This window comes from Ursus arctos, unplaced genomic scaffold, assembly GCF_023065955.2.
Source record: "Ursus arctos isolate Adak ecotype North America unplaced genomic scaffold, UrsArc2.0 scaffold_4, whole genome shotgun sequence".
Taxonomy (NCBI): Eukaryota; Metazoa; Chordata; class Mammalia; order Carnivora; family Ursidae; genus Ursus; species Ursus arctos.
Genome location: NW_026623056.1, coordinates 2,624,583 through 2,768,761, shown reverse-complemented (window position 1 = coordinate 2,768,761; position 144,179 = coordinate 2,624,583). Strand labels below are relative to the sequence as shown.

At 40.8% G+C, this 144,179-nt stretch overlaps 1 protein-coding gene and 1 long non-coding RNA gene across 12 annotated transcripts; one reads left to right on the top strand and one right to left on the bottom strand.

Annotated features, from left to right (window-relative positions):
• Positions 1 to 31,811: 31,811 nt before the first annotated feature.
• LOC123001072 (uncharacterized) lies at positions 31,812 to 53,804 on the bottom strand. Its single transcript, XR_006409594.3, has 3 exons — positions 53,705 to 53,804; positions 48,268 to 48,399; positions 31,812 to 33,251 (listed from the first exon to the last, which is right to left on the bottom strand). It is a non-coding gene; the product is annotated as an uncharacterized LOC123001072 (long non-coding RNA).
• A 214-nt stretch (positions 53,805 to 54,018) lies between these two features.
• On the top strand, positions 54,019 to 130,005 carry GOLIM4 (golgi integral membrane protein 4). Of its 11 annotated transcripts, none has more exons than XM_026499077.4 (16): positions 54,022 to 54,850; positions 97,995 to 98,069; positions 99,617 to 99,666; positions 101,004 to 101,057; positions 102,377 to 102,527; positions 106,017 to 106,099; positions 106,605 to 106,688; positions 110,331 to 110,489; positions 112,802 to 113,110; positions 114,748 to 115,004; positions 115,730 to 115,809; positions 117,201 to 117,310; positions 119,898 to 120,065; positions 120,380 to 120,448; positions 127,952 to 128,032; positions 128,321 to 130,005. In XM_026499077.4, exons 1-16 carry the CDS (start codon positions 54,664 to 54,666, stop codon positions 128,465 to 128,467), a joined length of 2,064 nt encoding a protein of 687 aa, XP_026354862.1. In that variant the 5' UTR covers positions 54,022 to 54,663; the 3' UTR covers positions 128,468 to 130,005. The 11 variants fall into 11 exon arrangements, with proteins under 11 accessions (XP_057162529.1, XP_057162531.1, XP_057162530.1 ...); XM_026499073.4 differs by having other exon boundaries at positions 54,023 to 54,850; positions 115,730 to 115,812; XM_057306546.1 differs by having other exon boundaries at positions 54,019 to 54,850; positions 127,952 to 130,005.
• Positions 130,006 to 144,179: the final 14,174 nt, after the last annotated feature.

Below are 144,179 nucleotides of genomic sequence, written 5' to 3'. Positions count from 1 at the left end.
GGAATTTGTAACCACCAAACCAGCCCTACAGGAAATATTAAGGGGGGATTCTATAAAAGTACACAGGCTCGAAGAGTGATACAGAACAGAAAGTCACAATCTATAGAAACAAAGACTTCACAGGAAACATGACATCATTAAAATCATATGTCTCAATAATCACTCTCAATGTGAATGGCCTAAATGCTCCCATAAAATGACACAGGGTTGCAGATTGGATAAAAAGACATGACCCATCCATTTGCTGTCTACAAGAGACTCACTTTGAACCTAAAGGCACATACAGACTGAAAGTGAAGGGATGGAAAACCATTTTTCATGCCAATGGACCTCAAAAGAAAGCTGGGGTAGCAATTCTCATATCAGACAGATTAGATTTTAAACTAAAGACTGTAGTTAGAGATACAGAAGTACACTATATTATTCTTAAAGGATGTATCCAACAAGTGGATATGACAAATATAAATATATATGCCCCCAACAGGGGAGCAGCTAGATACACAAGCCAACTCTTAACCAGAATAAAGAGACATATAGATAATAATGTGGTAATAGTAGGGGACCTCAACACTCTGCTCTCAGCAATAGACAGATCACCTAAGCAGAAAATCAACAAAGAAACAAGAGCTTTGAATGACATACTGGACCAGATGGACCTCATAGATATATATATATAGAACACTACACCCCAGGACAACAGAGTACTCACTCTTTTCGAACGTCCATGGAACTTTCTCCAGAATAGACCATATACTGGGTCACAAAACAGGTCTCAACCAATACCAAAAGACTGAGATTATTCCCTGCATATTCTCAGACCACAATGCTTTGAAACTGGAACTCAATCACAAGGAAAAATTTGGAAGAAACTCAAACACTTGGAAACTAAGAACCATCCTGCTTAAGAATGATTGGGTAAACCAGGAAATTAAAAATCAGTTTAAACAATTTCTGGAGACCAACGAGAATGAAAACACATCAGTCCAAAACCTATGGGACACTGCAAAGGAGGTCCTAAAGGGAAAATACATAGCCATCCAAGCCTCACTCAAAAGAATAGAAAAATCTAAAATGCAGTTTTTATATTCTCACCTCAAGAACCTGGAGCTGGAACAGAAGAACAGGCCTAACCCACGCAAGAGAAGGCAGGTGATCAAGATTAGAGCAGAGATCAATGAATTAGAAACCAGAACAGTAGAGCAGATAACGAAACTAGAAGCCGGTTCTTTGAAAGAATAAATAAGATCGGTAAGCCACTGGCAAGACTTATTCAAAAGACTAGAGAAAGGACTCAAATTAATAAAATTGTCAATGAAAGGGGAGAGATCACAATTAACACCAATGAAATAGGAATGATCATTAGAAACTTTTATCAACAGCTTTATGCCAAGAAATTAAACAACCTAGAAGAAATGGATGCCTTCCTGGAAACCTATAAACTACCAAGACTTAAACAGGAAGAAATTGATTTTTTTAAACAGACAGATTAATTATGAAGAGATTGAAGCAGTGATCAAAAACCTCCCCAAAAACAAGAGTCCAGGGCCTGACGGATTCCCTGGGGAATTCTACCAAACATTCAAAGAAGATATAATACCTATTCTCTGGAATCTGTTTCAAAAAATAGAAACAGAAGGAAAACTACCAAACTCATTCTATGAGGCCAGTATTACCTTGATCCCCAAACCAGGCAAAGACCCCATCAAAAAGGAGAATCACAGACCGATTTCCCTGATGAATATGGACGCCAAAATTCTCAACAAGAACCTAGCTAATAGGATCCAACAGTACATTAAAAGGATTATCCATCATGACCAAGTGGGATTCATCCCTGGGATGCAAGGGTGGTTCAACATTTGCAAATCGATCAACGTGATACATCATATCAACAAGAAAAGAGTGAAGAACCATATGATCCTCTCACTTGATGCAGAAAAAGCATTTGACAAAATACAGCATCCTTTCCTGATTAAAACCCTTCAGAGTGTAGGGATAGAGGGTACATTCCTCAATCTCACAAAAACCATCTATGAAAAGCCTACAGCGAATATCATTCTCAATAGGGAAAAGCTGGAAGCCTTTCCCTTAAGATCAGGAACACGACAAGGATGCCGACTCTCGCCACTATTATTCAACATAGTACTAGAAGTCCTTGCAATAGCAATCAGACAACAAAAAGGGATAAAAGATATTCAAACGGCAAAGAAGAAGTCAAAATGTCTCTCTTCGCAGATGACATGATACTCTATATGGAAAACCCAAAAGAATCCACTCCCAAACTATTAGAAGTTATAGAGCAATTCAGTAATGTGGCGGGATACAAAATCAATGCTCAGAAATCAGTTGCATTTCTATACACGAATAATGAGAATGAAGAAAGAGAAATTAGGGAATCCATCCCATTTACAATAGCACCAAAAATCATACGTTATCTCGGAATTAACTTAACCAGAGATATAAAGGATCTATATTCTAGAAACTACAAATCAGACTTGAAAGACATTGAAGAAGACACAAAAAGACGGAAAAATATTCCATGTTCATGGATCGGAAGAATAAACATAGTTAAAATGTCCATGCTAGGGGCGCCTGGGTAGCGCAGCTGTTAAGCATCTGCCTTCGGCTCAGGGCGTGATCCCGGCGTTCCGGGATCGAGTCCCACATCGGGCTCCTCCACTGGGAGCCTGTTCTTCCTCTCCCACTCCCCCGCTGTGTTCCCTCTCTCGCTGGCTGTCTCTCTGTCAAATAAATAAATAAAATCTTTTTAAAAAAATGTCCATGCTACCCAGAGCAATCTACACTTTCAATGCTATCTCGATCAAAATACCAATGACATTTTTCAAAGAACTGGAACAAACAGCCCTTAAATTTGTGTGGAACCAGAAAAGACCCCGAATCGCCAAGGAATTGTTGAAAAGGAAAAACAAAGCTTGGGGGCATCATGTTGCTGGATTTCAAGCTGTACTACAAAGCTGTGATCACAAAGACACCATGGTACTGGCACAAAAACAGACACATAGACCAATGGAACAGAATAGAGAACCCAGAAATGGACCCTCGGCTCTTTGGGCAACTAATCTTTGACAAAACAGGAAAAAACATCCGGTGGAAAAAAGACAGTCTCAAGAAATGTGCTGGGAAAATTGGACTGCTATATGCAAAAGAATGAAATTTGACCACTCTCTCACACCATACACAAAGATAAACTCCAAATGTTTGAAAGACCTCAATGTGAGACAGGAATCCATCAAAATCCTAGAGGAGAACATAGGCTGTAACCTCTTTGACATCGGCCACAGCAACTTTTTTCATGACACATCTCCAAAGGCAAGAGAAACAAAAGAAAAAATGAACTTGTGGGACTTCATCAAGATAAAAAGCTTCTGCACAGCCAAGGAAACAGTCAAAAAAACTAAGAGGCAGCCCACAGAATGGGAGAAGATATTTGCAAATGACACTACAGATAAAAGACTAGTATCCAAGATCTACAAAGAACTTCTCAAACTCAATACACAGGAAACAAATAATCAAATCAAAAAATGGGCAGAAGATATGAACAGACACTTTTCCAACGATGACATACAAATGGCTAACAGACATATGAAAAAATGTTCAAAATCATTAGCCGTCAGGAAAATTAAAATCAAAACCACCTTGAGATACCACCTTACGCCAGTTAGAATGGCAAAAATTGACAAGGCAGGAAACAACAAATGTTGGAAAGGATGTGGAGAAAGGGGATCCCTCCTACATTGTTGGTGGGAATGCAAGTTGGTACAGCTACTCTGGAAAACAGTGTGGAGGTCCCTTAAAAAGTTAAAAATTGAGCTACCCTATGATCCAGCCATTGCACTACTGGGTATTTACCCCAAAGATACAGATGTAGTGAAGAGAAGGGCCATATGCACCCCAATGTTCATAGCAGCATTGTTCACCATAGCAAACTGTGGAAGGAGCCGAGACGTCCTTCAACAGATGACTGGATTAAGAAGATGTAGTACATATATATAATGGAATATTACTCAGCCATCAGAAAGAAAGAGTTCTCAATATTTGCTGCAACATGGACGGCACTGGAGGAGATAATGCTAAGTGAAATAGGTCAAGCAGAGAAAGACAATTATCATATGGTTTCACTCATTTATGGAATATAAGAAATAGGAAGATCGGTAGAAGAACGAAGGGAAGAATGAAGGGGGGGGTAAACAGAAGGGGGAATGAACCATGAGAGACTGTGGACTCTGGGAAACAAACTGAGGGCTTCAGAGGGGAGGGGTGGGGGATTGGGATAGGCCGGTGATAGGTATTAAGGAGGGCACGTACTGCATGGAGCACTGGGTGTTATATGCAAATAACGAATCATGGAACTTTACATCAACAACTGGGGATGTACTGTGTGGTGATTAATATAACAAAATAAAAAGAAAAAAAAAATAAGAATCATCCAGGGGTACCTGGGTAGCTCAGTCAGTTAAATGTCTGCCTGTGGCTTAGGTCATAATCTCTCGATTGTGGGATGGAGACCCACGTTGGGCTCCTTGCTCAGCAGGGAAATCTGCTTCTCCTTCTGCCTCTCCCTCTACCCCAGCTTGTGCTCTCTCTGTCTCTGTCTCTCTCTCACAAATGAGTAAATAAAATCTTAAAAAAAAAAAAAAGAATCACCCAAAACATGTAGTTTCTTTTTATAGACTTTTATATTTGTGGACTATATCATAATTCTCTTTTTTAAAGATTTTTTTTATTTATGTGACAGAGAGAGGCAGCGAGAGAGGGAACTCAAGCAGGGGGGAGCTGGAGAGGGAGAAGCAGGCTCCCTGCTGAGTAGGGAAGCAGATGCGGGGCTGGATCCCAGGACACTGGGATAATGACCTAAGCCGAAATCAGATGCTTAATGACTGAGCCACCCAGGCGCCCCGACAATATCATAATTCTAATGGAGAAAAACAGATAAGACATTCACATGGCACATCAGACTGCAGCTTATTATCCTACAAAGTCATTCTCTAAAACACGCAAGGACAAAAAAAACTAGTGCATGGAAACATACTTCCAGACATGTCTCTTCAGGGCACAGACTTGGCCTTTCCTTCCGCTCTGCACTTCCACACTCAGCATCACCACACGTGGTTGGGCAAGCCCATTTACTGCACAGAGGCACCTAGGCAAGGGGGGGATCAAATCTAAACCCCACTATTCTCCTAAGCTATCAACCCACGCCTTGCCTCTTCCCGCAGGAACTGCTTTTGTCTAATTTTCACAGAGGTGCTGTTCGGGCTGGAGAAGGTTGGGGTTTCCAAGTATAGTGACTTCTACCACCTATTGTCTCTTAAATTGACCAGTTTTTAAAATTGTCCAGAAAAACCCTAATGCCCAAGTGGTATAGTTTTCATCTCCTACCCAAACTCCTGAAATAGCTTTCTAATTGCAATACCTTTATGCAACATTCTCTTTTTTTTTTTTTTTTGCAACATTCTTGAGCGTAACACATAAAGTCTTTTACTATCTGGTCTCAGTTTACCCTCTTGGTCCTATCTGCCTTTACTGTCCAACATTCGAACTGTGATTTAGCCTCACAGGGATATTTGAACATAACCAGCTCTTCCGTGCCTCTAGAAAATGGGATAAAAGAAGCCCAAAGGAGATCTGGAGAATGTGAGGTCAAAGGGACCTGTGACCCAGTTCCTAGATAAAACCAAGGAAAGCCTCAAGTCGCCAGCACAAACATGAATGTTCGGTGCACCTAATCACATAGGGCAGTCGACGGCCTTCCAGGAGCAGCAAAATGTCTGAGAAGGCAATGGACTAGCTGAGAGAGAGGCAGACATGAGGAAACCCTGTGCATGGAAACGAGAGCAGATTCAGCAGTGACCTGTGGGGGCCAACGACTAAAGAGCAGACAGAAACAAAATCATGTCAGCACAAGACCAGGGATGGACAGCAACGGGGAGCCCTGGATAGGGATGCCTCTCACCAGCCAAACCCCAGAGCTCAGACCTAACAAAAGCATGGGGTGTAGGGGCACCTAAGTGACTGAGATGAAGTCTTCACCACCAAACAAAATGCAGGTTTAATACAGATAGTAATTATGTTAGCAGAAAGTAAGGTTAGAATTCTTGGATATCTCGATTTGTAGACTCAACTACAAATAATTCTCAAGTAACCTAGAATTTATTAATGTTCTCTGTGCATAACAAGTCCTCAATGAATGTTTATTACAAGAGTGAATAAAACTCATAATAAGTATTTTAAGCCATCCTCAAGTTCTGAAATTTTCATCAGTTTTTTTCCGAAATACTCCAGTTACCCACTAGGTGGCGTCCACTATCTGGAGGTCTTCACTTCCTGGGCTGCTGCAGGATTTTTCTCCCCTGCCGGACCCAGGGTTCCTTGTTTGCAGCTGGCAGAGATGATCCCGAGTCTCTAGAGACTTAAAACTTTTTCTTCTTATGCAAAACTGCTGGGATTTCCCCTCTAATCTTTCCCAGGCCTTCTTTGTAACTGCGGAGGAAAAAGACTGAAGTATCCAGCTACAGCTCATCTAAATACCAGAGCAGCTATGGAAAGCACATCCGTTTCACTTTCTTAAACATGTTCTTTGGACGCAGACTGCAGTGTTGCCCTCCCTTCTGCATATAGCTCTCAGGCCTGTCTCATTTCTATACCCCCTGACCCCCTTTCTCCATGAGAAGTAATATTCTATTTTAACTTAAATATATTTTTTTAAAGCTTTCTATTTAAAACTGTCTGGATTTTGGACAAGAACATAAGAAAACAGCTATGAGAAATGCCAAAGCAGCTTAGAAAAACTTACTTGGAAAACAAGCTTCTCAAAAAGTAACTTTATATTTTTGAATATTGGCATTTTCGCTTTCTCTAAAAAATAAAACAAAGAAAAATCTCAGTTACTTGAAGGTGAATGAGAGACAAGAAAGATGAGTGAAAGATCCTGGAAAGAGGAGAGCGAGAAATGAAAGCTTAAATATGTTTCATTTTTCTGGCCTGGACTTGGGAGAACACTAAATCGTTGTCCACGAGCTTCGGGGAATTTTGTTGTTGCCGGGGGGGTCTTGTCCTCTTTCTGGGCTACTCACTACAGTGAGGCATCGTCCCAGGCAGATGGATCACCACCTGCAGATTCCAGGATCTGAAAGCTGTTCCTTGCTGACTCCCAGCCATCTCACCAGACCAGCACTCAATCCCCAGCTACAGACAACCTACCATGAACCTCCACCTCCCGGGGAGCTGTAAGTCCACAAGTTCAACACTGGCCTCTACCACCACCACCACTGCCCCCTTAGAGGCCTTAGCTGGACAACCACGTCGTCATCCATTCAAGACAGAGACACGGGAATTCCCCTCCAGTCTGCCTTCTCTCTGCCTCCTGCCTAATCAATCACCCAGTCTTGTCACTGGGATCTACTCTGCATTTCCTGTTTCCACCCTTCCTACTCAATTCCTAATATCCTTCTCTTGGTTTAAGCCCTGGTCAGCTCTACTCCTAGTAATGCTGCAAGCTCTAAACACATTTCCCTGCCTCGCCAGCGTCCAGCTCCTCACCCACTGTGCCCAGATTGGGCTTCCCCAACACAAGTGTGATCATGCAACTAACTCCTGCTTAAACCCTGTTCTGTCTCTAGAATAAAAGTCCAAATTCTCCGGAAGGCCCTTCCTCCTCATATAAGTCAGCCCCCGCCTCCTGTAATATCATGCACCACTCCTGGTCTGAACCCTGCATTCCAATCTTCTAAACCACTGACGTTCACAAAGGGGCCCTTCTCCTCCATGCCCCATGCTCTAATTAATGCTCAGGCTACTTCCCTTCTATCTCCTCCCTCATTCATCTAGAAAACTCTTCATCATTCTTCAAGACCCAGATCATCCCCCAAATTGATCATTCTTTTCTCTGACCTATCTTGTACCTTGTATATAAATCTGTCAGAGGGTTATAGCACTTTAATGCCAATACTGTGAGTTCCCTAATGGCAGGGATTGCTCCCTAGTTTTGTGTTCTTTAGTGAAGAGCACTGTGCCTCGCCCTACTCGGTACTCAGAATACCTTGAACAATGAATCAATGAAGAGGCAGGATATTAATAATCAAAATTTACTGACTGTGTAATGAGACAAGCACTTTGCTAAACCTTTATAAACATTATCTCATTTAATTCGATAGCCCCATGAAGTAAGTTCTTAATTATTCTGGTCGGCAGATGATAAGTTTCAGGAAGTGAAGAAATACATGCAAAAACAATATAGGCAAATTAAAGGCTCAGAGGCTTTGTTTAGTTTGCTCCGCCAGAGCCGAATCTCTTCACTCAAATCTATGCTGCTTCCCCAAAAACTGAATATGAGGAAATACTATTCTGACTTTCAAAACAATGTTTTTAAAAAAAGAAGCTCATGGATTCTGTAAGCTAACCACTTGAGAGCTTGACACTGATTCCAGAAAAAGGGCAAGAGTGACTTTTAAGCCTGGTTTGTGAACACTTAGTGAGGGGAGTCTTACTAATACCCTTGGGCATTGCCAGGAAGCAGCCTGGTTTCTCTAGGAATAAGCAATTCCCAACCCAACGAAAGTAGGCATATGGGGATGGGTGTGACGCCCCAGCATTCTCCCCAGCCCTGCCCGTTGCACAGCAGCCGTGCCATGTTGGGCAACGACGCCAGCTTCCGGGTTGAGTACTGTTAGGTCTGATCTCGTGTTTCTCCAAGTGCTGGTCTGTAGAGCTACCATCTGCACTCTTGATAAAAATGGATTTCTCGGGCCTCCTGGCTGTCTCAGTTGGAGGAGCACGTGACTCTTAATCTCAGGGCCGTGAGTTTGAGCCCCACGTTGGGTGTAGAGATCACCTAAACAAATAAAACTAAAAAAAATATTTCTTATTTTGGTGCTCAGATATTCTAAATCAGTAGGTCTAGGTGCCTAGGAATCTTCTCCCGAAGGAATCAGATACAGGTAGGCCAGAGCCACACTTCAGAACTTCAGAAACATGTCTTGAAACCAAACATGAAATCACATCCCCTTGCCGGGAGCCTCAGTTTCAGCCAATCAGGGTCAGGTTTTATCCTAGTAATGGTTCCTGGTCTGGGTCTAAGTGCTAGGGTGACCAACTGTTGATGTTTGCCCAGGATTTTCTTGGTTTTAGTGCTGAAAGTCCACATCCTAGGATAGCCCTTATTCCCAAGCAAATCAGGGTTCTTGGTCACTTTAGACATGATCTAAGAGGTTGTCCCAGTCAAACTGGAAAAACAGTCTTCTGTTCACACTTTCTTCCCTTCTCATCCCTGCTCTGGTCACAAACAAGGCAGCATGTTGTCCCCACCGCTGTTGGCAGCCTTCTTCCAACCGCAAGGGAAGCTGGCCCGAGGACAACACACGGGAGAAGGTAGAACGAACTACAAACAGCAGAACAGAGTCGCGGTCCTGGTTGTGCGTGCCTGGGGCCCTCCCTACCTCTGTGCACTAATAAATGTTCTTATTGTTTATTCCAGGTTGATTTAGAGTTCCACCCTTGCATGCAAAAACATTCTAACCAATGCAGTTTGGCGAAACAGGGTGTTAGGGAGAAATATGACAAAGCTTCTTTCAGACAAAATGAAGATGTGGACGAAGAAACAGGATAGTAGGGTAAATCTGTCACTTTGTGCATACGAAATTCTTCTGGGTTCCGTTTTATTGAAAGTTATGGGGAAACGTGTATGAAAACCTGAACTAATAGGTAAAATATTCTGTGAAAGCTGGCATGATGACCTAAATGTAACAAGATGAAACTTAATAGCCATAAATGTAAAGCCCTACTTTTAGGCCCAAAACAGTAATTAATTTCGCAAGTGCAAGATGGTAGAAACATGGCTTAAGAGCAGCATGTGTGAAAGATTTAGGGATTTTGGTTGACTGTAAACTCAATATAAGGCAACAGTGTGATGTGGTTGCCAAAAATGCTAATGCTCTCGCAGGCTACCTTACTCAAAGTGTAGCAAAGACCTCCCTCAGGCCACACCAGCCATATAACCTTTAACAAAACAGGATTTTTCTACTTTTACAGCCACTTGTGTTCTACCGTTGAGTCCACGGGAATTCTAGATAACCTCCCCCACCAACTCTTTCTGAGAATCCTTTGGAGTCTTACTGTGAGCTTGTCCCTCTTACTTCCTTTTTAGAAACTATCTCAACCACGGATTAAGCTAGCTGTCTGCTTTCTTTACAGTCTCATACTGAAGCTACTAAACACTGAAGAAATTCAGGTAAATGATAGCACTACAAACTCACCATCATTATCCCAAGCTAGGCCCCTCCATGCTATTCCACAATCTTTCATTATCCCCAGACAGGGCTCTGTCCTCTTCCCTATTGAATTTTATTCCTCTTCTTAAGACCCACACTTCATTTCTCCCTGTGGACCTAACCTCTTTTTTCATGAAAATGTAATCTGAATTAACATAGCCCTTGCCTTCCTCTCCCTCAGGACCTCAGCCTCCTGATTTTCTGGACATCCCCATGGAGTTTCCACCTCAAATTGAAAGATACTGAGACCTGTGGAGGCCAACAAACATCTCCAGCAGGGCATCCTTGAAGGACCTCTGCATTTTTCATGAATCCCTTTGGTCCTAAGACTTCTGTCATTGCAGAACAACGAAGGTGCCAGGGTCCTCTAGGTGACAGGCAGAGCTGTGTTCCAACCAACACTGTTACCTGGTGCCAGCTGGTGCCTCCATATCTCAGGAAAAACAGATCCTTCAGCTTTTGCTGGTAGAATCCCTTCAGAGGGGCTGGAAGTTAACGTGTCTTCTCTTTTTTACCATCCCCACCTTCATCACCCCCAATCCCACGTTCACCCTGGACAACCAAAACCTTCTTCGTCATTTCACCAAACAATGAAGCTTTCCTGAAACTGGCGTATATAACTGACCACACCGCAGGGTCTGTTTCTCAAATTATGCCTCGTGCCTAGGTGTGCCTCAGCCTAGCCACGAACACAGCCCAGGCCCAAGATGAATCTCTTCCCCATGGAAAACTAGAGGCCAACGACAAGAAGCCAAATTCCTGACTGTGCTCATCTGTGCCTCTCCTCCCTGCCCTCCCAACTCCTCAGAAGGGTTCTCTCCCTGTCTTCACCACTGCTCTGTGCCTGACACCTCGCACCTGTTCAGAGCTCATTTCTCTCCAGAATCTTCATTCTCTTGTGGGTAGGGAGGGATTTTTTTCTCTTTGTGCATATATACATAATCAAGTCTTGCCAAACCCCCTAAGAAATAATAGAAGAAGAAATTTTTTAAAGAAAATCTCTTGACCCAGTGGCATAAACTAATAAAAATGTGCCCTGGAGTAGAATCTAATGTAAATCCTCCTCCATAAATAAGCTCACATCTCTCTTTCTCCTCCGAGTATTAAAAGTAGAATTGGCTGAGCAACAGCAGCCTTTTTTTTTTAAGGGTTTGATGTGAGGAAATAATAAAGTGAACAAAGATAGAAGCCCACTGCATATTTTCCACCTTCTCCTCCTCCTTCTACAGTATGGGTGGAATTACAAAAGAAGAGAATGTAGGGTCAGCTTCGCAAGCCTGAGTGCAGCACAGGGTGGGCTCTGAGCTGCCTGAGATTGGCCAGCCCCTTCTGTCTGTGGGGCTTAGCATGGACAGACCTTTGTCCTCTTCAGTTCCAGCTCCTCGGCCTCTCCAGAATGGCCATGCCTCCCCAGCAAGCCCCCGATTCACGGTGGCTCTACTGTCACTTGGTTTTGCCAATATTGCCACAACGTGGCCCTCGTCAGCTTCCCGATGCCCCCACCTCTTCTCTCCTCAGCCAATTTCACATTCCGACTCCTGTCTTCATCTATGGGAACCTCTTGTCACTGAGGTTGCAAAGACCACCCTGTTGCAAATTCAACTAACATTCTCCAAGCCCTTTCTTACGTGAACTCTCTACAGTATCTGTTGCTGGTTTTTACTGATCTTTTCTTGAACATTTTCTTTCTTCCCTCCCATGAAATCACTGGTTTTAATTGCTCTTTCTGTCCCCAGGCCATTCGGTCTCAGTGTCCCTAGTTGTCATCTCATTTCCTCAAGGATTAGTGCTCCCCAAGATTCTGGTCTTTTACCTCTCCTCTTCTCTCTTCGCCCCACTTTTGAGTGATTGCACCCCCTCACATGGTCTCAACTAGCCCTACAGACTGCCAACTTCCAAAGCCACACCTTTAGTGCTCATCTCTCTTCTGAGTTCCTGATCCAGTCCCCTCCCCCAAATATATGTTGGCTATCCAGTAAGAGACTTCAAACCCAACATGTTCAAAATCAAACCCCAAATCACGCTCCTCCACCCCAACCCTCGGCCTTCTTCCCCGGTGATCTTTACCTCTGTTAATGATACTATGTTCACATACCTGAGGGCATTGGGAACTTCTCCCTTCCCCTCACTCACCCACATTTCCTCTGTGGGTTAAAACCTTATGCCTTCTCTAGAGGTCCAGTGTCTACTGACTTACTACAGGTTTTTATTACTGTCCGGGTGGTGGCAACACCCCCCTAAAAGGTCTCCTTCACCTCGGTCACCCCCTCCCCACTGCCTGTCTATTCTCCTCACTATTATTATCAGATAACTGCTTTTTCTAATGATATGATCATCTTATTCCCTTGCTTAATCTTCTTTAGTAGAGCCTTCACAGACTTCACGACAAATGCCAAATTCTTTACCATGAACTATAAGGCCATTTTTATCTGTTCCTGCTTTACCAGTCTCTTACCAGCACTCTCCAACTCGGTCCTCATGCTGACCACAGGAGTCATAGTCTTAGTCCTGTGAGAATATTCTGCAGCATGAAAGAATAAATGTATTAATAAACAGCAGAAAGCAATGCCTTCCTCCCCTTAAAAACCATCAGCTTAGTTTCAAACATCATTGTTCATTGTGAACCTGTAGGTTTCTCCCAACATTAGATTGTGTGCTCCCTAAAGGCAGTAGTGGAATTTTGTTCATATTTTTATCTCTAATGCTTAGCATGGTGCCTGGCCTATTGCATCATTCAATAAATGCTATGGAAACAAAAACCAAAGCGGGATGGGAATGAGAGAAAAGAAAAGGAAAAGGTGAAAGAGAAAGAAAGAGAAAAGAAAAAGAAACTGAAAGAGAAGAAAGAAAGAAAGAAAGAAAGAAAGAAAGAAAGAAAGAAAGAAAGAAAAGAGGGAAGGGAGGAGCAGAGCTGGGAGGGGAGGAAAGGATGAAGGAAGGAAGGAAGGAAGGAAGGAAGGAAGGAAGGAAGGGAGAAGGGCTGTTTTTAATGGCACTATTTTACAATCTTTTCAAACCACATTCTGCTCTTGACAAGTCTCTGTCTGTCTTACAAACACATGCAGCACCCAAAGCTTACCACATAATTTTTTAATTAAAAAACCTAATAAAGAATTTTTATTTGAGAGATAGAAAGAATATTTGTCCTAAAGCATCAAAGAATCTTGTTGGCATCTAAGCATCTGCAGACAGCTGAGGATTTTTTGAAGAAAAGGAGAAATGTTAGGAATTGAACAGAATTATTAACTTTGTGTCTCATTAATAGTTAACACTAGGTACATCTTTAGAAAACAGAAAAGAAAAGTTCCCCTGTCCTCTAATTGGCTATTCTAAGTATCCTCGATTCTCAATTTAGACAAAGTCAGGAGTCTGGAGTAATAACTGTTCCAAGATTAAGTAACATTAAATCCCTCTCTTCCTGTTTTCTAATCTATAACTGACAGCAAGTGCTAGCCCTTTCCCTTTGTCTTAAGTCTATACCTCCCTCCCAGCAAATATGTGAGACCTAGGATATCCCGGATAATGGTCCCATCAGGTGAGGCTGGACATGGCGAAAGGACTTTGTGCTAAGGTATCCAGGAAACCCCCCCTTCATTGCTAAAAACACTGTCATAAGATGCCCACAGCTGATACAAAGATCAGAGGGACAGCCCAGGACAGATTCGTGGGCTAAGGTGAAAAGCCTTGGAATCAAGACAAAGTGTACTCTCTCTTCCAATAGCGGTCATATAATTTGGGAGCTCATGAGCTGATGTTGAGAGGGAAAATATTATATTTTTGACCTTTAAAGACTTGGCCAGAAATGCATACTTTCAAGGGAATTGATTCACTGCATTGCCTATCTCTGGTCGCTGAGGAAGAGAGAGAGAGATGAAATTTCATGAATGGCTTGATGAACTGAAATCAACATGGTGAAAGATGGCTTCAAATTGCATGTACAAGAGTGAGTGATGGAAGTCGAGGAGGGGAACGTTGGCAGGAGCTAGTCTGTCTTCCTTGGATGGATAGGATTTGTAACTTGACTCTGTAGGCAACAAGAAACCATTCATTGAAAGACTTTAAGCTCAAGAGTGAAACAGATCTGGTTTTAAGAAGGGTTTTGGGGGATGCCTGGGTGGCTCAGTTGGTCAAACATCTGCCTTCAGCTTGGGTCATGATCCTGGGGTCCTGGGATCAAGTCTTGCATCAGGCTCCTTGCTCAGTTGCTCTGCCTGCCTCTTCCTCTGCTTGTACTCAATCTCGCTCTCTCTCTCTCTCTGACAAATAAATAAATAAAATCTTAAAAAAAAAAAAAAAGGAAGGGGATTTGGGCAGCAGGTAGAAGAAACAGAATAAAGACCAGGAGAACAGTTGGGACGTTTTGGCAAAAATTCAGAGTAGATACAAGAGTCTAAACTTAGGCAGCAGGAAGGAAGAATTTGGTGGTGAAAAGATCAATGAGAGAAAAGAAAAAACTAAGTAAGAGGAATGGTAATGGTAGTAACAGACCTTTTTTCCCTAGTTCACCTGACTCCAACCAGGTGGTCTAACTTTTCTAGCTACTCCCCGACCTAACACGTGCACAGGGTAGGACATCTTTTGTGTGCTCTGCAAATCTAACCTTTTTTTTTTTAATTTTATTTATTTATTTGACAGAGACAGCCAGCGAGAGAGGGAACACAAGCAGGGGGAGTGGGAGAGGAAGAAGAAGGCTCCCAGTGGGAGAGCCTGACATGGGGCTCCATCCCAGAACGCTGGGATCACGCCCTGACCCAAAAGCAGACGCTTAACAACTGCGCCACCCAGGCGCCCCATGCAAATCCAACCATTTAAAGCAGAACTTCGCACCAGTGTTGTCTGTCAGCAGCATCTATGGAGTTTTTAGCATTACTGCTTCGTGGGCACCGCAGCACACTCTTCTTATTGTCGATTCTGTGGGGTACTCCTGGTCAACAGAATCACTGCTCCGAAATGAAGTCACACCATTGAGCACACGCTCCAGGCATTAAAAAGATAAACTTTCCTTAACTCTTCAAAGCCCTCACCACTCCATGCATTTTTTTAAATCTCCAACATAAAAATGAGCAAGCAACCTATTTTCCTGTTCCAATATTTGAAATGTACCTCTTGTTTTATGGCTATGTATAGTGTTCCACTGACTGCGTATGACACGTTTTCTTTGGGATATAATGAAAAGAAGAATTAACAAAGAATAATGAAAAACATAAACTTGCCAGATTAATAAAATGATTTCAGATAAAATAACATCCTCGTTCCGTCACCCTCCCACCTGATATCCCCAGAATTGCATCTGGTGGGTGTTGAACACTCACCTTCTGGGCTTTCTCTCGACATTCTTAGTAAAATTAGAGAAGGAGCTAGAAGCTGAATTGTGTTTAGCTTCCCCAGGTATTTCATGTGGGTGGCCCAGGAGCCCTGCTTTGGGAAACACTCTTTTGTGGTAGGTTAGTAGTAAAATGTCTCCGACTTTTGCCTCATCTACCAAATTTTATTCCCTCCTCATTGAATCCTGCTGTCCTAATCAGTTTGGAAATTATGCTCAACAAAACTGTAAAGGAAAATCTTTTGACATTTTATTTACTTTGGGAAGAAAATTATGACCTCAAATACCAGGGGTAGGGCAGCAGACTGTTAGACGCCAGGAGGTCCCCCCGCCCCCGGCATAGAGGGGTTTGCAGAAAGAGCACTCCATGCTCACGGGGGTTACAACAATATGGTATTTATCATCAGATTTAGTGTGGGTTCTAACAGATAACAAGATGAGATTAATGCAAAGAGTGGCTCTCAAGTCCAGAGCAGAAAGCTGTGTCAGGAACCAGAAGAAACAGTCAGAAGATACAGACAGTTAAGAGGGAAACCAGGCAGGCACAAGAGAACTTAATGATCTTGAGTGGACACTAGGGGTACCTGCAGAACATAAACATCAACAATCGCAACAACAACAAAATAATACTAGCGCCCAGGTCCCAGGTGAACCGCATTAGCAACTCTGGAAGTGGACCCAAGGATAGGCATTCTAAAAGCTCTCCAGGTGATTCTATGTGAAGCCCAGGTTGAGATCCACTCCTCTAAATACCTCCTTTCTCCGAACAGCTTATTGTCCTGACTGATGACATTCATGCCCTAATTGCAAATGAAAAGGGTCAAATTCCAGTACCTTTGGTCAGACCTTATTGATCTTTCTAGACACAGCTCCCTCCAATGTTACGTTTGTGACCATGTCTTTCCCAAGCCCCACTCCAGCCTCTTTCGTCCTGTGTGCTCTGATACCCTGCATATCTATGGTTTCATCACAGCACCTGTAAACTCCATGCACTTGCCTGTCTCCTTCACTGGGGTCCCCAAGGGCATGATTTATATGCCTTCAGATCCCCATCCCATTTGGCATATTGTCTGGAAGGAACAGATTCTCAATAAAAGTTTATTGAATTCTTAAGAACCCAATAAATATTTATTTTTTTCTTAAATACATATTTAACCACTATAAAATTCATTTTCAACATTTATAAAAAGAAAAGATTGAACTATATTGTCTCTAAATTGTAATCCCTTTGAGATCCAAAATTCTGTGTTTTTTTTCTCTTTGTATCACATAAAATGTATACATATGATTCCAGAAATAATGTTTTAGGCCTGTATTTCCCAAATGTTAATACGCACTCTACTTACCTGGGATCTTGTTAAAATGCAAATTTTAATTGGGCAGGTCTACGTTGAGGCCTGAGATTCTGTACTTTTAATAAGCTCTCAGGTCGTGTTGTTGTATCTGGTCAAGGATGACACTGTGTAGCATAATTTTAGGGAAGGGAGGCAGATCCTAGCCTTCCCTGAGTTCACATCACACATTATAAGACAGATAGGTACTCAGCACCAAACTGCCTGGGTCAGATCCTGGCCCTGACACTTCTATTAAGACAATGAGTCATCTTAACATATTTGTGCCTCAACTTCCTCAACAGTAACAGAGGGATAACAATGGGTTTTTTTGTGAAATTAACGAGTTAATTCATTTGCAATCTTTACAATGGTGCTTCACACATAATAAGCACAATGCATATTAACACAATACGTACATACACACCTTTTCAGTCCATTTGTTTCAGCAGTGTTCAGTTCTATTTGACAGAAGCACTGGTTTTTCTTTTTTAATCTTGAAATCAGTAAAAGGGAGATATGTTTCCTTCCTTAGACTGAAAAGCAAATACTGGATCCATAGACCAAGAGAAAAATTAGAAGAGACAAAAAAATTCAACTGATCACTCTGTAGTCCCGTCATTCTCTACTTTTTCATCCCAGCACTGCCCCATTGCAGCATTGACAATACCTAATATTACCATGTCAGAAAGACATAAATGCAAGGATTAAAACCCACAATAAAAGGAAACTCTGGTCAGAATATACAAATTGACACTCAGTACTGCATAAACACAAAATCACACCATTCTTTTAACAATAAGATTCAAAGCTTATTTCCTGACACTAAGATATCAGTTCTTTGGCAAGACAATTGCTTTTCACTGAGGTGTATCAAAGTCTTGGGGGTAGTCAGAATGCAAGAAAGATCGCCCCAACCTGAAATAATTTCGTAAAAGCATAGGGCTCAGTTTCAAAGAAGGAGGAAGAGAAGCATCAGAGAGTAGAAAGAAAACAACAAAAACAAACAGAAAATCTGACATTATTAGGAGCCTTGTTTACCTTAAATAAGAGAAGGAGGCGGGCACCTGGCTGGCTCAGTAGGAAGAGCATGCAACTCTTGATCTCGGGGGTCGTGAGTTCAAGCCCCACAACTGGTATAGAGATTACTTAAATACATAAATATTCTAACAAAAAAGAAGAAAGGAGGAGGAGAAAAGAAAAAAAAAGAGTTTCAAAACAATCATTGCTGAGTCCTTACTCTGTGCCAATGGCTTCAAGTATATTCGGGTTCTAAACATCCCGTTAACACTCCCCACAGAAGGCATTCTGAACCGCACTTTACAGTTGTGGAAGTTCTCTGAGAGGAGGGGGTCCTACTTGCCAGACCCAGATTCCCAGATTCGGCAGAGCTGGGGTTTGACTCTCCTGCCAGTGTACTTCTCGTGCTTCCCATCCCCTCCCATCCCCTGAAACAAAACTTTGAAAGAACCTCCAGCTCTGAGCTGTCTCGGGTTAAAATCAAGTTTAAGGTCATACAACAAACAACAAGCCAGGACAAAGTGAAGCAGGAATGAATATACAAAACAGCTGAAGTTGCGCCAAAGACACATTCCACCTCTCCATAGTTTTCATTGAGAGAGTTAATCCTGGGACGCAAACAAGTCAGTCGGGCTTGTTAACCATGCCGTCGGCTCCATTCCAGCCAGGTGCTCTAAGGTCTGCCATGTCTCTTCTTTTGTTTTAAGGTGTATTTGGAGAAGAATATCTGCCCTGCTCGGCGATACAAAGTGCAAAACTCACCAATGCTTGGATTCTGCCCCTGGCTTCTTCCCAGACTAAAGCTGAGGTCGCTTGCTTTGCCTGCACTTCTTTGATTAGTGTAAATTCCATTGGGCCTCTGAGCCCTTGTTAAGTGAAGGAGGCTAACCCAGTGGGAAAAATGAATTTAGGGGCTTGAAAGGTGGTTGATTTAACACTCGGAGTTTCGTTAACCTAAAGTTCAATCTATTTACTTACTCATGTCTAAGCAAAACAGAATAGAAAGCCTAGCCTGTTGGTTTAATCTCTATCTCATTATGTCGTGAGACCCTTTTCATATCCCGATATATATAATTTACTGATTACGTTACCTACTTTTAATGCTGAACCTAACATGTTCCTCTTGGTTTGGCCACAATGGAAAAAAAAATTTACCCCTAGTTAAAATTTTCAGAAAGTCTATTTTTTACACTTGGAAAAGTCGGATTATTTCTTATTCAGTTATAAGTTCCTGTGTTAGAAGAAAGGAAATCGCTAATAATGATACTGTTAAGGGGATCAAATAACTTGACAATGTTTCATCATTTCAGGTTTTCCTAAGCAGAAGACTATTCAAACCTTTTTATTTTAACTTTATGCTTCCCACAGAATATATGAATAAGAGAAAAGTAAAACTTAGCCACATTCTGTAATTAGTATGTCAGGAATTTTCAAAATGCTGAGAAGTACTTACAATGGATAATGACTGCAAATTCCAGGTTTGTTTGTGTGTGTGTTTTTTTTAATATAGCCTAGGAAAAAGGTATGCTGATAAATAGAATATTGTCTGTATTGTATAATATTGTGTAATATATTATGTTAAATATTTCTGAAGAATTAGAATTTTCTGGCCACCGAAAAGACTTGGAAAATATAATTTAACCTTTCTTTGATAAATCAGAAGATATTTTAAAATCTTATACATTTTCAGGGTCACCATAATAAACATCAATGAATCCAATTTAACTTGTTACTGCCAAAACACAAATGTCATTATTAAGAGAAATGCCAGATTAATAGAGTGACCAATAAACCGTATTTCATTGTAACACATAATGTTTTGGGAGCTATGTCCACTGTTCGTATTTTTATTTAAGTATATTATTGAGAAATAACTATGTTAGTGTTAGTGAACCTCCGTGCTCCACAGCTCGTCAAAATGCAGTCGCATTCTTTGCCCCCTGCATAGGGTTGTTTCGAAAGTGGTATTTGGCATGACAAATATTGCCTCGCTGAAATCCCGTATGCCATTAAGAGCCAAACAAGAGCAGTGTTTCAAGTATATAAAAAAAGAGAACTTAATATTTTCTTATAAATTGTGTCTCAACCTAAGTAGAGGAAACTTCCCATTCAACATAAAATTGGTAAAGAATTAACCAATTGTTCGATATAGACTGGAAACAAAAAGCAGATAAACTTTTAAAACTATTTGAAGTCATTATGAGTCTTGAGAGAATTGTGTTTCTGCAATATTACAAAATAAAGCTTGACTTTCTCATTCGGAGGATTTATCTGGTAAGTAATATTGCCATATGGACTATAAATTACAGCTGTTTTCAAGTGGACTGCAGTAATGCAATCGGGAGCATTCAGTACGTGCATTAGACATCCGGCAAGCTTTAAAACAGAAATATGGACTGGAACATGTGCACTCATTATATTGATAATGAAAACAGACATAGGCTTAACATTTCAGTCATAGAGAGATTTCCAAAAATGTTAAATTCCTTTGTAATAAAAAAATAATTGGATGGGAAACTGATTTTAGGATGGAGAGTATAAGGGCAGTCTGCACATAAAATGGATCAAAGGGGAAAACTCAAAAACCACAGCTTTGGGGACACCTGGCTGGCTCAGTCAGTAGAGCATGGGACTCTTGATCTCAGGGTCCTGAGTTCAAGCCCCATGTTGGGCATAGAGATTATTTCAAAACAAAACAAAAAAAACCCACTTTTTAAAAAAAGATTTTATTTATTTATTTGACAGAGAAAGAGACAGAGAGAGAGGGAACACAAGCAAAGGGAGTGGGAGAGGGCGAAGCAGGCTACCACTAAGTAGGAAGTCCTACTCGGGGCTCGATCCCAGGACCGGTATCATCACCTGATGCCTGATGGTTGAGCCACCCAGGCACCCCCAAAAAAGCACTTTTTAAATTATAGAACAATGATGACAAAAATCAGAATTGCCACAGAATCATGGAAGAACTTCATGAAACTAGTCATCTGGGAAGTAGTTTTGTAGCTGTGCTTTCAACAGGTCTTCATAATTTAACTGTGTTATTTGTATACTAGTTATACACAATTATCCCTATGGTCATATAAGCTACATATTTCTACCTGGGTTTCCCAAGGCCCACCTTCAGGATACACTTCTGTTAAAATATGTTTATAATTTCAAAAACATCTTCTAAGAGTATACTAAGGTTTATATAATCAACTTGAAGAGATGTATTGGTTAATCAAAAGTCAAAAACAAAACATGAATATTACCATTTCTCTTTTTTTTTTTTTGCTCTTCATTTTATTTTTGAATGGGTAATTCATTTACATAGCATGAAATTCAGAAGCTAATACCATTTTACAAACTTCTATACATTATTGAGAGACATGCCTATGCCCCAAGCAAGTCCTAAAAATAGCAAACATCCGTCAATATCATGTCTCGTCTCTTCCACATCTTGTTAAACTATTCCAGTCCTCTAGTGTTAACTCTGTGTGTGCAGCTTCGGTATTTGAGGCATAGCTTTAACCAATGTGCAGAATGTCATTATGACATACTTTACAAACTCTGTAGCATTTGAATTTATACTTATAGACTTATGCCATCTCTATTCTAATGTGTCATCCCTTCTAGGCACCAAAAAGACAACTAAAATAGGTTGCTTCTCCCTCTCATTTGGAGATCATGGTAAGGAGTATAACACGAATTGGTAGGTAGTGGTTTATCGAGAAAGGTGTGATAATATTGAGGAACATGCCCAGCTTTAAAATTCTTTTTTTTTAAGATTTTATTTACTTATTTGACAGAGAGAGAGACAGCCAGCGAGAGAGGGAACACAAGCAGAGGGAGTGGGAGAAGAAGAAGCAGGCTGCCACTGGAGGAGCCTGATGTGGGGTCCCAGGACTCTGGGATCACGCCCTGAGCTGAAGGCAGACGCCTAACGACTGAGCCACCTGGGCGCCCCAGTTTTTAAATTCTTATGCTTAAAAGTGTATGCCTTTAAATTCTTATAAACAAAAACCATACGCTGGAGAAAAAAGTTAAAGACAAATTTAGAAAGCACTAAATGTAACGTATAGTCTAAACCCACCTTGTTACAGATGAGGAGATTAGGCTCAGAGAAATGGAGCAGCTTGCTCAACTTCCCAGAACGCACGAATCAAAGATCTGACACTAGAACCTCGTGTCTGGACTCCCAATCCTGATCTCATTTTGCCGTGAAAATTACTTCTTTCATGCACTTTGCCTTTGAATGACCTACAAAGATGATACGTATTCAAATTATGAGTAGGGTTTCCCTTATATCTTTGTTGGAGGAAATAAATAAATAAATAGCTTTATGAAGAAATTAGATAAAATCATGGATGATATATTAACTTCAAGAAAAAATTAGAGATATTTGCAGGCTACCATCAAAATTACCACCTAGTTACACCCCCCACACACACACACACTCTGTTAAAACTGACCTCTCTTGGGGCACCTGGGTGGCTCAGTGGATTAAGCATCTGCTTTCAGCTCAGGTCATGATCCCAGGGTCCTGGGACGAGTACCACATCGGGCTCCCTGCTCAGTGAGGAGTCTGCTTCCCTCTCTCCCTCTGCCACTTCTCCTGCTCATGCTCTCTCTCTGTCTCAAATAAATAAATAAAACCTTAAAAAAAAATCAACAATTGAGGAACATTTCCTCAATTAAAAAAAAAAAATTGAACTCTCTTGAGTGATGGCCACACCTTACAGTCTACTGACAACTAACTGTCCTTCAAAGCTGACCAGCTCCACCCCGTGCTCTCTGTGACACTGTCTTGTCTTGAGCATGTTTTTGGATTCTTTTCTTGACCTCTCTCCCTCTCTTCCTCCACGTTTATAGGTCTTCCTTTAGGCCCTCCACTGCTCAATTAAACTGCTCTTTCATTATGATCCATCCATGTTTACTATATTTTTCTCTGTAGATACTTCTCAAATTTCCCTCTCCTGCTCTTTTGTTGACCTTCATCCTGGCTTATATTTCCAACTGCCCATGGATAATCTCCATTTGAATGTCCTGCAAGTACTTCAAATCCAACTTGTTTAACAATGATTTTTTTTTCCTCCCCTAAAAAAAGATCTCCTGACTTCCTTGCTTCTGTTGTCCTTCCAATAAATCAGGTGCAAAACCTTGGAGTCTTCTTTGATTCTTTTTAAAAAAATTTTTTTCTTCTTGTTCTTCTTCTTCTTCTTCTTTTTTTTTTTTTTAGAGAGAGTGCGAGAGCAAGCTGTGGGGGAGGGGCAGAGGGAGAGAGAGAGAATCTTAAGCAGGCTTCACACTCAGTGTGGAGTCTAACATGGGGCTCAATTCCATGATCCTGAGATCATGACCTGAGCCGAAATCAAGAGTCTGATGCTTAACCAACTGAGCCACCCAGGCACCCCTCTTTGATTCTTTATCTAGCTTTCCAAAACATATTTCAAAGCTAAACTTTTTAAACCTTCTCCATAAGTTATCTCATTGTCTTCTTTTTTCTCCCATCCCTGTTGCCTATCATCTAATACTTTGACTATTATATAAAACTCTGAAATCTTTGTCTTCCACTTTCTCTCCCCAACCTTGATTAATAGACCTATTCACATTACCTTCAGATGAGTTTTTGTATACGGTACTTTAAATCACTTGACATTCTTTTACTCAAGCCCTTCAAATTCCCTCAGTCTACATCCAAAGTATTTAATCTGGCATTTAAGGCCATACACAACCCAATGGTTTCATCTTCCAGGCAACCTGTGAGCTTTTTAGGCCCGCTCCACACCACACACCTAATACCTCATAATAGTGAAACTACAAGACACTTAGTCCTGAACCACTTTATCTGACCCCTGCCAGCTGATTCACTCGGGCCTGCTGTGGTCCTTACAGCACTTGTCTCTGCAATTAAACTTCCCTAGAACTGATACTCTTTGCCATTCCTCTGTCTTTCAACTCTTCAACCATCTCTCCTCAGGCCTCTCGCCTTGACTGTTACATGTAGCCACACAGGATCTACGTTCTTCTTTACTCCAGAACAGTAAAGCTGGCCACTGTACTGTCACATTCTTTCTCTCCTATCTACTCTTGGGTTTGCTCTGTCTATGCACAAACTTTACACACAGCTACTTCTGCCCGTGAGCCCTCACTCCTGGGTGTGTAGGCAATGTAACGTCCCCTGTGGTGGCTCAAATGTCTCTATTTTTGGTATTAGTTAACACAGGCTGGGAATGTCCTCTCTAACCCCTGAGCACATTTTTTTTTTCACTTCATTGTCCATCAAAATTACCTGAGCACTATGTGTAAAGAATACTTTCTTTGAAATCTATAACAGTTATCAAATAAAAATATGATATGGGTCACAAATACAAACCACATATCTAATTTAAAAATTGTAGTAGGGGGCGCCTGGGTGGCTCAGTCCATTAAGCATCTGCCTTTGGCTCAGGTCATGATCCCATGGGATCCTGGGATCAAGTCCCATGCTGGGCTCCCTGCTCAGCCAGGAGCCTGCTTCTTTCTCTGTCTGCTGCTCCCCCTGCTTGTTCATGCTCTCTCTCTCTCTCTGTCAAATAAATAAATAAAAATCTTTAAAAATAAATAGATAAATAAATAAAAACTGTAGTAGGCAGAGGAGCCTGGGTGGCTCAGTCAGTTGAGCATCCAACTCTTGATTTCAGCTCAGGTCTTGACCTCAGGGTCATGAGTCCGAGCCCCACACTGGGGCTGGGCAGGGAGCCTACTTTTAAAAAAATGCGGTAGCCATATTATAAAAGTAAAAAGAAATAGATGAAATAAATTTTAGATTTTTTTTATCCAACATATCCAAACTATCATTTAAACATGAAATATTAAAATGATTAATGAGATGTTTCTACATTCCTTTTTTTTAATCCTAAGCCTTTGAAACCCAAGGTGTATTCATAATTACATCATACCGCAATTCAGACTAGCCATACTTCAAATGCTCAGTAGCGACATGACTGAAGGGCACAATAGTAGGTAGTACGGGTTTATCGCCTTTGTTGACTTGTTCAGTATTTGGCATATGCTGGTTTGAAAAGTTATTCATGTTTCGTGAATAGACAATTGGATTGTCAGTTCCTAAGGTATGGGACAGCCACTACCAAACGGGTTTGAATACAAGAATGAGTACTCCGTGCTGGACCACAAGCAATTTGACAGAAAACAAGCATCATGCACACAGGTTATTATAATACGTCATTATCAGGGTTAAAATAGAAATGGAAGCACGATGCTCCACGGTTCTCTACACCTCTCCCTTATCTCTCAGACCTGCCCCCATTGCAAGCAAGGAAGAAAGTAAAGTACTAGCCAAATAATTCTAAAGTTATTAATAATTATAAATATGATAAGTGTCTTAGGGAGCTCATAACTGGGAAAAACCCATCTAGCTCACAAATGAAATTTAAAATGAGACCTGAAGGAAATATAGGACAAGAGGAAACAGGGGAAAGAAGAGTGTTGTAGGCAAAAAGAACAGCCTATGCAAAGGCCCTGAGGCAGAAGTAAGTTGAGAAAGGGCTTTGAGAAACTCCCTAGGAACATAAAGCCTGAGCATGTCTCCTGCACGATACACAGGGCTTTATTTAGAACCTGAAGAAGTAAAAAACAGTGAAGATGTACCCTGTGTCTATCAGGGAATTCCTGAGAGTGACCAAAAAAGTTAGGGGCTGAGGTTTCACAAAGCATCTGGATCCTGTCTGGATGAGTTTTCTTTTCTTTCTTTTTTTTTTTAAAGATTTTATTTATTTATGTGACAGAGAGACAGCCAGTGAGAGAGGGAACACAGCAGAGGAGTGGGAGAGGAAGAAGCAGGCTCCCAGCGGAGGAGCCCGATGTGGGACTCGATCCTGGAACGCCGGGATCACGCCCTGAGCCGAAGGCAGACGCGTAACGACTGAGCCACCCAGACGCCCCTGGATGAGTGTTCTGAAGGTCTTTTATTCTTTTCAACCTCACAGTCTTTGGGAGATGTGACAGAGGTAGAAGCTTCCGCATCCCCTCCCTGACAATAGGATTTTCTGAGCTGACATCTGAGGGAGAGTGAGGTCAGTCCCACTTGATTCATGTTTGAGAAGTCAGAGGTGCCATAGCACTGTCTTCCCTCATGAGCCGTTCCTCGATTAGTTGTCTTGATGTTAAGATCAACGAAGCAAACCTGAGGACAGTGTTCTCAATCTCAGAAATCCACCCACTAAATATGAACAGGAACCCTAAGAACAGAAGGAAAGACAAATAAAGCAGGTACATCAAATTCTAAAGTTTTCCAAACTTCCAGTTAATTAAACGTGACGCAAAAAGTCACGGCAATGCTACTACAGGCATCGGTTTTAAATATGTGTCTCCTATGCTCCCCCAAATCAAGGGAAAAATCTCTGACAGCTCCACGGTGGGGTCACAGCAAAAAGCAGTTTCTATTTTTGAATTCCTGCTTCCGATCGTGCAGGCACACTTTGGAATTTTTTCTCCACGATTTAAACATCGGCTGTTGCCCTGTTATTTAGCCAGCATTGCACGGTTCTCCTTGAGTGCGGATGTGTCTAAGACAGAAAGGGCACCAGCTTTGTAAGGCAAGCATCCTACCAGCGTGGCTCAAGGCTCGCTAGCTGTTTTTCTGGCTGATTGACGAATTTTACAGATGTTGGAAATGGAATCATTATGGAATCAAAGTTCCCAGTGAAATTCTGTGTTTATGATGCTGAATCAATAGGATACAGTAAGTTAATATTGATTCCCAAAGCAATGCATCAATAGAATATCTTGAAGTTATATATTTAATTCCTTGTTCAGTTGTATTGTGAGTTTATCAAAATATTGCATAATCACTCAATTAGCCTACTATCCTGGGTCCAGAACTCCTGGGACATTCTCCAACACATTTTTCTCTCCCATCAAGATAGTGTATTACTATTAGGTTATGTAACCTAACAGCCTAAGTGATTACTGAAACAAATGTCTTCTTCATAGAATTTTAAATCTGGCAATGTTTAACTTAAAAAAAAAAAAAGCTTTCTTCTCTTATAAAGACCATAGTCCAGCAGTAGCCACAAACCCAATACAGTTAACAATGACAATAGTGACACACATATGTTGTGTATGATTCAAGACCCTGCTACTCAAAAGCCTTTCTCTCATTCTTTATCAATAAGATTTCATTTTTTGTTTGTTTGTTTGTTTTTGGCTTGACAATGAGCCATAAACGTACACACCTTCTTAGACTGTCTTGCATCTGGGGAAGACCAGGTGACCTGGTTCTAGACAATAGATTATAGGCTGAAATTCTTGGTATGGTTTCTAGGAAAGCTATTGTTTTCCTGAGTGTTAGAAAGAACGAGAGAGTGAGAGAAAGAAAAAAAGAAAGAAAGAAAGAAAGAAAAGAAAGAAAGAAAAAGAAAGGAAGGGAGGGGGAGAGAGGGAGGGAGGAAAGAAGGAAGGAAGGAAGGAAGGAAGGAAGGAAGGAAGGAAGGAAAGGAGGGAGGAAGAAAAAGAGAGAGGGAGTTGCTCGGCTGGTTCAGTCAGAGGAGCGTGTGACTCTTGATCTCCAGGTTGTAGTTTCAAGCCCCATGTTGAGTGTAGAGATTACTTAAAAAAGAAAATCTGAAAGAAAGAAAGAAAGAAAGAAAGAAAGAAAGAAAGAAAGAAAGAAAGAAAGAAAGAAAGAAAGAAAGAAAGAAAAGACTTTCACTTCCTGCCTGGAGTTCAGAAGTGATGGCTGGTTGTGAAACAGCCATTCTGTGACATTGAGATGACAACCTCCTATTGCAGAAGGTGGAGCAGGAAACAAGATAATCTGTGTCTTCATGATTCCTTTTGAGCAGCTGTGCATCCTCCTCCCAGATTTCTTATTGTGTGAGAAAAAAGAAACCCTTTGTGTTCAAAGAAGAGTTGGCCAGGATCTGTGACATGTGGCTGAAAGTGCTCCTAACTGATAAACCACACTCTGAGTCCAGGGTTGCTGTGCCACACAAGTCCAGGGAGTATCATTTACTTGTATCCTGTACAACCATGGGGTCCTATAGCTGTCAGATGCGAAGCAAGTTCTGGGGATCCAAAAAATTCATGAAATATGGATTCTGCCTATCAGGAGGTTGCAACACAATGAGACAAACTTGTAATGTTATCCGTGAAGCTAGGGTTTCATAAAGGATGCACCCTAGAATAACATTCAGGTTAAAAATGGTCTGCTGTTATGTAAGTTTGGGAAACTTACTCTGTCTTCAAATGCACTCCGGCATATTAAAGACTCCAAGGAGCCTTGTAACAAGAAGGGTACTAACTTCCTTTGACCTACTATTTCTTAAAACTAATAATTAAACCTTTTTTCTCCCTAGGCAGTACCTCTTAATAGCCTTCAGACTCGCATTCAAAAAACACACTTGAGGAACTGCTGTACTAAATGATTTAACAAAGTTATAACCTTAGTAATACGGCAAATGTTACCCGTGGAAATACTTCAGCCATACTTAAATTATTTATATAGGAGTCTCTTAAACACACACACACACACACACACATCTGTGTGGGTTGAATTAGGTCCCCCTAAAAGATATGTGGATGTCTTCATAATAAAACCTGTGTGTGTGCCCTCATTTGGAAATAGAATCTTCCAAGATGTAATTAAGATGTAAATTAAGACGAGGTCATACTCGATTAGGGTGAACTCTAAACCAAATCACTGGTGTCCTTATAAGGAGAACAAAGGATTCATAGACACAAAAAGCAGAAAGCCGCGTGAAGACAGAGGTAGAGACTGGAGGGACGCAGCTGCAGAGGGAGGAATGCCAAGGAGGGCTGGTGACCACCGCGAGCTAGGAGAAGCCCATGGGGCAGATTCTCCCCTGAGCCTCCGAGAAAGGATCAACCCCGCTGACACCTTGATTTTTGAACAGACTTCAGAATTTGGAGAGGAAAAAAAATCTGTTTTTTAAAGCCTCCTAGTTTGCGGTGCTTTGTTACCTCAATCCGAGGAAACGAGTACACCACCATGTCCTTATTTGGCCTCCCAATTCTGTTTGTACTCGAAATTTTTCCTGGTACTTTGTCTCCAGCCCAGCAGCTGGATGGAAAGGAAGGGCTCCAAGTCCACAAGAGTTTAAGCCCTGACTCAGCTTATTTTTAACTCTTTAAATTTAGGCAAGTCACTCAGACGTCCTGAGTCTCAATTCTCTCAATTATAAAATCAGGACAGAAACTTGTATTCGTTCATCAAGTCTCTCTTTGACAAGGACTGACTGACCAGTACCTGTGTGCCAAGCCCTGTGCGAGGCACACGGATAGCTATCACGTAAGCCAATACGTGATAGGAGAGGAAGCCATCCCGCAAAGGAGAGGCAGGTGTTAAGAGCAGGCATAACCTGACCGCATAAGCTACTGTTGGAGGTGGTGGTGAGGATCACATGAGAAGTATGTGAGTGTACCTTATGATCTGTGCCTTAAAATACAAACATTATAAATAGGATCAGATGGATTCATGAGAAAGAATGTCCTTGTTCCCTCTGGTCAAACTGGTAAATATTAGGTAAAAATAAATGAATAAAAGCTCTTGCTGGGGTTTCAGAGGACTGGCAGGAGAAAGTGTTGGAGGGAGTAGTAGGGAATAGAGAAGAGGAGGCTCTAAGAGATTTACACATTTATTCATCACTCATTCAAAGCAGACCCAGTGATGGCTCTTCTCAGAGTTTAGCCAAAACTCACCTATTATTATGTGTTGTAATTAAGTGAAATGGTTGATAATTTTTCCTTCTTTTCTCCAAAGGAGGTAAAATAGACATTTGCATTGACTTGTCAAATGGTTCTTTTAAGAAATATCAGTGTATTGGGATGCCTGGGTCGCTCAGTCGGTTAAGCGACAGACTGAGTTCAGCTCAGGTCATGATCTCAGGGTCCTGGGATCCAGCCCCAAGTCGGGCTCCAGGCTCAGCGCCGAGTTTCCCTGTCCCTCCCCCTCTGCTCCTCCTCCCACTCTCTCTCTCTCAAATAAGTAAATACAATCTTTTTTTTTTTTTTGAAAAAGGAAATATCAGTACATCAATAACAGGAAGAAAATGCAGCTATTGGTGTTACATTGGTAAACTGTATAATAGAACAAGAGAATAAATTGTCTTAAATATCTCTGAAGTCATGAAACTGAGTATTTGCAAGTTTAAGCCCCTGGTACCTGCATGATGAAGATACAAAAAATCCTCCTCCGTAAACCTGTCAGGGATCATCAATTGATTTCTTCGGAACCATCCAGCCATTTGAAAGACCCCTCATTGGCATTCAGAAGACTTGACTTTTCCAGTCTCATAAAGTAAGCAGCCAAGTGTTTTCCATGCAAGGATAAGTACTTTCCTATGAAAACTTTATGAAGTGACAGAGAACCCCCTTCTTTCAGAAACCAGTCATGCACTGTCTGTTAAACCACTCTACATTGAAATTCCCCGCACAAAGGTTTGTTCTCTAAATACACTGTACTGGAGTGCAGAGAGAGTCAGAGACGCAGCTCTGGATATGCGCAATGACAGCTCAGTCTCCTGGCCCCACCCAGACTTCCCAGTTTCATGGGTCAATAACCAATAACTTACACTCTCACTTTTTCTTCCCAAAAGCTTAAAAAAAACCAAACAAACCCAAAAAAACAAAACAAAAAAAGCCACAAGAATAAATACAGAAATAATGATAGTATGTGTTTGTATGAATAAATATACAAGAGCACATATTCTTGCTTATTTCAAAAAAGGGTTTGGGGACACGTGGGAGGCTCAGTCCTTAAGCGTCTGCCTTCAGCTCAGGTCATGATCCCAGGGTCCTGGGATCGAGGCCCACATCGGGCTTCTTGCTCAGCGGGGAGCCTGCTTCTCCCCTTGCCTGCTGCTCCCCCTGCTTGTGCTCTCTCTCTGTGTCAAATAAATAAATAAAATCTTTTAAAAAATAAAAAAAAAAGGGTTTGGGGCTGCTTTTAGAAATATTGTTATTTTTAAGTATATTGAGTTTTAATATCACATATTAGGATTATAATATCACAACTAACATTTCTCATGGCATAAATTTCATTTAAAAAGAAATTTAAATTGTATTTCTTAAGTCCATTCAAGAGTCAAGGAAAAGTAATCATAGCTCCAAACCTTGCCAGCAGTAATTCAAAATAAACTACCTAATCAGTGAAAGGAGATATATTTCATGGAGTCTGAGGGAATTCTGGCAAACAAGGTTCATATGTTTAATGAGCATCCGAAAATTATGAGGAAAATATAGTGGCATGAATAATATTTGAGTTATAATTATATCTACCTAAGTCATGTCGATTATATTCTTTAACTGTCCTAAAATCGTCCATACATCTGAAGCTTTTCTGCTGTCATATCCTGATCTCTAGATCCTTTTCTTGACCACCCTCACAGCAGCTCTCCTAGGGCTAACTAGTCCAGCTGAAATTAAAGTGGACTAACATGGTTTGAATATGGGAAAAATATGTTTGAACAATAAGAGACAATTTGAAGGACGCCTGGGTGGCTCAGTCGGTTAAGCATCTGCCTTCAGCTCAAGTCTTGATCCCAAGGTCCTGGACTGAGTCCCGCATCAGGGCTCCCTGCTCAGCGGGGAGCCTGTTTCTCCTTCTGCCTGCTGCTCCCCCTGCTTGTGCTAACTCACTCACTTGCTCTCTCTCTCTCAAATAAATAAAGTCTTTTAAAATAAATAAATAAATAAATAAGCAAGAGACAATTTGAGGGCCAATCCATTCTACTCAGAGATGGAGGGGTATGGAGGAGAATTCATGGACATTTAGAGAAATCATGAGGAATCACAACAGGATCTCGAAGGATCTAGAGACACACACATACATCATTCAGCTAAGAAGAGATGTAAATATGATATGCAATTATTTATTTCAAACCTTTGATTTCAATTATAAAATGTTAGTGTTGAAAGAGGCAGAGAAGACCACTGCGTTTTCCTCATATTTTACAGTCATCTTCGTCATTTTGGGGTGCTATAACAAACCACCATAAATGGAGTGGCTTAAACAGCAAGTGTACTTAGTCCTAGAGGCTGGGAAGTCCCAGATCAAGGTGCTGGCAGATTCGTTTCTGGTGAGGAACGCACATCTGGTGTGTAGACGGCCATCTTCTGTGTCCTCACATGGCAGAGACACAGGGCTCTCATGTGTCTTCCTCTTCTAAGGGCACCAGTGCTATCAGATTAGGGCTCCCACTCCTATGACCTCATTTGACCTCCTCATTGGCCCTATCTCCAAATACAGCCATGGGGTGGGGGCAGGGGAAGAGCTGCAATATATGAAATTTGGGGGACACACACATTCAGTTCATAACAATAGGTGCGTAACCAAGGACAGGAGAGGCAAAGTTGCTCATTCAAGGTCATGGAGTGGGCAGAGTCCATTGGAGATGGGCAAGCCAAAACCTGAAGAGCCTAAGGTTAGGGCAGGAGCCTGGCAGTGGGTGAGTTTGAAGAGGAAACTGACCTAGGAAGACTGAGCTCCCAGAGAACCCCCCCTTCCTTTGCTCCCCTGTGGCCGAGGGCCTGTCACCCTGCAAGTCGCAGTCACTTCCTTCCACTCCACAGTGTTCTTACTGACAGCCCAAGGTTCATGTTTGCTTTTTTACTGGCAACCAACACATCAGCTAACAGAAAATTCCAGCAGTTCTTCACTCATCTGTGTATATCCAACAATTACAAAGACACGCTCATTTTATTTCTTTGATTGCAGGATGAGAACAGAGACTTTTCATTCACTTTTTCCTCACCTCTTGCACGTTAAAATTCCACATTCTTCAAGGGGAAATGTAATTGAAAATGTAGATGAGAGATGCCTGGGTGGCTCAGTTGGTTAAGCATCCAGCTTCATCTCAGGTCATGATACCCCAGTCCTGGGATCAAGCCCCACATCAGGCTCCCTGCTCAGTGAGGAGCCTGCTTCTCCCTCTCCCTCTGTCCCTCTCCCCACTTGTGCTCTCTCTCTTCCTCTTTCTCTCTCTCTTGCTCACTCTCTCTCAAATCAATAAATAAAATATTTTTAAAAAGAAAGAAAATGTAGATGAACAAACTAAATTTTTGATTTAAATGCCACCATTAAGGTTTTTTCTATCCACTACCCATCTTTTTTTTTTTTAAGAAAGTAATTTTTGAACTTCATATCATTAATATAATAAAATAAAGGCACAGGGCCGGTGTGTGCTGTGGCCCCCTGGCCTGCGAAGTATCTTGTCTTCTTTTTCTCCTGAAGCTCGGGCTTTGAAGAGAACAAAGTAGCTCTGGAGTTTTCTCTTCCTTCCCCAGAATCATTATTATCTGAAGAGCAAAAAAATAAAGGTGAACGTTGCTTCACCACAGCACTTCTCAATCTCGCATGCCTGTTTCATCTTGTGGCAGCGGTGGCATTGTTCCCGGCTGTGGGGAGAAGAGGCTCTTACCTGGAGAGCTTAAGCAAAGAGTAATTTATTAATACTCACAGAAGAGTCCATAGGAATGAAAAGAAGTAAACAAAAGGAAGAAGCCCTTTAGGCAGGCTCGCAACAATAAAGCCACTATTCCCTGTAAGGGCCACCCAAAGAAACAGCCTTCTCTCTCAGCGCCCCTCACCCCCAACCCCTACCACCACCATCACCACCACCACCACCACCACCACCACTACCACCACCACCACCACGCCCAGCTTTAAAATTTCACACCTTCTACTGCTTTTTCTCACAGTCCCAGTTTATCCTGGGGTGAACTAGCCTGTCTCTGGTCAGTCGCACAGAAGATTAGAATCAGAAGTATATGATATGTCATTTACTAAACTGTAATCAAATATGATGGCTCCCTGGAGATGATCAAATGTGAAACTGGTTGAGATTTTCTGCTTGCAGTATAAATTCAGTACAGAAATGCCTATCTGGTGGTTTGTATCTGGTCACTTGCCAAGGAGCTATTTTTTTTCTCAGGTATAGACAATTATTCTTTCCACACAAAATCTTTTATTTTGACACATTTTAAGTGGAAATCCTTCTAAAGTGCGTAACAAGTTTTCATGACCCTACCAGTAGGGCAAACAAAACATAATTTAATTCGTTACCAATCTCAAGATTATTAGAGTGCATCCTGGTCTTTTGGATTAGGATGTTTTCTCACTGAAGAGCTGCATGGCCTCTCTTACGTGAATTGTGGCAAGCCAGGCAGTTGCTAGGTAGAAAGGACTCCTTAGTCGAAGGCTAGAGGTGGTCAGATACTTGGCCTCAGGACCTTCAACTGGGGTCCCGACATGATGTATTCTCAGAAGTTCTGGGAAAAAGTCCTATTTAACTCCTCCAGAGCAAAGACTTGGCATGCAACTGTAGCTACACCCAGAATTACAGATGGGGCTATCTCGTGATTCTGTGGGAAGTTTGCTTCTTTACTTGGCTTGCGCTGCACAGTATGTCATTTTCTGCCCACAACTTGGTGAAAGAGAACTTTTCTGTGCTCCTCTCCAAGCATGTGTGTGCAATGCAAAGCAAGCCTTGTGCAACTAGATAAAGGACAAAGGAATAAGATTATCTATTCTCCAAAAATACCTTGAGCAATACAACCTAAAGAATGCTATCTTCAAGCCTATGCCTATTTCAAGTAAATGTAATCATCACCACTCTTGAATTAAGTGGATAATAGAAGGTTCTAAACATTATGTTTTAAAGCATTAAGAAATAATTCAAACCTAGTCATAGTAATGATAGTTGTATAATTTGGACAAAGAGTTACTCTTTGAAGAATACAGATACTATAAATAATTAAAGTATCTAGAAGAGCGATACTAATTAAAACCCATTCACATACTTCCATACAGTTTGCTAGAACTATGTTTTGTTGCTAGATGTTGATAATGATATTTAAGAAAACATTATGAACAAAAAGAGATTTACAAAGGTTACAATTCATACCATCTAACCCTCCTTTCCCAACTTCCTGCATTGTAGACCGACTTCGCTTTCATTTTTTGAATACTAGGTGTATTATACAACACTTTGATATGGTTCAAAATCCTGTCCAGGATTTTAGCTCCCTTTTTCCTAATGAAGCTCACATTCATTGTCTTAGCATTTATTACTTTATCCCCTCTTTGACCCCAAATTATCTTTCCAACTTAGTTTCCAACCCTCACTATACAAACCTATACTGTCACATTATTAGACATTTCATCATTCCTTAAGAAAGCTTTGCACTGATCTTGGGCCGTTTCTAATGTCATCTTCTCTGTGAAGCCTCTGTGATCCCTCCAAATAAGAGATCGGTCCTTTATCTGAACTTCTGTAGTCCTTTGTACTTCCCATGTGGCATCCGTCACATACGGTGTTGTAGCATTATCTGTATCCATCTTATCTCTCTTACTATATTGTAAAGTACCTTAAAGGCAGAACGGGAGTTAATTTCTCATAGAACTATCACTCACAATACCTAACATGGCGCTTTACACATACACAGTGCAAGATGATCAAGTGATATTACATATGTATGCGGCAGGTCACTTTCAGTGGCAAAATAACAGAAACCTAATTCACACTGGCTTGGTTTCTAAAAGAGGAATGTATTGACTCATATAAATGGCCAATCCAGGGATGCAGCTGACTCCATGTATAAAAGGATTGAGGGGCTCAAAGAATGTCATTACTGTTATCTCTCCCCAACTCTCTGCTTTTTTCTATATCTCTTTGTCTTCATTTTTCAAGGAGATATTTTCCACATGGTTTTCAAGAAAGGCACATACAACCTCAGGTCACATACCCCAGGGAAGAGAACTATTGGCTCTTCCTGGGTTTCATAAAGTTACACCAGATATAGAACGAAAGCATAGTTTTTAAAGGGACTCAAAGACAAATGATAAGAAAGCATGCTGAACAGTAAAAAAACTGTGAAATTACACTAAAAAATTACAAATCAACTCGCTATGAATCTTACAGACTGACATAAGGGTTAGCCTTATCATTTTTAAATTTTAGTGAAATATCAAATCAGCAAGCATAGATTATACAACTGTCTATTATACTCAATAGACACAATGATATAAGAGCTAAACTTAACTACTGAGGAAATGTAGTCTAGTTGGTGGTTTAAAAAAATTTGATGCATGAAAATAGATGAATATAAGACATGGTATTAACCAAATGTTAAAAATTGCAACACAGGGGGTGCCTGGGTGGCTTAGTTTGTTAAGCATGTTTTCAGCTCAGGTCATGGTCTCAAGGGTCCAAGGATCAAGCTCTGTATTGGGCTTCCTGCTGAGTGGGGAGTCTGCTTCTCCCTCTCACTCTCCCTCTGTGTTCTCTCTCTCTCCTTGTTTCTCTCAAATAAATAAATGAAATCTTTTTAAAAAATTGCAGCAGATGATAACTTTAATAATAATTCAGAGAGGCGCCTGGGTGGCTCAGTCTGTTAAGCATCTGACTCTGGTTTCAGCTCAGGATGTGATTCTGGGGTTGTGAGGTCGAGCCCCTCATGGGGCTCTGCGTTGACCTCGAAGTCTCCTTGAAGATTCTCGCCCTCTGCCCCTCCCCCACTCATGCACCCACTCTCTCTGTCTCTAAAATAAATAAATAAAATCTTAGTAATAATAATAATAAAAATAACAATAATAACTCAGGAAAGATAGGATGATTGTGGAATAGAATGATCTTTGAAGGTTTTATAGAGGTTGGGAAAACTGTTTTGTTCAGTGAAAGATGGATTGTTTTTGAATTGTTGGAAGAGGGTAGGAAGAAATTAGGGTGGAAGGAAAGAAAATTAAATGGTCCAGAGGTAGGCATTCTATTTGTAGAGACATAATTGTAGACAACAGCTCAGTTATAATGGAGAATTCATGTCGAGAATGAGGTGAAGTGCTATAGTGAGGTTAGCTTAAAGCAGGTTTTGAATACCGGATCTCTGAGTTTGAATTTGATCTAGTTCTAATTTCTACTATATGTAGGTTTAAAGAAGAATTGAGAGGGAAATCTGACTGCAGGTGATGATAAAATTGGAGTTCAGCCTTTGGAATAATATTTCTACTGTGAAATAGGGGTCAACATTTCCATTTATGTGGGTTATGAGCTGCACAGCCCTAGTGGGCATGAATCACATTGTAGTCTCTTGGGGTTGTGCAGTGCACAACACTTGTAACAGTGTATGGCTATTAAAAAGAAACCCACAAGCCCAAGATGGAGTCATTTGACCCCAGAACAAGGACTTAGTTGCAATTTCAAATTCTCTAGGAGTAGACTTTTAAGCCAGTCAATTTAGAATTTTGTGGTCAGCACCAATGAGGTAATCTGTTACATGGGGCCTCTCTATCCCCCAAAGGAAGATGAGGTAATCCACCTAATAAATCCCCTGCCCTTCTCTGTAAGGGAAGGTGACCTTGCCTGGAACAATCCCTTCTTTTCTTTTGTTAATAACTTCTTGTCCCACCCCTCCTTCCTATAAAAACCTTCCATTTTGTACAATTCCTCAGAGCTCCTCTACTTGCTAGATGGAATGCCTCCCGATACATGAATCAATTAATAAAGTCAATTAGATCTTTAAAATTTCTCTGTTGAATTTTGTTTTGTTTTTTTTAACATGGTCAACCTGGATGACTTTCAGGAAACAAAAGAACATATCAGTTTAACATTGGTGGAACATAGGTAGGTGTCAAGTAGAACTTAAAGAGAAGGTTAAAAAGTGAGGACTAGATTATGGATTGCCTCAAATTTCAGGCTAAGAAATATGGACTTTGTTCTGTGTTTAATGCAGGGGAGAAATTGGGGAAGCCATTGAACAATTCTGGATAGAATAGTGAAGTTGCAATCAGTGTTTTAGGTGAATTAAATTTAGGCTACAGGTTGGGGACGTATTCAAGGAGTAGAAATTAGCAAACAGTTAACAAGTAAAAGATCATTTGAGTAGTGCAGAGAAAGTGGACCATAAGCTAGAAAGCAAAAGGGAGATTTGGGAGGTGTTTTATTTTGGTTTGGTTTTGGTTTTTAAAGAAAAAGAAGGAAAGGCAAGAAAGAGGGATTTTATGAATCTCTTATGAAAGAAATATGCGCCCTGAGACCTATTATTATTATTATTTAGGTAGAGAATAAAGGACCAAAATTACATTTCTTTCAGATCCCTCCCAATGACTCTACTGCTGGCAGTTGTACAGCTTTTTACAGTAATTTCAAATATATTCTTCCATTTGGGTATAGATACTTCTTGAAATCATGAAATTAAACAATGTCCTACGCGTATATAAAAAAATCACATCTAAAATATAGAAATTGTGATTCATTACCGACAATAAAGTACAGTTTAGAATTCTAATGACAACTCTCCCTATGTTGATTTGAACCAGAAAAGAATGAATGGGTGGTGGCATCAGCATGTCAAAATCAGACTTTTCACGTGTTTTGGATCCCATTCTTCTTCAGGGATCTTGTTCCCTATCTTTCCTCCTTCCATCACTGAGTTTCCCTTCAGCATTTCAGAAAAACATTCTTTAACCATCCTGGGTCATCTCCTCACTTTCCATCAGTCCAAGCTGCTGGTAGAGCAAGTGTACATTTCTTGTCTCTATCTCCTTTGCACTCAGTCACTTCTCCGTTCATCCCACCTCTGCAACTTTTCCCTCTGAAGATAACACAAACCTCCTATTTGTTATTTCTATTGGGCAGTTTTCAGTATTTACCATCTTTGACCTCTACAGTGGATAATAGTTTTCCTTTCCTTCATTCTTGAAACTCCTGCCTTGGGTTCCTGGTCTCATTCTGTCTGAACGATGTTGCCTCTATGCCCTTGACTTTCTTTTGTCCTTTCATGTTAATAATCCATCCTTCACACTCTACTCTTTCTTATTACACATGCTTTATCTGGGGAATTTCATTCACTCCTTCTACAGCTTGTATACCGATAGCTGTCAATTCTATATCTCTAATCCAGATCTAAAGCCCTATGTTTACAAGTGGATGTTCCATAGATGCTCTACAAAACATGTCCAGCACTGAGCTTCTTACCAGTACCTCAAGTCCCTTCTTCCTTCCCTATTCTCTTCCAAATTGATGGAACCACCATTTACGCAAGGAACTATGATAGAAAACAGAGCTATCCTGAATTCTTTTCTTCTCCATCCTCCGTGCAATAGTTAATTTTATGTGTCAACATGATTGAGCCACAGGGTACACAGATATTTGATTAGACATTTCTGGTTGTGTCTGTGAGGGTGTTTCTGGATGAGATTAACATCTAAATTGGTAGACTTCATAAAACAGATTGCCCTTCCCGTATATAATCTGTGAAAGGCCTGAATAGAATAAAAGGCTGAGTAAGAAAGAATTCTTACTCTTTGCCTTAAGGTCTTCAAGCTGAAATGTCAGTCTTCTACCTTCAGACTCAAACTCAGCTTGAGACGTACATCAACTGCTCTCCTGGGTCACAGGCCTTTGGACTCAGACTGGAAATTTACCCTCAGCTTGCTGATTGTGGATCTTGAACTTCTCAGTCTCCGTAATCACATGAGACAGTTTTTGGAGTACATCTCTTACTTTTGGTTTTCTTTCTCTGGAGAAACTGACTAGTTCAGATTTGGGTACCAAGAGTGGATCTACAGGACCACAATTCTAAGGATGAGTTTTCTGAATTAGTTCTGAGGTTTCCGAAATTGGCTCTTCAATCTCATTAGATTGAAAGATGGTAATGACCATATTTCCAGTAGTGAAAAGAGCGCTGATAGTCCCTTGCAAGATCTGGCAACAGAGGGGGGTGGGGGAATGGGATAGACCGGTGATGGGTAGTAAGGAGGGCACATATTGCATGGTGCACTGGGTGTTATACACAACTAATGAATCATCGAGCCTTACATCGGAAACCGGGGATGTACTGTATGGTGACTAACATAATATAATAAAAAATCATTAAAATAAAAAAAAAAAAAAAAAAAAAAAAAGATCTGGCAACAGAGATATGCAAAATATCTTCATTAGATATTCTAATCAACCACTTATAAGAAATAAGGAGTTTGGTGACTGCATATGTGATACTTTCAGACATTTTTGGAAATCTAATGAATTTAATGAGGTCGTTGATTGCTCCTAATGTTGCTGGAGAAGTGATGAAAGAAAGGATGAGCTCAGGGATGTGAATTCTCAGTTCAAGTGTCACATAAATGACCTAAACACTTCTGTGTGTGCCCTAAAGGAGACCTTTATCTCCTGTAGCCTCAGGGCTGAGATTGTTGAAAATCAAACACAGAATTTCATCCTGCAGTTGGCTGAATTATAACACTAGTTGAACTCCCAGCTCTACAGGGTGTCTACTGTTCAAATGAGGTCATTGATTGGTAAAGAATAGAATCTTGTAAATTGGAATGGACCTGTAGGAAGAGCCTGATGAGGCTGGGGACATTGAACCTCTAAATTCTGGCTAGTCTTCTTTCCCAGTGGAAGTGGCCTCCTCACTCCCAGTGGTATTGTCTTCTCTAACTCGCCCTTACTCCCCATTGGAGGGAATTAACTCTGCATTGCCTGAGGAAACTGTAATGCTACGCAATACAAAGCTGATTCTCCTTAGGAGCCACATCTACTGCCCCCCTTTGCTTCTAGATCTATAACTAGACTCAAATTCCAGAAGGTCCCTAAGGATGAGATACGAAGTGTGACCTCTGAGGAGGTTGCTACACTCCAAAAGAATTATGTGACTTTTCTAACTTATGTAGATTAAAATCTGGAAAACATGTATGGGAATGGATACTGAGGGCACGGGATAATGATGGAAGAAGCAGAGTTGGATCAGGTTGATATTATCAATACGGGCTTACTAAGCAGAGATCCCGGATTTAACGTTGTAGCTCAGGGAGTTGGAAAGGGTTTTAACAGTTTTAGCTGATTGGATGAACATGGACCAAAAGGTGGCCTACTATGAGCAAACTAGAAACACTTGACTTACCTTGCTTAAATGTAGAGGGAGGGATTCAAATGCTTAGGAAGTTTGGAATGCAGATTTGTAAAATTAGTGGATTTGTCAGTTAAAACTTACCCACTCTGAGAGTCCAGGTGACATACCAAAGTCCAGAAGACACCTTTCACCACTACTCTGAGAAAAAAATTGTGAATAGAGCCCTAGTATCCTTAAAGAGCTCTGTAATCACTCTTCTTTGTAGGCCAGTCCTTATAGTGGGGACTACAGTCACAGAATCAGGAAACCTAAATGCAATGGGAGTAATTGGATCCTGGGGTAGCAAGGGCCAAATGGTAGCACTCAACCACCAAGGGCAAGGTGGGCATGGTTACCATAATGGATAGCAGTTAAGCAGCAATCAGAATAGTCTGACTTGCATAAAACCGTGGCATTGGCTGGTTGATCATGGTGTTCCAAGAAGTGAGATATGTAGGAAGCCTGCTAAATTCTCACTTGATCTATCACAACAGAAAAGTTTTAGGTCAAATAGCAAAAGTCTAACCTGAATCATAAAAATAGAGTCATGGCTTCTCAACCAATTCCTGGACTTGATCAGTTTTTAGACCCAGAACCCCTTGAATAGAGAAGACACTGAGTCCCCTTGAAACAGAGTCCCTGTACACCACCAAAAATGTGTAATCTTTCTTTAACCCTTCACCCAAAAGGACCTCCAGGCTTTTACTAGGGTAACTGTGCATTGAGGAAAGAAAATAGTGAAAACTTTCAGGGACGACTAGACACTGGCTCTGAACTGACACACTAATTCTAGAAGACCTGAAATATCACTGTGATTCACTAGTTGGAGGAGTGGCTTATGGAGGTCAGGTAGTCTGGGGACTTTAGCTCAGTTCCCTTACGGTGGGTCCGTGGGTCCTTGAACCCATCCTGTGCCTATTTTTCTGGTTCTGGGATGCATAACTGGAACAGATACAATTAGCAGCAGGTGGACTCCCCACACTGGCTCCTTGACCTGTGGAGTCAGGACTATGGTGGTGGGAAAGGCCATGTGGGACCCTTTAGAATTGCCTCTAACTAGGAAAACAGTCAACCAAAGCAATATTGCATTCATGAAGGGGCTGCAGAGCTTTGTGCCAGTATCAAGGATGCAGGTATGGCAATCCCATGACATTCCCATTCAACTTACCTATTTGGTCTATGCTGAAGACAGATGGATACTGGATCATAACAGTAGATGTGTAAGCTTTAACCAGGTGGTGACTAACTGTGGCTGTTATACCAGCTATGGGTTCAAATTGCTCGAGCAAATTAACACACCCCCTGATATCAGATATGCAGCTATTGATTTGGCAAATGCTTTTTCTCCATACCTGTTAGGAGAAACCAGCAGAAGCTACCCTTCATGAACTGGATGTTATCTGACCCGCCAAGCCATGAAGTTAACATGTACAGCACTCCACCAACAAATAGAAATGGTATGTATGTGGTGTGTTTTAAATGTACTGAGACTCATTTTTATCTCAGAATATGGTCCATTTTGGTAAATGGTCCATAAGCACTTAAAAAGAATGTGATTCTGTTTTTGAGTGGAATGTTCTATAAATGTCGATTAGGTCTTGTTGGTTGATAATGTTGTTCGGTCTTTTATATGCTTACAGATTTTCTAGCTATTCCTTTTATCAAGTACCAGGAGAAAAGTGCTGAAGTTGTGGATTGGTTTATTTCTCTTCGTTCTATTAGTTTTTGCTTCACGTATTTAGAAGGTCTAGTATTAGGCACATAATCATTTAGGATTATTAGTTCCTCTTGATAAATGGACCCCTTTATCATTATGAAATATTTGTCTTTATTCTTGATAATATTTTTCCTCTAAAGTCGACTTTCTCTAAAAAAATGAAAAAGTAAAATAAAATCTCCTTTCTCTACTATTAACATAGCCACTCCATCTTTATTTTGATTAGCATTCTCATGGTCTATTTTCTCCCTTTTTAGGATTTTAACACTTTTTATTTTGAAGTAATTTTAGACTAACAGAAAAATGGCAACAATCGTTCTCATGTACCCTTTACCAACTTTCCCTAACACGGAATGTCTCGTCAGTCCCCTGGGGTTGTCTCCTGTTGGGGATATGGCCGCACCCCACCTGGGCTCCTCCTTCTCTGTGCGGTAGCCTTCTCGTGCCAGACAGTAAGCAGTTAGAGCGGCCATCAGGTTCACCTCTTGTGTTTCCTCTCTCTCTAAAATCACTCCTTCCGGATGCCTTAGGGCTGAACCATTGTGTCATGTATTTTGTTTAGTTTTTTAGTTATTTCAGGCCATGATGTAAATCTGGACCCCTTAAACAGTACTTTGTACCTTGTTTTTTTCTCATTCAGCATTCATCATATTATGGGGTATTCTTTACGAACACCTATTCAGCAGGTATGTCACTGCCCCACGCATATTTGCTGGAAAACCTTCGCCATTTTCCTTCCCCCCGGGCTTCTGGTGTGCTTCACTCCTGTGGTAGCCAGTACCTGGGACTTGGGCTGCTGTGGCCACTTTGTTGTTTGCACAGAGGACGGGGAAATTTCTGGGACTTTATGCCCCTCAACCAAACCCTTAATTAATGACTCCGTGGAGCAGTAATATAAATACACCCGCTCTCTTGCTCCCTATGGGAACAACTCTGAGGTGTGATCTACACTTTTTCCAGAGCTCCTCTGAGTGAGCAGAAGTTACCTTGGGACTGCTCATTTGCCATCCTTCCTGCTATCCTGACTTTTCATGAGAATTCTTCCTAATAACCTTCTTCCACATGAAAGCTTTCTTCAGGGTCGCTTTCTGAAGATTCCAAGCTAAACAACTAGTTTTGGTATCTGCTTAATATTTCTTTTAGAGATTTGGGACCCAATTCCAGCATGGAGGTATGCTCCTCCCAGCCACAACACCAAGCAATTCTTGGACACCAGCAGGCAATCCAAGAATTCAACTCAAGTCTGATCCTATCTAGGGGTGCCTGGCTGGCTCAGTGTCTGCTTTCAGCTGGGGTCATGATCCCAAGGTCCTGGGATCAAGCCGGCATCGGGCTCAGCGGGAAGCCTGCTTCTACCTGCCACTCCAAATGCTTGTGCTCTCTCTCTTTCTGTCAAATACATAAAGAGAATTAAAAAAAAAAAAGTCTGATCCTATCTACCTGGAGATAGCATCGGATTTCACAGGTTGAGGGCTCAGTCCCACAAGACTGTACTCCCAGTCCCAACCCCTTCAGATACTTGGCTCAAGCCTCAGGCTCTTACATGTGTTTCTGACCAACCTGTTACAAATTGAAGGTTCCAACAACCTCCCCCTTAAATTTGACTAATTTGCTAGAGCAGCTAAACAGAACTCAGGAAAACACTTAGGTTTACCAGTTTATTAAAGGATATGATAAAAGATACAAATCAACAGCTAAATGAAGAGATCCATAGGGCAAGGTATGAGGAAAGGGTGGGGGGCTTCCATGCCCATTCTGGGCATGCCACTCTCCCCAAAGCTCCACCTGTTTACCAATCAGGAAGCTCTCTGAAATAAAGGACCAAAAAGCTGCCTTAGGTTTTTCTGGAGGCTTCATTACATAGTCATAATTGCCTAAGTCATTGCCCATTGGCTGATTCAATCTCCAGCCCCTCCCCCTGACATTGGGGATGGGACTGACAGTTTCAATACTTTAATTACACGTTTGGTCCTCCTGGCAACTAGTTCCCTACTTTTGACCTTGGGTTGGGCCCAAAAGTCACCTTCATTCTTAACAAGACACCCATTTCACCTTTATGGCTCTGAAGCATTTTCAGGAACTGTGGATGGAGACCAAATATATCTGAGAAATATATTTTGGTCATCTGAATGACCAAATGTATATTTCTTATAAATCATTATATCGCAATAGTCTATTCTTTCTATATACTATAAATTATAAATATATAAATTATACTATAATTTATTTAACCATTTCCAAATAGTTCAGCATTTAGTTTGTTTCTACTTTTTTTTGCAATAACTAATTTTGTGATAATTATCTTTGTTTCATTGTTGTTGTTGTTGTTGTTGTTGTTTTAAGTTTATTTACTTATTTAAGTAATCTCTACCCTCAACATGGGGCTCAAACTCAGGACCCTGAAGTCAAGAGTTGCATGCTCTACCGACTGAGCAGGCCAGGCACTGCTTGTGATAATTATCCTTGCATGCAAAAATTTTTTCTTGAGTTCTAGACTACTTTCTATGGATAGATTCCTAGAAGAGAAATTATTGAAAAAAGGTATGAGTATTTTATGGTCCTTGATCTGAATTGCCAATTTGCCTTTCAGAAAATGTATCAATTCATAGTTTCCTTTGCAGAATATCTTTGTTTAAAATATTTTTGAGGGGTGCCTGGGTGACTCAGTCAGTTGGGTGTCTGCCTTCAGCTCGTGTCATGATCCCAGAGCCCTGGGATCAAGTCCCGAGTCAGGCTCCTTGCTTGGCAGGGAGCCTGCTTCTCCCTCTGTCTATTGCCCCCCATGCTTGTGCTCTCTCTCTCTCTCTGACAATTAATAAAATCTTTAAAAAAAATATTTTGACTACATGAAGCCACTCTTAATGTAAACTTTTTTAAAAACCTTGCTTTTTTTATTAGTTATGAGATTATTAGTATTGTTTTCATTTCTGTGATTACTGAGATTGAATCCTTTCTCACATATTTACTGGTTGTTTACCTGCCCATGAATTACCTGCTTATGAACTCTTTCTGAACTATTATTTGTTTATGAACTTTGCAACTTTTTATTATCCTAGTGTTTTAGCAATATGCATACAATTATATAAAGTTGTTAGGTCTGTGTAATTTACACAATCTATTTAATCTATGCAAATATTCTCTGTATGTGTCTGCTTTTAAACTTTTTAGTAATGTTTGAAGTGTGACAATTTTGAATTTCAAGTAATCCAGTGTATTTATTTCTTTTCATTTCTGATTTCTCCTAAGGCTTCCCTACTTAGAAATTACACTACATTTAAAATCAGATAAATTTTATTCTACATTTTTCCCCAGATTTTTTTCTTTCTTTCCTATCTCTCTATCTTATAAATTCCCCCATTACGTATTTTACAATGGACAACACTGTATGCTGAGTTTATTCACTCACTCAGTGAAAAGGTGTTCAGTGTTTACTAGGTACTAGACAGAGCGCTAGAGACATCGTCGGTAAAGGCAGATGTTGAAAGGGACACTGAAGTCACATCTGAAGATGATGCAGGCTGGCTGGGTCTGAGGACCCAGAGGGGTCCCGCAGGACCAGCCAAGAACGTCCTTGACTTCTTAAGCAGAATAAAAATCAACCTAAGCTGAAAGGAAGTGAGAGCAGATTTTATTAAAGATAGAGAGAGAGTGTAGAGACAGAGCATCTGAGAACCTCAGAAAGGAAAGAAGAATGAATTTTATCTCTACTTGGGGCCTGGGGTTTTATTGAGGGTTGTGGTCCAGTGCACAGTATCTTCTCAAGCATCCAGGCACACAGACGAGGGTTTAGGTGCTCTCCATAAGTCACCTATGCCCTGGAGCTAAGGGTCTTGATGGGTCGGTGGTCTTGGAAAACATTCATGATGACCCCACCCAGTCACTCCTTAGATGTTATTTATTGTGCTGGAAGACTCAAAAAAAGAAAATCATTACATCCTTGACTTTTACAAAGAGGACATACACTATCTGTTTTATAAGGCACATGTAAGGTGGGGGTGTAGGTCCTAGCAAGAATAGAAGCAGAAAAAGAAGCAAAAACAGTTTTCATGGGGTTGCTTTAGTTTCCCTGTCCCAAAGTCACTCAGTGAGACAGTTCACTTAATTCATTACTGATGGTGGAAGAGAAAGAGGGAATATGTGTGTGAAATGGCTGCCCAGGGCTGGGTATTTAACCCACCTTTTCCATGGTATATCAACTCACTCCTTAATAGAAAAACAGATCTTATGATCAGGGATATGTTCAACAATGTTAAAACCAACAAATGAGTGGAAAGCATCATTATCCTGAAGCGAATAGATTTTCATGAATTATTGAAAATATCCACCTTTTTTCCCTCTTTATCTGATTACTTAAAAGTAGCAATATACAACAAATCATTTTTTCTATAAACATTTTAACATGATTGCAATAATATTACTTATGCAATTTCGCATTCTCCTTTGTGCATTTAGTGTTACAAAACATTTGTAAAAGTCATAAACTACTTAGTAAACATATCTAACAGTTATACATAAAATGTTTTAAATGGACCAATTACTGTTATTCAAAGCAGAGTCCATTTTTCTTCTTAAATAAATACATACTGTTTTACAGATTCTCTATTTGGGATATTATCATACAATCATGTCCATTTTGGGGGGTGTGCACATTTAATCAGAGTGAATTAATACAAGTACACACCACCTTAGGCCTTCAAACAAATTTCTTTTTCAATTAGCCAGGCAATCCTTTCAATTTTCTTCCTCTTAGTGACTCTTAAGACCATCCATTCTATAATTTATTGAGCCTCTAAAATGGAAAATGAACTATAATAGGGCATTGCCTTAAGAAATAACGTTCCAGACATTCCAATGTATTTAATGTGGCACTTCAAATCTTTAACGTATTCCTCTCTACTAGCTCCTTGAAGAAATTCTTGTGTGTGCTAATCCAAAAACAAAAGCCCCACAGCAAACTTTCCCTCAACCCCTCCTCAGCTCCACCCAATCTATCTTCCTTTACAGGCAAACTATCGAAAGCAGAGTTCATCTTCCTACTCCTCTTCCCTTATTTACCTGGCACCTGTTTATTCCCCAGCGCACTGTAATCTTCCACCCCAGCCCTTATCAGTTCCTTCTATGGCCTCCTTGTAGGCTTTATTTCAACGTCTTTTCAGTAGTTGTATCAACAACACTCAAAGTTCTCTTCTTAGTACCTTTGGTTTCCCTGTCACTTCTCTCACATACCTTTTCTTGACCACCAACTCCTCCTTTTACCGCACTAGTCATTCCAATGTACGGTATCAGCCCTTAACTCCATTTAACCAACTCACTGGATGACTGGATGACAGGAGACTTTCCCCTCTGTCAGTCAGCCTCTCCCCTGTGCACTTCAGGGCTGAAGACTCCTGGCGCTTACACTCATCTCCGCTTGGCCCGCGTCTGCCTACTGAACTGAAGGCCTCATAGAGACTAGTGGTTTGTTCTAAAAGCAGTTTATGCAATTGCACTTGCTATTTTAATTATGTAATTTAATCAACTGCTATGTAAACTAATGAAATATGAGAGTGAAAAAAATAAAAGAGTGTTTCTATGAAAACTGAGATAAGTGATTTGGAAAAGCTCCATAATGGCTGGTATCAGAAAGACAAATCGCGGTCAAATTAGGTGAAAAGCAAAACCAAGAAAAAACTCCTTCCAATCTAGACATACTGACATTGATGACCTTACCATACAAATATCCTGAAGATCTTGCCCCACTCACCGAAGCTGAAACTGGAATCTGAACGATGTTCTTTGGCTTAAGTGGCTGAGCTGAGCTCCAGGCAGCAACATATCTGCACACAAATCAAAGGCCTTGCCCTGCATCAAAAGAGAATGAAAGCAAAGTAACATTTCTATGTTTTAGGGGTCTATGCATTCCTTTTCTTTTTTCCAGCTTGAACTACCTCTACTGATTAAGCGATCCTATTGCCTTGTCTAACAGGCCTCCTTCTCTAGAAATCATGATTACAACATGAGGCCTCTTGTTCTCTTGCTCTGCTCTCTCCTTGAGTAATTGAATTTCCAACCAGAGCTTCGATTTAGCCTTTAAATAAACAAGTACTAAATCCATGAGCTCTTCACCAAAAGGGTCCATTCATCATTATAGCCTCCACCATCCATTTCCCTCCCCGCATTGTGCCTTGCACACAATAACTGCTTGAGAAAATTATTGACATATAAAGCATAATGAAAACATTAGTCCATAAATTATAACCCAAGACTTAGAAATCTAGCTTGAATAAATGGATTACAAGAAAAGTCCTTTGTTTTAAGGTCATAACTCATCCCTTCTCAACTATTAAAGAAGCTCAGTTAATAATTATGATTGGAAAATTACCATTTTAAACTGGGTAGCTGATTTTTTTCTTAATCAACTGTTAGTTTTCCAGAAATGTACAAATTTAGGTCAACAATGACAAGTATCACTACAGCATTCAATTTTATCTAAATGAAGTCCAAAGTTTGCCTTCTCTCTTGAACCCCATGGGCTTATTCTCTCCGAAGCTAGGCAGCACAGATATGATTACCCCTTGCATTTTACAGATGAGAGAATTGAGGTCCTAATAGTTACTGATTTACTGTGGACCTCATCGACAGTTTGTAACTTAAATGGGATTTGTATCCTGGCCATAGGCTTCTTGAGTCACCTCTTGAATGCTCCTGAACACCTTTACAATTGGGCAGAAGAATCAGGAACTAAGTAGCAGAAAGTGAAACTCTTCTGTCCATTAAGTATGACTCATCTGCTCACCAGCCTGTCCAGGATTATGCCATTAGAGTTCAGTCCTTTGGCTTAACATATTTTCTCACAAAATTCTTGAGAGCAATATTAAGTTAATAATTCATCCTCTAACATCTTCCTATTAATTAATGTATCCAATTCGCTTTCCTTTGAATAACTGATTACTTGAATGACAGTAATAGGTATTTTGAGGAAGATTATTTTAGGTTTTTGTCCTTTGTCTTCAAGAAGGGAAGGACAATGTTTATGTGTGTAGGTGGGTGTTAGGGAGTGAAGGGCATAGTCCTAGACAAGGATCCTGGGAAACAAAAGGAGATTACGAGGATGTTGGATCACATTTGAAGAGTTCACTAGAGAATAGAATGAGAAGGAGCGGAGTGAGGGAAGACATGTGTTTTTATTTCACAATTTTAATGTGAGTTGAACTTAATGCTGAGGTAACTCGGCTCTTAATGATTCCTTCCTTCCTTCCTTCCTTCCTTCCTTCCTTCCTTCCTTCCTTCCTTCCTCCTTCCTTCCTTCCTTCCTTCCTTCCTTCCTTCCTTCCTCCTTCCTTCCTTCCTTCCTTCCTTCCTTCCTTGGTAAAACCATTGATAGTATATCCCTTCGTTTTGACTCAAAACATCTCTGTAACTAGAGCATAAAAAACATTTATGGAGCAGATTATGATTTCCCTTAGGAACAGTTCTGAAATTGAATGTTGAATTTCTGACCCAGGACTTCGCATTGGCTATATCATAAATATGATCAGCCATGTCTCATGACAATTAAGAAATTACTAAACATGCCTATCATATAACATTAAAATTTAATTACCAATTTTATAAAATGGTCATGGATAAACCAAGCACGTCTTTTATACAAAGCAATCCAATAAACTATGCATTTTGGGGGAACATTAAAAATGTCATGTTTCACTGGCTGCTGATCTTCCCACGGTCTGTTTGTCTGAAGTCTCTGAGTTACCGAAGACAGTGAGCTGGCGAAAAGCTGCCTGAACGAGCCAAAGGAAGATTTGGGAAGTCCACCAGAGTCTTACATGTGGCCCCTTTCCATATATTCTAATATTCTATGCAACTATTTTCTTAAAGTAATATGTTAGCTATAACAAACATTAAGCAACGAATTCAAATAATTGCTTGTGCACCTTAGAATTTGCAAGAGTTTATGGTATGCTAGACTGTCCTGCTTTAGAAGGATGTTAAAGACGTTTGAAATGATAGCTCTTATTTCTTTAGTCTAGCTACACATCTACACATTTAGGGCCTCCTAAGTAATTTTCATTTTTTAATTATGAAATAATTTTCATACGTTGTTAGTCTGCTAACAATTACTACCTGGTCATTAGCAAAATTTTATGGAAATGGAGTTTCAAAACATCCCTCAAAGAATCCTCAAAAAACAGAATGCCTTTACCTCTCAAAGTACACATGGGTGGCAAGCAGGAAGCTATGTGTTAATTAGGTGATAGCAAATGGGTGAAGTGGCAAAAAGGCAGAGATGGAAAGTGTAGTTTTCTACAGTGGAAAAAGGATAGTTGATTTCTGCAAAATTTACACAAAAAGGCTAAAGCTGTACTTTATGAATACTGAAAGGCCATTTGCAATTTTATTTTTTTTTATTGAGATATAATTGACATATAACACTATATTCGTTTCAGGTGTATGACATAAGAAATGAACACCACAATAATTCTAATTAACATCCATTGCCACAGTTACAAATTTAAAAAAAAATAATTTAACATTTACCACCTTTTCTTAGGTGTTGATGTCTTTTGCAAATTATTGAATTCAATTTGAAGTAAGGAGATTTAATTGAAAAATTTCACAGACAATAGGAACTACTTACTCTAGGATAGATCATCTATTTTTACAAATTATATCCCTCAACTATGTTTTTCTTGCCTTTCCCTATTTTGAAAATGAACAAATTTTATTGAAATGACAAATTTAGTAAAACTGGAAAGAATGCTAAGGTTCCCAAATATTACCTTAGTCCCTCTCAAATGTAAGACCTCGAATCTTTAAGTTAATTTCTTCTTGCCTTAGAAAAAAAATATTAAACTGGTGAAATACCTCAGGATATATAATTTTTAAATTATATATATTGTTAAATATATGGCATATAGAAATATATATATTTTTAAAATGATAAATAAAAATAAAATAGAACTAACAACGGACCTCACAAGACCAGTAGAAATAGCTCATCTATTACAAGTTCTACCCAAAGGCGATGTTATGTAAATTCAGTTTGTAGGCCCTGGGTGGCTTCCCCAACGTCGGCCTCTCAAAAGCTTTATACTGATATTTTTAAGAAACTAGCAGTATACTTCACCTTGGAAAAGTAATTTTATAAAGACACTGCCATTAGTGATTTTATGTACTTCGACATACCCTTCCTGAATTTGAAATAATGGGTAAGTCCAGGTAATAATTTTTGTTCTCTTTCAAATTTTATGACTAAAATATTGAGTTGTGTTTTATGGCCTACATTTATTATATTCTGTCGAGTCAGCCAGCAGCTTTAGGCAAAGAATACCTTTGGAGTCTGAAATCAGATGCAAAGGAATCAGAGGTTTAAAATGAGTTATCATGTATTCCAGAAGCATAAGAATTTTCCGGAGATTTTGAAATACAACTAAATGCTGCATACTGTGTTATGTATGAATAATAATTTTTCAGTCCTCTGTACAATTTCTTCCTTCCTTCCTTTCTCTCTCTCTTTCCTTCCCTTCCACTCTCCCTTCCTTCCTTTCTTTTCAGTTAAGATAATTTTCTCTCCTAGTATGGGCCAGGATTATTGCTATAAAACTTCATTTCCTCCAGAGTAGTTTTGGTAGTATTTTTGGAGGAAGAGTTTATTTAGCAAATTGTACATTGATAATGTTAAGGACTTTTTATAAAGAATTTTAACAAGGTTTCAGGAATTATTCAGTCTCATTTTTAAGAGTAAAACTGAAAGAGGGAAATTTAAACAGTGGTAGATTGAATAAGTGAGGCTGTATAATATCTGTATGACAGAACAAAATTCTAAAACTTCCTTAAATCTTTTTCTTTTTAAACCAGGTTCTCATTTTAACTGACCAGACACAGTTGTTAATATCACTTATTTAAAAAGAATGAGAACTTGGCTTCCACAGGAGAAAGAGAGAAAAACAGCAGGATTCTAACCTAGATCTAATCCTAACTTTCTTCGTGTCGTAGGTCCTAGAGCTGTCACAGTCCCTTTAATAAACTTTCATTTTTTTACCAAACTGTGAGGCCAATACTTAATCTGGGTGTGATAAGTGTATTTGTAAATAAAAGCATTTTGAACAATATAATTATTGTTATATTGTAAGTTATTACTTATTAGGGAAAAGCAGATACCAGGCAAACTTTGTTTTCGTGGTACTGTAAATGTCATAGGCTAGCTAGGTTATAATGAGGTTTATTTTATGGTTTTAGCACTCTTTAATTTCAGAGTCTACCTAAAAAAGTTCTTCACCAGGGACCATCTTTATGTTTAATTTGGCTATGCAGATCTACTCTCATTTGGAGTGCTCATTGGCTATTATTGATAGTGATAACTAAAGTCTGGTTAGAATATCATAAAAATTATGCAGTATAAAATAAATTCCATGGCACTTCTGAGGCATTTGAGAAATAATTTACTTTCTTAGAAGTCAGGTCAAGAGCAGAAACAAAATTATCATTTATGCCTAACCTCAATTTTCCCCCTCAAGTACATAAAAAGAACAAAAGCACTGTTTTCTTTGAATTTGATTTTCTTTGAAGAGGGTTGTGGTTATTACGTTTTACTTTGTTTTACATAGGAAACCTTTGTTGGCCCTCAAAATGTAATTTAGCAATGTAACTGATGTATTTTTGCTACCAATCAAGCAAATACATATGACAAAATGTATGCATACTTATTTCAGCCTCTGAGATTTGTTTTTAAATTATTCTGTTTGAAGCCCGGGGAAGAATATGAGATCATTTCTTTCCCCTCTGCCAAAGGCAAGCTGATTTCCCCAACCCATGTGGACAGTTGAGCAGTAAGTCTAGCGTGTTAGCGTGCCTGAGTCTCCCGACTCGCGTCCTGCCATCCGTGAGCACACACGCATTCACGCTAGCACGCGGGATGGGGCAAGAGTCAACTGGCAAGACATCTCCGGTTGGGCTACGCAGATTATGCTGACGGTGTAGCCGTCCCGTGTGTCTGCCGCATCTGCCCACCGGCTGGGGAAAGAAAGAAAGGGTATCCGGCAGAGTGTAAGCAGTTGCGTCCACCCACTCTCCCACTTATATACACTGTACTCCTCTCCCCACGTGCATTCCGAGTGCTGGATCACACACACACTCACTTGCACTCTCACACACGTGCGCACCGTACCTCGCCCAGCCGCAAGCCAGGACACGGCGCCGCGGCACCCCAACCTCCCCGCCCCTGGCTCTGCGGCCTCGCCCCATCCACCCGCGCTCCACGTGGGCGCACCCCGGCGCCAGGCGGCCGCTCTGCCCACGGAGCCCCCCCTTCACGGGCCCCCGCAGTGGGAGGGAAGGCGCGGCCCCGGGGTCGGACGGACAAAGCGGGCGTCCAATCGAGCCCCGCACTGCCTCCCCGAAGGGAGGGAGCGGCGGCTCGGACGGGCCCAATGAGCGGGGAGCCCGAGTGGGACTTCCTCCCGGAATCCCGTTGGCCAGAATAGCGGGGCCGTGGGTGACACGTAAGTTGGGTGGGAGGCGGCGGCGGCCAAGGTTCGGCAGCCCCGTCAGTGACACCGGCCCGCCATCCCCCAAACCCGGCCGCGCCGGCCGGCCCCCGCCCGTCCACCTACCCCGGCGGGCCGCGCGCGAAGGCGCCGCCTGGAGCCGGGACCCTTTGTTGGGCGCGCACCCCCTCCTTCTGGTGGCAACAAAGTCGCGCAGTGGGAGCCGCCGCGAGGGGGCGGGGAGCGGCCGGGGCGGGACTCCAAGCGCCGCCGGGGGCAGCCGAGCCAAAAAGTGGGGAGGAGGAAAAAAGGCAGGCGGCGTCTGGGGACCGGCGCGGGCACAGTTCGCTCGGAAGTATGCGGAGGGCCCCCTCTCGGGCCCGGGCACTCGCGGAGAGCCAGCCTCGCAAAAGTTTGGCGGCCGCTGCCCAGGCGGCGTCGATGGCTGCGCGCCCCGTGGCGCGCGGGGGCTGAGCGGGCGCCACTTCCCTTCGGGCCCCGCTTTTGTGTCTCGCGTCTCCTCCTCATGCTGCGTCCGGCCACCTCCTGCGGCGGCCGCTGCTGAGGCGCTCGCTCCGGCATAGGGGAAGAAGGGACGGCGGCGGCGGGGGCGGCCGCGGCGCGGGGTCCAGGCGGGACTATGGGAAACGGGATGTGCTCCCGAAAGCAAAAGCGGATTTTCCAGACGCTGCTGCTGCTGACCGTGGTGTTCGGCTTTCTCTACGGCGCGATGCTCTACTACGAGCTGCAGACGCAGCTGCGGAAAGCCGAGGCGGTGTCGCTCAAGTACCAGCAGCACCAGGAGTCCCTTTCCGCCCAGTTACAAGGTACGGTTAACGGGACGCGCGCGGCCGGTGGCCAACTTCGCCCCGCGCCTCCCGCCCCGACTGGAAAAGTGGCTTTGCTGAGACGTTGGTACTGCGGGTGCCTCCTCTGACCGTCACGGACATCAGAGGCGAGCCCTGCAGGGCCACCGGGTCCCCGAAGCGTCAAGGGAGATGACATCCCCTCCTCCCACTTCCTCCGGCGGTTACGTTTGAAATTGGTGGCACCAGCCGCGGGTCCGCTGGACGTTGGGTGGGCCGGCGGCCGCTGAGAGCTTTACCCCAGCGCTTGTCAATGGCCCAGCTGTAGTCTGGGCAGGCCGACCAGTAGCCCTTACCCCGTTTCTGCCAGCCCATCCCGGAGGGGCATGGTCTCGGTTGCTGGGTATTCGCTTTGCAGTTGACTTTGCCAAGAAATGGAGAGTTTGGCAGTGATTTCTCAAACTATGCTGTTTTTTAAGGGAAATTTAGCCTTGACCTAGCTGCCCAAACTAATGGCCCAGTCGAATGGAACCTAGACCTGCTAGTTTCTGTTAACTTAATAGGGTGACTTTAGAGATGTTGGGAGTGTTGGAAAAGTCCACACTACTACTGTTCACCATCCTGCAGGTATCTTTTTTGGGGAAAAAAAAGTTTGTCTTCCTGAGGAGCTTTTAGTTTATTACGGAGGTAAGGGTGTATGTGTGTTGTGTATTTTGCAGTTAGCCTTGAGAAGTCCAAGAGGAGAAACACAGTTTTTCATTCTATCAGATACAGTGAACCCAACTTGAGCAAGACCTGCAGAAAGATTTAAAGTTCCTGTCCTTCTATTTTAGATCTCATTTAATGTAAATTTCAGAAACGTAAATGATGCGTGATTGCAAAGTAAGCACCCTGTGGTCTTAAGAGCACAGTCATCCTATACATATTTTTTGAAAGCTTTTACTTGTACTTGTGTCTAGTTTTCAACACTTATGCAGTCCTCTCCCCAACCAAAAAAACAGTACTAGAAAGCTGTGAGTAGTGAAATGTTGACAGTCTTTGCTGATAATGCAAATAGAGCTTATTTCATATTACTGGGAAGATACAAGCTGGATGCATGTTTGTGTCAGTGTATGTGTATACAAATAGAAAACAGATGCCTTTTCGTTGGTTCAGCTATTTTGAGTGTTTTCTAGTAAAAAAAAATTAAAATGAGAGAAAATGACATGCGGCTGATTGCTTGGTCTTATTTTCTCTTCCCAACTTAGAAGAAAGGGAAGTATTTTTAGCTTATTGAAGCTGCATAGCCACAGGCAGTGAAAATATGTGAGCTGGGTTTGGTTCAAAAGGAAAACCTGTTTGGATACAGACTTAGATTAAGAAAATTTTTCTTTAAACTTGCTGAAATTTACCCATGACTTATTGTTGCTATACGAATTCTGGATATTTATGTATTTACTTATTTACTTAGAAGACATTCGTGGTTTCCCTATGAAGTTCAGTACAGTTAGACAAAGGGGAAAATTTGCCATCTAATAGTACTACAAGGGCAGAACTGGGTTTTCACACATGTGGCTGGAAGGGGCGTGTATGGTGGATTATATGAGATTAGTGCCTTGGTGTCTGAGTTTAGGAGACCCATGCAAACAGACACCGTCCAGTTCACCAATACATCCTCAGCACTGTACAGTGCCTGACACTCATGAGGGAATCAATATATATGTATTCAGTCAACAAACAGCTGTTATCTTGAACTGTGGTGAGAAAATTAATCCTAGCACTTTTGTCTGCTTTCTCAGGCTTTGCTTCCCTGTCTCTGCTTTTTGAAACAAAACGAAACAAAACAACAAAATATTTTGCCCAAGTAGAGGTTTTGCCTCAGGAGCCAATGCTGGAACTGATTGACTGAGGCCCTGATTTCTGAGTCATGGCCTGTATTTGCAGTATTTCATTTTGAAAATCAATCTCAATTTCTTTTCTTCTTTTATTTGCTTTCTTTTGGTGGTGGTAGTGGGGGAGAGTGGTGGTAAGTGGTAATACAAGGCCATTAAAATGTACAACATTTGTTTTGTAGCAGGAGATGAAAAAATGTAGCTAGTTTGAGTGGCCTTAAAGTCCGTTTCTTAATGTATTTTGCCATTTCCTCTTGAATTGTGGTGCTGCAACAATTATAATATGGTTATACATGAAGAATTCTTTCCTAAGCAGACAACAGTTTCTTTTTTTTTAATGGATTCACGATTAATTTCTATAGCATTTATTTTGGCTTTCACATCTGCAGGCCATTTAATGAAGATTCTTCTGATGGTACGCAGCTTTTGCTCCCCTTTGCCAATGACAAATGACATTTTCCTCAGCAGCACTATGTTGTACCACCTGCACAGATTTGTTTCGAGGGCATTAGGCTCTCCATTCTTAGGACTTGTTTAGTTAAGTGAGATCTATTGACCTGGCTTGGATTAAGATCAGAGTTAATTATGAATGGCCTCTTTAAAAAAAAAAAAATCTAGGACTCTTCAAATGTTTAAGTAGTTTGGCCCCGTAATCTGAAGGTATGCATTTGTTAAGTGAGCATATTTAGGTCATCTTCAGTTTAAGAATGGTTGTACTCCAGAGATTATTTTAGAAGTAGGTTATGTCTAACTCCAAGGGCCTTTTGTAGTAGACCCGTTCCATAAATAGGAGACAGTGAGGGGTGACCTGAGGAACGTTCTAAGACTAAGCAGCCCCCTCTCCAGTAAAAACAAATGTCTGTGTCTGCCAGACAGTATATCTGTTTACTTCTCTCCCACTTCTGCTGCACGTTAATTATACAGAGCAGTGGGGCAGAGGTGACATCTTGGTGGCAGAGGCAGTAGTTACAACCTTTGACCAGCCCAGTGTTTACTTAACCTCTTAAATTTTTTTGAAACTGCCTTCAGGTGGGTCATGCCCCATTCTCTGTGTCTACACACCGTGGTTCTTAGCTCCGACTGCCCATTAGAATCACGTGGGCAGCTCCCAAACCAACTCAGTCACAGCCTATGGGGGTGAAACCCACAATGTGTCCTCCCCAGGTGATTACAGTATGCAGCCCAGGGTGAGAACTACAGCCCTGTGATCTTAAGCCACTTCACAAATTTACTTTGTTTGGCCGTAAAGACATCGAAGGGTTTTGTTGTTGCTTTTACCCCAGCATGTGATTCAAATTCTAGTCCTGCAACTTTCCGGGTGAACTTGGTCCTCATTTTTCTTTTCTATACAATGGAGATTAGAATGATCTATTTCATAGGGATAATGTGAGGATAAAATAATGAATACCTATGAAGCTCCTAGCACATACCTGGCACATAGTAGGTACTGCTCATTAAAGATGATCTGTTATTATCATCATGGTCCCTGTTTGAGGTGAGGTATTTCACGTCTTTCTCTTCCCAGGTTTGTTATGGGTAAAAGTCTTAAAATTGACAAAATTTTTTTTATAATTGGCTACCTCCTTTTATTGTACCTGATTGAACATCAAAGGAAACAGGTGAATGGACATAAATCCAAGTACTTTCCTCTGGAGAAGGGACCTTCACTGACAGTTTAAACTTAAAATATTAAAGTAGGATTACTGATTAACTCTCTTCTGTGTCATATCAGATAAGAAGAGGGTGTAACTTCTAGTGGTAGGCAATAACTTTGTGTAATAGGATCTGGAATAGAGATAGAACTGTTCAAATTTTTTAAAAGTAGGGACAAATAGCCCCTCATTCCTGAAACACTGCATTACATTTTTGCAGTGCTTTTGGTCTTTCCAGTGATGGCCAGAAACCATTAAGAAAACGTTTATAAACAATTGTTGGAGAGGATGTGGAGAAAGGGGATCCCTCCTACATTGTTGGTGGGAATGCAAGTTGGTACAGCCACTCTGGAAAACAGTGTGGAGGTCCCTTAAAAAGTTAAAAATTGAGCTACCCTATGACCCAGCCATTGCACTACTGGGTATTTACCCCAAAAATACGGATGTAGTGAAGAGAAGGGCCATATGCACCCCAATGATCATAGCAGCATTGTCCACAATAGCTAAATCGTGGAAGGAGCCGAGATGCCCTGCAACAGATGACTGGATTAAGAAGTTGTGGTCCATATATACAATGGAATATTACTCAGCAATCAGAAAGAATGAGTTCTCAACATTTGCTACAACATGGACGGCACTGGAGGAGATAATGCTTAGTGAAATAAGTCAAGCAGAGAAAGACAACTATCATATGATTTCTCTCATCTATGGAACATAAGAACTAGAATGATCAGTAGGGGAAGAAAGGGATAAAGGAAGGGGGGGTAATCAGAAGGGGGAATGAAACATGAAAGACTATGGACTATGAGAAACAAACTGAGGGCTACAGAGGGGAGGGGGGTGGGGGAATGGGATAGACCGGTGATGGGTAGTAAGGAGGGCACATATTGCATGGTGCACTGGGTGTTATACACAACTAATGAATCATCGAGCCTTACATCGAAAACCGGGGATGTACTGTATGGTGACTAACATAATATAATAAAAAATCATTATTAATTAAAAAAAAAAAAAAAGAAAACGTTTATATAATGTTTCCTCCGCTCCTGTTCCAGATAAGTTTATTACAACTATTTAGTAGGCACCTGGGTGGCTCAGTCGGTTAAGCATCTGCCTTGGGCTGGAGTCATGATCCCAGGGTCCTGGACTCATACTGTTATTTAAGTTAGTTGTCCCTTGCATTGTGTTCTCCTAACACAGGATGGCACGCTAGCCTGAGCATGAACATATCACATTGGAACTGGCAACTCGTTATTTTCAGCCTACCCTGAATCTGCTTAAAAAAGAATAAAAGTCTCCTTCAGCTCAGGGCCAGGCTTTCCTTCATCTCCAGTGCCTGGCACATAGTAGGCGCTCAGTAGAGAGTCGGTCTATACCTTTGTGGTATTTTCTGTCTGCTTATGAATGTGGTTCTATGCAGTGGGCAGTGAAGTGTAGTGGATGCAGGCTGCGGAGTGAGAGCACTTGGGCTGCAAGCCTGGCTATCTTTTTTTTTTACCGGCTGTGTGATGTTGGGCAAGTTACTTTTTTGCGACTCCCTTTTATCATATGTAATAATCAGAATAATAATGCTTATAATAGGTTGTCATGAGGATTGATCATGTTAGCTGGCATACAATGCTTCTAAGTATAAGGCTTACATTTTGGACCGTACAACAGAGTGGTTCACAGAACTCAGTGATTTAGAACCACGAGTGTGGGCTGTCTGTGGTTAGGTATACTCATCTTCAAGTGCAAAGTTAGGCCTTATAAACATCAGTTAGATACTGCTCATTAGATGAACATTTTCATTTAAAAAAAATAGAACAGAATTAAATACTCTTTCAGTTCAGTAGTTTTTATTTATATGTAAATCCCTGCCTTTAAAATGCATTCCCTGAATAAAAGATGAAAGCTTCTAGGTACTTTGTGAAAATCTGACTCAATTAAGCATTCTGTTAAATATATATGATTTGCACAAATTTGTATGATTCTCCATATTGTGTCTGCTTTAGTCATCCCTGTAAATTAGAACATATGCCCATTTTGGTTGACCACATAAGAGAATTTCTCATTTGTGAGCCTTCAGTTTAAGTCCCAGATAAATTGGAAGCCTTGCCTTGACTTTATATTCTTCTGCCTTTCCAAGGACAGTTTCTTATAGGGCTGGGGCACCAGACAGGTTTCAGCGACTTAACGAATGGACTTGGAGTTGGTGAACTGATACGCAACCAATTTGAGAGAAACTAAAAGAAGGAAATAGGGAACAGGGGACTGCTATCAGTTTATGACTTTTCAAAGCATTGAGGAATATTCTTGTTCACATGTTTATGTCTAAAAAAAGAGAAACAGGGACTAGGGAAAGGAGATTGGTTTTGGCATCGAATACTGTTTAAGTACAGCTCTGGTGTTCACAGGTAGAGACCTTGAACAGGCAAGTAACACCTCTGGACTTCAGTTTCTTCATGTTGAAATGAGGATAACAATGTCTATTTTGCACACTTGTATAGATTGTAAATCATACATCCAAAATGACTAGCACGGGTCCTGGAGCGCATTACTACTGCATTTATTAGGTGACCAGGACTACTCTTGCTGGACTGGCATTGAGCTGCTTTTTATTTTGCTGGCTGTTTACTGCATCTAGTAGGCAATAGTGTTGCTAGTTGTGGCCTAAATGTGGCTCTTTTCAGAGCTAAGTGCCAACTTGGCTGAAACTTTTATCTAAGACATTCTCACTCTGTTTTTCTACTGTACTGACCCTTTCTTTTTCTTTTTCTTTCTCTTTTCCTTTTTCTTTTTCTTCTTCTTTTCTTTTAGAGAGAAAAGGCCTGCGTACGCTTAGGTGGTATTAACTGAGAGTTGCTGTTTTTCATTTTGACAAATAAGTGTTTTTATTTTATCATTGAGGACAAAATGTTTTTGCTACTTTTGCCAGTCAATGCTTTGTGGATTTTGTAGCTTTGGAAGTAAAAGTTATATATAATACAACTTTATTATAAAAGAGGAGTGGCAAACTATTTTTTCCTTTCAAGCCACTGTTACTTAAAGTGAATGTATTTTGATAGAATTTTAAAAATTAATTTGATGAAATTAAAGTATTTTAAATACATAACATTTGTTGAATGTCTACCGGGTTCAGGTGCCATGTTAAGCATGTTACGTGCGTTTTTTCTTGTAATAGTGACATAAGCACGTTAATGTGAGTGAGCAATCTGAGGCTCAGAGGGGTTAATTAACTTGCTAGTGTCAAGGTCAAATCTAAGGAAACGGAGCTTAGAACCCTAATGTAACTTCCCAGCTGTGTTCTTTCCGCAGCACTCCATTGCCCTCAGAATTATTTTAGTGCGTCTCGTGACAATATTGATGGTTTTGAGAAAGTAGGTTAGGTGGGTCATATGAAGAGTCAAGATAAAATTTAGAATCAGGGGTAACAGGATGATTATTTGATGCAGCATTTCCAGAGTATAGGACATTTGCTGCTGTTACAAAAGGTAATTTTGGTTGATACGGAGTTGATTTTAGGTGGTGTGCAAATGCTGCATTAAATAACATTGAATCATATAATAAAAACCTTAAGGCCCTTTGAATTCCCTTTCAGCGTTTTCTTGACAAATCAAGGAGAACCTCTTAGTCTGATGCTAGAATCTCTGTCTTAGATGTAGTTACTCATTTGTTTTTCTCAGAGAACTGAATAAGGGCAGCCACCAGTTTGATAGCTAGAATTTAATAATTGTTTGTTGTTTTATTGCATTTAAAGTTTACAGTCACTATATCCATTAATAGCATGTAAATCATATTTTCCATTTACAAGGTGGGAGTGTAAAGGGTGTTTTTAAGAAGCTGATTTTAGGGGAAAAAGTGAAATTTGGCAGCACGCGGTACCTGGGCCGGTGTCGCACGCGTAAGGTGAGAAGTCGTGTCTGAGCACCTGCCTGTCTGTACTTCAGCAGTGCATTAACTGAATGACTCTGCTGCAGCCATTGAATCCTCCAGTTAAAGAAACAATCCTGAAACGGATGAATCATGTATCATGTATCTCAAGTCCACATATGCTGACTTCCAATACAACAGAGCATTCCTCCGCTGTCTCTGGAGACCAGCACCCTCTTCTCAGCAGCAGCAGAAATGCGTGCTGCTATTTTTAAACAATGCTGTGTATTTCTGAATGGCATATTTGTGTTCTTTGTTTTTATTGGCCAGGGAGTGCTTATTCAGAGGACATGCCAGTCATTGCCCTTCACTAATAAACCTCACTAATAGGCTCATAGCCTGGAGGGATGTGGGCATGAAATAAATTGCTCTTTAAAACAGTATGACATTTTTAAAAATATTGCCTTAACTATTTTTTCATATATAAAATGTCACAATATGATAGATTGTGAATAAAAAAGTAAAGATGGGCTGTCATTTTGAAAGATAAGGCATTGTAGCACATTTGAATGACACTATTTCCTTTCTGTTGAGAGCGAGTTTAAGAAAAATATATAATCATTTTAGGAGAGTCGAACATTTTATTTCCCATTTCACATATTTAAACCCCTTCTTTAAGTGGAATTTTTGTCATAAATAACAAAAAAATCTGCAAATTAAGATACTTAAGAGATCTTTGACATTGCTTATATGATCTCAACAATAGCTATGATGCTATATAGTAGATATTCTAAATAGATTAAAATTGAGCAGCTGTTAATTACTTTTTTACTTGTTTAGTGTGAATAGTTTATTAAGTTTTACATTAGTGAGATTAAATCTATAATCTCTCAATCTATTAACACATATTGATTTTTAAAAGGATTTTTATATCCTTTTTTTAAAGATCTGATGCTATAAACACATTAGTTTGCACTGATGTCAAGCATCACTTTCATAAGAAGATGAAAAGTAACTTGTCTTCACTATGTAGGTGAGCACCAGCTGTAAATCGAGACGTCATCTAAGCTTGGTCTGGGCATGGGTGAGGCTCCTTGGATATCATTCCTTAAGTACAGTTCCTTGTCATCTCTGTATCTGTGAAACTAGAGTCAAGATACTGACCTCAATACAACCGACATACAACAATGAGGCAGGCATACGATATCTATCTGTTTTGTTCAAAAGTGGATAGATGTGTGGTATGTAGGAGTCACTGGTCCATAGCAATTCTGAAATCCAGCCAAGCAGATGTTCCCTGACTAGATTTCCAGACCTGGGGATGATTCTCCATGGCTCTCGAGTCTACTCCTTGGGCTACTAGCTTCACTCTCTGAGTCATCTTTCCTTTTTCATGAAAGGTAGCATGTGTTTTGCCGCTGAGTTTTCTCAGCCTGCTTACTGACAGTAAAACTTGGGGGGATGTATGGCCTTTTTTCATTTAGTACAGGCTCTATTCCTTTCATTCTCCCTCTCTCTCCCTCTGCCCCTGTTTGTGCTCTCTCACTCACTCTCTCAAATAAATAAAATCCTTAAAAAAAAAAAAAAAAGCTCCTAGACTTCTAGCAGGGTTTCTGGTGATAAAATACTCTCAAAACTTTTGTCAGTCTCCTGTGAAACTTGGGGTTTAACTCTATTAGACAAAAACCATACCCACATATTTCTTGGCGATAAATCCTTCTCTACTTGGGGCTTCTGCTGAGACAAGGGGCAGGCAGTGACCTTTTACTTTCGAAAGGTATGTTGATAGGATCTCTGTGTCATACCCTTAAGCTTTTAGGAGACCCTACGGTCTGACTGAATAGCTCTTTAAGAGGCCACATTTCTGGGGCTCCTGAGTGGCTCAGTCAGTTAAGCCTCCAACTCTTGATTTCAGCTCAGATCATGCGGGGTACTGAGATCGAGCCCTGCGTCGGGCTCCATGCTGGTGTAGAGCCTGCTTGGGATTCTCTCTCTCCCTCTCCCTGCTTGCACATGCATGCGTGCTCTCTCTCTCTTTCTCTCTAAAAAAAGGGGGGGGGGACCACATTTCTAAGGTCTTAACAAGGATTTCTAAAGCCACATCCTCTGCCTTATCTTTAGACCCTGTTTTCTCTGACGATTCTCTGGAATTGGTCTTTGCGTGGAAGCTATTTCTGAATTTCAGCCTTGTTTGCTGTCCAGAGATGCTGAGAATTTTCAAAACTATCAAGTCCTGCTTCCTTTTTGTTTAGCTGTTCTTCCCTCAATTTATCTTCTCAGTTTACTGTAATCAGCAAGAAGAAACCAGGTAGCATCTTCCAACATTTTGCTGGGAAGTCTCAGCTAAATTGCCCAGTTTATTCAGCACATTTTTTTTACTTCTCATAATTGCAAGTGACTGCAGGTCATGTAACTCTACATAAGTGGGGGTATTGTTAAACCTTTTGCCACTACATAATTACAGTTTCCAATAAAATTTTCCTCATTTTCATTAATGCTCTTCCTACAGTCTCTTCAAAGTCCAAAATTCTGCAAACAATTATGTTTAAGGCACTTTCACACTCTTCTTAAGGCCCATTATACAGTTCCAAAGATGTTCACCTTTCAGATTTTTGTGGTGGACACACCCTACTCCAAAAGTCTGTATTGGTTATCCTATCGCATAGCAAATTATCCCCCAGCTGAATTGGCTTAGAACAACAAATCTTATCTCACAGTTACTATGGGAAAGGAATCAAGGAGAGTTCTCTCCTTGTCAGTGAAAAGTTGAAGTTGAATTTCTGTGAAATTCTGTGAATTTTTTCCTTCTGTGAAGGAAGGTGATGCTTTTCCTGTCCCACTGCTACCTATGTGAGTGCCAGATTGCTGCCATGATATTCCCTGATACTCTGGGTTGTGGACGTCTTTTCTTTTGTGATATTCACATGGTTACCCTTAAGTCCCTTGTGATATGTGGTCATATCACAGGATCTCTTTTCCTTTAGTGCCCGTGGTTCTTGGTCACGCCACTTTGAAGAATGAAGAGGTAGACCAGACAGAGTGGTGGGGAGCAAAGTTTATTGAGTGATAGTACAAAGCTCCTGAAGAGGGAAGGGACCCAAGAGGGTTGCCACAGGAGTTTTTGAGTCTAGGAGGTTTTTTGTTTTTATTTTATTTTATTTTATTTTATTTTATTTTATTTTATTTGAGAGAGAGTGAGTGAGAGAGCACAAGCAGGGACAGAGAGAGAGAGAGAAGGAGAAGCAGACTCTGAGCAGGGAGCCTGACATGGGGCTGGATCCCAGGACGCTGGGATGGAGACCTGAGCCAAGGGCAGACACTTACCTGACTGAGCCACCCAGTCTAGGGGCTTTTATTGGCTTGTTGGCAGGCTGTTTTAATCTGATTAACCCTCCATGAGCCTGTTACCCAGTCAGGTTTTTGTCTTCTATCTATCACGTGGGAAAGGGTGGAGTTCTTCTTCCAGGGTGTTGTAAAATCCTTTTAAGGGTGGTTTCCTCTTAGGGTTCGGGTAGAGGGGAAAGGGTAGGGCCTTATTCCTGCCTGCCTTTCACCCAGCTGTCCTTCACCAGTCTTTATTCTTTTTTTTTTTTTTTTAAAGATTTTATTTATTTATTTGACAGAGACAGCCAGCGAGAGAGGGAACACAGGCAGGGGGAGTGGGAGAGGAAGAAGCAGGCTCATAGCGGAGGAGCCTGATGTGAGGCTCCATCCCATAACGCCGGGATCACGCCCTGAGCCGAAGGCAGATGCTTAACGACTATGCCACCCAGGCACCCCACCAGTCTTTATTCTATGTCCCAAAAACCAAAATGTAAAAAAATTCTCTACACATTCTACAATGTAGTATTAACAGGTGCAGTGTGGTTCTTAGGGAGGCTTAATAATTCGCATAGTTTTTTTTTTTTTTTCTCCTGTATCTTTTGCTCCATGGGTTGATTAGTACCCATTCGGATTAAGCTAGAGGATGTAGCTACTAACCCAGTTAGCTAGAATGATGCTTTTGTGCGTGAGTATCAGGCTCCTTATTTAGACCGCAAGAAGTCTTTATCTGAGGGTCCCATGGCAGCAGTACTTTGAGTAGAGGCTGAATCTTTAAAGAAAGACTACTTTGTTTTATTGTAGGCCTCTAGCTGTTCTCAAAACTGCCTCCCACCCAGCAACAACTCGTTCTTAAGGCCATATTGTGTGTCTCATCTGTGACCCTCTCTTCTTTAAGGGTGGCGTTTTCAATTTGGGATCCATGGGGGTCCATGAACTTCCTGAAAATATATGTCAGTTCTGTATATGCGCCTTTTTCCAAGACAGAAACCGTAGCTTTTCTCAGATCCTCAAAGCATCAGTGACCTAAAAAAGGTTATGGTTTAGGGCAAATTCCTTCTTCTGAGGTCTTTTTAAGTCCATCTTGGAATTTGACCTCCCTTGGTCCTACCCCATGAATCCTCTAGAAGTGGCTGAATTTGTAATGGGGTAGTCAGTGCTCAGTGCTATTTCCCTAAAGCCCTAACCCACTCCACCCCTCTCAAATTTGAGATTTCTGATTAGGGACTTAAGTGGCACTTTATAAACAGCATTCCTAGAATCCACTAGTAATTGCTTAGTAAATAATAAAAAATACCTTGTAATTACATGAGAAATTTATACCTTCCAAATTTATATTCCTGATATCATTTAGTTCTGGAAGCAAGATATAGGGAAAAGCAATACACTATATTATTACCATTTTAAATTTGAGGAAACAGAAGTCACACAGCATGACAGTGACACACTTGGGATTAATGTTCAAATTGCTTGAATCCTAACTCAGGGATCTTAGTTATCCTCGGTTTCCAAGGTCCCCTCACCCTGGAACTAAAATGAGGTTTTAACAATATTCACAAAACAGAGTTTCTGACTTTACCTCTTCCGAGGGAACTCTATCCTTTTTGGATTCTGCTAAGCAGTTAAGAATATTCCCAGATGGTGACTCACCTGAACTTGAGAACTGATCTTCTTGGAGTCCACCTGCCTCTGTAACTGAACAAATGAGAGTTTGCCCACCCGCTGCATAGCAAGCTGGTACAAACTGACCCTGGCCTTCTGCAGTGAGGAAAGGCCATTTATTGGCATGGCACCACCCAGGACAAGGGGCAGCTAATGCTCAAAAGCCTGGAACTCCCTGATGGCTTGCATGTGAGGGTTTTTAAAGACAGAACTGGGGACAGAGGTCTTCTGAGAAGGTGGACGCTGATTGGAGGCCCATGGGGTCATGGTAGCAGATGTTACTTAATAACTTATGGTGCCACTTCATTTGGTTCCCCCCTCCCCCGCCTTGGTCTGTTCCATCTCAAGAGACTTGGAATCTGAGAAATATCTTTGTTCCATATGTGAGAGCTTCCCTTAGTGCTGATTAATTACTTGTCCTACAGGTTCCTTTGAATGATAAGCAAGCATTCCTAGCCCTTGAGTCTAGGCCTATGTGTTCCTTGGTTTTCAGGTCCTTCCTGGGGGTGACATGACCCCTAGTGTTCATTTTTACAACTGAACTGATAAGTTCCAGTTCCACTCCCTGCCCCCACCCCCTTTTTGTCCACTGAAGGTACCGATAGCTGCCCAAGCTGCTACTTCCTCCTTCACCTCTGCAGCTTTCCATTGTCAGTGGCAAGTTTACCTTTTTCAGTTTTGGATCTTACATGGCCTGGAGGATCCAAACAGGCTCCATAGGGACTGGGCCCCATGGTGAGAAGAGTGATATTTGCTGTGGTAAACTTGGCTTCATTACCCTTTCCATCTATCTCTGGCTATTGCCCTTGATCCAAAATTAGGGTCTAAGGCTGTCCCTTACAATAATAATAATAATAATAATAATAATAATAATAAATTCTTTTTTTAGACTCCTCTGCATCCTGGGGTGTAGACAGAGCTTAATTTCACATTGGGATCCTGCTAACTTCCATCAGAGGCTGTCACCTCCTGATAGCATCTGTAGCTTCACCTTGACTTCACAGGAGGGCTTTGAATCTCACCACTCAACTGATTCTCCAGCTGTGCTTTTTAGCTTCCAGATGTAGAAGTCAAATCACTCCTTAATAAATCATAGATTGGTAGAGCAGGAAAGAATGTTTATAGAACCCAGGTTGCAAAGAGTAGCATATGGATATGTTTTGGTTTGGCCCACACAGTGCTCTGAAAAATTTCACAGTAGTTGTCTACATGGAAAAAGAAAGATATTTTATATAAGCATCCAGATTTCTGACTTTATTTGAAAAGTCCAAAGATCCCTTGACAGTGGTCTGCATTCCTGCATTGTGAGTGGCCCACATTTTGATTGGGGCATGTGGGCTTCCATTGGCAGAAATTCTCACTGGGAATTCTGTATCTCGAATAATAACTTCTTCAGTTTATCAATGAAGAAAGTGAAACTTTAAGAGATGGAATGACCTGAGACCTGTGCTGTCCAGTATGGTAGCCACTGGTCATGTGTGGCGGAAGCATTAGAATGCAGCTGGTATGACTGAGGAACTGAATTTCAAATTCTAAATAATTTAAATTCAAAAGTTAAAACTAAAGCGTCGTTGGGGGTGCCTGGCTGGCTCAGTTGGGTAAGCATCTGGCTCTTGATTTCTGCTCAGGTCATGATCTCAGTTGTAAGATCAAGTCCTGTGTCAAGCTCTGCTCTCAGAGTGGAGTCAGTTTGAGATTTTCTGTCCTCTGCCTGTGCCCTGCCCCTTGCTCGTGCTTGCTTGCTCTCTGAATAAATAAATAAAATTTTTTAAAAATCACAAAACTAAAGCATTGTGAAATATTTTTTTCGAAAACATGACTTTATTGTTTTGGTGGCACTATGGTGAAGTTCTGTGTTGCATTAGATATTATTAGTATATTACAGTACACATATACTTCTTTTTAAAATGTGGCTACTAGAAATTTAAAAATCACAGATGTGATTCACAGTGTGTTTCTATTGGACAGTGCTGATCTGAGAGTTCACAAGCTTGCTGGTGGCAGGTCTGGAATTTATCAGCCAGTATCCACAGTTCTAACCATATTTTTTTTCCATTACTAAAATAGTGTCCTTTTTTCCCCCTAATTCTCAAAAGCTCTTTTCATTATAACATATTCTCTCACAAACTCCTATGGGAATTTGTTTTTCCTAATTTTAACATGGTACATAATGCAGAAGTGATTTTATATAAAAGAAAATTTAGCTCTGTATATTAACAACAATTTTATAATAAAGCTAACTTTAAAGATAATAAAATTAATATTTATGACTTATAAAGACTATTTTAAATTTTTTTCTCATTGTTAGTGACATTGACATTCTCTCTGAATTATTTGTGTTAGAAAACTTTTAGAGAACAATTTATAAAAATTCAAAGTAACATTGTTTGATTTTGGCACAGATGTATATTAAAATGTAGTCTAAAATTAGTTACCTTTTGTAACTTTAAAATTAGGCAAAATTACTTTTAGACCTATTATATTTTCTTATATTCGACATGGTAAGAAAGGATCAAATACTTGACACATAAAACATTGGGCATGTGAATAACTCAATCAAATCTAACACTCTTTTTTTTTTGACACTTATTGAACCATGAATTGTACCTTTTTTTTTTTTTTTTAAGATTTTATTTATTTATTTGTCAGAGAGACAGAGAGAAAGGAGTGAGCACAAGCAAGGGGAATAGCAGAGGCAGAGGGAGAAACAGGCTCCCCGCTGAGCAGGGAGCTCAATGCAGGACTGGATCCTGGGATCCTGGGATGACGAGCTGAGCCTACGGCAGGTGCTTCACTGACTGAGCCACCCAGGCGTCCCTGAATTGTAACTTTTATACATAAAAGTGCACGAATTGTAAGTATACAGCTTCCAAACTTTCACAAACATGTTTGTGTAAGGGCAACCAGCTCAAAACACGTAACAATATCGCAGCCTGTAGTTTTGTCTCACAAACATGTTTGTGTAAGGGCAACCAGCTCAAAACACGTAACAATATCGCAGCCTGTAGTTTTGTCAAGTCACCAACTGCCCCTCCCTCTGTGGATAATCCCCATGGATTAATTTGCCTGTTTTTATGCTGTACATAAACAAAATCAAACAATATGTACTCTTGGGTCTGGCTTCTTTTGTTTAACATTGTTTGTGAGATTCATCCAAGCTGTTACATGTAGTTACAGATTGTCCATTTCTGTTAGTATGCCATTAGAATTTATTCATTCTTCCGTTGATGGACATTTGGGCAATATCAATTCCTGCTGCTATGAATGCTCTGGTTCTTTTGCCTTTTTTTAGGACTAACAGCTTCTTGATGTGCTTGATGACTGTGTTGAGTAAGACAATGCCACTTAAGGACTATTTTGAGTGATTTATAAAATCTTTATTATTGCCCCTCTACTAGCGCTACTTTAATATTCTTATGCATCCTGTCTACAAGTGCTAGTCTGTTATCAGTACAGATTTAAAAATATGACCCAAGTAAGAACAACTATAACTTGTTCAAGACACAGGCAGTGGTATCATTGTTCCGCCGAGTATACGCTGCCCATGGGACTGCCTGGATATGAATTGGCTTATTGGTTGTCGTGTTAACCATCATTCATGCTCATTTGGTACATTTTTTTTCCCATTTGTATTGTGTAGAAGGGGTCATTTAAAAGTAATTTTTTTTTTCAAAAGTAGAAATTACAGTAGGCTGGATTACTGCCTTTTGCTGAAGTAATTTACTGAAACATAGTGGCAATCCCACTAGTTTTGGAAACACTGCCTCTCATTGGAAAGGTCCAAAGTATAACCGAGCATTCTGAAGGAATGGTATGGAGTTAACTCAAGTATCTGGTGGGTAGTCAAACTAGCCTTAAGATTCCTTCTAAGCTAAAATTTTCTGATTTTTAAATTCTGAGATGCTAGCTTAAGTGAGTAAAAATGAAAATAAAAATTACCTGTAGTGACTTTTACGTATCATCTTACTAATACACAGTTTTCACAACATAGCTTTGCTTTATTATATATAAATGGCAGGAAGGGCAATGATATTCTTGGAATTGATCCATGAAAATCTCATTAATATTACTTTTATAATATGATAACTGAATTTGTGTTAGGTTATACTTTATCTTCATTCAGATTATGACAGAAAAAATTAATAAAATATCTGTGTAAACAAAAATCTACCCCATTTTTTTTAAAACAACAGGTTTCTAAATCCTGTAGGAATATGAAAAGATATCTTCCTAACCCAAGAATTAACAGATGATTCCCTTCTAGTTTCAGGCAGACCCTGAAAGTATTAGTCCTCAAAAGTAATAAAATTGCACATATCAAAAACTTCTTCAAGATCTTTGCTAATTCATATGGGCTTCTTCTTCCAACATGAGTTAGTTCACATGGGAGGTTTCGATGGGAAGCTATTCAGAAACTGCTTGAACGAAACAAAACAAAACAAAACGAAAAACAGGCAAAAAAGTTCTAGAGTGTATCAGACATTCAAGGAGGTGCTTTATGTTCAGTTCACTTGGAGGACTGCTTGGTAAATTATAGAAACATCTGAGGTTACAAAATTACAACGTGGATGTCTTAAAATATAGTTTATTCAGTATATTATAGTTTATTTCTGGAAATTACACTTCAGTTATAGAACAAATGTCTTTTTATGACAATGTTTTTCTTAAAAAATTCCTTTATTAAAAAAATCTGATTTTCTGAAATGGAAGATAGCCAAAGAAAATGACTGTTTGGGTTAGGTAAATCAAGAAGGTGTGGTTCAATGCCAACTAATGTTACATGAGCCGCCATATAAAGATACCGAGAATCAGTACACTAGTTTTTGTTTTGTATTGATTTCAAAATCTCAGTGTCTTATAATAACAAACATACTCATGTTCAAGTTCTGCAGTTTGGCTGTGGTTTGGCCATTGGGGACTGGGCTTGGCTGGGCATGACTTGCCTGAACTTAGGCCTGGGCAACAGGTTTTTGGTTAGTTTCAAGTAGACTCTGAATGCCTCCTTTCTACAACCTGCTAAAAGGATTCCATCTACCTGGGGGTTCCCTTCTCAGTGGATTACAGGAGCACAAGAGGGTGAGTGTTAACATATAATGCCTCTTGAAATCTGGGCTAGGAACTGGCAAGCTGTCAGTTTTGTCTACATATTGGCCAGACAAGTCACATGGTCAATCCCAACATTAATGGATTAGAATGTAGAAGAACCCTCTGCCTGTAGCAGTTAAATAGTAGGGTGTGGATATAATGCTGTAGTAGGGGATGAAGGATTTAGAATAATGACTCCATCTACCCCATCAGTCAATTTCAAAATTGGTACAATGTGAGATAAAGGAAGAAAGCTGCTCTTATTTGAAGAATCATTTTACAGTGATTTGATGTAGACTTTTTAAAAGAGTAACATTAGATGACAATTTTAGTTATTTTTGTGTATTTCTTAGAAAAGGATATGTTTATAATGAACAAGCACTTAGCAGAAATTCTAAAAATGCAGTAAGTAAATATGTTCTTTTAAGCGGCAAACTTTTCCTGAAGCACCTACTGTCCACAGGCTTTCTTGGGGGATGTAAATTTGATTATACGGGTGCTGCCATCAAGGGATAGAATGTAAATGAAGTGTCCAGTAAAGTTAAAGCCTTTTCTATTGGATTTTTATGACTCTGCTCTTTCATTGACATAGAGTAAGTAGAACTTCTCTAGCAAAGCATTTCAACATTTAATATAATGATTTTAGCAGCAAAAGCAGGTATGATAAAACATAGAATTACTAATTTATGTGGGTTAAAAAAAAAACTACGGCAATTTAGAGCATGGGCCCATGAATAGGATTGGGCATTTTAATTTTTTTTGTACACTTCTTATGAACATATGTAATACTTTTTTAAAAAAATTGTTGCATATTCACTGAGATTCTTTTGTAAAAAAAAATTAAATGAAAAAATATTCAATTAGTATTTATTTGAAGGTTCTAGTACCCACGATGGTAACTATATATGTTTATACCCAAGGCCTTGGGAAAAAACTATGGAAAATTCATACATACAGATGTTCTTTTTGTCTGTCTGTCTTTTAAAGAACTTGCCTGATTTTACACATTTGTTTTAAAAAGTTGCACATTCACAGGGTGCCTGGGTAGCTCAGTCAGTTAAGTGTCTGACTCCTGATTTTGGTTCAGGTCATGATCTCAGGTTCGTGAGATTAAGCCCTGAGCCCTGTGGGGAGCTCTGTGTTGGTCTTTGTGCTGGGCATAGATCGTGCTTAAGATTCTCTCTCTCCCTTTGCCCCTCGCCCTGCTCTGCTGGCATACATGCTGTCTCTCTCTCTCTCTCTAAAAAAAGTTGCACATTCTTTCTATTTAATGTGAGATTGTTTGTGTGTATATGATTGTATATATACGTGTGTGTAATTACTTATTATATTGGCCTCTATTAGTAAGCTAATCCTAATAGCAATTTGTTTAGATTTTTACTTTATAAAGCTTGATTTTTCATGTCTCAACTTAAGAATAACAGAACTCTGTACTAAAAAAGGGAAGCTGAAGGCTGGTCCCTAGGTACACAAATATGGCCTTGATTTGGAAATGGATATTTCCTGTGAGTCGTCCGGACATGTTTTTTTGTGCACATAATAGAAGCAGCAGTAAGAAGAGGCAAGGTTTTTTCTGACAAGTTCATTTATGTACTTTTTGTGAACATTGCCTGCTCAGAAAATTTGCAGAATAAGAACATGTAGATTCTTGTTAAGCTCTAATAAATGACGCTCTTAAGTGCTATGAAGCCACTGAACAGTCTGCAACGTACTAGTGTAAGTATTCTCTAACTTAAATACTTTTCGTCATTAACTTTGTTCCTTTGGAAATATGTTGATGTCAAAAGAAAATCAGGCTTTATTTTTGGTCTTCCTCATCCCTGTTTTATTACTTTTTTTTTTTCTTTTTAACCTCACTAGTTGATTGCTTAAACAACTTTTTTTTTAGCAGTCTGGTTGGCACTAATCAGAATAGACACTGAAAAGAACATTTCGATTGACGGCTTAATTCTTTCCATTCCTCACTGAGTTTTAACTCCAAGAGGTTAGTTTTTAACTACCCAACCTAAAATTATTTCTTGAATTTTGAGTTATATTTCAAGTAGGTCATATCTGGGGTGGTTCTAGTTTTATCCAGGTCACTCAAAAACCAGAACCTTTTGGCATGGTGTAATTTACATGGATAATTGTTTCATATAGTTGTGTTGACTCTTCTTTCAAAATATATATCCTGAATTTTGGGGCACCTGGGTGTCTCAGTCAGTTGAGCGTCCAACTCTTGGTTTCAACTCAGGTCATGATTTCGGGGGTTGTGGGATCGAGCCCCACGTTGGGCTCTGCGCTCAGCGTGGAGTCAGCTTCGGACTCTTTCTCTCTCTCCCTCTGCCCCTTCCTGCTCATGCGCTCTCTCTCTAAAATGAATAAATAAAATCTTTATATCCTGAATTTTACCAATCTAGAATATTTCTAACATCCTAGTCTGACCATCATATCCTGACTGGACTAATTGTAGTAGGCTTCCACCTGGCTTTCTTGCCCCCACCCTTAACCTCCCACAAAATGGTCCAGGAATTTACAAAGGTTATTTTTTATAAAATATAAATTAGGTAATGCTATCTTCCATTTCTCTTTGGAGGAAAATTCACCCCTTCTTTTACTACTCTATTGTACTTTACTAACAAAATTCCAGCAACGTGGGCCTTTTAGCTATTTCAAGTGACACTTGGAACTCACATTCTAATTCTTAGAGTCTTTATACTTGCTCTTTTCTCTGTTTGGAATATTTTTCCCTGAGACCTATTCTTCACTAGCTCCTCTTTATTCAGGCCTTGGCTCAAATTTCAACTACTTGAAGGGTAGCTGTGTTATCTGTTGCTACATAACAAATTACCCCCAAATTTAGCACCTTCAAGCAACAAGCATATAAATATTAACTAGTTCACACAGTTTCCTGAGGTCAGAGATCCAGGAGCAGCTTTGCTGGATGGTTGTGGCTCAGGGTCTCTCATGAGCCTTAACTAAGCTGTTGGCTGGGCTTCAGTCATCTAAGACTCAGCTACGGGAGGATCTACGTCCAAGCTCACTCGTGTGTGGTTGGTAGGCCTCAGTTTCTCCCTATGGAATACCCTTCCATCGATTGCCCGAGTGACCTCATGACCTGGCAGCTGGCATCCCACAAGGTGAGGGATCCAAGAGAGGAAGAGCCCAACATGGAAGCCATAGTCTTTCAAAACCTAATCTTGGAAGTGAGATAACATCGTTTGTGCTGGATGCTATCAGTCACACAGACCAACCTACTACAGTGTTAGAAGGGAGCACACAGGGTTTGAGTACCAGGAGGTGGGGATCACAGGGAACAATCTGAAAGACTGGCAACTACTGCAGCCCTGCCACCCATTGAGATTTCATTGGTTACTTTCAATGAAAGTAACTGCACCTTTCATATTTTTTACCTTTGACCAATTTATAGAAGTTGTAACTACATCTCTTCCTTGATATAAGGTAATATAAACAGAAGAATGGTAATAGTTTTTCTACCCAAGTACTCTACCCCATTATCCTCCATGATTTTCTTATTTATGCCAATGACTATCTGAAATGTTGTGTGTCCAAGTTGTCTGTCTTCCTCGGTGAGATTATAGGACCTTGAATTCAGAAAACTGGTATTTCATGTCCGCTGTTTTAATCCTTGAGCCTAGAACAGTGTCTGAAATGTAATAGTTATTTGATAAATGAAAAATAGGTTTGCCTTTCAAGTTTTCTTTTTTTTAAGATTTTATTTCTTTATTTGAGACAGAGCGAGAGAGAGAGAGTGCATGAGTGGGAGGAGGGGCAGAGGGACAAGCAGACTGCCCGCTGAGCATGGAGCCCAATGTGGGGCTTGATCCCAGGACCCTGAGATTATGACCTGAGCTGAAGTCAGATGTTTAACCAGCTGAGCCCCCTAGGAGCCACCAGCTCTAGAAGTTCCGTGTTAACCATGTTATATGGAAATGTTTCTACGTGCCTCCCTATATTCTAAAATTGAGTACATTGTGCATAAATTTCATTAGTTTAATAGTTGCTGAGTTTACCTTATGTAGAAGGCACTGTGCTAGATACTCTGAAGTTACAAACACAAGTAAGACATGGTCCCTGCCCCCACATTAGGAAGGCAGGGCAGACTGTGGTGTGGGTCATATGAGAACAGATAAACTAGAGGAGAGGGAAGAACTCCAGGACTCGGGGAACGATGGCACTTGGAGGAGGCCACACAGTGGAAGCCCTCTAGATGTCTTAGAGTCAGTACAGTTATTTTATGCTGTAATCCTGTGTTCCTTTTAGCACATTCAGAAGGTAAGAAGCAGAGACCATATGTTTTAAACAACAACGACAACCAGTTAAGATATAGAAATAAATAGAAATGGTGGATTTATTTAGTGATATATTTGTAACAATCATCTTGCTGAAATGACTAAAAACGTATGGCATTGTGTTTCATTGTGTGTGGTCATGGGTAGAGCAGTTTGCCAGTGCATCAGCTAGCTCTAGACCAGCGTGTCTGTGGAATTAGTTCTCTGAGTGGCGATTATTTTTTATAGTGTTCTTCTCTGCTGTTAGCGTGTTCCTGTAGTCCTTCTGTCTCCCTGTTCTTAAAGTTGCTTCACTTCATGGCTGTGAGTTTGAAAGCCCAGTAACCATGGGGCACCTGGGTGGCGCAGTCGTTAAGCATCTGCCTTCGGCTTAGGGCGTGATCCCAGGGTCCTGTGATCGAGCCTCGCATCAGGCTCCCTGCTCTGCTGCGAGCCTGCTTCTTCCTCTCCCACTCCAGCCCTGCTTGTGTTCCCTTTCTCACTGGCTGTCTCTCTCTCTGTCAAATAAATAAATAAAATCTTAAAAAAAAAAAAGAAAGCCCAGTAACAAAACTTGATAGAATTATATGTAAGAAGAATAAATAAGGCTCTTAAAGCTTTTTTTTTTTTTTCAAGTAAGTTTTCAGGGAGGTGTTATTTGTAGTGTAACCATTTGTGGCCCATTTTTACATCTTTCTAGTACTCACCTATTTGAGTACCATTTCCCTTAGTAGACAGGTTATTTTACTGCCGGTTTTCTATTAAACTTTTTGTCTCATGCAGTATATCAAGTTGGCTTTAAAGTCAGACTGACTCATAGGTCTGCCAGATTTTAGTTTTACGTCCTTAAGTGAGTGTTGGATCTCATAAAATTAAAAAAAAAAAGTCAGATCTTCCTCACAGTGGAGTGTGAAGAGTAAATGAATATGGCAAGGCCCTAGTATGTGACATGACAGTCTGTTTCCAGCTTTCCTCCTTTGCCAGTCATGCCCCCGCAGGTTGAATGGGCTTCACACTCCATCACCTAGTGCCTAGTGACAGATATCTTGGTAAGCAGCATCCATAATGCATGATCATTTTGACAGGGATGTCCTGGCTTATCTCTGGCAGTGTAGGGCTGGGCCAGGAAGACCAGTCCTGCAGACACCTTCGTTTCCTAAGATTGGCGGCATAACTCAGGGAGTGATCCAAGGTTGAGTTTCACTGCAGGATGGTACCAGTGACTTGGCCCTATAGAAAATCCAGCCGGAGACTGGCCATAAAAGTAAACATGCTCTTTAGGTATCCATCAGAGATTTGATACCCACAAGCAAGTTTAACGGTTATGTGGGATTTCATTCCCTACCCTGGGCTTATAGCAGTGGAGCTCAGAGGCATCTCAGCCTTTGAGAGGAAAAAGGCCGTGGAGGTTTCATGGGAGGATGAGTCACTCAGTGTACATACTCAAAGTTAACAAAACTTTCAGAGCAAGGAATTTTTTAATTAAAGTAAGTTCTACAATATCCTTGTAATTACTTACATTTTTCTACTCCCTCACATGTTTTCTCAGCTTACCCACCCTTGTGACTCATTCAGCAGCAAAATCAGTGAAATCAGCATTCTCTTCTAGTCCTCAAGCAAAAGTGGGTCATCTCCCTAGCCTACTGGATTGTCTGGTATTCCCCAGAGAGTCCAGTTTCAGCTGGGCCTCTTCTTGCTTCCATGTTTCCTTGCTGTACACTTGGACTGGCTTCCACCCATCATCAGGAACTTCTCACCATGGCCAGCTCCTTCACTCCAGGTTGCTCTTGGCTGAGTGTTGCATTTCTTGTATTCATTTATGTCCATGACCTGAGAAAACTGCTGAGATTCAGCCTTTTTCTTGTAAATTCAGCTGAGGTTCCTTGAGTACCTATTATGTGCTCATAAATGGTAGAAGGAATTTGAATGCAAATCTGCTGACTCCAAATGCAGTTTTACTTCTAATTTAGCACAGTCCCCCCCTTTCCTCCAAGCCAGTGTTGAGAAACACTGATGATGTGAGCTGGAAGACTTCATTAGGTCATGCTTGAGTCTGTACCATCGGCTATCACCTCTTCTCCAGGTGGGTGACTGCTGTATGCAGCGTGTGGCAGATGTGCAGGGCTAGGTCTATAGAATGGAGAAAAAGATAGCTTCACCATCGATTAAAAAAGAAAATAAGATTGGTCTTCAAAGTAGATTTAGCAATTCAGGATAGAAAACCTCCACTCACTAAGGAGAGTCAACTCACTAAATGTAAAGAAGTTGGGAGAACTCCTTGACTTCAGTTTATTCAGAATATGAATTTAATCTTTGATCGGAAAAGTAGAAAGGTGTTACCTGTTACACTGAGTAAGCATTCCAAGTTTTAAAGATATATTCCTCTGTCTAGACTGGTAACAGATATTGTTTTTTCTTTTTTTTTTTTTTAACTTCTTACATAACCTTCATGAAAATGAACGTGGTTTCTATGAGTTGAAAAATAGGTAGTTATTGATTAATTGTATTATTGGAAGGCACTATTAAAATTAATTCATTTCGGGTTTCACAATGTGATTTTAGAGTTTGCCTTAGAATCTGTATTTGATGACGCAGAAGATTACGTTGGAGACTTTAATGAAGCCACAGTGTGAACACCCAACTCAGAAAGATGAGGGAACTATGCACTTGCACAGAATTTGGAATGAACGTAAACCTGGATTGAAATTTGGACTCCATAATTAAATATTGGATGACCTTTGGCAAGTTACCTAGCCACTTGGCCTGTTTCATTTGCCTATTCAAATAAAGACTGCACTTGCTTGCTTTCTGGAGTTAGGAGTCTGATGAAGGCGTCTATCTTGTGCCTAGTACATGGTAGGCATATTGCAGAAGTCCACCATTGTGATCAGTTGATAAATTACAATTACTAGAAAAAGTATTTGCTTTACTAATGGTGAGTTGGTAACATCATCTTGAAGGAAAGCCTTCATAGTTCAGAATTTGCTACATTAAAACAAAGGTTTATATAACACTAACTTAGAAAGTGAAAATAGAGATGGCCTAAAGCTCTAATGACACCCTTTTAAGATTCCCATTAAGGAAAGTAAGTTTAACATATTATAAAACATGATGTTTTTAACAGGCATTTTTATTTTTCTCAGGAATTATATTTTGGAATGATCTTTGAAAGGCTTCCATTTCAATCGTTAATTCGTTTTACTCAGAGACTTTGAACATCAAAGCAGCAAAACTAAATTAAGTGAAATTGTCAGGAAATAGAATATTCTAGTGAATTTAGTTGTCAGTGTTAAATAGAAAACTTATTACATTCTCCACCCATATGGTTTCTGGCCTCTGTATTTAAGTTATTCTATTCAATTTGAGTTTATATTGAAAGGTCTGTGCCAAATTTGTTTGTTTCTTTTTCTGGACAAAGGAAGGGAAATCAAAGAAATTCCTTTTTGTTTCAAGTTATATTACTGAAAAGCATTAGAAAATACACTGATTGCTTTACTTCATTGGTAAGAATGGTCACCATTGGGAACATCAGTTTTCTTCCAGTGTCGGAAATGTAGATTAGAAGATTCAACTTAAATGAGCATAGCAATGAACTGACTTATCAATGGATTTTGATCTTCCTTTTCTCCTGGAATTGAGTGCAAAAAAAAAAGAAAAATCCACTCAGTTAAGTTATGGTGAAATGAGCATCAGCATGATGAATTGATAGGATATAGACTTGAAAGAGTAGCTTATGTTTGTGCAGAAATTTGGAAAGTGCAGAAAATTTTTAAGAGGCAAAAGAAAAAAGGCAATCTCAACAACCAGAGCAATCATGTAATACTTCAGCGTTTAGTCTTTTTGGTTTTTTTTTAAAGATTTTATTTATTTACTTGAGAGTGAGACAAAGCAATCGAGAAAGAGAACACGAGAGCGGGGAAGAGGGGCAGAGAGAGATGGAAAAGCGGACTCCCCGTTGAGCAGGGAGCATGACTGACCTGGGCTCATGACCTGAACCAAAGGTGGGCATTTAACCGACTGAGCCACCCAAGCACTCCCAATGTTTAGTCTTTATTTATAGAATCAGAGGCAAATGGATGTGCAGTTCTTCTTTTTAACAAGTTTAAGTTTTTTTTAAATCTGCTTAAGTTGGTGTTTTGCTTTATATATTCTTATTTCTGAGTTTTGGAGAAATTATAAGAAAAAATGGATGAAAAGAGCAGAAATAAAGCTTTCCTTTTTATGCTTTAAAAAAAAAAAAATCTGTCCTTAACAAACATTGCTGTATCTTAATGGGTATACAGAAAAAAATAAATTATTTTTGAAAGTTTTTTGTTCTGGGGCACCCGGGGCGGGGTGGGGGGGCTCAGTCGGTTAAGCTTCTGACTCTTAGTTTCCGCTCAGGTCATGATCTCAGGGTCAGGAGATCTAGCCCTGCATCAGCTCTGCACTCAGCAGGGCGTCTGCTCCAGATTCTCTGTCCCCCTGTCCCTCTGCCCCCTCCCGCTCATGCTTGCTCGCTCTCTCAAATAAATAAATGTAAAAAAGTTTTTTGTTCTACAAGAAGTTGATATGTAGGGGCGCCTGGGTGGCACAGCGGTTAAGCGTCTGCCTTCGGCTCAGGGCGTGATCCCGGCGTTATGGGATCGAGTCCCACATCAGGCTCTTCCCCTATGAGCCTGCTTCTTCCTCTCCCACTCCCCCTGCTTGTGTTCCCTCTCTCGCTGGCTGTCTCTATCTCTGTCAAATAAATAAATAAAATTAAAAAAAAAAAAAGAAGTTGATATGTAAGTAGCAAATCACATACCCCTTTCAAAATTCAGTGGGAAAAAAATGTTCTAAAAAGACAGAAGAATTCAGAACCCAAATTTTAAGAGGTGGGGTTTTTTTTCCCCTTGTTTTTTTCCTTGGATGTTGAATGAATAGTTTGATCATAGTAATTTTTTGTTGGTTTACTTTCAGGTTTATTTTTTTTTTATGATAGTAGGAAATGTAAGCTTAACCGGAAAATGCATCCATGAATTATCAGTGTATCTTAACATAGATTAATTCCTGATCATTGACTTTGTGAGAAAAATTTCGTGGAAGTTATTCTAATTCTATAATGCAGTATTATCAGATATGTATTTTCATCAGATATAAGGAATTATAAAATTACTTTTGTATATTCCTGGTGAAATAGCAGGCCAGAAAATAATATGCTCTGTAAGATTTCATCTCTGTTCTTTTCAGATTCATGGAACTCTGGAAGACAAGATGATAGAAATACTCACTTTCTACACCTTGGATAAATATCATGTATATTTCCATATTGATAATATGGAATTGTCCTTTCTGCCTTAAAGCAAAATTTTTTTTGAGAGTCCTGGCCTTTTTGTTATTTCTCGAATGGCTGTGTTGTATTCTCTGGTGCATTTAGTACGGTGGATAGTTTACTGAATTCTGTCAGTACCTTGGCAACTATGTTTCAGATCAGAGTTGTTTGGTTTTGGTTTTGGTTTTGGTTTGTCACTGTGTGTGTGTGTGTGTGTGTGTGTGTGTGTTTGGTAGCCTTAGAGGAAAAGCTAATAACTATTTAGTTCTATATTTTGTTTGCCCACACATACTCTTAATTATATATTTCTTTAGGTAACAGCTCAATGTGTATTCCTAGGCTTATTGCTTTGGATCAAGGGCTAGAATTCTTAGGTAATAAATTTGTGGTGCCAATGGGATAGGCTACTTGTAAGCAGTGTAGTTTTTAGCCCACCATTGAGTTAGTAATAAAGTAGGCACACAATTATCTCCATTGAAAGTAGCACTCAAAAGTGGGTTCTTTAAAATGTTAAACAAAAAATTTACCTAGTGTATTCTCAAGATTCTAAAGCAAAGGTGAGAGAACCAAACATGAATATTAACTAAAATTGTCCTAATTTTTCTATGATGATTAGTACTCAAGAGTAATTACAAAATTTTTTTCTTTTATCTGTGTACTTCTATTCACACAGCTTGATGGGGGCTATGTTGTATAAATGATTTTAAGGTAAATTTAAAGATAATAGTCTCTTTTCTTTCTCACAGTCTCTTGAATGACACCCACAAAATTACCATAGTAAGTGGATTCCTTTTCTAATGAAGTAACTCTTAAGGAATTCAGAATAATGGAAAAAGACTATACTAAATCACAAAAAAATTTAATGCTTTTTAAGTAAATGCTATACATTTAATACTTTAATACATTTAATACTTTAATACTTTAATACATTTAATACTATAAATGTAAGATGAACTAATGGCTAAAGAAAGGTCACTATATCCTCTAATGAATAGACGGGAGTAATTTCTAATTAGCACCTTGTTCCCTCACAAATTACCCGTGAATTGGATGTAAAAGCTCTTTGTATATAAACTGTAAAGGACTGTAAAAACACAATTTATTATGATTGCTATGAAAGTTGGTTTTAAGGGAGCCTTTTTTCCCCCCTGAATATATGAACACTCATTAACAAATATTTTTAATCTTTTAGTGACAGTTTTATTTTTTATTTTATTTTTTAAAGATTTTATTTATTTGACAGAGAGAGAGTCAACGAGAGAGGGAACACGAGCAGGGGGAGTGGGAGAGGGAGAAGCAGGCTTCCCACTGAGCAGGGAGCCCGATGCGGGCTCGATCTCTTAGAACACTGGGATCATGACCTGAGCCGAAAGCAGATGCTTAAGGACTGAGCCACCTAGGAGCCCCAAGTGACAGGTTTATTTACAAGATGATAAAGAATAGAACTGAGATCTTTAGTAAAATAACTGTTTGCTCTTCCTCAGAAATTCTGATTTACACTTTGTCAATGGAGAAATAACAGAAAAATCAGAGGTGAAGTGTCTAGTATGCTAATGAATCTTATTTTAAGGGCTATGGTTATAATTAGCTTTGTTCTCTGTTGCTTGAAAAAAACTATGCAGTATAATAATAAATGTCAGTTACTTAAGTCCAAATTATTATAAATATTGAATTGGTTGAATCTGAAACTAGTGAGGTTATTCTATGCCTGAAGTTCCTGTTTTCACCTATCTCCCAATTACTTGCAGCTGTCAAAATAATTTTAATCATTTTCAGATACTTTGCAAAAGAAAAGGGCCTTAAGCCCTTCAGCCAGAAAGGTGTTGCCCCTTCTCTTCTCCTCTTCCTTTGTAGCCCTGCTGGGTCTCTCCGTTGTAGTCAGGCCAGCATTCTTTCTGAACATCACCATTATGCTCTAAGATCTTAAACGTTTATCCAGGTCATTCCACAGTTCTGATTCCGCATCCTTGCCTGCTAAACCACATCAGAGATTCAGAATTTTAGAACTAGGAGAGGCCTTAGTAATCAGTTGGTAAGCCCTCTCATTTTACCAATGTGGGAACATATGACGTTAAATAAATACTTCTCAGATTAAAAATTAAACCCAAATTTCTGGACTTCTAGCCTTTGGCCCCTTCCACCATCACATGTTGCCTGCAGATATATGCATGTAGGCATGAGCAAAGGAACCCTTAACACTTGCACTCTCCCATCTCTGTGTCCAGGCTGTCCACCAGATATGCCTGCTTATCTCCCAGTGTATTTAAGAGTTATTATGGGGATTAAAAAAAAGTTATTATGGGGAGACCACATTGAAACATATGTTAGGCAGGGGAAAAATGAGCAAGCACACTTCTTAGATCCATTTGCGGTTAGAGTAGAAGTTGTACTTTGCTGCTTTTATTTTTCATTCATTATTATTCATTCAGTGTCAGAAAAGGATAGCGTGATTGTATTTTTCACAGCCACACCTATAGAAAAGGAGAGCCCCACTATAGGACACCTTAAGTATGGTACAGGGTCTTAGCTTGTATATACATTTTCAACTTTTTGAAAATCATGGGAGACAGATAAATCTGAAATAGTACTCTTCTGTCAAAAGCTTTTTCCTAAAAAAGTCAGAGCCTTTCTCAGCATTCTGCTAAACTGTGTCCTTTCTCGCTTGTATTTAAATTTAATATATCGAAAATTCACAATACCAATTTGAAGTGATTTATGTATTGTCAGTGTCACCACTCTTCTAATAATTATTGCAAATATGCATGGTTAGAATTTTAGCACCAGAAGGACCTTGGCCACTCAACTGTTCAACTACATTTTATTGCTGAGGAAACAGAAAGATGAAGTGTCGTGGCTGTAAGCACAGAACTGGTTAGTGTCAGACAGCATGGAACTCAGAAATCTTGGCTCAGGCCAGTGTTATTTTCCCTAAATTATTTGAAAAATCTTCTTTAAATTATCTCTTGTCTCCATCTGATTCTGTTTGTCGGCCTGTCTCCTTTTTCTTTTTTGCTTTTTTCTTTCAGTAGACTTCATCTCAGTCCTATTTAAGTTATTTTCAATGGATTTAATCTGAATTCTAACATGGAATGAGGTTGAGAAGAAAAATCAGAAGTCTGACTCTAATTAGAATGCTGATACCATCAAAGATTTTTTCTTTTTTTCTTTCAGCATCCAGTCATGCTCCTTTCTACAGATTGGGACTGTTTATTGATTTTTCTGTGCTTTCAAAAGTCCCCATGTACTTTGTTAATTTACGCAATGTAGATATATCGTCTCTACCTTTGATAGAGAAACTTTAGAGGTTGCCAATGAATTCCCATGCTTCTTTTGGTGCAAGTCAGCTGTGTCAAATTTAAAGTGTCTTAAAACAGGACTCTTGGAAGTCCACCGTGATATGTAACCATTAAAGCTTTACATACATACATTTTATGGAACAGTTGATATGAAGAGTGAATTATTAACATTACACGGAGCCTTTGACCCTGGCATTCATTTGTCTGCATTAATTCCATCACTTAATAAACATTTAGGAGGTAGCCGTTTTGTACCAGACCCAGGCCAGTGTGCAAACAGTAAAGAGACCAACTCTCTCATAAGTAATCCACCGCGTAATAGAAGTGGCAGATCTATATTTGAAATGATAATAGGACTGTGCGTAGAGCTATGCCTCGCGCCCTGTGGGAGGGAGGGGAAGGGCAGCCACACTGCTCAGGGAGGCCTCCAGGGATCACGGGGAAGGCAGATGCTGATCTTGAGGGTTGGGTGTCAGGTCGTGCGTGACCTTATTGACACGACGCCGGCCAGTATAATGGAAGTATCCCAAGGACTGCTCACCAGAATATGCTTTCACAAAACCTTCTGTACCCTTCTTGCATCATACCATCATCAAAAATCTCTCACTGCCACCCTCAAGCCCACAGCTCCTGGTAAGTAGTGTGCCCTTTCTTAAAGGATGGAGAAAGGATAACACTCTTGTATTTGACCTTTGAGGGTCTCACCCGGTGATCCCAGCCTTCTAGTTGGAGGACTTCTACACAGCGTGCAGTGATTAGTGACTAAAAGGCGACCCCCTGCCGCAGGTCGGGAGTGCCCAACGTCTCAGTGTAGAAGATATTCCTGTTTAGAGCTACATGTATGCTTCTTAAACCACTAGGAAAATATTCATTTCTATAGCAGAAAGTATAAAGAAATATACTTAATTATATTTTTATCCCAAAGGAAAACTTAAAAATGAATGGCCAAAAGTGAAAAGAGAATTTAGGGTATCATTAAGAATTCCAGTGAAACTGGGTGAAGTGGCTTTTAGACATTCAGTACTGACTTTATTCCCACAGTCTCTCTCTCTCTCTCTTTTTTTTTTTTTTTCTTTTTTTAAGTTCCCTCGGTTGTAACCATAAGTACTCAGGCAGTTTGGTGGCGGTAGGACAGATGTGTCAGGACGAGTAAGAGTGGCTGTGGGGAATAGGCTGAGGTTCGCCTCAGAGGGGTCCTTGTGTTGGTCTTAGACGTGTAAGAGATGGTGAAATGGCTCTTCCCAGTGAGGACCTTCTTGCTGCCAGCAGCACAAATGTTTCTTAGATTACTCTAAATTTCTCTGTGCTATCTGGACATCCTTACCAAACATTAAACATGTCAACATGGGATGCGTGATTTGCCCCACCCCAGGCCTCCTTGATCCTTGATCCATCTTTCACACGGTAGCCCAAGTCAGAAATATTTGTACCATCCTTGCATCCATGCTTAAGGTGCCCTTTGAATCAGTCGCTCAGGCATTTTGATTTGATTTCCTCAAATATATTTTGCTTCTGGGCATTCCTCTCCCTCAGTCAATGATTATTGCATATGCTTGAATATTATAACGCAGGGTTCCCTTCATCCTGCAAATTTACTCCTCAGAAAAAGAAGGAGTCTTGTTGTATTGGAGTCAACACAAAGCCTCTCCTATTTCTGGGTGCTTTCCCAACTGCTTTATTTTAAACAGCAGAGTACTGTGTGAGGAAGACACATTAACCCAAAATGACCTTGTTTGATGTGGTTAGATATTTATGGAAGGCACCTGACCAATTTTTTTTTTTTTTTTAAGGAGGAAAAAGCACTTAGAATAGTATATTTATTCCCAGGAATGTGTCCTCCAATTGCAAATGCAGAATGTTTTTATAAACAAGCCTTTTTACCACCACCTCCCCAAAGGCACCCCAGTACATTCGAGTTAGCGATACAGAAAGCTTGAATATACACCTACAGGACAAATGAAATGATCAGCTCTCCTAATTTTTACCAAATGTGTGCAGCTTGGGACATTTCCGGTGATAGCATCAGACAGAGATTCCACAAATGCTGTTATCTCCAGCGAAGATGGGTATGCTTCAGAAAACTCAGAGGACTAAAATCCTGACTTGTGGTGGTGCAGACACAGACGTCAGACACATGCGTGAAGAGTTTGAATCATGGTGTTTGGAGAGATGTGGATCGAAAAAAAGTGACATATCTAAATGTGTTTTATATTTCACTCTGACTTGAACTGAAAATAACAAATACCTTTACATAAACAAGCATACATTCAGAAAAGTAGAGGAATCGTAAGTATAGAGCACAGTGGATTTTCCCAAAGCAGACAGTGTATCCAGCACTCAGATCAAGCACCAGAACATTTCCCTCACCCAAAGATGCTCCGTCTTGTTCCCTCCCAGTCACTGGCTGCCCGCCTCCTACTGCCATATGCACACTGCGAACAGCGTCCCATCTCCCAGCACCACGGCTGAGCTTTGCTTGTTTTTGAACTGCTTATAAGTAGAATTATTTAGTAAGTACCACTTTGCCGTCTGGCTTCTCTCCTCAGCATTACGTCTGTGAAATTCATCTATGTTCTTACGGTTCCGTTTGCTCACATTGCTGAGTGACACTTGAATGAATAGTGACCTATTTATTCTCCGATGATAGGTGGTTGTGTTGTTTCCAGTTTGGGACTGTTATGAATAGTGCTGCTCTCAGGACTCTCCTATGCGACTTCTGGTAACTAAATGAATATATTTGGTTGGGTTCATGCCTAGGCGTGGGGTTTATTGGCCACAAGGTCTGCGTTCGTCAGCTCTGGCAGGCACTGGCAAACAGTTTTCTAAAATGGTTGTACTGACTCACACATCCATCAGCAAAATCTTGCCAACCTTTGGTATCGTCTGTCTTTTAAAATTTTAGCCATTTTGATGGGGGAATGGTGGTATTACATTATGGTTTTAATTTTATTTCCCTGATGATTAATTTAGTTGACCACTTTTTTGTACATTTAATCACTGTTAGAATATCTTTAAGTGTCTATCTTCCTTTTCACTTCCTACTCCCTTTCACTGCTCTAAAATTTTGTATATTCCATTTGGGAAAACAAACAACTTTTTTTAATTGGATTGTCTTATTGGCATAACTGGAGATCATCTTACATTTGGGCAAAATGGAATTTTAACCTTCATGTTACTTTATTTTAGGTTTTTGCAGTGACCTCCTAACTAATCCATCAAACTCTGTATTCTCTTGGATCCTCTATCTCCTGCACCACCCGTAAACTTAATTTTTGGCAACCATGCAGATCTGATCAAGTCAAATGCAGCCTTGTCTCACTCGTTTTCTCCCCCCCTGCCCACTTTCCTATCATCCCTATGCTAAATAAACAGTGTTTCCAGAACTCCCTTATAAAAGCACATGGAAGGGGGGGCAGGTGGTGCACACTTGCTCCATATTCAGATTATCAGGTATCTTCCCTGGAAATTCTGATTCAGTAGATGTAGGTTGGGCCCCAGGAATCTGTGCTATTAACAAAGTTACTCTTATTCAGTTTGAGTAATAACCATAAACCGATTTTTTGAAAAGATTCTATTTCTTTATTTGAGACAGAGTGAGAGAGAGAGCACGAGCTGGGGAAGAGGCAGATGGAGGAGAAGCAGGTTTCCCACTGAGCAAGGAGCCGAACAAGGTGGGACTTGATCCCAGGACCCCGGGATCATAACCTGAGCCGAAGACAGAGACTTAACCAACTGAGCCACCCAGACACCCCCAGATTTTTTGTATTTGTCTCAGTGCTCTTGCATGTTCTTTCTCCACTGTCTGTATTTTTCTGTGTTCTTTCCTCCATCGTCGTCTCTTAACATCCACACAAGATGTTACCTGTAGGAGTCTATCTTAACTCCTGCAGGCTGAGTAAATCACTCTGTAGTCAATAAATTGCTTATTCCAGATCTTCCTCACAAACCTGTTCCACTAGTAGCCTTCCCCATCTCAGCTGATAACATGCACTGCTTTTATCCTCAGTATGAATGCAGAATCTGCCATAGCCCGCACATTGGTCCTAGTCTGCCGTTACCTCGTGCCTGGGTTACTGCAGAAACCTGCTAATAACTGCTTTCCCTGCTTGCATCTTGCACCCATGCGGTCAGAGTGATCATTATTTTAAGATCTAAGTCATCACTCTATATTCCTGCTAAAACCCTCCAGAGAGTTTTGGAGTAAAAGCTAGAGTCTTCACTAGGTTTTACGAGGCCCATCCCAATTTGTCCCCTTCCCCACCTTCACCCTTTGATCATGGGTCACTCTACCTCAGCTACACTGACTTCCCTACTTTTCTTAGAACATCCCAAGTATGCTTGCCCTTGTTGTGTTGATTTGAAGGAGCAGTCAGTTGTAGGCTGGCGCATCGTGCCCTCCTTTGGTTATTCTCTGCGATGTAGGCTTATACAAAGCAAAAACCTCTTAGGGGTCGCTACTCGAGTACTGGATTTCAGGTTGTTTTCTCTTTGCTGGTGTTGGTGGAAGTGTCCATAGAGACAGGTTCCCATGAGGAAATCAGATCACCTAGAAAATGAAATAAATGTTTTTTCTGGTTGGTTCAGACACATCAGTTTGAAAAGTATATGCATAAATGCATAGTCTTTATAAAACCAATGGGCTTTTGCATATTTTAGCCCATCGAAAGGGCATTCTTTTACATCCTTGCATCAATTTGGGGTGACCAGAAGCCTCTCTCCCTCTTTCTCTTTCTCTCAGGCATTATTTTCTGAAACACCGTAATGCTCTCCTGTTAAAATCTGACTGCTAGATTAGAAGAATATTACTGTACAGGGTCTATTTATATACATCTAATTTTAGAATAATTTTGCTTCTATTACTGTGAGTCCTTAAGTTTCTAATATATATGCATATGTATATGTAATTTATATATATAATTTTTGCTTTGTAGAGTGCAGCATTTTCATGGGACAGGAGGATATTTTTCCTCTCTTCTTACAAAGAGAGTCTGTTTAAAAATCTGCTGGCTCAGCAAGTCATTATGTCAGTTCACCTAACCTTTGGTGAACTCTAATTGTCTTCTTACTGTTCTACCTGACTTTGCCTCTTCTCACAGCCCAAATTTATTGATTATAAGCTTTTTATAAGAATCAATCCTACACTTTTTGTGTTTCCCGAGGTGCCTGGAACACTACTGGGCTGTAATATAATAGCTCTGAGCCGCTAAGAGAAGAATCCTTTCATGAGAAGTGAATAGATGTCATCTAATAATGTGAATGATTATTAGTAGCTCACCACTTGAAAGAAGACTCGTATGAAGAAATATATCTTAAGTCAGCTAATGTAATACTTATTTGAAAAAGCCAAATCTCAGATAGTGTCATGAGGGAAAGCCTGGGTATAGTTTTATCCAAAATAGAAAAGGCAGTTAAGCACCATTCAAATCATGGTTAAAATTTCCATTTAAACGACTTCATAAACTGTATGCATTAGCAAACTTAAAAATAGACACTGTGTGAGCTATTGTAGGAACTTTATTGTACAGCAAAAAAAAAAAAAAAATACTTCAATTGCCATGCAGTAGAAAAATACCTAATCAAACTGTCCTTTTTTCTCTCAGCATCCTGAAAGCGTCTATATTCCAGGGCTGTGATTTAACTAATGCTAATCTTATGAGCCTGCACATCAACAGATAAATTTATATTTAATCTCTATTCTGTTACTTCTCTCTTCTCTGTGATATGCAAGTACTAATGAGCCAACAAATGTGGAAATTTAGTTTAAAAGTGCCTGAACATAAAGGATGGCAGACAAATGAGCAAAAGTATGAAATATCTTCTAAAGGCACTCATTCATTTAACAGCTATTGAATACCACTAGATATAAGGAACCGGGGTATTGGGACAGAAGTAGTAATGAAGGTTTGGGATATAGAAGAGGAAGATTAAAGAGATAGCCAGTCCCAGCCTTCAAGGCACATGTAATTCATTCATTCATTCACTCATTTATTCATTCATTCATTTATTATCTATTGAATGTCGACAATCCAATGTGCCAGGGATATAAGAGTGAAAGAAGGCAAACCCAGAAATTCTTGCCCTGACTAAACTTCTATTCTAGTGGGATAGAAGGGCAATAAATAAGACAAATAGGTAAAAAAAAATATTGTAGAGTGTTACGTGCTAAGGAGAAAAAGTAGGAATGGGAGACCGAAAAGTGTTGAGGGTGGGGAGCAGGTTGCAATTTTTGATAGGTTGTCCAGGAAAGGACTTGGTGAGAAGGTATCGTTTCAGTAAAGATCTGCATAAAATGAGGGAGTCAGTCGTGCAGGTACCTGCAGAAGGAGCAGGGGAGGCACCAGGAAGACGCAGTACAAGGTGCTGAGGTGAGAGGGTGCCTGGCCTGTTCAAGGAAGGACGGGCTGGAGCAGGAGGAACAATCTGGTGAAGCCTTGAGAGGGGGTTGGGTTTCACTCAGAGTGTGATGGGAAGCGGCAGGTTTTGCCCCTGGGCCTGCAATGTGAATATGTAATTTAGTAAGGGGAGCTAACCATAGAAAAAGGTTAATTAATAATTGAATTCAGCTATAAATTGTCAAGCAGACTGGAAAGGTTAAATTGTACTGCAAGATGTAAAACTAGGATGAGTGAGAGTAAAAGCTGGACTTAACCGTGAGAGGTCATAGCACAGTTATGAAGACGGTACAGGAGTTGGGGAGACTTTGTTGAAAAAGCCGGGCTGAGACACTGACAACAGCCTTAGGGTGCCCTTGCCTACCCCTGGGGGCTGGAGGGAGGATCCAGTGAGATTCTCAAAACGTCACCACATTGTTCTTTTACTTAGTTGTTTTATGTGGGTTATTTTCCAAGGAGATCTCCTCTGTTCTTTCTCAGACTTCTTATGAGGTAAAATTTTGAAGGAAGGAAAGATAATTGGAAAACTGTATCTATGATGTCGTCTTCATGTTAATTACCAAGTCCTTGTTCTACAGAAGAGGGGGCGGCTGTCCTCCACCCCACAGCTGGTGGGTTAGAACCGCAACAGAAAACTGTTCTTAAAGGCTGTTACTAAGTATTTACTATTTTAGGCCTAAAAACAAAGACAAATCTTCAAAAGTATTATGTTCTGGGAACCAAGGTGATTTCAATTTATCTTCCTTTTTGTCATCTCTCTTGCTGCCCTACTTAAAAATCTTCTACCACAAGGGGCATCTACTTGGCTCAGTCAGTTAAGTGGCCGAGTCTTGATTTCATGATCCAAGATGATCATAATCTCGGAGTTGTGAGATTGAGCCCCGCGTTCCGCCCATCATTCAGCACAGTCTGTTCGAGTTTCCCTCTCCCTTTCCCTCTGCCCTTTGTCCTGCTCTCTCTCTCTCTAAAATAAATAAAATCTTAAAAAAAAAAAAAAAACACTTTCAACCACAATTGTCAAAAGCACAGGTTTGTTCATTTTAATCTTTATTATCTGTAAAGTGATAAAGGTACTTAGAATTCTTAGTGTTTTCACAAGTTGAATTGTGTGACTTTCCTACAATTGTTTGTTTTTTTTTTCATAAAGATAAAACCTTATGTTATCGTCAAGACTGAAAGCAAAATTTTATGGGCTGTTGCTTCTGCCAAAGAAACATTGCCCTCTCTTGGCTTAAGGTGTTAAAACACTTAGCAATGTTTTCTGTCTAATTTTGGAGTGTTGCTTTTTAATTCTGAATCGGAGCAGTTTGCCCTGAAATGTCATGGATATATGTTTTGCCCATAAGTGGATGTATACAGCTAATTTCTCTTGTGACTTTCAGAGGAAGTCAAAATTAAAATGGAAAATTGCTGTAGGAAGCTGGCATGATTTTAAACTCTTGAGTGCTTGAAGGAGGAGTAAAACCTCTTTCCGTTCTCCACTGCATGGAAAATATTAAACTCCTTTTCAAGAAGCAGGGGAGATGATGAGTATTATGCATTTTCATCTTTTTCTCATGGGTTCTTGTGATTCAAATCCTATCCCCATTGCGGTTTATTCTGCATTAAAAATCTTTGGTGCCAAGATTGAATCATTAATTTTGTCCTTATTTTTCCTTAAACTTGTCTGGTGCTTTGAGAATATTCACTATGTCCCTTTTTTGTTGTAGAGGTTCTAGCAGTATTAGTTCATCTTGACTGATGCCCTTGACTTCAGAGTATAAATAGAAAGATAGAGATAGGTGACAAGGATTGATTAGCGAGCCTCCTTCTAAGTGAAACAGTAAACCTATCTAGATAAATCACTAGCTCAAAAGCCTGGAGAATGCATGTTAAAATAATTAAGGGTAGTGTGGGTGTATGTGTGTGTGTTTAGCTGATAGGGAAATTTTCTAGAAGAGCTACAAGGACACAGAAATTCTATCTGGTCTGTTTTACTGTCTTTTTTTATTCTAAAAAAAGGCGTATGAGTTTTGGAGCTGTTGGACTGATTATTTACTTTCTTCTTTTTTTTTTTAAGGGAAAAGTTTCTTTTAAGTAAAAGGGAACCAAGATTAATATTTTATTGCCTTTTTGAGTCCCCCGCCCTCTCTCAATATATAATAATATATATATGTATATATATATATAATTACTTTATTATTCTTAGACTTTAATTGTAGGGTTGAAAGGCCTCAGGGAATCCTCTAATTCCTTCTCTGGCAATTTTAAGCCACCACAGATAAGAGAAAAACATATTTTAGGATTTTTCTAGCATTTACTCTGTGCCAGCTAGTGTTCTAAGCACTTGGCACATATTAACTCATTTAACCCCGACATCCACCCAAAGAGATAAATACTGTCATTATTTCTATATACTGTGTCAGGAAATGGAAGTACAGAGAAGTTCAGCAGCTTGCCCCATAGGGAATGGATCTGGGATTTGAATCCAGAGTCTGTGCTCTCAGCCTTTATGTTACTGCCTGCCTCTTTCCCTCTCTCTTTCTTTCTCAAATTTGCAATTCCAAGGGTGAATTTTCACTCTGACTTTCCCTTCTCTAATGTGGTGTCCTCAGCTTCTCTTTTAAGGCTCCTTTTGGCTCTGTTTTCCTTTTCCTGAACTTAAGGAAGGGGCGGTGCTTCTCCCACCTCTCACCTCCTTCGGTCACTGCCACCCCTTCTCTCACCTCCCCTTGCTCATATCCTTCCATGCTGAAACCATTCCTGCATTCTTAAGTTATTTTACGTCAGGACTGGAAACTGGTGCTATAATAATGGGTTGACCAGTTCTGAGTAAGATAACATTAATAGTACAATTACCTCATGGTCTGTATGTATATCCTCTATTCCTGTTTACCACATCTTTTTTCACTGCCTTTGCAAAACCACATTCTTCGTGCCTTAGATCTTGCTATTAGGGAGGCCAACTTATTCATCCGTGAAGATCTCGAATTTCTCAAGACCTTTGAATTTTGACTGTAATCCACAAACATGTCCGTCTCTTTGTGGACACGGTGGAGCATCTGTTTAGGTGATTTATGAAAGTTTATAACTGCGTATCCTAGGATTTTCTGGCTCTTGAGACAACACTGCCATTAATATGTTGAATGTGTAAAATCCCATTGAGCATAAAACTGTCAAAGACAGTTGTGTGGTTCGGTATGATAAATGGGTACTTTGGGCCAGCCGTTGGCACATTATCTACCTGACTGCATTGCAGGGAAGAGACGAAAGAATGGCGCACCATCTCCCACCCTCTCATTCCATTCCCTGTACTCCCTCCCTACTTGGTGTGATCTGGTGGACCCCCCCCCCCTCTTACTGCAGATGAAATAATTCTGATGAGTTTTCTCCTTCCCAGTGCAATGACAGTCATTACCCGGTTACCAAGTCTCACACAAGATTGACTTTGCAACAGCAAGTTTGCAGTGATCGCTGCTGTATATTAAGTAAAGAATTTCACCAGATTGTAATTTGCAAATGCAGCATTCCCCCTTTATTATTTCCCGTCTATCGTGACCGTTCCATAGTAAGGTTTAATACTTAAGAGTCTGAGGTGGCTGGCAATAGGTGGTGAGCAGTCCTCTCCTGTTTGTCTTGTTGACTATGCTGCTGTCTTTTAAAATCGTGGATGTTTCTAGGCTGGAGTTGTTTCCCTCTAGTGGCCCTGCCCTCCATGGGAGCCCCTAAACTCGGGCCCTCCCCACCCCCACTGCCACTTCAGTTCCATTGGAAAAAAGATCTTGACTGCTCTTCCTGTTCCTCTCTTTGAAAGTGACGCACGTGCTTGCTGAAATCATCTGTGATATATCCAATTTGTGCACTAAAACTCCGTTTTAACCGGCATGTTTATGTGTTCGTGAACCTGCACCCAGACCGGGGAGCTTTGGCCAGTGGGTGAGAGGAGAGGGAGTGTATTTCCTTCCAGCTGGGGGGCTTAGGTGTTCCGGTGGCATCCTGTTCTTGCCTCTGGGATATCAGGATGGCATTGTAATATACCTGGTTTCCTGTACATTTTCCCCACCTGACCGAAATTCTCAAAGACTGGGAGCATGCAGTTTAGGGCTGGCTTAGTGAGACCCTGTAGTGCTAATCTTTTTTTCCTCTGCCTTGTTCCAAACATCATTCCAGATGATACTGTAGTACCAATTCAAGGAACTTCTTGGTTTAATAGGCTTTTAGAAATTGGCAGAGGGACTTACATACCACACAGATTTGTTTGCAAAAAAATGTGATTTCTTGACAATGGACTTAAAACTAAGCTTTTTGGAGTTCTGCTACCTTTAGCCCAATTTCATACCTCTGTGCCTTTGTCCCTGTGATGTCTTGCACAGGTGCCTTTCTCCCCTGGCACCCTTTTCTATCCAGTTGCTCTTCGTTCTCAAAGCCAGCCAAGAGATGACTACCTCTGATGACTGCCTCACCCTTCTCCCATCCAGAGCTCACCCTTGTCTTTCCTTGGGCTTAAAAGTACTTTTATTATGCTAAATGTCTTTAGCTCTAATTGTATAAAAATTACCTAACCTATCTACTGTGTTAGACTTGAGCTGCTTGTGGCCAAGGCCCATGTCTATTCATTTTCCGTTTCTACTCATAATGTGGTTCCAGATACATAGTAGGAGCTCAGTAAATGCAGAGTTATCGGATGTATATACTGGATCCCTTATAATAATAGCACTGGGGGGAAGGGGTCATCTGGCAAAGAAAATAGAACCCGGGTGGAGAAAAAGACTGGGGCAGGGATTGCAATGACCTGTGGGAGGCTGAGGCTGAGGGGGAAGCTGAGATTGGGGCATACACACTGCCAGGGGAGGACACCATGCCACTTTGGGTGGTGGCAGGCATTCTAAGGGTTGTGCACAGCGATGTTAGCAGAAGCGTGAGTAGGGGTAGGGGCTGTGGTAGTTGGAGAGGGAGCCCTGGAAATGGAAGGTTTATATGGGATGCCAAGATGAGACATGGAGCGTGGGGAGAAGGTGGAGGACCCAGGAGATGATGGAGATGTTGTAAGGAGGACAGCAGTAGCTGGTAACCGGCAGCTGTGACACTGGGGAAAGGGCAGGAGGGACCGGGCATCCCTTCAAGCAGCAAGGAGTTATAGCAGGTGTGAGGGAGGGAGTGGCTGTGAGCAGGGCACTTTTGGATGGCCAGTAGTGTCAGGCCGTTGGATGTGTTGTATCTGGCGAGTCAGTGATTGGTGATTAGATTGTATCTTAGGTAGCCAAAGGCAGCTAAAGACTGCTAGAAGAATCACAGGACAGCTTTGGCCTAGTTTGGCAGAAATGAGATCATATGTGACCATGATGCCGCACAAAGAGGATTCAAAGCCTACCTCAGAAATTCAGTGTTTGCCTTCTTTCCCCTTCTTTGCCTTTTACAGACCACTCTGTGAGGCTGGGTTTTCTGTCTTGGAATGAAATCTTAACACAGACCTGGATACTTCTCAACTTCTCTCAGATTAAAAAAAAAAGTATTAATAACTTTTATCCATACACCCAGTCTCAGTCTAGTTAAGTATTATGCCTGGTCTAGTCCATATGCATACATTTTATTATATAAATAAAATATCTATTTTATTATTTTATTCATTCAAACGTAGAGCTTTTCCCACTCTTCCAGCTCCTGTTTGCTGTCGATGTGAAGCCAGAGCTGGGGAAGAGAGTTCTGATAAGCTTCCCCTCCCTGTTTCCCCCTACGACATTCGCACTTCCCCTGTACTCACCAGGCAACATTGGCTTCTTTGGAGTAGACAGGGCAGGTAGGGATAACCGAGGACAGGAAAGTCGTACGGCATGGCATCAGTTTGCCATGGGCTGCTCACCATGGCGGGCGTGAACCTGACTTATATAGGTTCTCTGTAGAGTCCTACCCCCTTCATTTCTGTGGGTCTCTCACCTGTGTTTTCCTTCATGGTGGGGGGTGGGGGGAATATACCGTCTCTTTCATGCCAGTGAGGTGCTGAGGTTTTCTCACTGGTTCTGATTCAGATCATGTGGACGTGGCAGTACTTGAGCGATACCTCGGTGGAAAAACCCTGGAGTCTTTAGGAAATGCTGTGTTGTACCTAAGAGAGAGGTGGGAGCTAGAAATAGAGATGTGGGGCTAACCGCGGTGGTACAAGTCAAGAGAGTGGACACATTTGCCCAGGAAAAGACATGGAACCTCACAGAGAAGGTTCTGAGAAGCAGGAGCAGCAGGAACTGGCAAAGAAGGTGGGAGGAAGCCCCTTTCAGAGTATTGATTCCATGAAGGTGCAGACTGCGCAGAAGTCAGCTCAGACTTAGGTCGGTTGTGGCTATTTTTTTACCCAGAATGTGGAACTTATAAACATGTACATTTTTATTTTAATTGTGAAGACCATACAGTGTTTCCCCCTGTTTTGAAAATTGATGTTCATTTTACTTTAGAATTTCTAATTCTTTCCAAACAAATTTTAACTTTTTTTCTTTCAGTTGTGTATGAGCACAGATCAAGATTAGAGAAGTCCTTGCAAAAGGAAAGACTTGAACATAAGAAAGCAAAGGAAGGTAAATATAAAATGCAGTTTGTGTTCTGTGTTTTTATCACACTCTTCTTTGAAACATCATGTGCTTGCTTTACTTTTTTTTTTCTTAAGAAATTTCTCAAATCAGGGGTGCCCGGATGGCTCAGTCATTAAGCGTCTGCCTTCGGCTCAGGGCGTGATCCCAGCGTTCTGGGATCGAGCCCCACATCGGGCTCCCTGCTCAGTGGGAGCCTGCTTCTTCCTCTCCCACTCCCCCTGCTTGTGTTCCCTCTCTCGCTGGCTGTCTCTCTCTCTGTCAAATAAATAAAATAAAATCTTTAAAAAAAAAATTTCTCAAATCAACCCTAAGTCACTTTCATAGGTAGACAGAGAAAGTCAGACACCGTGTTATGCATCGTACAACACAGTAATTCCTGTATAAGCCTGGATTCCGAATCTTCCATTCAGTGTGCCGCCTTGAGGTGGTTCACATTATTGGTTACACATATTCTATCAGAAATGAACAGCTTTTCGTCTGAATATCACACACATATTGTTACTCATACCTGAAAATTCCATAGATATCCAAGACAAACAGCATGTGTTGTCCAGAATATGACAAATTTTATACATTAATATACATACACATACATACATATACGTACATTTACAACATAATAAATTGATCACATTGTGTGGTATCTTTTTTTTTGGTATGGTGTCTGACGTTACGCACTTGTTTTCATCTTGTGAAGGCTTCTATTGGCACAGCTGATCGGTTCAATTTGAAAAATTAACATTGAGCACGGGCGTTGGGCAATGCTATCGATTTTTATCAGAATTCTTCTATAAAGCACTAGCTTTATACAGCTTGTGGTTTGAAATGATCCGCATTCTTATTTTTATTTATTTGCTCATGTTTTGTGAAATCTTGTGAGGAAATAGAAGCCAGGTATTCTGTCTGATTATGTTGGTGTGGGGTAGAGGGAGGGAAAAGGGGAGGGCAGTATGGGTTAGGGTGTTTTACTGACCCTTGGATTAGGCCTGGATGAAGAATAGGAGTTTAACATCATTAAAATGCTTTGATAGGATTTGGATTTTCCTTGTCTTTAAATGCGGAGTGATTTTATAGAGCCATCTAGTGGATAATAAAGCTTTAAGAGCATTAAAGATGGTTTCCGTGGTTGAGTTCCCTTACTAGTCCTGAATGATTTTAGCGTGCCATCTAGTGGATAGCAATAAATCATCTGTCTTGAGCTGTGCTTCATTTTTTTTCCTCCTTAATTTCAAGGAGGGTTAATCACAGAGTGCACATTTTAAATTCACTTCTAATTAATTGGTTATAATGTATATTTTCTTTACTCAGGACATCAGCTTTAAAATAAAGCTTAAAATTATATAATAGTTTTCTTCCAACTCTTTCTAAAAAGGCATTAAGAGGAAAAATGAAGTATGTTTTCAAGTGGATTGTTTTTAAAGCTAAAATATTTTTCACAAGTCTGGATAAAATTTGCTTAATAATCTTTTAGATATTTAAATATTCCATAATGAGTTAATTACACCCAATTTTCTCTATTTTTTATTTTCTAGATTTTCTTGTTTATAAGTTAGAAGCACAAGAAACACTAAATAAAGGAAGGGTAAGTTTTTTAATTTTTTTCTTAATTATTTTATGAAACTTAAGAAGAGGGAAATAATAGTGACAAAATCGTTTACTATGTTGGTCATTCGGGCTGAAGTACATACACATTCGCATATGTATATATACACACACATGCATGTGTGTATGTATGTATGTATTTATTGCTGCCCAAAAACCCCTGCAGTGTTGCTGTCACTTGCACGGTCCAAACCAACTGGAGAAAAGCAAGTTTTCTCTTACTCTAAGAAGAATATATATATATATAACCATTAGTTGAATGAAACATTGACATTTTGGGGTATTAAAACTGAGAAGGGTCAGTGCCTCGGACAGCTAGGAGGCTGTCAGCTTTCAACTCTTACCTCCTCTAAAAGCCCCAGCTAAAACTGTGTGCTTTCTGTTGTGCATTTCGTAATGTAGTTTCTTTGTAAAGTAAAAGAGTAAAGCAATAGAAAAAAAAAGCAATAGAGCAGAAATGCAGTTCATTTTAGAAATTGTAAAAAAAATGAAAGAAAAAAAGGTTGTGGGCATACTTGAGCTGGAGCCAAAGTAGGGGTGTGGCATGTCAGATAGAAGAGCCCAGCACGGGGAGAGAGTATGGTCGAGCGTCTTGTGCACAGACTGCTACGGCTGCCTAGGACTGTGGACATGTGTGAGGTCCCTGTGTCAGATGTTCAGCCGGGACACACACATAACCCACTGGAACATGGCTTAGGCTCAAGGTTCAGTCCTGGCTCTGCTACTAATGGAAATGTTTGCCCTCAACTTATTCCTTATCCTTTCTCCGTTTCTTCACTCTGTGAAATGGGAGTCTCATTTGGGTAAAGTAAGACATAGAGAATTCCTTACACCGAAGTCCGGAGAAGGAAAGCGCCTTTTCTCTCCCCTTTCTTAAGCCTTGCAAAGCTTGTGCGGCTTGGACCTGGTTGGTTTATCCCCACGTCCCCTCGGAGCACCTGGCACAGAGTATCAGCCGTGCGCAGTGACTATGTCTCAGGACAAGTTCCTTGTGCATCAGAGCCTCGGTTCTTTTCAACTTGAAAGGGGAAATAAACCATTTCCAGGGGCCCTGCTAAGGTGCTGTTTTATGATTCCATGTCTTGCTTTTTCTTTACTAAACTCTAGCAAACTTACAGGAATGGTAAGATTTCATTCCTGCCATGAAATAAGGAGATGGCCCTAGAGACATCCTGGTTCAAGCATAGCATTCATTGTAGCTTATATAAGTGAAATAAATGGAATTCTTCTGGTAAGTGCTGTAAGCACTTAAAGTGTGTTTAGCAAGAGAGCCAGATTCGTTCTCTCTCTGTTAACTATTTTCTTTTCAATTTACAGCAAGATTCCAATAGTAGATACAGTGCATTGAATGTGCAACATCAGATGTTAAAAGTGAGTAATTTAAAGTTTTTCCTCATGAATGAATGAAAAAATTAAGTAACTTAAGTGATTAAGGAGAGCATACAGAAAATCGGTTTATATGGTAGGATGGTACGTTAAAGTCATATTTCACTAAAAATGAAGTAGAATTGTAATGTTGTTCCCCTATCTTATCACCCAGTTACAGCGATCATAGTCATCTTATTATACATTTTCTTATAAATCTGTCTGTCTGGTCACCCAATTTTTAATTTTAGTCTTCTTTTTATCCTTTAAGGCTTTTTTGTTTGTGTTTGCTTGCTTAGTTTCCTCACAGTGGTTTCCCTTAGATGTTTCTTCTATCTTAGGCACATTGGAGGCAGGAGAACAATGAAACGCCTCCTTCATGTTACTAATATTTAATGTGTCCTTTTACCTACCACAGGAACACAATGTATATTTAAAAATTCTCCTTGGTTCTTGGGTAAAACTCATTATTGTGTGTCAAGAAGACTTAGAAAGAGAGAGGGCGTGGAGGGGAGAGAGTCATGATTTCTGTCAAGCTAGAAGAGAGGCGTGGATTCCATCAAGAGTTCTGCACAGCAGGGAAACCCTGCTGTGATCTCCATATGCCTCCAGCCTCCCTCCCTTGCCTGCCTCTCTTTTTGTTTGGTGTTGTCTTTCCTCCAGTATCAGGAGAGCAAGTCCTTTTTTTCGAAGCCAGAACCCTTCCTAGTATCAAGAAAGCAATGCTTGGATTAAAGCAGACCATCCTTTCACATTAGCATTTGGGGACTGTGGGATTTATCTAGATTGTGATGACAGTGTAGGATTATGACTAGGAGTAAGGTAAATAAGAATCATTCTATAAACAATGTATGACTTCCCCCAAGGGGAAAGAAATCTTTTTTTTTTTTTTTTGACTAGGTTACCAGGAAGGCTGAAAATTAAAGAGGGGAAATAAAAAAATGTTGCTGGAAAAACATCAGATTGAAAGAGGAAGTCTGGAATATCCATGGAGGGATAATTTTTCCATTAGCTTTACCTTGTCTCCACAGCAAGTTGAGTCCCTGGGAGTTTCCCCAATCCTTCCCCTTTCCATCTCCCATGGCTAACTTCTAACTTCTTGTTGTTTTTACCAACGTTCAAAATTAAGGAGAAAATTATTTTTGGCCACGATCCCAAACCCCTGATTTGAAATGTAAGGGAAAGGCAGGGGAGCTGCCCCAGTGAAAGCAACCTGAGGAAAAGAGAGCCTTCTGCCTCCCCTGTTCTTTCTTGAGAGGTGAAGGCTATAGACTGTGGTGTCATGGAGAGAATGTACGTCTCTGCTCAGGTTCTCATCTTTGCAGAGTCAGCACGAGGAGCTGAAGAAACAGCACAGCGACTTGGAGGAGGAACATCGCAAACAAGGAGAAGACTTCAGTAGGACATTTAACGACCATAAGCAGAAGTATCTGCAGCTACAGCAAGAGAAAGAACAAGAACTTTCCAAGCTAAAAGGTATTGGAAGTCTGATTAGCTAGTTTATATGAAAATAACTGCCCATTTTAATGTTTCAGTAAAGCAGTAGAACTGTGTTTGCATGGCGATTGATTCACATTTACCATGTGGTGCTTTACCGGCCACTTACTGTTTTGTAACATTTCACAATTATCCTTACCTCTTTGGGTTTGTATAGGGAAACAGAATAGAATACTTGGTGTTTCTCAATGGAGCACGTTGGCCACGTTGGGCAAGATCTCTTTTTCTGTGAGTTGTAAGATACTTAGTACCCCCGTCCCTTCCCCACAACATGCCGTCGATGCTCCACGTCCCAGGCGCCCAGGCGACGACCGAAGTTGCCCCGTGCGTTTCCTGACCTCCAGGGGGCCGGGAGCACTACCTGTTGACCCCTCCTAGTAGCTCTGAGAAGTGCAGGATCTAGAGGCCGTCTGCCCTGGTGAGTCCTGGCCTCTTCAGTTACTGGTTATATGACCACGGACAAGCTGTAAGATCACCACAGGCCTCATTGTCATCATCTGTAGAACCGGGATATTCATAGAAAGTTACCAGCCTCGTAGGTTGGTGCGAGGATTAAATAATTTATGTAAAGCACCTAGGACAGTTACTGATATGTGATCAGTGTCCGCAGGAGGTGTTTTCGTAGTATTATGAAACAAAATGTATCACTCTGAGTGTATGTAAACTCTGAAAAAGGGAAATATTCTACAGTCACCTCTTCAGGTGCTAAATAGGTTTGACGTGTGAGAATTGGTGTAAAAAGTCACAGGATGCTTGCAAAAACAATGGTGAAATCCAAGGAAGGTCTGTGGTCTGGTTAATTATACTGTGCCAAACAGTATTTTTATTTTATATAAGATATCATTGTAGAGGGAAGCTGAGTGATAATTACTTTGGTCCTCTCTGGGCTTTTATTTGCAATGTTTTGTCTATAAGTATTTCAAAATAGTAAGTTATAACAGAAAGGCACACAAGAGTTAAGTAGCCATCGAGGCAGATTACAGAGGGTGAAGGTGGTCTTGAAAGAGTTGGGCCGGGTGTCAGCAGGTGATACCCAAGAGCTGTGGATGTGCAGGGCTGTTGGTTGGCTTGTCGGTGATATGGCAGATGGTGGGGGTCGTTCAGATAACAAACAGAGAAACATCCTCACAAAGGTAACATAAAGCATGTTTTCTTACGTCTACTCTATTTCCTTTCTTTGAAACAAAGTGTGTTTAGAGTAAAATTTTAACAAATTACATGTAGAAGTAATAAATCAGAACCATGGAAGATAGGAGGCCACATGTATATGAGTTCTGCGCACTAAGATAATTTAAGCCTCATAACCTGGTCTGAACTTCGTGGCAGCCAGGACAGAAAGGGAAATGCAGTGCGTTATGGGGCTCTTATCATCAGGAAGAGAATAGACCTCCCCTGTGCGTGGGGCAAGGGAGGGAGAAATAGAGAACGGAATTTCTGGTATCAGTTAATTTTTGGAAGAAATTTCTCAGAGGCCTTACACAATAGGGTGTGACAGTGCCTTTGATGACACTTTATGAGCAGTTTGTCCGTCAGCACTTTTGTTTGAGGTTGATCCTCTGATAAGAGCTTCGGATAGTGAGTTAAAGCAAATGGTGACACGCAGCTCGGTAGTGGCAGCCAGACGTATAATCCAGGTAGTCTCTGGTCGAGTTCAGTGTGACACCGGGAGAGAATTCAGAATTCCTGGGACGTAAACTGGTAGCATAGAAGCTTAGATAATTATTCTTTTCATTTCTGTTGTAATAATAGCTGACGCTCAGCAAATGTTCACCATGTGCTAGTACCAGGTGAAACTCTTCATGCAATTATTTTATTTAATTCTCATGACAGCCTGTAAGTGAGGCATTGTGTTTAGCCTAATTTAACAGAGGAAGAAACTGACCCTTCATAAAGTTAAATAACTTACTCAAGGCAATACAGTTAAGGCACAGAAGCAACTGCCATTAAGTTTATAATCTGAAACTCCTTTAGAAGCTAGCAGTTTGGGTATTTGTGTGTGTATATGTGTATGTGTGTGTGTGAGTGTGTGTATTCATACGTGTGTGTGTGCGTGTATGTGTGTACGTATGTGTGTGTATGCCTATGTGTGTGTATGCATATGTGTGTGTGTGTACCGAAGCCCCATCCAGCCGACAGCCACACACTGACAGTCCCCTTGGATTGCCAGTGCTGTCCTATTTTGACCTTTGAGTGGAAGCCTTTCCCACCTTGCTCTTGACCTGTCCTCTACACCCAGTCAGCCATCCAGAGATCAGGGGTGAGGCAGGGACGATAAGGGCGTAAAAGGGGACAGAAAATATGGTGAGAGATGGGGACGGACGCTTTTCTTCAGTGCTGAGTGCCACACTGGAGAGCTAGGGTTTTGTGTGCAGGACGTGACTGCCACTCAGGGATATTTTGCCCAGCACAGTGTAGACTCAGACCTGCTGTCTCAGCATCATTATTAACAGCCTCCCCCTTCCCTTTCAAATGTATCTTCCATTGAAAAATGAATTATATTTTCACCTGCCACCATTCAGCTTCTGCTGAGTCACATGACAATGGGCCTCATGTTGCCAGATCTCAGTAGACCCAGATCCTTGATTTTTAAGTGCTGCCAACTATTCATATGTAGAACACTTTGCATAGGCCAACGCTGCAGGGCCCAGGGGAGAAAAGAGAGAAAGAGAAAAGAAAAATGTGAGTTGGATTCAGCCTCAGGGCTGCCAGTTTATAACATCTAATGTCCAGTTACAGCAAAAGTAAGAAATTCACCAAGAGGGTAGGAGAGGTGGGCCTGGAATCTTTAAGTCATTGAGGCTGTTCCCTGAACAGTAGGCTTGAGATTCGAGAGATTATAGGACTTCACTGAGACAACCACAGTCTCACATGGTAGCCCTGGAAAAAACTGTCCTATGACTATCGGAAGGGGAATTTGTATCAGGCAAGAATTCAGTGGTAGGAGAAGGAAAATATGCTTAGAATTTTTAAGCAGGTAAGTGGGGTTTTCTCTCTGTCTCTTCCTTTATTTCTTGAGTTGTCTTTGTAATTGAAATACTTTTTGGGGTCTGTGGAAATTATTCATGCTATGAGAAATAGGATTTGTACTTTTTGATAACTTTCTTTTTAATTCATGGAGAGACTCAAATCTTAAACCATCCCTGCCTGTTACATTTTATTGAGGACTTGCTTACTACAGAAATACTTCATTTTTAACTCCTGTGTAATTAGAAATCCTTAACTGCTATACTGTGTAGCTTCCTTAAAAGTATTTAAGCTACTGAACCAGATTGTATTGGAATGTCAAGCTGAATCCACGCCACATCCCAAAATGATAGAATTTGTGTTGATTTGGCATATTATACTGTCAAAGTTCAAATCGAATCCTAAAAATAGTTACGTGAAGTCTGAGATATGAAAATAATGGAATCAAAAGCCAGAAAATCTCAAGGCTTTTATGCTTGTTTTTTTTTTTCCCCCCACAAATAGAAACCGTGTACAATTTGAGAGAAGAGAATAGACAACTAAGGAAGGCACACCAGGACATGCACACCCAGCTCCAGGACGTCAAGGTAGAACAGAACCGGGCATTGGCCTGCTTTACTCTGTCAATCAGCTTTACAAGTCACTCCCTAATCGACCTGCATTACAAATCCACATTGTTGTTTTGGGCTTCGCATAAACTGGAGTGTGCCCACTACTTTTACCGCGTCTGCATTGTAAGCTAAAAAATGGTCTGAAAATCCAAACATTTTCATTAATACCGAAAGGATTCTTTGGCTAAGTGGTTGCATTTTAATAAGCTTTTTTATTTACAAAGCTTTATTATAATGAAATATTGGTTCCTTTGGTTTTGATTTCATTGTAAGGGATTATATTTAGGTAGCACGTTTTAGATTTCAGATACTACCTTTTTATCGTCTTCTCTCTACAATGATTTTTCAATGTAGCAAGTGCTGCAAGAACAACAAGCAAGCAGGCAAGCAAGCTGCGTTTGGGTGCTCACACCACTGTCAGCCGAAGATGAATCTGTCTTAGAATGTTAAATCTCAACATGTAAAATTCTTTTTTGTGTAGCAACAGCATAAGAATTTACTCTCCGAGCATGAACAACTTGTAGTGACTTTGGAAGACCACAAGAGTGCGCTAGCCGCTGCACAGGTTAGAAGGGTAGCAGCCTCTATCGGTTCTTGTTACAATCTGCTTAACATTTCCGAATTCCTTTATGCATGTAGTCTCTTACAAGCCAACCTTCAGTCAGTTCTTAGGTCAGAGCTCTCCTGATCCTGAGGATCATGCATGCTTTCGAAATTCAATCAAGAGAATATTAAATAAGCCTTCGATTATTTTTTGCACTGGTAGTGTGGTACCTATGACTATTTCTGCCCTCCACCAGCCCCTACGTGCAATGGTCAAATGCTTGTTTAAATCACAGAAATTATTCCATATATATGGTCTTCTGCCACTCTCTGACCTGTGGTGACTCTTCTTTTGGATCTATAAGATTTTATGATGCTAGCTACCAAATAAATTATTGTCAAGACTTTTTCTTCCATCCCTCTCTCCCTTGCTTCCATATCCCAGCCTACACACACTCCTTTTAGGACTACCCTTATGTGTTCTTGGCCAAATTACAGAAAATAAGAGATCTCATGTCGATGGAGAAGGAAAAACAAGAGTCGTAAGTTCCGTTTTTCAAAGCCTTAGAGCAGTCCCTGGCACAAAGCAGGCCCTCAGTGGTTATTTACTGAATGTACAAACGAACGAATACAAGTGTTGGAGAGCTTATTAAAGCAATACCATACTGTGTTTTACAGCTTTCTAGGAGAAGCAAACAAACAGGAATGGCTAGCTTAGTCACTGGGTTTGTACTTTTCTTCATTCAGAAGAATTAAAAGGAAAACCAGTTATCTGTCCTCATCAGGAGACCATGTATAATTTTTTGTCTTTATAAAATTATGAAAAATATAGCATGTTGGGCCCTGACCCATCTCATAGGCTGTAGCATCTGTATTTGTGGGACTCCTTTTCAAGGTAGTCATTGGCTATCTCCCTATGAAACTGTAGCTGTGTGGCAATTTTTTACAGGTGTACAAATTGAATTGACTTTAGGAGATTATTTCATTTAAAGCCTTCTTTATAAAATTTTTACCAAATATTATTTTATTTGAGGCTGTTTTTCATGCTGAAAAATGTGACAAACCCATTTGAATATTCTGTGTGCTATATGATTGGCCACAAATATTAGACTAAGCAACAATTTGAAAATCCAGAGAAATTTAAGTAAAATAATGCATTTAATGACCAAAACCAAATTCTGCAGTAAGCACACTGGCAGTATTACGGACAAGATTTTGTAATAGAGAAAAATATTTTTATGTAACTTATGTATGATATTCTATTTCTTTAAAAATATTTTCTTCTCCTTTGAGAAGTGGCTCAAGTTGTCCTGCCCACCACCCCTTTAAATTGTTATGTCAGAACTAGGTGTCGTACTTGAAGTCCCAGCTCAGATCCCCATATTAGTACTTTCCCTGGATCTCCTTAGCAAATAAATGCTGCTTCAAACATCGACATTTCTTCTGTAAATCATCTCATGAGACTGTGACTTGACATCCTGATTTTTTTAAAGATTTATTTATTTATTTATTTGAAAGAGAGAAAGTGTATGGCGGGAAGAGCAGAGGGAGAGGGAGAGAGAATCTTGAGCAGACTCTGAGCTGAGCATGGAGCCCAACTCGGGGCACGATCTTATGACCCGGAGATCATAACCTGAGCCGAAACTAAGAGCTGGCCAGGCTCAACCAACTGAGCCACCCAGGTGCTTGACAACCCAATTTTTAAATGTAGTTGAGTGGGGGAACAGCAAGAACAGAATAGAGGGACGCCTGGGTGGCTCAGTCATTAAGCGTCTGCCTTTGGCTCAGGTCAGGATCCCAGGGTCCTGGGATTGAGTCCCACATCCAGCTCCTTGCTCAGTGGGGAGCCTGCTTCTCCCTCTGCCTGCTGCTCCCCCTGCTCGTGCTCTCTCTCTCTGACAAATATATAAACGAAATCTTGAAAAAAAAAAAAAAAAAAGAACAGAATAGAATTTGAGTTTACAGTGTGTCAGGGATCATTATAAGAACTTTTTATACAGGATTTTATTTAATGTTCACATTCTACTGAGTTATATAACATTGTGTCCTTTTTATAACTAAATAAAAGGAGGTCAAAGGAAGATAAAATAGGTGGCCCAAGATCAGCGATGAGACTGAGCTTAGAGTTTAGGTGCTCTTGACATCATGGCCATGCATAGCTCTTAAGCTGGTGTTTTTGGAGACTTTCCTGCATCACAGTTACCTGGGTCTTGCCCCAGACCTCCTGAGTCATATTTTCTAGGGTGGGGGCCCAGAAGATTGCACTTTTAACATGATCCTTCCATGATTCTCAATGCACACTAATATTTGAGAACTGCAGCATAACTGCTTTCAATATATATCTAGGAGGAGGAGAAAGAAGAAATATTTATTAAAAGTATCACTATGTGGATGTCTTTTTTAAAAATCTTCTTTGACCTCCAAAGTTAGTTTGCAAATGTGTTGATAGATTTCTGGGATAAGGGCCACTATTAGCCATATGGCATACCTTTGTACAAATTACAAGGATGCACTCCTCTGAGACAGATGTAGCAAGAAAACTTCTTCACCTTTGTGTGAATTGGAAAAAAATTAAAAGGCCTCCCCCTTCGTTGGGGTAGAAGAGCATTATGCCAGGGTACACAGCTGGGGTGATAGGAATGCCAGCTGGATTCCAGCCTCCACTCACCCGCTCTGCTGTGCCCACTGGCTGGAAACTTGTCCAGAAAAGATTTCTGTGTTTTTTGTATGTATTTATGTAGGTGTGTGTTTACACACACAGCATTTCTGTTTTAGGGTAACAGTGTTGGTGCATGTAATGAGCTAAGTATGAGCAGTGTCCGTTGATTTTCTTAGTTAAGGCATTTGATTTTTTTTCTGTCTTTCCAGCTCCTTGTATTAAAAATATTGTGCATGCACACACACATACACACCACCACCACATATACACAGATACACCTGGATGAGTAGATTGTAGTTTAATACTTACATTAGTGCCTTTAGCACCTTAGAAGAAAGGAGGTTCATGATTGAGGAATAAAAATCTAGGCTCATTTCATGCCTATGCTATTGCTTTCCTACATCTGCAGAGCACAATACCAGGAGCATTCTGGAAAGTTAAGGGCCCTATTTGACCACAGGTTGATGGGGGCGGGGGGAAAAGGGGGCCTGAGTGATTTTATAAATAAATAACTGAATATATATAGATATACTCAGTTACTTATTTTAAACTTATGATTCTTCTTCACTGAAAAACGTTACTCAGACCATATTGGTAAAAGATATCTGCACTTGTATTTATATAATTGTGTGAATTTTTAAACAGACTTTTTTAATGCTATAAAACTGATTGCAAACTGTCTTTTAATAATGACACTTCTACCAGAAAGTTATTTATAAAAATTCTGACTGTTTAACATAGCATGAGAAACTAACATCTGTCTTAGATATTTTTTCTCCGTTCCCTTTATATCTAATTCTCATTTGCATGTGCCTAAAAATGGTTAAGCATGTCCAAGTAAGAATAGCTAATGCATGGAAATAATCTGCATATTTTTCCTAATTGGCACTTAGGTACAATATTTTAGTCTGGTCTTCCATGCAACCCTAATGTCCATCCATGAACGATATCTCTTTCCCTCCTCAAATTGTACAATTTGCAACCAATTGTGCAATTTATAACCAGACTCAAGTTGCGGAATATAAACAGTTGAAAGATACTCTGAATAGGATTCCAAGCCTTCGAAAGCCAGAACGAGCAGAGCAGCAGAACGTTACCCAGGTGACACATTCTCCGAGACGTGACCACACAGCGAGGGAGGACTTGGCCGGAGAGCCACGGGAGGTAAGAGGCGTGAGCTGGTATTCTGCGATGGGGTCCCTTTCCCCGTCAAGCTGTCATCAGGTGAACTGCTCTAAATATCTCCAACTTTTCCTGCAGAACAGTGGTTCTCCAATTTTAGGGTATATCAGAGTCCCCAGCAGAGCTGTTAAAATGCAGATCGTTGGGCCCTAGCCCAGAATTTCCAGTTCAGTTATTTTGGGATGAGGCCTGAAGATTTGCATTTCCAACTGATTCAGCTGGTCTGGGGAGGACACTCAGAGAACTACTGCTATAGTATTTTCTGGGAAGGACTTTACTGGCTTTGTTTACTCATATGGGTTTATTTTTTCTGAAGGGGCTGTTGTGTCTGAGTTGTTTTTTTTGTTGTTGTTCTTGTTGTTTGGTTTTTTGGGGGGTAGAGTGAGAAGATTAAATGATAATGAGGCTGTTCTGTGATAGCCCACTCAAGTGTTAACGTTGGTAATACAGTTGAACTTGAGGCAGTTCTAGGTCCACACAGAACAAGCCAAAAATTGTATTTAAGAGGTCTTTATAAAACTATCAAAGGTGAGAGTGCCTGTCTCTTAATCCACTTTTTTTTTTTTTTTTTTTGTATTCCAGCTCTTCATAAAAATTGAGCCTTGCTTAAGAGTATCTCTCATAAGTGGGACATTAAAAGTAGGGTCGCCCTCATCCTTAATTCTAACATAGTTGTTTTTTAATCACATGCATAATACAAATGGCAAGTATGGCTATCTTTCTCCCTGAGAAAGTTGTTTTTAACAATGAATGTTTGAGAAGATGTATCCTGAGTTACCATCTTATGGGAATAATTAAGTCGCTATGGATGGACTTCATAGAAGTCTTCAGTCCTGCAGAGCATTGCTTTACGGGCGGGATGTTCTGTGTCTTCATGGACCCTTCTCTGTTACTATTAAGAAAACATGACCAGATCCCTGTCCTGGGAATTGGTTCTATTCCCTATCCTAGTCTGACTACCTGTTTACTGGATTAATTAATCTTTTAATGACTCAGACCTTTAATTTTTTCATCTGTGAGGTGGCCATAGTAGTTATCTTCTATAACCTTTTTCACATGAATGCTGTGCAGATAAATGGCAAGTATTTGAAAGCACTTAAGGCCCTTTAGAGAAGTATTTCATATAAAGCCAGGGCAGTATTATGTCAAACCTGCCAGGTTTGTGAGGATGTTGGTGAAACATACATGTCCAGGAGTTGTCCTCAGATGTCTGAGAGAGGACTTTTTTCCTCCATTCATTCATTCATTCTGATTTCTTGGTTATAGTTCTGCTAACTTAAGAAGAGAGCCTCACATTTATTTCAATTTGGAGGAGCAGTCTGACCAAATAAGTTATTTTTTCCAGTAAATAAGATTGGGGGGGAGGAGTGATAAATTTTCTTATGATATTATATCATCTTTTTTTTTTTTTGCCCCTCTTTTCTAAGTAATGAAAATCACATGGAAATCTCTGAAACTTTAAATCCAGTAAAACCAATTTAAACCAACCAATTTTAGAAGAAGAGTTCTCTGTAAAAAGACATGTCTTTTTATGTTGAATTTATGTATTAACAATACAAAATATTTACAAAGAGTTTCCTCTGATTTATGAAGAAATGCTACTTTAATATGTTAAACGTATTTTATTGTATCTGGTTTAATGCGCACTATTTTTAGTTAACATGGATGTCTATTAGTAATGGTATTCTTTTTTTTAATTAGTAAAAAGTAAACCCAACTCATCCTCAATTTGATCTTGTCCTTGTCTTTTCAAATCATTATATTTTTGTTAAAGTTGTGTTCATTTAAGTAAGCGCTACACCCCTCCCCCACCAATGGGGCTCGAACTCATAACCCTGAGATCAGGAGTTGCACATTCTTGCGACTGAGCCAGCCAGGTATCCCACTTTTCAAATCATTATTGAAAACAAAATTTACATTGAAGAAAACTACATACACCCTTCATCACTTGAAGGTTGAGGGGTTTTTCCATTTTGTTTTGAGGGAAAACAGGAGTTAGTTTGCTTTTGAGGGAAGGGTCCGCTGAGATGTGGTCACGTGTATAGGCTTTACTTTTAGGTTACTTACTGTGCTCTTCCTGGTGTGAAATTGTGCTTATGTTATCTCTGTTTTATAGGTGAGATTACAGAGTGAGAAGAGTTAAGTGACTCCATTGCAGCCATACTTTTCAGTCAGGACTCTATTTCTAGACTCCAGGATTTTGCTTATGTTGTAACATAGACGTGGTAATAAAGAGATTGTATCAGTGCTTTCAAAATAGAAGAGCATCATTCCCAGTGATGTGCTTGGCCTAGGTGTCTCGGAGTAGTGATGGGCGGCAGACGCACGAAGCGGTTCCTAGAAGAACGGAAGAAACAAAACTTGACCCTCCCACCCAGGAGGAGCCCGAGTTTCAGGCTCCGGCGGAGCCGAAGCAGCACGGAGCCGACGCCAGAGAGCCCGAGGAGCGGCAGGTGGAAGAGGAGCACCGGAAGGCTCTGGAGGAGGAGGCGATGGAGCAGATCGGGCAGGCCGAGCGGCTGGAGGAACAGGACCGCGAGTGGAAGGACCAGCGTGAACCGCGGGAAGAAGCTGACCTGGGCGGGCACGCTCCCGCCGCCGGGGTACGAGGTCCTCTGCTCCTCGTCCACCAGGGTGGTGGTTTGTGGGCTGGGACGGGGGGTGTGGCTTCGTTTTTAAAGACTGAAAAAGCCTCCCCATCGATGACAATCCCTAAAAGAAAATCTGAGTGAGTTCACTCAGTGTTCTATGCACGTATGTAGATTTTCTATCGTCATGCCCAAAGCAGAGCCACTGGGTACCTCAGAAAGATGCCTGGGGGAACAAGAAGGCTGTTGGTGTGCGTGTTTCCTCTGTCAGGGGCGCCACACAGGGGAGCTCTGTGCTCCCCTCCCTTGAGCAGTAGGAGGAGAGATGAGCTCAAGTCCCACAGGCATCGTGAGGCCGAGAAGGGTCTCATTTTCTGTGATCAGAGGTCTCCTTCTCCCTGTTCACTTCCTCTCAAACGGTGGGTTGGCTTCTGCACATTCATCTTGAAGGTGGTTATTAAGTTGTCAAAAGGCTGATCTTACCCCTTAAGGATGCCCCCCCCCCCCGGGGGAGTATGTTTAACCAGTCTCTGCTCAGGCTCCCCCTACAGACCGCTCCTCTCTCACATAAATAAGGTTTTCTCCCTTTAAAAAATCCATTATTATTAGGAATCATACTTTGAAAGAACTTGAAGCAACACTGAACGCAGAGAGGTAGCTTTCTTCCGCTGTCTCTACGCTGATACCTAACAGCGGGCTACTTGGCCTTTACATAGATGCTGACCACCTTTTATTTATGACTCTGAAGCTGTGTTTGGCCTCAGACTTTCTAAGACTTCAAGCTGGTTGAGGCTTTGGGCTGAGTACATGGAAAGGCCTCTATTGCACTGCTATATTGCTGCAACCTTAATGTGGAGAAGCCTCTCCCAGTCTTGTGTCCCTCGTAGCGTTCTTCAAAAGTAATCCCCGCCATGGGTTTGATCTCCCTCACCCTTGCATCTTCTTTCCGTTGGTGAAAATCGCGTGTGCTTGTGTTGGTTGGGAGAGAGGGTGACGGAGGAGAGAGCAGTGGGCAGCTCAGTGGGAAGCAGAGTTTAAGAATTCCTATATCAGTTTTTCCTTTCATTGGAAGGTATTGTGTTCTCACTCAGTCTCTTTTTCTTTGAAGAAATTGGTTCTTTGCTTCTCCACCCTTACCTGAAATTTGGCTTTTTTTTTTTTTTTTTTTTACTTTACTGTGGGTAACCTGAGACTGGTTGTGCATTCCTAGAATTAATTGGTATCCCTGCATCTTAAACTCTTCATGGAAAAGCCTTAGCCACAGCTTCAGCTCACAAATTGCCCCAATTAATGTGAGGTCACCAAGTGCCCACTTATGGCAGAGCCTTTTGAACATAACATTTAATGAAGGTCCAAAACTGATTTCTTCTGTTGTGCCCTCTCCCAGGTGAGAGGGAGCACATTGCAAATCTGCCAAAATGCCCACAAATCAGGAAGATCAGTTACTCAGAGAAGCCAAGGGCGGCTCAGAGAGTTGGGAAATGGGTGACCTTGGATGACCTTGGACGGAGGGTGTAATCACGGTCCACCTGACAGATAGGGATTAGTTAAAGCAGCCAGCCCTGCCTCCTGAGTTTGTCGTGAGAAACAAAGGATGAGAGAACCCAGAGGTCCCAACTGTTCTTGCTCGGCCCCTGCTCGTTTTCCCTCAGGTATATCCTTCAACCAAGCCGGTCACCAGGTTCCGCTCGGCGTACGAGGAGCAGCTGGAACAGCAGAGAGTGGCCGCGCGGCGGACAGAGGAGGCCCGGCAGTTGAGGGAACGCCAGGAGGCTCTGCACCAGCAGAGGCTGCAGGGACACTCGTGGAGGCAGCGGCAACAGCAGCAGCAGCTTCTCGCCAGAGAGGGCGCCCCGCAGAGGCAGGCCAGCCCCGAGGAGGGGCGGCCGCAGCCCCCAGAACAGCTCCGGTAGCCTCCTCCTGATGGGTGTAGATAGCCCCTCCTCTTGTTCTCTTTATTTTTATGTATTTATTTGTTTTTAAAGAATATATTTATTTATTTGAGAGAGCGAGCACGAGGGAGGGGAGGGGGGGTGCAAGCAGGGGAGGGGAGCAGCAGAGGCAGAGGGAGAAGCCGACTCCCTGCTGAGCAGGGGGCCTGATATGGGGTTCCATCCCAGGACTCCGAGATCATGACCTGAGCCCGAGAAGGCAGATGCTTAACCGACTGAGCCACCCAGGTGCCTCACTCCTCTTGTTCTTACAAGCAAGTGGCAGACAGCTTTGTGTGTTTATTACCCACGAGTTTGAGCGTCTCCTGTGGCTGGGGCAGAACAACGGCTTGAGAATTAAATTTCTAAATATTTAATTTCTAAAATAATCAACATTTTCCCCCCTGATTAAAAGTGTTAGGTCTCCAAGCTTAGTTTAGGTCTCAAAATAACCTAGCAGGTTTTGTACTAACTTTATTTTACTTTATCATTTGAAAGGTGTTTTATCTCTTTTAAAGTATCCTTTGAAATTGTATCTGGAATCTTTATGAAACCTAATAGCACAAGGTTTAAAAAAAATTTGTTTATGACTTTTTAAAAAACATTGAAAATTTGTTTATTACTGCCTTTAAATAGAAATGACTTATGGCCAGTTGTGCCACTTAATTTGTCACTGAATTGTTGATGTTTGTGTCCCTTACAGGCAGCAAGCTCCTTATGATGCTATGGATCATGACATTGTTCAGGGAGCCGAGGACCAGGGCATCCAAGAAGAGGAAGGAGGTGGTGAGACTTCTTAGATGATGGATACGTTAATAAGATTACTTGGTAACATGTAGTATCAGCTCAGAGTAGTGTGCACATCTGAGTACACACAAAGGACATCTGTGTACTGCTCTTCTTTTTTGGTTGTTGTTGCTGTTATGTTTTTGGTAATCCTCCCAAACAGTGCACATTGGTGGCCCAGACAGCCCAAGATCATCTATTTCCTTTCTTATGTTTTTCCCGTAGTTTAAGCTTTTTGTATACCGAATTGTTATTTCTGACACATTATCATAGGGCTGTTATACTCTGGGAAATGGCTCCATTTTCGCCTTACCTTGGAAGCCTTTGGATCATTGCCTCTAAAAGTTTTTCAAATTAAGGCAATAGTAGCTTTCACTTGTGGTGAGCATCTCCTATGTAATTTATCAAATATCACTGACTGTATAATAGAACTAGAAAGTAACAGTCTCTCTGGCAGCTCTAACACTCAGCTATGTATCCTTTTTTAAAGAGTCTAAAAGAAAGTGATTACCCAAACTCCCTCTATAGCCTGTTCTGATATTTTATAGCCCTTCTAGTCAAGAAATTGTTTTCCTTATGTCCCCCTGTACAGCACTTTAAGCTTTCTTGTTCCATTATCAGTAAGATGAGAGAACAGTGTATTCTCTTATTTATTTAATGAATCCCTTGGTGCACTTGAAACCTGATGGTTGGTTACCTTGCATCCCTATTTTCTACAAGCTAAATACTCTTCATGTACTTAACCTTTCCTCTTACATCTTACTTAAAAAGTTGTTTGTTCTTCTCTTTGTATGCTCTTATCTAAATTCCCTTTATGGAAATATTTTTTTCCAAAAGCAGCAAGTAAATGTCTGTGAGCTGCAATTTGAGATGTATCTGTGTGGTGGCAGCCCTCCTCACTGCCGTATCAGACGACTCGGGATGGGCTGGATTTGATTTGAGCTCCACAGATGGGGTTGTTCTTTCTTTCATTTCCTGAGACGTTAGCGGTTTCTTCTTTTGGTACCTTGCTATTTCCTCTGATATTACCAAAAATTAGCTGATAATTTTAGCAGTGTCCAGTTGACTGGGCTTTCTTTTATTGAGAAAGTTTTGGCGGTTTTTTTGCATAACAAGGGGGAGAATGCAGCTGCTGTTGTAAACGTTTGTTTCGGAAGGTGAGAATGATGTCACTCACCCACGCTGTCTCCTTAGATACACGGTCTGGGAGAAGGACGTGGTTTTATTCAGAAAAGCTGAGATGTGCCCCGTGTGGTGAATTAACCTCTCTGGAGGAGAGACTGGGGGAGATGGCCTGGAGGAAAGCCCACTGTTGGCTTTTCTTTGAGTGAAAGGGCAGAACCCTGTCTCGTTCATCTGCACTGATGGTATTTCCTTCGGTTTGCTAGCCTACGAGAGAGACAACCAGCACCAAGATGAGGCAGAAGACGACCCAGAGAATGGACGTGAGCCCCAAGACCAGGGGCCGCAGGAAACCGATCTGGAATCTGAGGCAGATGTAAGTGTCCTCTCTTTCGGTCACGACACTTGGACACGCCCCAGGGAGGAAAGGAAACTTGAAGGTTTGCCTGACGCCACGCCTCTGGCTCCAGCTCTGGCTCCAGATGGGGCTGTGATTTCATCAGCGCGTAATTACCTCAGCGATGTTGTTAACTGTAACGCGGGGGTATGTGTGTGTGATGTGATGAGACTGGCCCAGAAGTTGTTCTGGGAAAACAGAAAAGGAGTTTTCCTCTGCCAACTTTTAGACTAATAAAATTAAAACTGAGAAAAGCAAAATTGAGAGGCATTGAAATATGTAGACATTCTGAAAGATGGTGGAAGAAAAAAAAAGCAAGTGTGGGAATTAGAGAATCTGAGAAAGGAAATGGACCGGTGTGGAGCCTGCTGACGAGTCCCCTGGAGCGTCATGTATGTCTTGTGACCATGTCACCTCCCAGCAGTCAGGGGCCATTTTCATCAAACCATGGACGGATGAGGATGTGTGGCTTGAGGAGCAAAAGAAAAATCTGTACCATGGTGCTATAGAAAAGTTCGAATATATATGGGTACAGACCTACCAACCAGGAATGTTCCTTGTGTTTACTGAAAGGACCCAGACTCTCAATTTCGCTGTGTGGCCCGGGGCCTGAGGCAAGCAGGGGTCCAGGGAGCGTGTTTTTGTGCAGATGTGTAGATGAATTTTATAACTTACTTTGGCTCTCCTGTCATCTTTTGCTAGTAAATCAACCACCGTGTTGATGAAATTCAATCTATACTGTCATATGGGTTCTGCTTGTATGGAAAGGAGGATCCATATCCTTCCTTGATAATCGTTGAGAAGGGCTTCCTGATAGCTGCCTGAAGTCCCTTGGATGGAAATGGCTTTTCTCCTTGCACAGGGATGTGGCCATGGGTCAGCATTTGTCCAGGTATGCTCAGGAAAGAGCAGGAGCTCCAGAGAGCGGGGAGCGGGAGGGAGCTAGAGACTGTGAGAGGGCAAGAGAGTGTCTTGCAAGAGGAACGAGAAAGCAAGTGCACACCTGACAGGTGGAGGGGCAGCAAAAGGATGCCCGTTCCAGTCACCCCCCCGGGAGGTGCTGTGTGCTTTGACTACTGGACTGTATAACACTTCACTCTTCCCGTTAGCGGTTTACACGTTCTCGAGGGCACACTGGTGGCCTTCCTCCCATTCCTTCTTTCAATTAGAAATTGTTAGCCTACTTGTCTCTCTGTCTCATCTAATTATTTTATTTTTTTTGGTTCCAGCTTCATTGAGTTATAACTGATTGTTTTATTTGAACGTAACAACCGTGCCTATTAAACTTTACTTGCTACTTGGCTAGACTTGGACCCAGTGTGTACATTTTGTGGGCTTTTGCAAAGGCTTTTGGTACTTTTTTTTCTGAAGAGAATGTGTTACATTTTTCCTGTGTTTCCACACAAATTATTGATGATGCACAAAAAGAAATCTATATAACGAGATTGTGGAGTAATTGGCTTTGTGTGAAGGCAATGATTTGTCACCCTATAGTCCCAAGAAAAGTGTCCCCTGCACTTGCGTGGACTGTATAACCTGGGGTTGCACATAGTAAGTCAGCTGAGACCGCGGTGAGCCCTTGACTATGTTCAGGGCCCCAAAGTGAATCAAAGTGGAGTCCTGTTGTCTGGACTAAATCTCACCCTGAGGCCTCATCTCTGGGAAGCATTTGCCGCTTCAGTCAAGTGTTCTGTTGGTGACCCTGGAGGCATCGGGAAGCTCCTCCTGCAAGCATTACCGTGTCTGCCGAGCTCGGGCTTTAAAATCTGAATCTTTATGAGGATATGTATTATTTTGAAAGGTGCTTTGGGAGTTTGAGTGGCAAATAGAGATCTCAAGTTGATCATGTGAAGGGCATTTGTTGAACAGCATCACTGAGAGCGGCCGGAGTGGGGGTTGGGGGAGAGATTTTTCAAGATACACTGCTGAAGACTGGGTCAGCTCATCGCGTTGTCTCCTGTCCCTAGCCAGGGCAGCTCTCTTTCTTGGTCATGTTTGTTCTACAGAAACATGTTCATGCTAGAAATCGAGCGCTTACTTTTGGGTGAGCCCCTTCTTGTCTCCTTCACAGCTCCTTTCTTAGGTCCTTTCTGGTGGGGCCTTCTCACTCTCGACGGCTCTCCACCCACTTAACATGGGAAAAATCGCTGGCAGGGGAAAGTTTGTATAAAAATCAACATACTCATGAGACAAGTTACAATTTGCCTATCTAAATCTCTCATTTTAATGATTTCTCGTACTTGGTCTTTTAGCTTTTATTAACTATTTTTCTTGTTGTCTAGTTACACTCACATTTCTTGTGATAGAATTTGGAGGACTGTCTCAGAATCGCTTGCAGAAAACAAGTGCTGTTTGTACTGCATTCTGATTCATTCAGCCTCTGACAAATAAAGCAGGAGTTTTATCTTTTGACGGTGGGATGTGTACTTGTGAGTGTTGGCAAGGACAGATCTGAACAATCTGGTGAAGGACGATTTCATTTTCTGCCAGTGTGTGGCCTTTCAAATGAAATTAAATTGGATCCTGGATTTTGAAGTAGTGGTTGCTTTTTATTAAAATTTTGCAGAGGGCAGCTGTAGAGGATATAAACCCAGCAGATGACCCTAATAATCAAGGCGAAGACGAGTTTGAGGAAGCCGAGCAAGTGAGAGAAGAAAATTTGCCAGATGAAAATGAAGAGCCCAAACAGAGTAATCAAAAGCAAGAGAACGCAGAAATGGAGGAACATTTGGTGGTAAGCAGACGCTAGTGCAGAGGCTGGTTTTAACCCGGGCGTCTTAATCCCTGCCTGGTTTGTGCCAAAGGTGAGCCCTAATGCACGCCGACAGGTTTGCCTCTTTGGTTGGGTTTTAGGCCATCATGTGAAAGGATATGCCCACACTCAGGGAGAGAGGTTAACACCCCTCCTAGGTTTTGTGTTGGGAAGGATTGTTCATCATTTCCTGGCCACCGATGCATTAAAAGTACCTTTTTTACAGCAGCAAGCTCGTTCTTTGTCCCAGCATCTCCACCGTTCAGTAACTTGAGCTTCCCCTTTTGTTTCAACAGATGGCAGGAAACCCAGACCAGCAGGAGGATAATGTTGACGAGCAGTACCAGGAAGAGGGAGAGGAGGAGGTAGGGAGGCGGAATGCAGGAAACTGGTCAGGATGCTTCGCGCATCACAAGCCCCTTGAGTGGCGGCTTCGGCTTTGACAGGCCTTCTATAGACGCCCTCAGAAAGCCATAGGTGGGCTGAGAAGAGGTCCTTTCAAGAGGAAATGGACTGTGGAAGTAGAGACATTTGGTAGTTAGTAACAAGAACAGGGTCATAGAATCCTTCCTTCTGGTTCTCACTAGAAATTTTGAACTGAAAAGAAGACATTCGGCCTTCTAGGAATGGTGGACATAGGTCTATGTGATCTTTCTAAGACTATTTTCTCCTGTTTCTTTCTCTCAAAAAGGAGAGAAGAACAAAGCTTTGCCTATTGAGGGGGTCTGGAGTAACCCCTGTAACTTGCTCTGTAGACATTGCCATAGTTCTCCCTCACAGGGGTGCCCTGCCCCACAGTGCCCATTAGAATACACTTAACACCCTCCAAAAATTTTTTTAGAGTCTCTACTTTTGCTTCTTCCCTCATAAGAATTTAGTGTCATAATGAAATTTAATGATAAAGAAAAGGAAAAATATGTAAGAAGCTCAATTGAATAAAATGCACTTGGGTGGAATTTGTTGTTTTTTTTTTTTTTTTAGATTTATTTTACTTTAGAGAGAGAGAGAGAGAGAGCATGGGGTGGGGAGAGGCAGAGGGATAGGGAGAGAGAATCTCAAGCAGACTCCATGCTGAGTGCAGAGCCTGAGACGGGTCTCAATCTCACAACCCTGAGATCACAACCCGGGCCAAAATCAAGAGTTGGACACTTAACCGACTGAGCCACTCAACTGCCTCATGGGTGGAATTTCTTTCTTTTTTAAAGATTTTATTTATTTATTTGTCAGACAGAGAGAGCGAGAACGTGCAGGCAGGGGGAGCAGCAGGCAGAGGGAGAAGCAGGCTCCCCGCTGAGCAGGGAGCCGGATGCGGGACTTGATCCCAGGACTCTGGGATCACAACCTGAGCCAAAGGCAGACGTTAACCAACTGAGCCAAATTCCTCCATGGATGGAATTTCCTAAATTTCATTTTAGTTTCCTTTTTATTGTTAACTTCTGGCCGATGATTGTTAATTAGTTTCAAGGAGCACCTGTCGTGGTGGCCCATCTGTGTAAGTGATGGATGAATGTGCTTGGTTGGAGCTGGTTCGTCACAGTGCTCTACTGTGGGGGCCACTGCCGCTCCATGCCTGGGGGTATGATACGAATGAGCCAAGGCCCTGTGTTTAGTGTCTCTCTGGCCCAGTAAAGCTCCGGTTCAGAGGGGCTGCTCAGCCAGGCTTCTTGCCGATGTGGGGCTTTAGCCTAAGGGGAACTGCATGAATGGAACGGATGGGCAAATATCAGCCCAGACAGATTCCCCCCACCCCTGGGGATCCTGCCCAGAGTACATGTGCTGCTCTACTCCTGTGCATAGTTTCTCGACTAGCCCCGCTGTTTCATTTTTGTTGCATTTGTTGTCCACTTCTCAGAGCTAATGCTAAAATTTGCACTTACACCAGAAAAACAGAAAGGGTTGTTGCTCTTTACAGCCGTTGGCAGCAGATAGCTCTAGTCATGTGCTCTCTGGCTCCATCTTTTTATTCTTTGTTCTCATCCTGCTGTTCATCCTGATCAAGATCCTGAGCTGTGTTATCACAAGAGAGCACTAGCAAAACTAGCAGCCTTGAATATTAGGACATTTGGCAAGAAAAAGGTATTCATCTGGACTTCTCTTGTAACAGGGTGTCTGGACAAATATTATTCTGTTTCATTATGTCAGATGCCAGATATCTTTGAGGGATTAAAAGAGAGGAGGTTCACCTTGGCTTCTTTTTAAAAATGCAGAAGGGTAAACATTAAATTTTAATCAGTATTTACTGATTTTTTTTTTTTTTATGTTCATATTATGTCGGTTAAGGTGGAGAGAGCACTCCTGTGATCCAAGCAGGTTTAAGGATAGGGAAAAAAGAAAGAGACTGGAGGGGAAGAGAGTGGTGACAGGCCGAGGTGAGGACCTCTGCTCTTCGACCCTCAGGTCAGCTGAGCCCACCAGAGCCTTTTTCTCTCCCTGCAGCAGGCCCCGGGTCCTGCTTCTCTTTCTCTGGTTCCCTGCTCTAAATTTCTGTCTGGCGTCTCTGTCCCTCTTTCTGGCCCTGTCTTGCGTAGGCTTGAGGTCTTGCATCTTCCCATGTCAGAGTGCTCTCAGCCTGCCTTTCCCCTTCCCTGGGTGACTCTCCTCTCTGCCCCGAGCGGCCCTTTCACAGGCTGTGGTGCATTCCTCGGTCAGTTCCTGAGATGATTAGTTACTGGATCTTGCTACCTCTTCCGGTTCTTCCCAGTTCTTCCCTGGAGGAGGGAGAAGAGTGGTTCCCAAATACCATTTAAGGACTAGTAATAGAGACAAAGTTCTCACCAGACTGCAGCAAAATGAGAAAGAGAGGAATGCAGTGCATGAGAACCCATTTCGTGTTGTTTATAAGTGATCCATGTGAGACATTTGTGGGGCGCTCTGTGCCATGCAGTGCCGTGTCCTACACGTCCTTCTCTGCATCGAGCCTCACAGTTTTCCAGCCGCCCCAACTGACTACAGGGATGTATGACCCATTGCTGTCATCGCTTCCCCTCCCGCCCATCCCACGTCACCTGACGTCCATTAGCATCTGCTCCTAGGGAGGAAGTGCGTCTTGCCAGGGCCCTCCCTGCTCAGAGGTCCAGCCCCTCAGACTTGTGACTTGAGCTCAGAGAGTGGGACCCAAGACAAGTGCGCTTTTCGGAAATTTGCACTGTCCCTGCCTCTCTTTTATCTTCGTGCGACAGCGTTACCCTTCTACAACATGAAAATGATGGCTATGAACAAGTGATCCTGGCTTATTGCTTGGGACATTCGTGTGGGGATCCCATCCCCACGTTGCTTACTTTTCAGATTTTTTATTTACTTATGAGCAAACAAGACAAGTTACGTCATTGCCAAAAAAGTGCTATGGGTGCTTAAAAGTGATTTAAATGTTCAAAAAAGTATATAAGTTAAATGACCGCTTGAAAACTCTGAGTGCTCATTTTCGCCAAATATAATTGAAAATAGATGGATCTGCACACTCGTGGGAGAGCGCGCACGGGGTTATTAGGCTCCCTGTCGTGGGACTGCCAGCCTGTGAGTCTCCGCAGCACTGAGCAGGCCAGGCGGCACAGCCCCCTGTTAACCATGACCAGCCAGCTGTGGTGTCCCTCACGGGACTGCTGTCGCCCAAGGCCTTTCCTTTGTCCCATTCCATGCACATCTTTGGATCCTAACATTCTGGACTACTTCAAGTTCAGCCTTCTGGGTCCTGTCTCATCCCATGACATCTTTGATCTGTAAAGCCAAAGCCCATTTCAGACTCAGTAGATCTGTCTTATTTTGGTGATTAAACTTTGCTACATCACATAGGGACTGTTTCTAAAATGCCTAAGACATTAGATTTCGGTGAATAAAAATGAGTAATGAGGAGCAGTGTTGGGAAATCTTTGACAAAGTGTTTGCATCAGCTTTATCAGGATACTAAAGAGGGTCGAATGTGGAAGACATAACTGGTGTGTCTCCATTATAAAAGAGTAACATTTGGCTTCTGTTATTAGTTTAAGCATATTTGAAAATTAGAAACTCCGTATTATTTTGTTCCTTTTCAGTAATGCCTTTTAAGATGAGTTCACATTACTTTTGTCCCAAACACGAAGAATATATTACCAGAATAATAATGTATATCTATAAACTTGAAAATTGCAAAATTTTCATTTATGGGTTCCCTAAATTAAAAGAGTAATTTACATCAGGGCTGCTTCTCTCAGATTCTATTGACAACTGATAAACAACCCCAATTTTTCTACACTAGATCTCCAGGGAAGAGAAGAAAGAATTTATGCAAGGGTGTTTATCTCTCTAGCCAGAGACACTCTTAACCCTGCACTCAGTCACTCAAGCTAGTAGCTCTCAGTCTTTGCTGTGGCTAAGAATCACCTCAGACAGACTACGTGAAAGGTACAGATTCCTGGATCGGACCTTACCCTTGCAGATTTTGATCTTACCTGTGGTGGGGCCTAGGAATCAGAGCTCCAGGAACACACTGTTTGGAGAAGTATTCCTAGAACAGGTGGACTCCAGGAAGTCTGAAACTCCTGAAATTTTTTTGTCAAATGATGTGTATCTGTGCCTATTTGCATACATTTGCATTTCTTCCCAATGTATTAAAAGGGCCCATGACTCCCGAGCCCCACCACACAGAAAATTAAAAATCACTGATTTTTATCAAACCCTTTTATTGTACAGATAAGAAATTTGGGCCTCAGAGAGGTTAGCTAAGATTTTGAAGGTCACACAGCTTGTTATTGTTGGAACCATGATTAGAGCCCACCCAGACCTGATTTTAGAGGCTATTGTAATTAAGTATACCAAGGATAGTAACTAAAGAATTGATATGGGCAAGTTCTTCTTTATAGAAGTTAGTGAATGCAGAAGGAATGATGGAATAAGAAAGTCACCATTTTTGTAGCCCCTAATTAAACCAAGTGACTTAGGCGCCAGTCATCAACGGATGACATCACTAGATGAATGGCGGTCAGGGAATTTTATCATGGCAGTTACCTTCTGAGCTCGCTGACCAACTTCAGCCTCACAAAAAGTGGGGTGAGTGTTATGTGCCTCCCAGTGTGATGAAAATACAAAATCTGCATCATCACCTATGAAAAACTCTTGCTTTGCAAATCAAATCTGAATTCATGTAAGTCTTTGACTTCCTTTTATAAGAAATGTGGGGGCTAGAGGAATGAGTTAAGTGATACCTTAAAGAAGCCGATGGATCCAGAGTGTGGGTCATTCTACAGGAAAACAAGTCAATAGCGTTAAAAAGCAGAACCGCTGTTAGGTATGGCCTTTGTTTGGATGATGATTAGACCAAACCCACTGTAAATAGACAGTTTGGGAATTTTCTGTTTTGTTTTGTTTTTGTTTTTGATTTTTGGTTTTTATTTATTTGACAGAGAGAGAGCATGAGCAGAGGGTAGGAGTAAGGGAAGAGGGAGAAGCATGCTCCCCACCGAGCAGGGAACCTGATACAGGGCTCAATCCCAGGACCCTGGGACCATGACCTGAGCCAAAGGCATTTAACCAACTGAGCCACCCAGGCCCCCGACAGTTTGAAGATAATCAGGAAACTGTTAAGTCAGAACTAAACATTAGATGATACCATGGGACTATTTATCAGGTGTGATTATATAAGAAAAATCCATTGTTTTTAGAGGTAGATACTGAGCTGGGTAGGGATGAAATTACATGATGTCTAGAATTTTTAAGAATGGCTCATCAAAAAAAAAAATAAAATAATAACACTGATTGGTGATGCAAGGGTGGCACCGTTGAGCTAACTTTTGAACCTTGGTGATGGCTGTAAGGAGTTCCTTGAATTATTTGCTTTATTTGTATGTGCTGGCAAATTTTCATAATAGAAACAAGTGACTTTATTTTTATACAGCCAGCATTTGGGAGCCAGGGTTTTAATCCAGGTCTGTCTGACTCCACAGCCCATGTTAGGGTTTGGCAGACTACAGGCCTCGGTCCATTTTGTAAGTCCGGTCTCACTGGCACATGCCTTTTTGTTTACGTCTTGTCCAAGGCTGCTTCTGCACCCCAGTGGTAGGGTTGAGTAGCTGCTCGAGAGACTTTATCGCTGAGCAAGCCTGAATATTTACAAAATCTGTCCTTTTACAAAAAACAATTTGTGGACCCTGATTTATATTCTTTCTCACCATATTGCAGTTTCAAGGCCGGTCCTTCCCAACCCCAACTAAACCAAGTTTGGTGTTCACTAGTATATTTTCATTATTAAGGCTACAGAAGACAGGCCTTTGTTCACTGAAATTGATGGGGATACTTTGGCAATTTAACGATGTTTCAGTTAGTGAGACTTTAATATATGTAGCCTGAAATTAGTAATTCAGTGTTTTCATCCCAAGTGGTGTTGTGAGATTCTGTGGTGAAGGGCAGAAGAGATGTCACAGACCACTGCTAAGAGCCTGAAGGTGAGATGAGGGTGTCTTCTTTTAAGCTAACGCCACTGGGACATGTGAATACAAAAAAAAAGCTCTATGACTCTGTCCCCAGAATGTATTTATTTGGTTCCATTGTAGTTTAGAGGCTGTGAGTCTGGCTGACGTTGGGGTGATTAGAAGAGGTTCAGGAAGCTGGGGGGTCGAGGCGTCTTTGAAAGATCATCTTTGTCAGCTCTTAACAAGCCAGGTTCCTGCCAAAGCTTGTATGGTGGGTTGTGGTTCATTCCTGTCACACCTGGGCTGGACACTTTGAAACAGCCCTTAATTTGTTCCTCTTTCAGTGTAACACCTGTGTGCTTTCCCTCCCTTGCCCATTTCTGGGATTTTTAACACCCCCTCCCCCGCCCCCACCCTCAATCTGGAAATTCTGTGTGTGATTCAGGAAGACTGCTCTTATACCGCTATCCTAGGACAGGTCAGGTTTTCTTTTAGTCCCAGGATACTACATGATGCTTAATGGATAGGCAGGATTTTTTTTGAAATTCAAGCAACTTTAATCTTTTGGTATGCATATGGTTTTGAAAATAGTTAAGCTAGAAAATATTTTACTTTATATTTTTGTGGAATGTGATCTTTAAATAGAGATTATTTTGCAAAAATATTTGCGTGCTTTCTTTGATTTGCATTTTGAAAAAAATAGTTGGGATCAGTGACAAACAGATAATAGTAATAGTGCACATAAGAGAAAACTACTTAAAACAGAAATAGCATGTTAGAACATTGAAGAGATGTAGGGATTTGGGGCAGTATAGTAACTATTTCATGAAGAAATTGAAATGATTGTGTTCTATGTTCTAGATATTTTAGCCAGAGAACTTTATTCTTAAATTATAAGATTATATATACACATTTTCTCTGTTTTCTACTACATCATGTATAGGTAATGGTGTCTGTTTTCTGTGCTGTTACAGAGCAGGTATTGTGTGCATTGATTCACTTATTCATTCATTGACTCTTGCATTCATCAGTACTTAAGCAATTACCGTGTCAGGTACATATCTAGGTATTGAAGACATTTGACTAAGACAGATGGTTCCTGTCTTCCTAGAACTTACATTCTGTCAGGGTCTTCAGACTTCTGCAATTCCCCCATTTTGAAAAGGGGAATTTTTAATTTTATAAGCTGAATTTCTTCAGGTGTTATACTTGTAGGGTTAACGCTTATTCAAAGAAATGAGAAATTCAAACGCAAAGGTCCTAGGGTCTGAATCAATGGCATTGATTTTTTGTAGGAGGTATATTATACATCTCTTCATAGCTAATAGACAAGTTAAATCTTTGACTCAAAAAGATTTTGTCTTTTTTCAAGTTTATTTTCAGTTTAATTTTGTTTCTTCTATTTTTAATAAAATGTTTGGAAATCAAAATATGTTGTTGCAAGTGCTTAAATAATAAAAGGGGTCACCTATTTCTGGTTTCTTTCAGGTTCAGGAAGATTTGACTGAAGAGAAAAAAAGGGAATTGGAACATAATGCTGAAGACACCTATGGTGAAAATGAGGAAAACGTATGTATAGCACCGAGATGGCGACCGCGCGTGTGCGCATGCGTCGGAGAGAGGTCTGGCTGGTCGGGTAGATCGCGGCGGGTCCGCTCCGGTGCCGCAGTTTCAACAGGCCAACCCAGCATTAGATTAGAAGAGACGAGCGCTGTTGCCTATCGGAACGTATTCCAGCAGTTGTTTCCTTTCTCTAAAACTGAATAACTTCACTTTTTTTTTTTTTTAAAGAGGGATATTTATATCACTAACTCTATACCCTATGTCTTCGTTTTCCCTTTTCCTTTTACCTTTAAGGGCGATGAAAAAAACAATGACGGCGAAGAACAAGCAGTTCGAGATGACAACCGCCCCAAAGGCCGAGAGGAACCCTATGAGGAGGAGGAAGAGGAGGAAGACGGCGGCGCGGCTGCGGAGAAATCCCAGCGACGAGCGGAGATGTAGGGGCCGGGCCGCGCGGACAGGGCTCAGCCGACGGGTCTTTTCAAGCTGCTCAGAAATCAAGCTGCCTACTGAACTCTAGGATATTTAATTACGAAAATTAAGAACTTAGACTTTTTTTTAACTTTTGTATTAGAAATGCTCATACATTTATATGAATATATTTTGATAACCTAGGTTAGAGCTTCTTTTATATTCAAGCTAAACACGAACAAGAAGAAAAACAAGAAAGCAAACCTTAGCCTTTGAATCTCGCTTTTCATAGATGATGTGATGTTGGAAAGGGCACCGATTTTGTATATTTCAGCTTGTTACTTTTCTATCTTCTTGTTTCCAGGTGTTCCGTTGTTTGCCTTTAATAAAATACAGGATTTCAAATAGGGAATATTGCAAAATGCTGTGTAGCCTTTAAGGAGAATGGCCAGTTTATTAACTGCAGCCTTTCTGAGGTTCTTGTGTATAGTTCTGATGGAATTTTCACCCCTCTGTATGCCTCTGGAATAAGGTCCACATACAGACATACAACTGGAAAGGCATTTTGGTTATAAAGACATTTTTTTTCAGTCTTTTCATATCAGTTAGAAAAATGTTTGGCTTTACTTTAAATCACTGCTGTTCTCGAAAGGAATTAGATTTTAAAACGAGATGGTACTAAAACTCATGCCTCAGTAGTCTGGACTTTGATATTCCAGTATTCAAACAAGGTAGGACGCATCAGTGTATTAACCTTCTTGAAGGACTGGCACCTTGTTTAATAGCTAATTTAGTGTGTGGGGGTGGTATTTTCTATGTGAGCACCCATTCAGTTTTTTTTTTTCTGAACTCGTCTAGTGATATCCTTGTTTCAATATCTAGTTCTCTACAGTAATATATCCCCATAAACTGTGTTCCTCAGTCTGCAAGCACTTTGATGACAAGTAGGGATGTGAAGGCATTCCAGATTATACAATTGAATAGGGTTAATTTTGGTGATATGATAGACCCTCAGGACTTTTCTGTTTGCTGGGATTGGAGCTTGTGTTATGCCCATATATGGCATTTTAATAACTACAAAAGTGCCCTAAAATAAAAGAATTAAAAATCAAAAATTTCTTTTGGGATCGAGACATATTTGTCTCTCTACATGAAGATTTTTAAATATATAGAATTAAGTAATATAATTCATATGTGTGTGGTTTTATAATCTCTCAAACTAATAAAGACATTTAATTTCTACCATTTTTGTATGAATGTAATGTTAGTTTTTAATAACCACACTCATGTATGGTTTTGATTATCCCAGTGGAGTGATTGTGTATGTATGCATAGGAATGTTTTGTTCAAATATATTTTGGATTTTCAATAATCATAAATCAAATTTACCTTTATGTATAAAAACCCTTTATGTAATGTAAAATGTATAATATTGTACATAATATTCAGAATACAATTATTTTGGTAAATTAGTTTGTATTTTTAATGTCCCAGTTGCAGTATTTAATTATTTGAACTATATTGAAACTTGGTAATAGTCAATAAAGCTATAAAAAACAAGTGCTAAATCTTTTAAAGTCTGTGATTTCTTATTAGTTTCTGATCTTATTCTTCAGTTCTTTTTTATAAAAGGAAAAATTTTAGGAGGTACAAGTATAGATTAATGAATTATAAAATGCCTTTCCAACCTGTTCCTACTTTCCTTCTCTCTCTCTCTAATTGGATTGGTACTTGATTTTCTTTCCCCCTTTCCTAAAGAAAGAACTAAGAATTGTTATTTTATTTGAGCTAGTTTTGGGGGGAAAAAATATAAATAGGTACAGAAATGTAAGAGACTGTTATGTGAGCACCTTCAAAACAAAGAAACGCATCTTAAATCCCCCCTAGGAAAGCAACCAGCACAAACCATTCTACTCTGTACGTCACCAAGTTCCTGTCCCATCCTAGCTAGTGTTTGGAAGAGAACTGATCAGTCGGAGTTGAGCTACATTAATGAGATGTGCAGAAATAAAATGTCACTTGTATTTATCTCGCCAATTAATCTGTGACTTTTGGTGCAGCCAATAAATCAAAGGATTCGGTCCCAGTGACATAGTCAGGAGGGGAGAAAAGGCACATTCATTAGGGACAAGTACAGTGGAACACAAAAAACTACATTAGTACAATGTAATGACTATATTGTAAGCGTGATTTTAAAAGATCCTTGAGTAAGTGTATATTCTGAACCATGGGTAAGTTACAGCAGCTCACGTTCATAAAGGAAAATTATTGACATTTATTGAATGCCTTCATAATGCAGGCAGTGTGTGAATAGGACCCACTTTATCCCCACAGCAATCCTTTAAGGTTGATGGACTCCCCCTTCTCACAGCTGAAGAATTTTGCCCTCCTGGAGCATCTGACATTATTTAACTGCTTTGAGTTCTGTTTTGTCTCAAGTCCTCTCATGACATCGTGGTACACCCATACTGTGGCATGTTGCACAGCCGTTAAAAAAAAAAAATAGGTCAATTTCTATTTCTATTCTTGAATCCTCTTTTGTCTTCTATTGTAGTATCTCTTCCTAGTTTTCTTCTTACCATCCTGGCTGCTACTTCTCAATCCCCACCCCCCACCAGATTCTCTTCATGCCCTTAAATATTAGTGTTCTTCCACTTTTGTCCTAGAGGTCTTTCCCCATCTATGTCTTAGACGCATGTCTCCTGATCCATTTCTTCAGCCTAACTTTCTATGACCCATTCCACCTCAAATTTATGATTTTCAAAGCTGAATTTGCCCTTCTTCCCCACCTAAAACCTGCTTCTAGGTTCAGTATCTCAGTTCGCTCAGCTTCCCAAAACAGAAACAAAGTTCGTCCTTGATTCTGTCTTCACTCCCTACAGATGCTACCAAAATGCCTTTAAATTTGCCCTTTTTTTTTCCATCCCTACTATCCTGATTCAGGCCACTGTTACCTTTTACCTGAACTATTAGAACAGTTCCTTAACTTCTCTCCTTTGCTCTTTCCTACCAATCCCAAAAATTTGTGCCAGTGTGATCTTTCTAAAGATAACAGTAACACTCCCCCATTATACAGTTATTTAATAAATCGCTATTCCACATAGGGAAAATTCCAAACTCTTTAACCTACATAATCATGATCTGGCCCCATCTTATCTCTTCAGCCTTCTGATTTACATTTTAATACTGAATCATGATAAATCTGGCTCCTTTTTGTGAAGCACATTCCTCTCTTAATCTCTTAGTAACCAACCTTGACCAATGCCAGAGCTATTGTGTTGTTAATTTCGGATAGCTGGTGTCTATTTTCTCAGTTGAGTGGAGAAAACAGTCTACAGAAGTAGAGAACAAAGCTAACCCACAGAGAGAAACCAAAAGCACAGGCAGAGGTAAGAGTGGTGGCATTTTTTCAGTCCCTATATCTTGCCATCCTTGATGCCAGCCAAGTCTACCCATAGCTTGATGAGTGAGCAAATAAATCCTACTTTTTCATTTGAGCTCGTTGAAAATGGATTTGTCCCTTGCCATCTGAATGTTCCTGACTAATACTTAATATTCAGTTCCTTCAAATCATTATGCTCTCTTGTATCATGGTAAATTCACTACCCACTCTCTCCAGAAACACTGTTCAATCCCTATTCACTCTCTTCTTGGCCTGACTCAGTGCTTTAGGTCTCCGTCTGGGACACCTCCCCCTCACCCCTGTCCCCCAGTCCAGGCTGCATACCTTTTCTGTGTCCCTCTGTAACAACCTGTATTTCATACCCCGGTACTCTCTGCAGTGTAGGGAAACAGCCTATAAACGGATCTATTACTCTTTTTGACATACATGTTCTGTGAGGGTGGAGACCTTATTTCTCTTGTTTATTGTTGCAACCCAAACACTGATACCTTCAAATAGTCAATATGTACTAGGTGAATATCTTACAGTCCTCATCTAAGAATGTTGATTATTTCAAGATCATACAATGAATAAGTGGCAGAGCTGGGATTCCTTCCCAGGTGAATCTGATTCCAATGTTAATTGCAAATATAGCCAGGGTTGAATGGATCATTATCCAGTGTCACATTCTGAGTTTCATATATTAAGGTGTCCTTTAAATTCTGCAGAAACAAATCTAGCGGGAGTCAAAAATTTAAAAAATGAGCAAAACCTCAGCCATAGGGTCTTAAGGAGGAACCAAGAAATTGGAATTATTTGGTCAGAGAAAGATACATGGTCAAAGGAAAATGTAACACTGTTAATGTCTATCTTCTTAGAAGCATCGACTACAGTGTGAGGAATAAAGAATTTTTTGAGAAACAGGTTGGTGGAGTTATGAAATCTAGAGAGGTTTTCAAACCAGAATGCATTAATCAATTAAGACTTACAAGAGCCCCGCCCAAGCCAAGGAAGAGATGTAATGTTCTCTAGAATGTCCTTGGGTCTTGTGTCAACCTACTGTGGGAGGGCCAGTTGGTGTGGTGGGGTAGGCCGTGTGTTCATCCACCGGTTGTCCTTTTGTCTGCATCCCGTTCTGCTTCTGCTCTTCATTTGTAGAAAGGCCTAATCCTGTAACCACGGAATTGGTCCCCAAACCAACCATTGGGCTCCATCTTCTGGGATTTCTTTCTCTTTTTTTCTTTCTTTCTTTTTTTTTTTAAGATTTTATTTATTCATTTGAGAGCGAGAGAGAGAGAGACAAAGACAGAGAGACAGAGCACAAGCAGGGGGAGGGGCAGAAGCAGACCTCTGCTGAGCTGGGAGCCTAACGTGGGACTGGATGCCAGGACCTGGAGATCATGACCTGAGCCAAAGGCAGACACTTAACCATCTGAGCCACCCAGGCGCCCCCTTCTGGGGTTTCTCTCTGAGGCTTGAGAGGAGAAATGCTCTCTGCCTGCTCTGACAATGGCAGGAAACGCACATCTGGAGCTTCCAAGAGTCATACTCGTGACTCCCCGTAACTCTTCATGACTCCTCCTTGCAGCAGGAAGAAAGGAAGCTAACACAGAATGAGGGGCAGGACTGGGATGTTAGGGAGGAAGAAGAAAAGTGGGAAAGGGAGCGAGACAGAGACAGAATGATAAAGAGAATGGTATTCAAATTCCCAGGTTCTGACATCCTTTGGTTTCCTCCCTTTTTTTTCCCTTTGGTAAGTTTGAGGTTCTTTTCAATCACATACAACCTAAAGAATACTGATGACTTCAGCATTACATATAAAGTACAGTATTTTGTATTAGCTTCATTTCTTCCTGTTGCAACTGGCTGTTCTTCATGTCACAAGAAGTAAGACTCCTAAGTTCCAGATGTATATTAGATAGATAGATGTTAGATAGATTGATAGATAAATAGATAGATAGATAGATGATTGATAGATGATAGATAGATAGATGATAGATGATAGATAGATAGATAGATAGATAGATGATAGATGATAGATAGATGATAGATAGAAAGAAAGAAGAAGATTAGGCTGAGAGGAAATCCTTGGCACTAACTTTTAGTTATATTGCCCTAAAAGTAGCAAATTTTAGTAAATAATGACATACTTTTTGCCAATCTCTTGATCTTCTTGTTTTCTCTTGGATCTGTCTTTAAGGCCCAGAGAGTCTGTGTTGAAAGCTTTAGGATTATTTTAATGAAGTTAAGAATACCCATATATCCTCCTTCTTTAATCTACACCAAAGATTGGCAAACTTTTTCTGGAAAGGGCCAGACAGTCGATCTTTTAGCCTTGTGGACCATAGAGCTTCTCTTGACTACTCAACTCTGCCATTGTACTGTAAAAGTAGCCAGAGACAATACATTAAGGAATGAGGATAGCTCTATTCCAATAAAACTCTGTTTACATAAACAGCAAGCAAGCTAGAGTTGGCCTGCAGATTGTAGACACCTGTTATATATGCTTTGAATGCTTGCTATAAAAACAATTATGTCAATAGAAAACAGAGCATTTTGGATTTTCAGGTATCAAAGGCTTTCTATTTCTTTCCTGTAATCCTTTCTATTTAAAGTTGGCAAGCACTCAATGTTATCTCAGCTGCTGCATTTGTACACTATTTTAAGTAATTGGAATGAAATACTTTTGTCCTTCACCATCTTGGCTGACCTTGTTCTTACCATTCCCTATATGTTACTAATGGAGCTTGAAATTAAATGTCATTTCTGTTTGTCTCTTAACACATACACAGAATTCTGTATAAGGTACATGCCTTTTAAAGAACTGATCCTTTGGAAAACATGGGTTTGAGCAAGATGAGATGACTTCTTTTGGTCTTTTGTGTGTTCTTTCTCCTTTTAAGACTTAAGGAATGAGAACCAATTACCACAACTGCCCATTAATACATTAATGATAATCGAATTTGTGATCTCAACTCCAAAGGTTTTTTTGGGGGTTCTGTAGGTATTCTGATTCTTGTTAAGTTTATGCATCCTAGTAGAATTAGATTTTTTTTTTCCATAAAGGCAATTCGAACACTTTGTATTCCTTTAGCTCTGGTCAATTACCTCCTGTGTTAGTTTTAAGGCTTATCCACAAAATCTTTAATAGTCATCTCTTTAAGAGGTGGAATCTAGTTCCCATTCCCCTGAGCATGGACTAGACTTACTCACCGACTTCTAACAAATAAAATTGAAGGGAAGGGACGGTGTGTGATTCAGAGATTAGGTCACAGAGACAATGCAGCATCCTCCCTGTTCTCTCTTGGAAGCCAGCTACCATGTCATGAGGGCATTTGAACAGCCTTATGTTGAGACCTGCATTCGTGTGGCAAGATATTGAGGCCTCCAGCCAGCCAACAGCCAGTGAGAAACTGAGGCCCCCTGTCCACAGCCACCTGAGTGAGTTTGGAACAGACCCTCCAGCCCCAGTCCAGCCATCAGACTAGGCAAGTGGAGTATAACCTCAGTGGAAACCCGGCACCAGAAACACCTAGACAAGTTGCTCCCAGATTCCTGGCCCACACAAACTTGAGATAATAAACATATATTCTTTTAGGGTTTGGAGTAATTGGTTACACAGCAATAGATAACTAATACATCTTCTAAGGAGTGTTTATAACTCCAAGTGGAGAGCCCAGTGGTGAAGATGATGGGCAGCTGTGTGGTGGAACTGGGCATCCAGCCAGTTGCTTTGCTGGAAGCCAAGTCTAGATGCAATGGTGACAGAAGATGAAGTTCAACTTAATGACTTAAATAAATTTAACCCAATTTATTTGTTCAAATTATTAGATTATTTTTAACACAGTGTTACTCAACTTGGATTGACACCTGAGGAATTTCTAAGCTAGTGATACCTGGTCTCAGTGCTGCTAAGATCAGATTAAGTTAAAAGTAGGAAAGGGTAACGTTCCCTCCCCAACATCTCCCTACCAGATGATTAATTACAATTTAAATTCTGGGATTTCTATATGAGGCTTGATAAGAGACATGCTCTCTGGCTGCTCTGATGGTTAACACAAGCTTCGGGCCAACCCTGCAAAGCACATATTTATAGGCATCAGACACACACACTACGCTTTCCTGACGTCTCCATGAAGCACAGATCCCTATCCTTTCAGGCATTCTAGGCAAAAGATGTGAACGACTTGCTCAGGACAGATCCCATAATATTCCAGGCACAGATTCAGCTAGATTTCTGGCCAGATCCTGTGCCTGACAGTCTTCCTTAAGAGGCCCAAGTCCTCTTGCAATGGGCGCTAGGCTTACCAGGTGCTCAGACCTTTCTTGGGGTGGAGGGAGGAGCCAGTACCTGTGCAAGACTCCCTCCAGCTCACCCACCGATTTTGAATACAATTCATTCATTTCTAGAATGAAAAAAATGTTTTTATTACTGATGGTACTATCTAACAAAACAGTGCTGATTTAAGTGAAGAGAGTAAAAGATCTTGTGATAGTGGCCTCTGGAGTGTAGGCCCTCATGAGACCACCTGTTTCTCAGTCCTGGATGCAGATTAGAACCACCAAAGACACTTTTTAAAAAGAGTCCTGTCCTGACCCCAGTCTAATTAAACCAGAAACTCTCAGGGCAGAGCCTGGACATTGGTCTTTTTAAAAGGCCTCTTGATAAGTTATCATCACGAGGGATTAGGGTGGCAGGGAGGTGTGACCCTAAATGGAGTGTTTTGGGTGCTAACACTCTTCTCTGTTCTGACTGTGAGAGTGGTATGCAAATCTGTACAGGTATGAGGACTCTCCGAACTGTGCAACAAAAGAGAAGGTCAATCTTATTGTACAATTTTAAAAATAAAATATCTCTTAAATTCTTTTTTTAACCTTTTAAAAAAAAGATTTTATTTATTTGAGAGAGAGAGAGCATGAGCAAAAGAGCACAAGCAGAGGGAGCAGCAGAGGGAGAGGGAGAAGCAGGCTCCCCACTGAGCAGGGAGCCTGACGCAGGGCTCCATCCCCCGGACCCTGTGATCATGACCTGAGTCCAAGGCAGATGCTTAACCGCCTGAGCCACCCAGGCCCCCACTATTAAATTCTTTTTGAAACCCTCAGATGATTCTAATGCACAGCCAGCATTGGGAGATCACTGGATTAGATTCCTTCAAGGGCTGACCCACCATCTCTGGGACATGTATTCATAGTTCAAGCACCAGCAGTGTGAACTTCCTGCATTAACAAGCCGCCCCTACCCCACAAATGCACATATCCACGTAGACAAGCGCACCATACCGTCTATCCTGAAGTATTCGCAAGTAAATTAAAAATGCTATAGTACTGAGATAGAGCTGTCTTTCCCTCATTCACACTGGGGAATGCCAAACATTGCAGTGGAGAATTGTGCACGTCAATAGTTCTATTAATCTCTGCTCTTGGAGAAAAAATTCATAATGCAATTGCTTTGCCTCCAAAATCACTGTTTCTCAAACCCACAAACTGTGGTTTTTAAAGAATAACAAAGAATCCCAAAAGGAGAGTAGTTTGGCAGTTGCATTAGTTTCATGTCTGAGTAAGATCATAGGAAGAAATAAATACATTTTATATCACGAAACAGTGTGCATGAGTATGTGTGTGTATATCAGTGACATAAAGGCTTCAAGAAACAGCTCGTGCCTTTTCTATTCTATCTCATGGCAGTGTTGGTCATGACTCAGTATCTTGATATCATGATGCATAATGGTGAGAAAATCACAGTTAAAATACTCTGGGAGAAAATAACTGTGTCTGTGCTCCTTCCAGCCACGTGACAAGGAAACAGACAGGGATCTGACCCCAGGCTGCACCATTCTCTAGCTTTCTGAAGTGAGGCAAGTTTCTCAATCTTTGCGCACCTCCACTTGCTCACTCCTAAAACGGGAACAATTGCAGCAGCGCTCGGTTTGTGGCTGGGACCACCGAATCCTCATCTGCAGCACTCAATTCCAAAGCTTCTCTTCCCTTCTTTACGTCTATGACTCACTGAGAAAGAGACAGGACATGGAAGCTCTGAACTGTTTCTTAGCTTAGAGGCCAGAAGACTAAACCTACAATTTTTTTAAGGTTTTATTTATTTATTTGAGAGAGAGCAAGCAAGTGAGCACGAGCAGGCGGAAGGAGCAGAGGGAGAGGGAGAAGCAGACTCCCCGCTGAGCAGGGAGCCCGATGCGGGACTCAATCCCAGGACCTGGGATCATGACCTGAGCCAAAAGCAGATGCTCAACAAACTGAGCCATCCAGGTGCCCCCAAGACTAACCCTAACCTATTGGTTTTTTTATGTTGAAAATCAATTTTCGTTTGTTTTTTAAAATTATTTTTAATTATTTTTATTTTAATTCCAGTGTAGTTAACATAGTGTGTTATTAGTTTCAGGTGTACAAGATAGTGATTGAACAATGCTGTACATTACTCAGTGCTCATCATAAATGTACTCTTAATCCCCATCACCTATTTCCCCCACCCCCTACCCACCTCCCCTTTGGCAACCATCAGTTTGTTCTGTATAGTTAAGAGTCTGTTTTTTGGTTTGTCTCTTTTTTCTTTGTTTTAACTTCTACACACAAGTGAAATCATATGGTATTTGTCTTTCTTGGACTGTACTGTTTTACTGGTTTTTTTTTTTTAAGATTTCTTTATTTATTTGAGAAAGAGAGAGAGAGCAGGGGCAGGGAGGAGCAGTGGGAAAGGAGGAGAATCTCCAGCAGACTCCCTGCTGAGCACGGAGCCCGACGCAGGGCTCGATCTCAAGACCTGGAGATCATGACCTGAGCCAAAACCAAGAGTCAGACGCTTAACCGACTGAGCCACCCAGGCACCCCTTAATGTTCTCCTTTAATGATAGTATGTGGTAACTAGGACTTCTCAGAGCTTTCAATATATGAAATATTCAAATATCTTAGCAACAGTATACACTCTTTAGTCTCCAGTGATTCAGGACACTCTGGCTGGAGTCAGAAAAAGAAGTTAAGCAGCTGTTGTGTGGCCAAAGAGAATTGAGTAGTTAATACAAACTGAGTAGCCCCATCTACATCCTTACTTTCACCAGAAATGTTTCACTTTTATGGGTTTGCCTTATGGAAAACCAGTAGGACACGAGGGAAAATGAGATGATCATTCTAGCTAAGGAAAAAGTTGTGCCACGATTCTCAGTAGAAGGTCTGGGAATGGCCAAACAGCCTGGTTGAATTCCTCACCACCGTTAACTCACCTCCACAGCATCCCTGGGCATTTGAGGACCTAGCAAACTAAGCAAAGTATATTCAAATATTCCCAAGGGCACTTGCTAAAACTTTAGAGATTGGAAACATATACTACATGTACGGAAATAGACGTCATGCAAAATGCAATGTTAGTGCCCTGAAGTAAACCACAAGGCAAAGCAGCTAACGAGAGGTTCAGCCTCTCGTTTCTACTGTTTGGGTCAGGGGCAGGGCGGGACAGTGACTATTTATTCACAGTGTGGACTGCAGTACTAACTCATGAGCGTGTGCGGTTTAGCCCCGTGTCTCTTCACGCCAAGACCAGAAACCCTTCTGAGACAAGGAGGAAAACATAATGACCATCCAAATTGCATGGTTCACTTAGGGTAGTTCAGTAAATTTCAGTCTCCAAGCTGGGTTTTAGATAACAAAAGCTATTGAAAAGGCTGCTGATCCTGAGAGAAAAGCAGGTGTTGGCTCATGACCTCAGGAGTTCCCCGGTGAACTCTGAAAGTGACCCCTGCATGGGGAGCGCAGGGCGGGGAGGGCCAGAAGAAAGAGGCAGGCCAGGTTGGTAGGGGCCGGTTTAATAAGTAAGGGAACCTCCATGGGAGGCTTGTCTTAGGCACTGCAAGAGGAGAAAACCTCCACACCTGCCCACCAAATCCTAAGCGTGCGTGTAGAGGCCTTCACAGTGCAGCCCCGCACACCGCCCAGGTGATAACAACACATCACTGTCTCCCTGAGGCGGACTCACCAGCGGCTCGGGCGGTGCGAACCGCTGGCAGAAGGAACATTTCCAGGGCGGGGACGGGGCGAGAAGCCTCTGACTCCCTGGGTCCAGCTCGAGGGTCCACCGTGGTCACATCCTCTCGATGACTTCATCCAACAGCAGGTGAAATATGTTATCTGAAGTGCAAAAAAATCACTGAGGTGGCTAAAGAGCACGATACATGTTGAATAAGAATGAAACTGGATTGGGAGGAAAATCAGCCATTACCACACATGTGGAAAGGGACGAAACCTGCAACCGGTATGTTTAATCTGCTTGGAGGCATGCAGGAGGAGACCGCAAAATGAAACCTTGGCTTTTCACTTTGAAAATGCATTCGAATTTCTCATGCACCTACACACTGGGGTTTTGACTTTCTCATGCTACCAGTCGGTTACACCGCAGGACAGCCTGCGTCAGGAGCATCTCCGTGTGAATGCCCTGGGAACCTTTTCCTGGCCTGAGCCTCACCTGCACAGTATCTCACAGGGTCCCTGTAACTTTAGTGAACCACACCAGGTACTCCCCCGTCGTTCTTCCTTCTCGTGGTTTTCTTCTTTTTGTGCTAATCAGCTTACTAATATTTGAAATGCCTTAACCCAGGACTGAAAGATGAAGTTCTCGAGGAGGAAGGAACGATTTGGCTCAGGGCTCTGGATGAAGTAGCTTATCTGCCTGCAGAGAATCTCAGGTAATTAAAATGCATATCACATGTGTGTGTGAATCTTGGTGGTTTGGGGTTGGGATGCTCCTGGGGAATGAGCCAAGAGTCTGCTGGCTGCCTCGAGTCTGGGGAAAGAGAAAAGAGCACTGCAGACCCATTTGCCTAGAGTCTGCCCACCTTGTTTGTCTTTAGTGCTGAGTAAAGTAATGAAAATATTTTTCCTTAAAGTTCAAAGATTATGACCCTTTGCAAACTCTAGGAGTGATTACTTTCATCCCAATGGATTCCTGGCTTTGATTCCTTCAATGGTTTAGTAATTCTGTTCTGTACCTCTCCTTTGGAATGAGTTTTAAGAGCCCCTGGGAGCCTCTTCTGTCTTCCCTTTTCATAGCGTCTTGGCTTCCATTACCTCAGAGCTGTAGGAAGGCACACAGGTACAATCAAGGCTAATGGTATGGAGACCATGATTCCAATTCCTTTTCTCTGCTTTTGCTTCCTTCCGCTCCATGTCTATAAATATTCTTGGTTTTGGAGGACCGACGACAGCTGAATTAATAAATAGTGCATCTATGCGGAGAGCGCAACAAGGACATATCTGGGCTTTAACCCTTTTAGCATTTCCCTGTGGTCTGGTTTCCGCTTTGAATTCACGTGTTCTGCCTGTTTACAGGCAGGCTTGGCTGTGGCCCCCCCATCCTCTCTATCCCGCTATCCATCCTTCTTTCACTAGCAGTCTGCTGAAGTCAAGATTTTGTGAGTCAAGTTTCACTGCAAAAGACCAGCTGGCCACTGGCCAACATCCCATGGCTTCCCAGCCTACTTTTTTGTTTTATTTGATAGCATAAGAGTAAGACAAAGTTTACACTAAGCCAGGAACTGGCTTCTGGTAGGAATCTTAATGTTATACTTTTTCTTTTTAGATAGCTTAGAAAAGCAGATATTCTATGGCTAGATACCAATACTCATTTTTTTTTAAGATCTGTTTATTTATTAGAGTGTGTGTAAGTGTGTGTGCCAGCACACACACGTATGTGGGTGGAGGGAGTGGGAGAGGAAGAGAAGGCTACACGCTGAGCAGGGAGCCCAAAGGAGCAGTGGGGCTCAGGGCTCGATCCCAGGACCCTGAGATTATGACCTGAGCCGAAATCAAGAGTCAGACGCTTAACCAACTGAGCCACCCAGGTGCCCCTCAGTACTAATTTTTATATAATGTCTGTGTTCCAGAGAGTATCCTCATTTAATATAAGATAGCCATAGACATTAGTAAATATATTCTATGAAAACTTCAAAATACAGCATTAATTTTATGTGTATCTGAGAGCCTGAATAAGCATATAATCTGTTTTGATGAAGAGGTAACCTCATCCATATGTAGAATTCATTAATTAAGAGGGAATACAATACTGCGTATATTCCCTACCCCACCATTCAAGGGGAAATCATTCAATTATTAAACTGCCTCTCTAATACTGTTTTTCCACCTAGAAATTATAATTATGCCTTTACCTTAAATATGAAAAATTAATGAACTGTCATTTATATTTCGATGGCTAGGATAAAGAGCTAGTCAGCATTCTCATCTCCTATTCTTCTCTTGTAGCTTTCTGTTATTTCCCCAGGGATATAGTTTCAGCATATCTTTAAATCTATAGGCCATGCCAACAGCAAGTAAGCTTTTCTGGTGATTCAAACACACTTAAGTCCCAAATGTAAAATTTGAAAAAAATTCCAACTATAAATATTACTTTTGTGCCAACTGAAAATCATATATGTCTCCCTGTTGCTTAGAAATGTACTTAGCCTCTTAGGTGATATTTCTTAGCGAAGAAATTGCTAAAATTAAACAAAAATTAGGAGTTCAAGGTTCCAATTAATATTGTCATTATTTTTAAGTATATTCGAGTTGTGTTTTCAGAATTTAATGTACTTGCCAAGTGATATCGGAAACAAAGTCTAAATGAATAATTTTTCTTTGTCCTTATTTCAAACTGAAAATACTCTTGGGGTTAAAAGGGAGGGACATGTGTGAGCAAATAAAAGGTTCATGGGTTTTTGTATAATCACAAATGGCTTCATATAATTAGAACTGACTTTAGCAATTTTTTTCTTTTGTCAACTTAGTAAAATAATTGCCAAATTCATCATTCAACAATTTAAACTTTAATTAATGAATGGATTAACTGTAGCTTTTGAAATTATTTCCAAAGCTATTGTATATTTTTATGAACAACCAAGAAGGAAAGGTCATCATTCCGAAAAGATAATGGGAGAAGGTCTGACTTGTCTTTCACTAAAGGTTCTATCAAATTAATTGTACAATATGAAAAGCCTAAAGCGTCATCTGTCTGGCAGGAATGAAATGGTCTATTGTTAATGGAGAAAATATAGTAGTAGTTTCACCTCACCATATAGCAGCAAATAATTAACCAGCAGAGATAGTTTATTCAAAAGCTTAAAAAAGATATTGACACACTGCTTTGAAAAGTGATCATTTTAGATCAACGAAGATCTTGTATGTTTACCATAGAAAAGAGCGATACTGTGAAAAAACAGTTTTTCTGGTTAATGCCAAAACAATTGAGGCATCAGCAAATTTCTACCTAACAATGAACCACATGAAGTTTGACGTTACTGTCTCCATTAGCTTCCTACGGCGCCGGAACAAACCAGCACCAGCTGGGTGCCTTAGAACAACAGAAATGTACTCTCTCACGGCTGTGGAGGCTACAAGTCCAAAGTCAAGCTGTCTGCAAGGCTCGTTCCTTCTGTTCTGAGGGAGGTTCTGAGGGAGGGTCTGCTGCAGGCCTCTCTCCTGGCATCTCGTGGTTGCCAGAAATACTTGGTGTTCCTTAGCTCGTAGGTACGCCACCTTCACACCTGTCTCTGTCATCACATGGTGTTTTCCCTGTACGTCTCTGTGTTGTCACATGACCTTCTTGAAAGGGTGTGCACTGTTGGATTCGGGACCCAGTGTGATCTAGTACGATCGTGGCTTAACTAATTCCTTCTGCAAAGACCCTATTTCCAAATAAAGTCACATACTGAGGATCTGGGTAGCCAGGAATTTTGGAGGGACAATCCAAAAGAGAGTCTTCATCATTGGAAAGAAAAAAATGAACAGTTTAAAAAAAGTGGCTCAGAATATGTTTTTGGTATTCATGTGCTTAAGCCAACAGTTAAACAATTTTATTTGGGAAATAACGGTATTAAATTTTTATTCAATTTTATCAGACTAAAGAAGGAGGAAATAACTTAATAATAGTATTTGTAAGAAATGTTGGCATAGTCCCCATACACATTATCAGAAAGAATCAATAAATATTTATTGAACATTTACTATGCCCCAGGCACATCTTTGTAGAATATTGGTCTTTCATCTATCCGAAACATAACTACTATTGATTAAAATATTTATTATATCCATTCTTGATTGCTTGTAATACATAAAATAGGGCATGAATTGTTGGAAAAAGGAAAACAAGAAAGACCTAGTACTTTTCCTCAAAAGCTTTCAAATAAAAACCTACTCTATTGTAAAGAAAGGTGCAGTTTGGTAAGCGAGGGCATGACAGGCTGTTACCTACTAGCCAGGTAATCATAGGCAGGTTAGTAAACTGCATCACAAGTTCTTTATCTGTAAATAGGGATGGTGACATTTGTATCTCAGAAGATTGTCAGGACGGCTGAATGAGTACATGCG

What these genes read in the sequence shown, in the direction of transcription:
- GOLIM4 (XM_057306545.1), top strand. Translation starts at nt 54,664, where the DNA reads ATGGGAAACGGGATGTGCTCCCGAAAGCAAAAGCGGATTTTCCAGACG. An exon ending in AGAACTTTCCAAGCTAAAAG is followed by an intron (nt 102,528 to 106,016) that starts GTATTGGAAGTC and finishes CCCCACAAATAG; the next exon opens with AAACCGTGTACAATTTGAGA. An exon ending in GTGCGCTAGCCGCTGCACAG is followed by an intron (nt 106,689 to 110,330) that starts GTTAGAAGGGTA and finishes ATTTATAACCAG; the next exon opens with ACTCAAGTTGCGGAATATAA.